Source organism: Phragmites australis, chromosome 16 (assembly GCF_958298935.1).
Source record: "Phragmites australis chromosome 16, lpPhrAust1.1, whole genome shotgun sequence".
In the NCBI taxonomy this organism is placed as follows: Eukaryota; Viridiplantae; Streptophyta; class Magnoliopsida; order Poales; family Poaceae; genus Phragmites; species Phragmites australis.
In genome coordinates, this window is record NC_084936.1 from 24,773,647 (window position 1) to 24,916,872 (window position 143,226).

Consider the following 143,226-nt stretch of genomic DNA (forward strand, 5'->3'; position numbering starts at 1 on the left):
GTTCGGTTGCTGCTTTTTACTTGATTGGCCCAGAGTATCCGGGTGAATCCGGAATGTCCGAGTTCTGGAGTATCCGGGCCATCCTCCGGTGAAGGCTCTCGGTTAGCCACTATTCTAATTTGACCTGGAACCTCCGGGTTGGTCCAGACTATCCGGGATGTGCCAAACATTCCGAGTGAGGTTCCGAACGAAACTCTTGGCTACACGGTCACATAACTACCCGGAGTCTCCGGGTTTGTCCGGATAATCCGAACTTGGGTTCTTTACGATTTTTCCCTCGGGTGATTTGACTCATTTTACAAATATGTGCTACACAAATGTGCATATGCCCTATCCAAAAGGTTCTAAACCAATCTTGCACCCTAAACCCTAACCAATTGTGAACACAATTCAATGGACAAAATTCTGCTAAACCCGGAGTATCCAGGTGAGTCCGGAGTATCCGAGCCAGCCCAGAAAAGTTGTTCTCGAGTGGATTTTTGGTTAATTCGAGTTGCGATCTTTTCCAAGCCTAAAGTAAACATGTTAGGGATAGTCTAAGGGTACTAGAACTTACTCATCAACTACCAACACGACTTTAGAGCTCATTTTTGATCAAAACCCTATTTTTGCTCCAAAAAGCTCAAGAACTTAGAACTGCTCGATTCTTCCATGAAAACAAAAATGTATTGGATAGATGAGTAGCTCATGAGCTAGAGAATGCAATGGTACCACATGCATACCTTGAATCCTCCACTTGAGCTCGAATTTTAGAAGAAAAGAGAGAGTGCTTGAGTGGGAGAGGGAGGGGGCTGCTGTTGCAGCTTGGGGGGACGTGTGGAGTGAGGAGAGGAGAGAGAGAGGGCAGGTGGGGTGCTGCCCACTTGAGAGAGGGAGTGGGTGGGATGGTAGAGCTACATATGGGGCCCACATGCTAGGGAAAATAGGTATTTTCAATGCAGTTTTTGTTCTTTTCTTCCCTAATTTTTCTTCTCTCATCCAAATAAATTTTAACGAAGTGCATTAGCGCTCTGAATTACCATTACGTATAATTAAGCATAATGCTTAAGAAGCATGATTTTGCTTAAATGCGTGATTAAGAATTTGGGACGTGACAAACGGCCGACCCTTCGCCATGCGACCTCGCTACGCCGTGTCGCCTCACCGTCGTCTACCGTGCTATGGTAGTGCCTGTCGACCGAATTCCCTTTGGTTAAGTTCGCCTTCGTGTGCTCGACGCGCTGCTACCCTCCTTTGGTTGAGCTATGGCTCAGCTCCCCATCAATCCATAGTCGTCGTGAGCTTTGAAGTCGACCAGCTGCTCTGAGCCACCCGCGATCGAGCCGAGGCCACGAAGAGCCTCCCCACGCTCTATGGATGCTAATGCCCGTAGCCATTTGGCTCGAGCTCGGCTACGGCTGGCCCTCCGCCATGCGAGAAGAACATTTGGGAGGGGATGAGGAAAGGAGAAGAGAAAAAGGAGTAGGAGGTAGAAGATAAATCTAACATGTGGGCCCAAGGGTAAGAATAATATTTAATCATGTTTTAGAGCGGATATTAATACTCGTAACGTCTTTTTAGTAAATATCCATATTTCTAATGTATATATATATAATCGTATCTCACAACAAAAGTCACACTTTAATTATATCCTGTAAATGTAGCTCGCTGTGAAGATAACGCTGTGAATTCTGAAGGTGAAGTGAACGGATCTAGTTTCAGAATGCAGAGATTTATTTAGCTCTAAGATCTTCCAAATTATCCCTCGCTTGGGCAACTCGGGGGCGACCAAACTTCTCCGCCCCACCCCGACGATCCGATTGGAACGACCCCTGCCTCCATTGCTGACCAACGGCGGCCAAAGGTGGAGCCAAGCGGCCTCCTTTCCCTCCCTCGCTCCCTTTCTTCTCCCTTCCTATTAGCTCTTCTTGGATCTGGTGGCGGTGACCGTATGGTGGCGCAACGTCGGCAATATCGGCGTGCAAGAGGTCGGCTCCCTCGCGGCGGCCAGATCGACATGCCTGGCCTCCTTTCGGGTGGCTCGTGTTGCTATCGATCTACGGTGCGGCATGGCGGCGGGCGAGCCTGAAGAAATGGAGCCCGATGCGGATCCGTTGTAGGGGACCTTGGGGAGCATGGCGTCCTCGCCGCGCGCACATAGCGCGACGGCATCTGCGGCCTGCCGGCGGTGCTAACGCGCGGCGGGATGAGCGTGCAATAGAAGTGGTCGAAGGAGTGGAGCGGGTCGCTGTGCTGGGGCAACAGCTCGAAGATGGCGTTTGTCGTGTAAGGATCCGCATGTCGGCGATATGCGGGATCTTCGTCGTGCTCCTGCTGGCCGGATCCGTACGTCTTAGGTCCGGATCTAGCGCTTCTCGGCGGCCTCCGAGGCCGGACCCAGCGGTTTCGGCGGTGACTCGCTCTTTCCCTTGGTGCGGGTCGTCGGTGAGCATGTACCAAGCTTGCATGGCGTCGTTCGTGCACCGGAGCGCGGTGACCGTGGCCGCAAACCTGCCGTCGAGGAAGACGCACATGAGCTGCGCGCTGTCGAACACCGCGTACAGTAAGAGTGAGTCGACCATGAGCCCCACCGCGCTGGTGGGCAGGTACGCTCGGTGTCACTCCCGCGCTCACCTTGCCCGCGAGTCCAGCGCCGCCGCCCACGCCACAACCCACCACGCCCCGCTCCTGCTCTTGCCTCCCCGCTAGTGGCGTGTTCTGGGTCAAGTTGCTTGTCTTTGCGTGTCGGCAATTGAGGCTCGTGGCACTCGCCGCCGTTCCGGTCACCCTGGGCTGCTCGTCTCATCCCCTTGCCAGATCGGTTTATTCCCCCCGATTTGGCTCCCGCGCTAGGAGTCAACTTTCTTCATGAAACTGTCGTCTTGGATTTGGCTTTTGGTTAGTTTGGCGGCAATGCCGCTCTAGTCCCTTTCTCGCAACGCTCGTTCTCATCCGGGCCCCTCTGGCCTTACCGGCTTTTCCCGTGCTAGATATGTCTCTTTCCCTAGATCTGGCCCACATGGAGCGTTGCGGCTTGGCGATGGCTCTATGGACCGCGTGTGCTCGAGGGGCCAGCGATTGTGTTGTTGGCGGCAAGTTTCTGGTGGCTGCGATGTGCTTGTGGTTTGGCCACGTTTGACCCCCTTCTACATGGTTGAGTGTGGGAGCAATGGCGAAGCTAGCCTTTGCCATCGGGGTCACGTGACCCCGACGAAATTCCGCAAATCATGGAAAATTACTGTTCCCGGCTGGTCATCTGTGTTGTTGACCCCGTTGTGCAAAGATGATGACCCCGGTGGGCTTCCCGGTTAGCTCCGCCGCTGTGCAGGAGCACCGAGTGAAAGCCCTGATCGGTTTCCTGTCGATACCGGCATCGACAATGCCCTTGGATATCGGCTTCCTGTCGATACCGAGGTGGTGTTGTGATATTTCTTGTCTACTTTGGGAGGTTCTCCAGGTGAAAACCCAATGCTTTCTGGATGGTCGACGCAGTCTTTGGTGTCGTACCCTTCTCAAGTGCGTTGCCTGGGAGTTCCTTCCTCGTGTTTTCGCGTGGCTGCCGACTTGGGTCTGGCATTGGTCTGTTATGCGGCGAGTTGACCATCTCAGGTCTAGTTTAACTAGATAATTTGCCCGTTGTGTTTGTGGTTTTGAGCTCAATTTTCCCTAATAGCTGAGTAATATACGGTTTTTTAGCCCATCGAGCTTTCCTCTTCCTGCATTACAAGCTTGGATGTCAAAATTACAAGCTTTCTCCATTATCTTCCTCCCTTCCTCATAACTGTGAATCACCTCCCTTTGGTACGATCCAAAACTTGCTTTATATGGGTACATTGCTCTTTGTATAGCACAAAATGAGCAGCCTTTTAGAAAGTTGGTTTTAGTATCAGTTGGGTGTTGCGGCTGTCCTGCTCAGTCCTTGCAGATGCTTCAAATTGATCTTTGAGTAGAATGACATCCTTTCCATCAAGCCAACTAGCACTCACAGTGGATAATCTCCATAGCATTTTGTTTCCGTGCTCCATCCTGATGCAGGTTTGCACTGTTAATTATGGTGAATGGAAGTGCAGAGAAAAATTATGGTATTGATGAACTCCCATCAACTTCTGAGCTTCCAGAAAATAAGTTAAGGCACAACTTTCGATTGGGAGATTTAATATGGGTTAAACACGGTGGCTCTTCATGGTGGCCAGCACAGGTATGGTACATGCACCTTGCAAGCACTTTATGTTTTATTGCACAAAGTATGGTTTTCATAACAGTGTAACAGTTAGATTGCCAGCGGCGAATGTCCTTGTTGTTTGCTGCACATCGGCACAAAATTGAACACTGGACAGATGATAACTAAAAAAAGTAAAAACTGAAGTTGGCTGGGATTATAGCTTGACATTTGTGGTCTAACAGCTATAATGATCAACAGTGATTTAATATGAACAGTTTTTAGGGTTCAGATGCCATCGTCTTAGTATGCACATGATGCGAAGTCAACACAAAGTATTTTTTTGTTGACTATTACCTGTTCTGGACCCTAGCTTCCCCATGCATATAATTACAACAATTTTTTTATTTCTAAATTCAAGGTCATCGATGAAGCATGTGTCGGTGCCAAGCCTAAGAAGAAGGCCAAACATGATTGCCTAGTCCGGCTGTATGGAACATGTCAATAGTAAGGGATCCTATTGACATATCAAACCTTTCTTTTCTTTCTGTAATGATACTCTTTGTGAGAAAAGTTAATTGTTTCCATTATTTTACTTTCAGCTTATATGTAGACCCTTGGAAGTCTAACATGGAATTCAAAATGGTATGCACAAGCTTATATCTCATAAGAATAATGATATGGACAGTTTTTCATAGTGCTGGTAATAAGATTTCTCATATGATCTCATTGTATGCAGATGCTGAAGCAAGAAAGCAAGAGCGCAATGGAAGCATTCCGTGAGGTGCTTGAGAAGGTAGAGCAGTCATCTTTACACTAGACATGTTATGAATAAAAAAATGGTACAGGTTGTTGAGAGATGTGTTTAATTCAATAATGCAGGAGTTGTCTTGTGTTAACTCGTCCAGTGATTATGACGATGAAGCTGTCAACTCAAAAGGTGAACTTTTTCTATTTTGCCTGTGCAATCTAATGCATACAGATCCTGTATACTCAACATGGTGGTCCTTGTGGTCAATCATTTGATCATTCATTGCCCTCTTTTTTAGTACGATTCTTGTGGCAAGGGATATTTTCTTTTGTTATTGACATTCTGGTGCTTTTTGGAACTGTGTCAATGTATAGGCATTTCATCTTTAAAGTTACTTCAAATGTCAGATGTTATGAACAATTGTGATATTACATTTCAGATACACAACATGCAAATTTATTCACTTGAGCTTTTGATTTTGTGAAATAATTCAATTTCGAACTTGTCATCAATAAAACAAGTTTATTTTGCTTCAGTTGCTATGCATCTAAATTCAATTTTCAGGTGGTGACACCAAAGGGACCACAGAGAAGTCCTCTTCTAGAAAAGTCAGAAAGCAAGAAGGTTTGGAGCCATATAGTTACACGGATGATCTGGGAGATGAAACTGAAGAGCAGTATAATGAAGGGCAAGACCAAGAATTTGGGAGCACTGCAACAACTGGGGTTACTGTTCGGAAAGGAAAGCGTGGGCGTACGAGACAATCAAGTTCTACCAATGATAAAGAGCAAGTCATTGACAAAGCTTCTAGTGAGATTTCATCTGGAAGTTTAAGAAATAAGAGACAGAAGCAAGTTGCTCGTGTGCTGGATAAAGAGGATTGTAAGATAGGAGCTTCGGTGGTCAGAAGGGAAGGGTTGAGACGATCAGGTCGAACTAATGCAAATGAATATTTAGATGCGTCTGAGGACAGAACAGCTGAAGATTCAATGGTACATGGAACTTCAGCCCCTCATGGAGAAATAAAAGCTATGGTTAGGGATATCTTGTTCAAGGAAATTATTGACAGGGAGCTTGATGCTGAAATGGCTTATGTCGATGAAGTGATTAATGGAATTTGTAGTGCTACTGAGGACGGCATGACTCGTGGTGCTACTGCTTCTAGGAAAGTTGGGCGAGGCAACAGGCAGAGTGGTAGTAGAGTGGAGGGTGAGTCAAGCAATGTTACACAAAGACAAAGAAAAGGGAAATCAGATCTAGCAACCGAGGACGCAATGCAAGTGACAAGTCCAGAGACCGCAAGTCACACTACTGTAAGTCGACCCTCTTGTCCACACTCCTTACTTTCCAACTCCCTTATGATCCCAAATTTTATTTGCTCATTTGACAAAATTCCACCAGAGCAGGGATGCAGAGCCATGAAGGAACCAGGGACACTTAGCCCACGTCAAATCAGGCAAATCAGGATCATGCAAAGCCTAGGTCTGATTGCTCCATCAGGATCTCCGTTTGGCAGGAATGGAGTGGTCGCAGCCACCCATCAATAAAAGTCGCTTGCAATGACATTCAGAAACAATTAGGTTCAGTCCTCAATTGCTAACATTTTGCAGTCCTCAATTCCCGGCATGTTGGCTGGTAGCTCCATGGGGCATAGTTGCTGCTAGCATCCAGCTATTGGGAAACGCCTATATATGGTGCCTCATTTACTAGATTGCTTTGGAGTCACTATTCTTCTCTGCAGGAAAGTTAACTGAATTTAATCGCAATGTAAGCACATCGTTGGTTCTGTACTTCCGCAAATGCGCAAAATTGGCCAATGTGGTGCGTATTGAATTCGTCGTATATCCCGTCACCAAGTTGAGTTGCTTTGAATTTGTTTGCTTCAGCATGAGAATGCAGTCGTTACATGGTAAAGCAAAGCCCATGATTTTAACTGTTAGAACAAAAAGGGGATGCGAACGACTCAATCACCCAATGTTGCATGAGCGACTGGTAAAGGTAAATGAACAATGCATGTGAGCAGTGAGCACTAGAGCTCTGATGGATCAAATCTCACCTGCCACATGGAAATCTTGCAGTGACGATGAGACCGTAGGAGCGACTCTTCTCTCGTCTCTTCTGGAGCAACGCTATACGCAACGAGAGAACCTGTCGGCGTGACACGACGTCGCATCTGCAGAGGATACCCTGTTGCTACATGGCAATGTTGGGAAATTTCAGAGCAAAGTGGATCCAAGGCCAGGCTCATGCTTCCTCCTGACGGGTGCCTTCTTCCACTGCACTTTTAATAGCAGAGGTGAATAGTATTGCAACGTACGTACATTCTGGTTTGGCGAGTGAAAAAAAAAGGAGTTGCTGCATTTCATTTGGCTGAAAACTCAGCTTCCTTAAGTCGATGCACGGGGACCATCGGATCTGTCCTGTCCTGATGCTTTCTAATTTTGGTATGAAAGATGCATTTTAGGCACTAGATCTATTGCCATGCTAACTTAACTCTGTTGGAACCATCTCCTCTCACCCCTACTCTAACACCGTCCATTCAATAATCCTCTGCCATTTGTGGCAAGCGGCATCTCACCTCCTCGTCGCTCCACTCCTACACCCACCGTCACCGCCGAGCTCACCTACCATCTCCTCCCCATATTTTCTGAGCTACACTAAAAGAAAATCTTGCTGGTTAACTCGTCGACTAAACTCCATCGAAAAAACAGTCGATTGTAAAATAGGAAGTGTGTGAAAAAGTCTCAAGCTTAGATCAGCTGCTACAACAATTGCTCGTGATTCGGCCGTTTATACTACTACTTCCAATGGCTGAGAAAAAGAATAACACGGTAGCATTAAATCTTATTCACAGCAGTTGTAAAGGTTGCCGATCCATTTTCGAGAGGCGAAAGACAGAACCGGTCTACGGTACGAATCATGAATCGTGACACGTCCCTGACGCTCTCTTTGCCCTGTGACCTTCCAACTTTCTTTTCCCTTCTCTCATGCACCAGTCTCCCGCCCTGCTCGCCTACTGGCTGTTGTGTCGCGAGGGGACACATGGTTAAAGATCACGTTGAACTTGTCCCTTGGTTCAGTTCAGCCATCGCGGCAGTGACGTGTGCAGGCTGCTGTGTGTTCCAGCGTTTTATTTTACTGGAGCCGGTGAAACGGGATGGAAAGCTCCGAGGATTTTGACCACTGTTTTGGGAGTACGCAATTGCAAAGGTACTGTTTCGCTACAGCAGCGTTTCGGCCGCCGACGCCGCTTTTCACCGACTAGTCGACAAATTACGTTCCAGGGGGTCCGTAGAAAAGCAGCCCAGCAGGAGTTATGGGGTTATTTGGTTTTGGTCTATATCTACCCGTCAAATGAGCATGAACCAATTATTTAGCGGAGGATTTGGCCGCCCATGATTTCACTTTAGCACGGGCGCGGAAATGAATTGCATAAGGGTGTACGGGCGTGAGCGAGCCAATTATTGGTTTTCATCTAAGCACTTTGCGAGACGAGATCAACGTTATTTTTTTTCAGAGTGAGCATCAGCTTCAATCCAAACAGACCTGAACCCATCCCAATCCCAAAAGCTACCGCAACCTAAGTTCATGGCCAACAGCTTTTTTTTCTTTGTTTCAACGGGTTTTTTTTACGATTTTTGTTACGAAAGGATTCTTAAGATTATTTTTTAATGAGATTCTCTTTTTTTTTCGTGATTTTTTTTAAAATAAAGTTGCTGTGGATAAAAGAAAATAAAAAGAATGAAAATGGAAAAAAAAATCCGAAAGGGTATATGTTTGGTCTAGGAAAGCAACGCAGCGATCAACACAGGCGCCGGTGTCCCTCCCATGTCCCCCAGACGCGACGTGCCGGCCTCCCTGCCGTTGCCGCTCCCGCTCCGCTGCCGTGAAAAATTGTCAAGACCCTCGTCCGAAAGCCCGTTTCCACGGTCCAACCGCCCCGGCAGGCCCGGCCGCGCACCAGGCGCCAAAACAGCCGTCGTCGCCGCGCCCGCGCTGACGCCAGCCAACCCGAACGAAAAGGGAGCACACCGTGTGTCGGCGCCAGCCCCGAGCACCACCACCGTCCACTGGCCTCTGTACAGTTTCTGCGCCGTGTCGTGGTCGCCCATTTGGGGTTTCCCGCCAGCCCGCACGATCTCCTTTTTAAACCCCCGACCCGCGACGCTTCACTTCCGGTGGTCTACGAGTCCGAGCATTTCTACGGTAGCCGCCTCGTCGGGCCGGTTCTTGGCTTGGGACTGGGGTTGGTTATTGACGAACGGGGAAGCGGCGGAGAGATGGTGGTGACGGACGGGAAGTGCTCGGCGCCGGCGTCGCGGAAGGGGCCGGTCCGGAGCCACAGCGAGGCCGAGCGCAAGCGGCGGCAGCGCATCAACGCCCACCTCGCCACGCTCCGCACCCTCGTCCCCTCCGCATCCCGGGTACGTACGTGCGTTACACAGGAGAGAAAACGAAGCCTGGAATGCGAGTGATCACATGATGGTGCGATGCATGCATGACTGACTTGCGTACGTGCAGATGGACAAGGCGGCGTTGCTGGGCGAGGTGGTGCGGCACGTGCGTGAGCTGCGGGGGAAGGCGAGCGACGCGATGCAGGGCGTCGGCCTCGGCGTCTTCCCAGGGGAGGTCGACGAGGTGGGCGTCGTCGAGGAGGACGACTGCTGGCCACCCGACCACTTCTACTGCGCCGAGCCCGGGGCGGACAACGAGCGTCGACGTCCGCGGCGCGTCAGGGCGTGGGTGTGCTGCGCCGACCGCCCGGGGCTCATGTCCGACCTGGGCCGCGCCGTGCGATCTGTCAGCGCGCGCCCCGTCCGCGCCGAGATCGCCACCGTCGGCGGGAGGACCCGCAGCGTCCTGGAGCTGGACGTCAGCGACGACGCGACCGCCGCCGCCGCGGGCAATGCCAGGGCGGTGGCGCTGTCCACGCTGCGCGCGGCGCTGCGCACCGTGCTGCTCAACCGGGAGGAGCACCTCGAGGCCGCGGAGGGGTACAATCGGCCGCGCTTCTCGACGCAGATCGCCAAGGTGCAGTTAACGTCCTAGCTACCTAAGGCGCGGCAAAACGAAGGGAACACCGCCTTGTTGATACACTCGATCGTACTGCTGTCTTCAACTGTTTCATGTTTGGTCTAATTGGCAAGTAGTATGGTCATGCAGACTTATCAGGGATACTGTTTGCGGTAGTGGAATTTAGAGTACGATTGTGGTGCGTGTGGGGTATTATTAAAAAACAAATTTTATAAGATCCTGTGCTACGAAAGATTTCTCATGTGATAATATGTTTCTTCTCATTTTTTTCTCTTTTAACTCAGCTATTGGATCACGAAATAGATGATATGAATAAGTTATTATAAGGATCTTTCTAAATAAGATCCTATAAAATTTGCTTTTAACATTATAGGGGTTGGAGCCTTGGAGGGCTAGACATGCCACATTGGCACATTGCCACGTGGAGTTCGATTCGGTGCACCTCTTCGATCTCCTACATGCATTATTCTCCCTCTAGTTAGTCTACCGGCTAGCGGATAAGCTCTACCCACCTCGTGGTGTGGTTTGTATGATAAAACATGGGAATATGTGAACATGAGGTACTTAATCCATAATCGGTCGGGGCAAGCATCTTCAACCAACTCAACCTAATATAAACTTGTATCCACCAGAGATTTCTAGCTCATCAACTTGCACAATACCCAAGGTACCTCCTATCTCACCTCACCAAAACAGTTTTCCCTTTCTACCCACCGCACACATAGAGTATGAACAATGGTAGTAGTAATTGTTGGAATGTCGTCCATGAGTATGAGGCCCATTCAGGAATTTCAAAGCAAAAGGTGCTAGTGTGTTAGTGCAAGATGGTGTACACATAAATAGAGAAACAAAGGGAGAGAGAGATAAAGCTTTTCCTATAGATACATGCATGCACGCACATATTCGCGTATTTTCACGTGTAAAATCGCATGACTTGTGACTTGCAACCATGATATGATTGTAAGTCAGCGTAATCTTTTTGCCACCAATGTATTATGTTTGATTTAAATGGCTAGAGACCAATTATCATTATTTTGAGTTAATTGGACAGTTATTGTCTGCCAATTAGTGGGATGTCATTATAGGAAAAATGATTCTTGGAGGGTAGTTGCTTTCCTCTATAAAAGGACCTAGAGACGTCCAAGTTATATACGAGGTAAAAACTTCACAAAATAGCTCCATCCTTCCATCTTCTATCTTTTGGTGATCTGTGTTGTGTATCGAGCTATTGGATCTCGCCAACTCTCTCCTTGGCGTGCATCGAGGTTGAGCGGTATCTATGAGCTGTTGTCGTCGTGAAGCCTGCATGAGAGATGTCAATAAGGTTTCTAGGCAGTGCAACCACTCGTACGCTGCCTAGTTGACGATATGTGCTGCTGCAACTCGTCACTGCATCAAATCCTCTTTTCACCAATCCAATTGTGAGTCCATGTCATTCTTAATATTTATTTTGGCTCATAGCCTATTGAATCCTCTTTTGGTTCATAGCATTTTGAATAAATCTTAAGTTAGACACCAACAATATTATCAAGACTACAAGGATATGGATAATCAACAATTCAAGGTAGAGATAATACAATTCATTAACATAGGTTCTACCCACCAAAACTTGACAATAGACCCACTACTCATGCAAACATACATAAATTGTAATTTATCAAGTTATACAATACGAGATCCAAAGTAGTAAGTTAAGTATGCTTAGATGCCTACCTTACTGCTTTGACGGTTGCTTGATACTTCTGGCGCAACACTTACAGAACTTTGGTAGATTGGCGTTACCTTCACTCGTTTGGACTGTCGGCATAACACTTTCTAAACGAATCAAGAATGAATTACAAAAATAATCAAACGATGAAAAAGTGTGCATATGATGCATGCTTGATAATTAATAGAGCATTGTGTTTTGAAAATATTTGTAAAAGACCACCAAATGATTAGGGTTCTGAAGTTTGAAATCTCAAACAAGCTAACCTAAGTACATATAGCCTTGCATGGCTGGAGGTCAGACCGACGTGGAGGTGGCGGTCTGATCGTCGGCCTGAAGAAGGTTTTGGTGCCTAGCGGTCAGACTGACGGTATGAAGGCGGTCAGATCGCTATCTGGCAGTCAGACCACTAGACCCTGCCAGCGCCACTTTGCGAGGTTATTAGCAAAGGCTCCAATGAAAGCTTCAACCATGAAGGGTACAAAAATGCTCTATGTGACTAGTTGAGTGCTTATAAAGTGATTTGAACAATATTTACCAAGCTAAACTCAAAATACCCCATGGATAAGCCCAAGGCTAGGGTTAAACTTGGGACTACATGGAATGGGGACCGATTAGAGCTTGAGAACGATAGGAAAATAGTATGGGACGTCTCACCTTAGCATAGGGAAGCCTTCTATTGGAGGGGATCACTCCGGGGAAGCTCCGATTTGGAGATCAGGCTCTGGGGTGGTGTAGGGCTTGAGGTGGATGAACTTGCATGGAAACTTCACCGGCGATGAGGGTGAAGGGGATGAGCTCGAGGAATCCTTCATGGAGCTCGAGGAAGTCCTCTCCGTCGGTCTCCGGTCATCGTGGACGTCGAGGTGGTCTCTCCCTCTCTCTTGGTGTGGGTGAAGGAGTGAGTGAGAGTGAGAGAGAGAGAGAGAGAGAGAGTGTGTGTGTGTGTGTGTGTGTGTGTGTGTGTGAGAGAGAGAGAGAGAGAGAGAGAGAGAGTGAGAGAGAGAGTTAGCTGATTTTCTTAAGTGGGACCTCTGCACTGTGGCGGTCAAACCGCTGGAAGCCCACATGGCAAACCTATGTGGCTGCCCCCTTGCGGTCAGACCGAGGGGAATCCCGGTCAGAGTGCGAGAGCGATCTTGTGCTAAAAACTTGATTCTATTATCCTTTTCTATTCTTCTTCATCTCCGAGGCATTTAGGGTTTTCCTAAAGGTTCTAAACTATCTTTAAGTACTTTTGAAACATGTTTAAACTCAAATTATCATACGAATACGCATAAAAATAATGCCACAATGATTATGAATGCTTAATCGCATGATTTGTGTTTTGTGATGTGACAACCCCCCTCCCCCCCAAAAAAAGAATGTCGACTCGAGATTCGGCAAACTCAGGGAAAAGGTGATGGTGATGAAGTTGATGGGAATCTCCCACAAATGAAAAAAAAACTTTGTCAAAATTCCTTTACAGAACGAAATAATAGTCATTGGGCCTTCACATGAGCTGATGATCAGACCGCAGCTAGGCTCGATTAGATCGCGGCTTGGTTCCCATGGATCCGACCGGTAGAGGCACGAGCCTGGGGCGGTTAGACCGCCCGGGAACATAGAGTTTTGGGTTCTAAATACCTCTAGCGGTCAGACCGGTAGACCAATAACGATCAAACTACTAGGAGTATGGTTCTCCCGATCGGATAGTTTCTAAGTGCAATCCTTTGGGAACAAACTTTTCATTCTGCATGGTGATGATTATAGGCATGTGAGATGTTCCAATTATGCAACATTACAATGACATTTACAAGTTCTCAAAAAGTTTGGGATATTCGGAGCGGATTTTATCCTCATGCTCCCAAATTGCTTCATCATCGGTGTGGTTGCTCCATTGGACTTTGATGAGCTTAATACAGTGTCGTAAAGTCTTGCATTCTGCTTCATACAAGATTTGAATTGGTCGCTCGTAATATGAGAGATCCAGTTGCAATTCTTGATTTTTAACCTTAATAACTTCGGTTGAAAATCGAAGTCATTTCTTTAGTTGTGAGACATAGAACACGTTGTGGATAGCGGAGGAGGACGGGGATAGGTCCAATTGATAGGCCACCTCTTCACGTCTAACAATGATTTAGAAATGCCCTACATATCGGTGTGCTAGCTTCCCTCTAACTTGAAAGCGTCGAACCCCTTTAAGAGATGATACCTTGAGATAGACAAAGTCCCCAATATCAAACACAAGTTCTCGTCAGCGGTGGTCTGCATAGTTCTTCTGTCGGGACTGAGCTGTGAGGAGATACTTGCAAATAGCCCTTTCGCCAGATCCGGACCAATTCAACGGTGTTCGGCATCTTCAGCCATAAAGAGCTTCAAACAACGACATTTCAATGTTCAATTGATAACTGTTGTTGTAGGAGAACTCGGCAAATGGAAAGCAAATTTTCCACTTCTTTCCATATGTGAGAGCACAAGCTCGCAACATGTCTTCTATAATCTAATTCACCCTCTCGATTTGACCATCGGTTTGAGGGTGGTAGGCGGTGTTATGGAATAGCTTGGTTCCCATGGATCCGACTGGTAGAGGCACGACGATGCCTGATGACCTCGAGATCCCAAGTTGCAAAAGGAAAGGAGGGAGAGAGGAGGACGAAGGGGGTGGAGGGGTCCATGATGGCTGCTGCTTGGCATCGTCACCGCTAGCGGCGACGACAGCGGTGGTCGCACTGAGCAGGCCAACGAGGTGGGGTGATGCAGGTGAAGGAGTCACCCCCCCCCCCTTGAGTCGCCTCAGAGAGACGACGCGAGGACCTCAACCACATAGTTGTTTAGTTTCATTAGGATGCTCTTACAACCTTGCAAACCAATTACTTACAGACTTCGCCCACATGATTATATTTTGATGATTACCAAAATATATGACAAGTAGGTCCCACAAAATTTTGGCTAACCCCATCCAAGTTCTATCTGTCCAACCAAAGAAGAAATTGGGTTGTCCTATCTATACTAAATATGGAAATGGGTAGAGATTACCCGCGTGCCCATGGGTAAGAAACATGACAGGTGTGGGTTTGGGTTTCAATGTTTGCTTGTGGGTACGGTTGCAGGTTTGATCATAAACCTGATGGGCAAAAGGTCATGAGCAAGAAAAAGGCATACTTGTGCTCGTGAACCCGTTAAACCGCTCCAATCACCTTATATGTTGGCCCAAGTCATCACTAGGTATATAAACTAGCAGTTTAGGTATATAAATCTGCTCCAATTACCCATAAACTTGTGCTGTAGGTGGGCATATGGATGCGCCCATGGGTACAAGATGTCCGCAGGTAGCATTTCTTACCCGTAGCAGATAACAGGTGCGAGTTTGGGCATAAGCTCGCGGGTATGGGTCTGGCTAGCCTCTACCCGCGAGCATTTTTCTCGTTGTCATCTTTAATCTATACTACTAAAACAAGAAATTGGATCGTCCCCTTCAACAAAATATAGATGGTTATATCTCATTCACCCTTGTCCTCCAACCAAATATGTCCCTAATTAATGATGTAGTTAATCACCACACTATTTCTATATTAAGTCTCACTTAATTTGGCAACACCAATCAATAAGTCAAATCACAGGATCTAAAATGGGCAAAAATCCAAAAGTATATAACATACGCCATTGTATTTAAAAAATAGAAAACATGTTGCCATATTTACAATTATAGCAAGTGTATTCGGCACCTTATTTAATGAAAACACATTTTTGGTACACCGTACATCGAAAAAGAGCCGCTTCCACTATTTTCAGCACGCGATGTGCCGAATACACCATTGTGCATTGTATTCGGCACCTCATGTGCCGAAAACACACTGTATTAGGCACATGAGGTGCCGAATACGGCCTGTATTCAGCACCTCGTGTGCCTAAAACAGCCGGCGTCAAATCACATCGCGTCAAGCTTTCAGCACGGTCACATTCGGTGTTGCTGTGTCTACGTGCTATTGTCTGCCTTTTGCTTTTGGTCCTGTTGCGTCCGCATGTTGCTGAGTTTTCAGTGCATCACGTGCCGCCCGTGCAGGTAATAAAATGAGAAGGAGCGGCAGTGCAGCGCGAGGAAAGGAGTAGTAGAAGAGGAGCAGTAAGTACTTAGATTATATATGTAATTATACTTAGATTAGTAATAGTAATTAGAGTAGTAGTTTGTTTAATCCGTTTAATTACATTTGTTAAATTATATTAAGTTGATAAATTAGGGTATTTAGACTACATATTTAATTAATACTTGGATTAGTAGTAGTAATTAGATTGTTTAATCCATTCAATTACATTTGTTTAATTATATTAAGTTGATAATTAGAGTAATTAGATTATTTGCTTAGTTTGATTACATGAATTTGATTAGTCGGTGTAATTAGATTATTTACTTGGTCTAATAACATAGATTTCATTAATCAGTGTAATTACATTATTTTTTTATATAATTGTATTGATGTCATTAGCCAATATACTTAGAGTATTTGCGTAATTTAATCATAGTTATTAGAGTTACATGATGAATCATATTAATTAGTTTAATTCAAATTTTCTTAATTATCTTAATTAGTAAGATTAAGTAGAGTAATATGATTAATCAAATTATTTAAATAAGGTACTATGAATTTATTTAACAGTTATCAAATAATTCTAGCACATAACTTTAAATAGTAATTGTGATTTTTAATAGTTGTTTATTGTTTATTAATTATTTCATTATTCCTGATGTTTAATGTTTATATAATAGTTATTCAGTAAATGTTTATTACAATTTTTAATGTTTATTAAATAGGAACTCTCTCAGTGACTACATGAGAACGAGATGGTCCCACTATCGATCTGCTATATGTGGTATAGGTGGTTGTACCCCGCGTTGGAGCGGTGCGACCTACTAGTCATAGATCCGTCTCGTGCCTCCCACAGCAGGCGCTCGTCCAGTGCCTATGGGGAACCCATTCGGACACAGGTGCGAGAGGCAACTTTGGCTGTCGAGCATCATGTGTCATGTTCCAGTGCTAAGGCAGAGGAGTGCACGCAGGTTTCTGAGCCCGAGCAGTGTACACTAGGTTCACAATCATCACAGTGGACACAACCTCCTCAGAGTACGATGACACCTCTGCCTGCAGCATCGACTCGTCAAGAGGACGTCACTGACTACACGTAGAAGATGCCTGAATGGAGCGGCACGCAAGATTTTGACTAGGCTGCTGCAATGCAGGCCGCTAGCTTCACCGAGCTCCTTAGCGGACAATACCCCCACTATCTCGATGCACCTAGGGGTTCACAATGGTACTAGCAGGGTGAGCCTTCGGCACACCGGCTTCCATCGGAGTACATACTAGACACGTTCATACTTCTGCATGGGGATCCTTCATCATGGTACATGCAGGGCCGAGTTAGCGGATTTGGATACACGTTCGATAGGGTCCCACAGGTAGGACGATGAAGATGACAAGCAAAGGCACACATGGCAGGGGCCAGCGCAAGCCGCTGTGATGAGGGCCACACACCCGCCAAATGCTTACACTCATGGGGATTGCGTGCAGCATCATCGTCGTTGAGTAGCCAGTGAAGTTGTTCGATACACTTGTACTTTCTCATGACACATATATTATTCACTTTATTATCGTAGTTATCTTTATTATATCTTATTTACTATATTGTTAATTTAATTACTATTAATTTATTTAATATTTATCAAATAATTATGTCACACAACTTTTTTTATTAGATATTTTGTAGTCAATGATTAATAAATCTATGGCTTGATCTTGTAGTACAGATTTTCTATGGACACATATAATGATCAATATAACACTTACTACCTCTTTGTAGGTTGTGCATGAAAGGAATGATGATCCCTTCAAGGAGAACAACCTAATCCAGGACGTGTCCAAATTGCATGCAAGACCCTTTTATTCTACGTTAACCACTCCACTCCAACATGTAACCACCGACGACCTTAGGGTCCTCTTGCACAAGCTATGTCAAAAGTATGTCAGGGTATGCGAATTAGCCTACCATCCTTCTGTGCTAAGTTTCTCTATGAGGCAAAAAGGATAGTGATGTTGCCCGATCAGTATGCATCTCACATTCATGTTCATTATTTTCTTTTTGTCACCCTACTTATCTTTTTTCCATTGATTCGAATGCTTCTCTTTTGCGTTAGGCATTCCTAGAAGACGTAGAGTTCATCAACAAAGACATTCCAAATTTCTTGAGGATGTATATGCTCTTTGGCGGGGTGTCATGCTCGGTTCGCATAGAAGACAACGAAGATCAGCGAATTTAAAGGGTACATGGGTGCCCTCAACTATTCAACCAGTAAATGACGATGACGATGAGGATGATGATTTCATGCCACCAATGCATAGACGTTGAAGCATCAATATGGGAGAAGGTTCGATGAACACTGCAAGGGGACGTGCTCGTACCGTGATAGCTCAAGATGATAACGACGGCGATGATTTCATACCCCCAACAACCGCTCCCTCTGAGATCTCCATCTCTAGATGACACTAATGACACTGAAGATAATGGTGAATTTGCTAGTATCCATCCTTACAACTTCCCATCACCACCTCAGAGACAACAACACCTTACCCTGATAGCATTGACTGACACGACTAGCATTCTTCCGCTAATTTGCGTTGCCAATTTTCACCCGTCATCTTGAGATGATCTAAGTATTCAACAGCTATGCACTATGCATCTTGAGATCAATGATACAGGGGGAATACTGCCACAACGGTCCATACTTTAGCAACAAGGATAAGGTCACGAGCCTCAGCAACAATAACTGATTTGTACTTATTCATCTGTCAATTTTGTTGCCTGCGAACGAAAAGTGTTAGTAAGCGTTTACCGAACGCGTCCCTCCTTGGATCATTTGGTAAATGATCTTCAAATAGTTGCATGATCCTTCTCCATTTACCACACATGATTTTTAGGAGGACTACTACACTTCGTGAGATATGTTCATACCTATATCCTGACTCAAGCTTTAGACATAAAGTGACAACACGACAGAGCTTTAATCATAAAATGACAACATCTCTATCATAAAATTACACACAACTCTTTCTCTCTCTATCAGCAAACGCAACAGGATTCTCTGAGACCCACATTGACATCGCAATAACTCTCCATCGAGCGTGCATTATCTTTGAGCAATAAAAACTCAACTAGCACATACTTTTGTCCAATGTGACATGTGTAATCAGGGCTAAAAAAGCAACTTAGTACTGATGTGAGCTGCAAGTGATACGTACATAGCCTTCGCATGCAACCAGATTGATTGCAGAGCCCTTGCAGAGGGGGCCAGCTGTATTCAGCACATTTGGTGCCGAATACGGTACTATACACCGTATTCGACACTTCATGTATCGAATATAGTGTGTTGTTGACACATGAGATACCGAATACGGTACACAGTGCTAAATACAGTGTGTTTTCGGCACATGCCGTGATTGAATATGACATTATACACCGCATTCGGCACCTCATGTGCCAAAAATAGTAGGGTCGGCTCTTTTTCGACGTACAGTATATTGAAAACGGGTTTTCGATAAATAAAGTGATAAATACATATGGTACATTTATAAATACGATATCATATTATTTTTTATAAATATGATACAATATATTATCTATTTTTACATCTAAATATTATTGCTGCTACTTCTTAAATGCCACACCAATTAATTAGTCCCGATCGATGTGGATACGGAAAGTCATGAGCATCATTCTATCCCTCACACTCACATCCTCTCCCCATTCAATCACGGCATGTACTTCTCTCCCCTCCAAAATCCGCATCTTGCGTCCACTGTGCCCTGGTCCGCCACCACCATCGACGCACGCCGAGGCAGAGGCAGAGGCGGCGCTGGTACGCCCTGGTCAGGTCTCCGAGGCAGACGCGGCGCTGGGTACTTCCTACTCAGAACGAACACTTCATCTCGGCTGCTGGTGTGACGGTCTCCCTCTCCGACCAAGAACGTCGGTGGCACACACAGGGCGACTGGTGGAGATAGTGGGCCATGGAAACAAGGAGGCGGCTCATCTCTACTTCCGCCTGCGGCCGAGTTGAGCTCCCCTGCCTCCTCAACCACGTCATTGGTGCTCTCGAGGTCAAGGGCGAGCGGATCCTCATCCATGGAAGTTTCGTCGCTGACCGATTTAAATTGGGGACAAGCATATCGCAGTTGTGCCCTCCACACATCGCTGGAATGGCTGCGTGAAGTGCATGAGGTGGAACGGTAATGCAAGTTTTGTCTGGTACCTGTGCAGCACATGATGTTCGATGCATGTTTCAGATGGCATAATTTTTCTCTCCATTGTCGGGTGTTGCTTCACTAAGGGCAGATTCTCTTCAAAATTAAAAGAAAAGGATAATAGGAATCTTACTGGAAAACTTCTCTCAATCTCTAAAGGGTTGTTCGGATTGTCAGTACCAGTGAAATGGTTTATGATCTTTTTTTTCTCTCATGATCTTAGCTATTTACTGATTTCTTCATTTTCCAGTCGTGCAATTCACCAATTCCATTGCCAAATGAAAGAAAATATTTTGACACAACTACAGATCCTTCCTTTCAGGTGTGCAATAGATAATTCAATTATCCTATTTCTCATAAAGTTGATCTCACCAATTAGTGATTTCTTCTGTTGGCAGTTAATGAGCATATTCATTGTACTTCGAAACACGGTGTTTGGATCAAGATCAACGGATACCTCTATTTGTTAAGGTTAACTTTTCCTATCCTTTCTCCATCACTCCATTAACTTTCCTGTACGCAGCAGCGGTTTTCCAGAAAATGCAAATCATTGTCTTTTTCATGAAATAGTCCAACTCTTCAACCAAAACTGTAGGTTCCACAGCTTGGTGATAATGGCCTATCGCAGTGAGGATGGCACACTAGGCTTGGCACCCAACAGGTAATTAAGATGATGCTTTTGTTGCGGGAGATTATAAGGTAAAAGTATGGATGTGTTGATCAGTTTCATCTTTCTTTCTTTATATTTTCTTTTTGGTGATATCATCTATCTCTTGATCTTGTTTTCTATGAAACTGATATGGGTGCATCTCTTAGCAATTTCATGAAGGATTTTTCATGTTCAGTGCAGCTGCCATGATCTCCAACAGATATTGTCTTGCACCATGGCTAATGTAAGGTTAGAGTACCCTAGTAATCCCAAAAAGATGCGCTCCAAATCATTTTTTTCCAATTCACATTTTCAAATTGTATGAATAAGCTGTTGTATGTATTACTGAAAATATTAGTTAATCCATTGTTCTGCTAGCATTTTGTGTTCGTGAGGGAGTTAATCAATAAACTATGCATTTGTGTCGTCATAATTTGGTCGTCATTCAAACAAGCCAAGTACTGCTTGTGTTCGGTAATATAAAGGAGCATATATCTTCTACCTTCATCAACTATCTCTACTATCTAAGTATGCATGTTTGAGGCTTCCGAAGGAAATATCAAGTGCATGTTGCTACTTTTCTGAAAACATATGAGAAATAATTTGCTGAGCAGAGTGGGAGTCGGCTCAGACAGTACATGGTGGTCCATTAGGAGGATCCTTTATCTTTGTGATCCGTAAATCTTGATCAAAATAATGATTAAGTCCATATAATTATTGTACTAGGATTTTATGGTTGCTTGGTCCTTTTTGTCTTGGGCAATGAACTGTTCGGATGATGCAGGAAAATATTATGTAATATGGTGTCGTATACATATATTTGCACTGTGTTGTTCCCCAGATGTTTTGTTCATAGACTGGTTAGGGTGTGGAATGAAGGTTTATGCAGGCATGAAGTGTTTGCAATGACCTGATAGTTGCCTATGTGGTCTATTTGCAAGTTGATGTATGATGCGCTTCGGCAGGAACTGGAAGAAGGGTATGGTCTGATTTATCAATAGCTGCTATGCAGATGAGCTCAATTGAGCCCCTACCACTGAAGTAATGGGTTGATATGCAGACTGCATCTAAGATTTTGACCTTTCCTTTATGAAGAGTTTCCCCTGCTTTTGAGATTCATCGGGAGAAGCAAGAGAATTTGGCAGATTATTGAACGGATTGTAGATTTGTTTAGCTATGCTCTGATGCTTCGTCCAATTCTTGTTTGGTGCAATATTCTAGCTTTGCTCTGAAGTTTTGTTCTGGCACTACTTCTTGGTTGGTGCAAGATCTTACATTCAATATTTGAGAAGTTCGTACCATAAGGTAGTTTTAGCAATGTTTGCCTGTGTTTACCTCAAATTATTGTTTGTCACATTTTAGCAATAAGAATTCATAAATGGCAATAAATGCCATATAATTGCAAGGTATGAACAAAGTGTTAATGGAACTAACAACTTAGTCAAAATATATGGCATATAAAGAATATAATCCCTGAGATAACAATGCACAATAGATAACTAGATGAAATCTTCTTTTTTTATAAGTGATATTTATTAACTTTTAAATTTGATTGACAAGATCTTATATTCAATGTTGGATAAGATATATCCATACATGTTTTGTTGGATTAAGTGATTTAATTTTTTATTTGGTAATATGGATCGATCTAATTTCTTGCTTGGTTAGACGGATAGAATTTAGATGTGGCTAGTCAAAATTTTATAGGACCCGTTTGTCATATATTTAGTTTCTAATTAAAATATAATTGCAAGAGATCTTATTTTGTCAATTTAATTGCAATGAATACATTGGTACAATCGAATCGCAAATTAGATAAACGGTTTATGAGATAATATCATTTAAAGCATGCTAACAAAAAACTGTATTTACTCTAACTAAAATATGTCACATCAGCATAGATAAAGCTCTTATAGCTATCATATCTAGCAATTTTTGTGGATAGACTCATCTAGCGTCTAAAAAAATATTCTCTCTCAATAGCCATCATATCTACTTTTCCTCTAACCAAATACCTCAAAAAATTAGATAACCATCTCATATCCAAAAATATCCCTCCAACTAAATGCGTCCTTAATGGGTGGAGTCAACCTCCAAATATTCTCAAGTCTAGAGTTTTCATGCACAAAAGTATTGGCTAATGCCTTTGGGGTATCCGTAGTGTATTGCCTGAGGATGTCCAACTTGGAAACAAGTAGGCATAGTTCATCATATGCCATGTATGTACATGAATGGTTGGTGTTCCTGTGCTGGCATTGTGCTACCCTAGATCTAAAACATGTCATAAATATGTATGGTCAAACTTTTAAGAACTTCAACAACACACGTATGCCAAGGTATTTAGATTTAGCATACGATAATTATATCGATATTTTCATAATTAAAAATTAATTCTATTAACTTTTGCCAACACATATATGCAGCATAAAAGATAAACATCATTTGACTAAAAGTTTTGTCTAAATCAATCGAACTTCTCACCGTCGGATTCAAAGGCAAACCTTTGCTGTTATCTGGTCCTTGGTAGAAAGAGGACCTTATGAAGAGTCCGTCACCTACGGATCACTGAAATTGCCTAGCGCCAACTAACTGGTACTGATGTGTTGAAAAAATTAGGTGGCGTCCACTACTTCAGTGTACAAGCTGGGCTTGTCAAAAATTCGGAGCAACAAATCCAACAACTCGACCGTCCGTCATTTCAACAATTGAGCAAGAACTTCCTAACTCGCTGAGCTACATCCCCAAAGAGCATTGGCTGGTAAACAACCAAGGCCAGGTGAGTTCAGAAACCAGAGCACAGGTCAACAACTAATGATACCATTGCTCTTGCTCACCTGACTACAGAATGCTATAAATAGTCCCAGCATCAGGTCTTAGCTTCACAGGAATCATCAGAGAGCAAAACAATTCTCTAGCTTCCCAAGCAAAAGATATAGGATCACCTACAATGGCTGGTTGTGGACCTGGCTGCCGTCTTCTTGTCCTCTTACTTGCCTTGACAGCCTTCAATGGCAGCTTCGCAACTCGCCATCTTTTGGACACAGCAGCTACGCCAGAGGCCGCACCGGCTCAGCCTTCCATACCAGCAGTTCCAACCACACTACCTCCGATGCCTACCATTCCAGGGGTCCCAAAGGTGACAATCCCTCCAATGCCATCCATTCCTATGCCAAAGGTCAGCCTGCCACCAGTAGCCGCTGGCACAATCCCATCTCTACCAAATCCTGCGATTCCGACCACCGTGCCAACCATTCCTGCAGTGCCGGTTACCCTGCCACCAATGCCCTCAATCCCCACTACTATGCCATCCATTCCAACCACGATCCCAACGACAATCCCTACCATTCCTGGGTTCCAGATGCCTCCCATTCCATTCATGGCGCCTCCTCCACAAACCGCCAGCCCTTGAAGCTCATGATAGCAGGAGACTTCTGTTACTGCTAGTCAGGAATTGGATTTGCCATATGTGGTCATTATCATTGTGTCATGTTTGGTCTGCTGTTTGGGTGACACTGGCTAGCATGTCGTGCGATATATTGTAAATGCAGCCAGTCGAATGTACCATCTTGTCTTCTGTTAATAAATTACTACTTGGATTTTACGCATTGCTGAACAAGATAATAGCTTTCTATAATCCTATAAGGTATTTTTCTTAGAGAAATGACAGCATGATACATAATAAGCATCCACAAGCATACGGGACACAAAGGTATGCTTCTTATCTTCTTGTGTTCAAGTCTTACATATGAATTGTTGAGCAACCTTCGAAACATCAGGGGATGCAGCTAATAAGACAAAATCTTAATTACTGTGACGACACTCCTAAAACATGACAATGAAAAAATAAAAAGAGAAGGTATTACCTATCATGGTGACACACTGAACCAAAAGAATCACCAATTTGACAACAATTAATCACAAATATCGTGAATCTATTATCATTCCAAAATTCAAAAGATAATTCGGCAATACAACAAACAAGGAGATCACTAAGTTTGTGTTTGATTGGAGGATAAGGTAAGGTAACCCCATCTATGTATTAAGGATGGAATGATTCAAAATGCTTATTTGATAGATGAAATAGAACGAACCATTTTACAATCTCGAACCCACCATCATTCTCACGTCCTAAGTAGGACTACTGCGTCTAGAAAATTTTCTAGAATCCTGTCATCCAACATCTAAAGGAATATTCTTCTATATAAGCCATCCTATCCCCTCATCCTCTAACTAAACGTCTAAGAAAATAGGATAGGATCATCCCATCCAGAGACATCCTACCAACCAAACACTACCTACCTTCAGAAATGGTAGCTTACATTAGATATGGTACACATCATGTAAATTAAGCTAATACATCTTTACCGTTGGGATGAACAATCACATCTGCAGAGCAGGACCGTACACTGGGTTGATTGAATACGGCGTAGCAGTTACCGCAAACAAGGGGCTGAATATTTCTGGTGCTTGCATGCTGGGTGAAAAATAAGCCATTGATATTCCAGAATAAAATAGTCAAGGAAAAGAATATCCAGGCAGGAGAGAATGAAGAATTAAATGCCTGCAAGTATATATGATTTGAGTGTCTCGATACTTACACTCCACTAACTGCAGCTTTACCAATTGCCAATTTCTTTGCGAGGAAAAACAAAGTTGGCACTTTTTTGCCACTCAAACTCTGAAACTCAAAAATCATCCTTGTCCCCTGCCTACCGTTTATATAAATAGTTCTATTTTCCTGCTGCAAGCTGAATTCACTGCATTCCCAAGATTCTCAATTTTTTCATGTTCCACTTTGAACATGACCATGACTGTACCATCTTTGCCAGTGTCGTAGTCCTGTTTAATATCTTCAGCTTGGAAATGTTGTAGCTGTTTCAAGATTTAACTCAGTCACACTGTTTAAATCAAATGAGAGAAGTAGCAAGGCATAACAATCTTTAAAAAAACATGGATAAACAGAGCTTCAAATGCCACAGTAACCAGTTATTAAAAAAATACTAGTTCAAAGGACCTGAAATTAGCACTTGCAAGCTAGAGTTAAGAGCACATAACCATGGGTCACTAAGCCTTGTTAGAAAATAATTTGAGAGTCAATTTTCGATAAGTTTTTAATCCGCAACCCAGCAATCGCTACCACGGTACCACCCACAATGGGGCACAGATCCATTCAATACATGATCATACCAGCAACCGTGCAGTATCAACTTTTAGAACCTTGGATACCGCGAGCATCCCAGTTCCTTGTGTTAGAAAAGTAATGTACTCTAAGCACTTCAAATAATTAGGAAAAGGACGTCAATTTGGTGTCATAACTGATAGCACCTCATTATTTCAAAAATACAAACAATTCGATGTAAATAGATGATTAGGAGTTCAATTCAGCTCGGTTGTATTGACCATGAACACAACCCTAGTAAATTGTTCAATATCATGATTCAAACACAAACAGCAAATATTAGTGAATGAAAGAATAAGACCAAAGAGACCTGAGAGTTCGCTAGTAATTCCCTTACAGTGGCTAGCACAGTGGCACTGTTGCACTGGTTCTGACGAACCGATGCTAGAATGTTTGTCATAACTCAGCCCAAAGGATGACTTTAAAATGAAAAAAAAAATGCTAGCTGGCAGGCATGGGCAATGACTAACTGATTCTGAGTTTGGAATTTAGCAACAGTGCTTCAACAATGGGTTTGAAAAAATTGAAGGGCATATTATTTATTGTGGTCCCAAAATAGTATACCAAACAATAACATCAGCATGATAGTTTTAACTTTTTAAGAAACAAGAACAAAATATAGCAGGGTATATGTCGATTGTTTAAATTTTGCTTACAAAAAAGGAACGTTTTTCATTTTTAACCAAACCTACTGGTCTTAGGAATCCTACACACGGTATGGATCAAACATACCGTGTGTAGGTTGCCGCATGATGCACAAGAAGTTGCTGAAATAAGGTCACTACTTATGCGGATACTACAAAATCTACACACGGTATGGATCAAACAGTTAGATATGAATTGTCATTTCTGTATGCTGTTGCCTGTACCTAAGAGGTGAACGTGCAAATTAGGTAAACTAATGTTAGCTTTTTAAAGATAATTTCTGCTTGGCATCAGTGACACACCATAAATGCACTGTGGCATGCTTATAACAACTGTTCAGTATAGACTATACTTTAATCAAGGATACGAAAAATGCTGATAAATTCAATTTTACTGTTTGTGTTGTATATTTTTAAAAGCAAGCCAATTAAGCATTAATAATCACCTGATGATAGACTGTGCCCAACAGATCAAACGGCACCTCCATACCCACACGAGCCTGAAATGTAAGTACACACCATGTAAAAACTATATCTTAACATTGTTGCAAGAAACAAGAAAAGGCATATGGTAAGCAATTAAGCATTGATGACCTGTGGTTTCACAAGAATAGTAGGAGCATCTTTAAGGCATTCAGAAGCAACCCCGCCATAAGCTCTCACCAGCCCACCCGTTCCCAATTTTATGCCTCCAAAATATCTGTTCCAGTCGTTTAAAACAGAAAGATAAGGTGAAGTGATAATCGCATGAGAAGTGTCTCCTGTCAAAATATGTGGTGGAATGTACACTGTATCGATGATACCCATCACTGGTCACTAAAACCAATTGGTTAGATCACTGTTAAAGAGCATATAAATGAAGTGCATTACTTGACAAAATGATTACCTAATCACAACCACCATGACCATATCAACTCCAGAGGAAATGATGGCAGAGTATATTGGCTTCCCAGCAGTGCTAGAAGGTTCACCATCATCATTGTAACGGAATTGCTCTCCCAGCTAAAAACACATGTATGTGAGTCAAGTCCATCATTAACCCACACAAAGACGAATAGCAAGCTTGAGATAGAACAACAAACCTTATACGCCCAGCAATTATGGGTGGCACGTGGATCCTTGACCTATTACACAAAACCAAGTGGATCATGTCAACATAGTACACAAATATCCTAGATTCCTAGTGATATTAGCATGGATAAGATTGCTAGAAGCGGATGAGCGGAACAGTTTGTTTCAATTTAAATTACTGAGTTCCCAGATGAAGCATTTGCTAGTGTTTGAACATGGGTTCGACATTTGATGACCAGCTAAGGTACAGAAAGGGCGCACCACGATTACAGCGATTTTGCACATTTAACAGGCAATTAGGTCCAGATTCCGCTGCAGCTAGAGACGAGGATTTCGGGCCTCACTAGAAGATAAACAGTGTGGAGGGAGGGAGGAGCACCTCGTCGAGGAAGGCCATGGCCGCGCGCTCGTTGGGGACGGGGGCGGCGATGGCGATGAACTTGCTGCGCTTGATCTCGCGTTCGCAGCTCACGCGCCCCACGAGCGTCGTGTACGGGGTGGGGGTCGAGGATGAGGGAGAGGACAGGGACGACATGGCGCGCGGGGGTGAAGGACTCGGGGCGGGGGATGCGCTGGCGCAGGAGAGACTACGGCGGGCTGCTGCGGCGGCGGCGGCGGCGTCTGGCCCGCGGAGCAGGAGGGGGAAGGAACGGAGGCGTGGGGCTGCGCGCACGGCAGCCATGTCGCGGCCGGGCCGCGTGGCTTCGTGTAAACCGTGGGTGCGCGCACCGGTTCCGTGTAGCAGCCGGAGTTGCTAGCGGAGCCTTGCGGTTTCCTTGTCAATTACACACGGTGGAAGTAGCAACTTTTTAAATAGTCTTTTTCATTTTTATGTTTTTAGAAAAAATTTCTTCTCACATCTTTTTATATTTAAAAAAATTAAATAAATTATCTATACAAATGTTTTGAAAAAGTTAACGTGAAAAATTTTGAGAAGAAAATTTAAGTAAAGGTGACCAGAAAAATTTGCTCAGAAAAGTTATTAAAAAAAATCATAAACGAAACAGAATTTCTGTCTCCATGCACTGTTGCCATTGATCGTTTCACCACGAACAGCCATGGGCAGTTACTGTTCCACCGTTTGTTGGGAGAGATGCCTCCAACAGTGTTGGTACATCAAGTCTCTACTCATTTAAACTGACACTTCCGTCGTGCGTCGTCGAGCAAAAAAAACCTAAAAGCCCGTCAGGCCCAACGCTCATGTCAAAACTTCATTCCTCGAGACCCCCGAGCCGCAGCAGCCGTCCACTAGCCCTATCACGCTCGAGCTACCGCCTACCGATCTCCTCGTGCCGCAGCCGGCCGCCGGCCATCCCACAGATGCGCCGGAATCGCCCCGCGTCCCCTTCTGGTTGCAGCTAAGACGCACGCCACCTGCGTCGTCTGCGCACCATGGCCGCCGCGTTCTCCCCCTTCTCCCCCTCGATTTGCCCGTCGCAATATCGATCCCGGCCCTCCTTCTCCCCCTCACAACGCCAGTTTTCGCTTTTGGTCCTCGACGGCGGGACGGTCCAAGCAAGGAGATGATGGTTTGGTCAATAACCACCATGCACACAGCATGTCTCAAGCTCATGTAGCAACTTCTCGTCTCCATAGCAACCGCCGAACCATATGCAGTACAAAAAGGTTTGTCCGCTCCTTCCATTCTGCAATACCTGTATGCACTCTTACACATGTTCCCACTCTGCTACTAGCCGTGGAGGGTAGGCTGCCGGGGAATAGAAAAGAGTCGCCGAGGAGAAGGAGGGGAGAAGGATAGCGAACGATTTCTTCCACTCTGTGATTGGTACGATTACTTGCTCTTACATTTCCCCCCTTCTCTAGTTAGCACTTTTTACTTTATGTGATTGGTCAATAGCTTGCTCCTTCATTTTTCCCCTTCTCCGGTTAGCAATTCATAATTTCTATGATGTAATTTCATATTTTCATTCATGAGATGGGAGTAATTGGGTACTGCTATACAGCATTGCATTTCTTTTCCAGATTCAGATTTCATTTCTTGTAGTTGATTCTGAATAAGAATGTGAGAAATTAATTCATGTCGATGTTCATTTTACATGCAAGTCCCCCTTCAAAAGTCTAGATAGCTTGAATGTCTAATAAAATCTCGAAATAATTACAAAACAAAAGCATATATTGCTGCGTCTATGAAGATCTTGAATTTTCCCCCATCTTAAGCAGTACCTAATACTTTTGTTTAACTGAACATATGAGGGACTGAATTGTAGTTATATTTTTATTCATGAGATGGGAGTAATTGGTACTGCTATACGGCATTGCATTTCTTTTCCAGATTCATATTTCATTTTTTTTAGTTGATTCTGAATAAGAATGTGAGAAATTAATTCATGTCAATGTTCATTTTACATGCAAGTCCCCCTTCAAAAGTCTGGATAGCTCGAATGTCTAATAAAATCTCAAAATAATTACAAAACAAAAGCATATATTGCTGCATCTATGAAGATCTTGTTTTTTTTTTCCATCTTAAGCAGTACCTAATACTTTTGTTTAACTGAACATATGAGGGACTGAATTGTAGTTTCATTAAAATTCTAACTAGCTCATCCAAATGCGCTGAGATTTTCTGTATCATTTATCTTGTCTCAAATAATCTCTACTCCTTTCTCTTCTAGACGATCATTAATGCCATGTTTATAGTTTGAAAGTTAACTTTGAGTCTCTAATCAGTTCTCTTCTAGACTGGTTCTATTGTAATGTTTAGATGTTTAGATGTAAAAAGCTTGCAGCATATTTTAGCTAAGATGCATGTATAAACATTGCAACCAGTTTTAGCTAAGATGCCCATGAGGATGCCGAGATTATGAGAATGCATATCTTTTTGGCAGAATTGAGGAAAGAAGAAGAAAGAATTTGTAGCAAGTAGAGTGGGACATTACATGAACCATTGAGCTCAAGAGGTAAGTCAAATTCTTTTCATTTAGCTAATTATATATATATATATATATCATTAGTAATTTCAAAGCATAATGGTGTGAATTGTTGCCTATCTTAGTTAGCTTCAAAAAGAGGATGCTATGTTGTTACATGCCATGTTCTTCATCCTTGCCATGCTTTGAATTGGTTAACATGTTCTACAATTGATTATAATTGGGTTAACATACTTACCATTCATCTTTGTAAATCTGGAAATTTCCACATGAAAGAATTGGCTTACATACTCTGCAATTCCTTTCCTTTTTTTCTGAGTATTTGAGGTTTCCTTTGAGGTGATGAAAACTTTTAACTTACAAGCTGCAATCGTCAGGATCATGCTGTATTTCCATCTCTCTCCTTAGCTATTGCACTTTTTCATGAAATTTAAATTCCTCTCTTCCTGTTAGATTTCTTCTTTATAAGTTCCAGGATAGCTGCCATTACATTTTAAAGCAATTCTTGTATGTCAGAGCTCATCTGAGATGTACAACGAAGTTCAGTTGGTTACTTGGTTGTAGTGTGCTACCAAGTTTGAACTAAGATAATTTTGGACTTGCTTATTTTTGTGTGCTAACAGACTTGCTGAAAAAAGGTTGTTGACAACTTTAGCCATTCTCTGCATCAACGCTTCGGCTCCTCTTTCATTTTATTGGTCAAGGGCTGCTGACAATTTTAGCTGTCTCAAGGTATGCATCCACCTGATTCTAACTCAACCTTGTCACAAGCACTGCCTTGATGCTTTCTCAGCTGTCTAGATCACCACTGCTATTCACGATTCAGACTGTAGGATGATGATCACCTCCTGATGATCATGTATGCTTACTAATATGGCAACGTTGTCATAATATACCTTGGTTGTTATTAAATTTTAAAGGGGTCCACTGAAAGTACCATATACCTTGTCAAAATCCTGCAAATCATGATTGAACCTTAGTAGTGTATTCATTCTGACAGTTTTGATTGAGGATATTTCATCTCAATCGTGAACAACGGTATGCTTATGACAAAATATTATCATATGTTGACAGCGGTAATAGAACTGCATTCTTTGTTGATGGTCCTGGAGGGACCGGAAAGACATTCCTATACAAAACTTTGCTAGCGAAAGTCCGTAGCGAGGGAAAGATAGCTGTTGCTACCGCGACGTCTGGTGTTGCTACCTCCATCCTGCCTGGTAGCAAGACTGCACACTCAAGATTTAAGATATCACTTAGCATACAAGAAGGAGGAGTGTGTAACTTTATGAAGTAGAGTGAGACCGTGAAACTTCTTCGAATGGCTTCACTTATATTATGGGATGAGGTCTCTATGACAAAAAGGCAAGCAATTGAGGCACTTGATAAGAGCCTGAGAGACATCATGGAAAAGCCCGATCTACCATTTGGAGGCAAGACAATAGTTTTTGGAGGCGACTTCAGGCAGGTCCTTCCAGTTGTGCGAAAGGGGACAAGAGCACAAATAATAAATGCAACATTACGCAAATCTTACCTATGGAAAAACATGCAAAAGCTAAGGCTTATTCTTAATATGAGGGCTCAATCAGATCCATGGTTTTCTAACTACCTACTACGTATTGGGAATGGCACTGAAGAAACCGTGAAAGATGACTATGTAAAGGTACCCAACGAGATATGTGTGCCTTACACTGGTGTAGAATCTGACATTGATAATCTCATTGAGAGTCTTTCCTATGTTAGCAACACATGTCCAATTCAGACTACATCATATCGCGCGCTATTTTGTCAACAAGGAATGAGAACGTCGATGACATAAACATGAGGCTTATCGAACGCTTTCCTGGTGATGAGATGGTCTATCACAGCTATGACCTTGCAGTTGATGATCCTAACAACTACTACCCTCCCGAATTCTTGAATTCTCTAACCCCAAATGGACTACCACCGCATATCCTCAAGCTAAAGGTCAATTGCCCTGTGATTTTGCTTAGAAATCTAGATCCAGCTAATGGTTTGTGTAATGGGACAAGATTGATAGTCCGAGCATTTCAAAGGAACACTGTCGATGCAAAAATTGTGCTAGGCCAACATGCTGGAAAAAGAGTATTTCTACCAAGGATACCTTTGTACCCATCTCATGACGAAATGTTCCCCTTTAAGTTTAAGAGGAATCAATTTCCTATCAGAGTGAGCTTCGCAATGACCATCAACAAAGCACAAGGACAAACGATCCCACATGTTGGAATCTATCTACCTAATCCAGTTTTCTCCTATGATCAACTCTATGTCGCCCTGTCATCAGCAACTGCTAGGAGAAATGTCAAAATACTTGCTGCATCGGAAAATGATGCTAGCGTAGATTCAGCCTGCACACTAACCAAAAATATTGTCTACAAAGAAGTCATCACCTTGTAAATACATATCATGTTCGACACAAAACAATTTATTTATTTCTATGCCTATATAATCTATGAATGATATACTATTTTAATCACATTATTCTTCTTTACTTTCATGCTATCGAAATAATAAAACACACGTTCGAAATATTTATACCGTAGCAACATACAGATACCTTACTAGTATATATGTAACATAACATCAAGCAATCGAATCATTTGTATCTAGTCCTTCCTTTCTTTATCGTTTTAGAACTGTGCACGGATATTTAAGAAATCCACGATGTCTCCCTGTACCTCTCCTAAAGCTGTACTTATTAAATGTATTTATTTCCGAAACTACCCAAGGTGACCAATGAATATATGAACTTACTCTTGGAAAATGTACTAATCACTAAATGGAGTAGAAACATACAGCTGTCTCTTCTTAGATTCATATAACGACAAAAAACACTTTTTAAGAAGTTAAAACATAAACAAAAAAGAACAGATGGAGTATTCATCTCGTCTTCCCAAAATCTCTAATTCCCGGATGCTGAAATTGAACGGATGAATAAAATAATTATTTTTTAAAAGAAATAATTATAGATCTGCCTTGAAATTACTTCATAAAATATAGATTTGCCTTGAAACATACAACAATGATGATTAATCTCAAGTTACGTATTGAAAATTGTTGATGATGTCCAAGATTACACCGGAAGCGTTAACCAGCAGTTACAAACAAGCATTATATATAGCTCTAAGAGGACGGACAATAGGTAGGGCCAGTCAATCTTACACTTGCACCGAACAACATTGCATGAGTAAACAATACGTCACACAAGGTCCATCGAGGAACAAGTCTGCAGAAATCCTCTTATTCGAGTAGGAAGGAGCTAAGAACATGACATACATAATCTTTGCAAGATAAAACCAACAATCCTCGAGAAAATGATCAGGTCAAATAAAGTGTGTTTAGTTGGAATTTCAAGAAAGCTTGACACAGTCGATTCTGTTGGCATTCCAACAAGCCCCATCCCCATGTTACGGAAACCACCAAAGTTGAGACAGTGGATTTTCCCTATACATATCGGAGCATAGAAAAATTATTGGTTCTTCGCAGACAGGGAAATGGTCGAATGGGAGTTCTGTTCTGCTCTTCAATAACCCCAGTAGTCGTTACGGATTTCATCGTCAAACTTCTGCTTGACCTCTGGGTGCTTCTCAAAGTACTCATCTGCTGTCATTGTGCTGATCTTTTTCTGCACGCACAAACAAGATATTGAAGCAAATGGACATGCTTTCTTGAAAAGAACACAAAAGCAGTCAATTCAGATAAATGGACTTAAATGAGTAGCCCTGAAGAGTGTACCCACCTTCATTTCCTTGAGTTCAGCAATCTCCTTCTCTATCCTCTCTGACTCCTTCAGAGACGCTTGCTCTGCCTCTTTCAGTTCAACAACCTACACGTAACATACATAACAGGAAGGAACAAAAAGTAAATCAATATCTAAAGGGGTCATAATGAATTATAGAAGAATGAATGCTCTATTCTAAATTTGGAATATTGGCAGTATAACTCAAGACAAACATAAACAGAACAATAGTTTCTCAACAGGCAAATAACTTAGAAAAATGAAACAGGTTGAGCAATAGCTGCTCACCAGAGCATCAAACTTTGGCTTGTACTGGGGAGTAACGGTATCGACATACTTGGGGATCTCGATGCCTGCATTTATTTCAAGCTTACTACCTCAGTAAGTGAGCAGACAGAACAAAATTATATAGAACCAAAACAATATATGTAGAACCAAGGTTTACTTTGTTGTATCAATTGCAACGATATCAATGTATTTTAATGGAACAAGGTCCACTACAGGTGAAAGAACAATATGCTACATCACATCCACTGAATATACAATGCATGACACGTCCATAATTTGTAGCCAAAAACATGCTAACATATTGCAATACAAGTATTCAATGCAAAGACTAATGGTTATGATCTGCACTGTGACTTTATCATTCCAAGTATAATTTATACCCAGTGGAATCATTGATATAATTAATCAAAGGAACTTAAATCAGTAACACATTGTGGGATTTATTTGTGAGCTTCAAAGGTCTACATGGGATATCATGAGTAAGCGTCCTTGTCCAATAACTAGAAGAAGCTTGAAAAATCAATAGACCAGAAAAATGATCAGTCCAAACCAGATAATCAACGGAGCAAGACAAATAATTCAAATATCCTCAAATGGTATGGGAAAAAATTCTTCAGATTTCAAGAAATCAAAATAAGGTTTGCAGTATAAGGTTGCTTACTTTCATAAGCCTCTTTGTACATATCCACCACTTTGGGTCCAATTCCTTTTCTGTAGTACTCCCAATCAATCTGTTGAGGTTCCTGCAACAACAAAAACAAATACAAAACTTAGAGAACACATTGATCTAGACCATAAAACTATCAGCATGTTTGGTGCATGCCTTATGCAGAGTCCGGAATAAAGATATTCCTTCATCTAAAAATGAATACATGGATTGTCTGTCTTATGCTTCCAGGCATTTTCCAGATAAAAGTAGCAAATGAACATGAAGACAAGCATACAACATGACAGAAAGGGTCATAGAATCCACCCCATACCAATCTTATTTCCAGGGAAGTTTGCTGTCTACCAAGACATATCTAATTGCAATTTGAATAATAAACCATACACCTCACAAGGATGCATCAAACTTTTTTGGCCAAGAGAATGCTTTCGATAGTATGCAACGCCGGAAAAGCCCTATATTTTGATATCTTCTATTGATGTTAACATAGATAATTTCTCCGTAACCAATTCTTCAAAGGTAATGTCTCTACCTTATCCCATCAACAACAGAATGATCTTCAGAGAACAGAAAGTTAACCAGAGCCTAAGTCGTGGAGGCCTTGAATTGTCGAAGTTGACTACATACAAGTTAAAATGTAATGCCTCGAGCATTTCCTGTGTTCATTACTAGCCGATAACAACAATGACCACGAAGTGAAAATGTAGCACAGGGGCCACTCAATCCCAAGTAACAGCCTACCTACGAGCTACCCCAATTGCCCCAGATGTAATTAGAAACATAACCTAGTTATTAAATAAAAAAGGGATCACTTGTGCTCACAAAAATATAATGGCGAACACGCATTACAAAAATCCTAACAAATTGGATTGGCTTCACTACATACCGCACGATACATCTCTACACCTACTCGAACGGATCGGATCCGATAGGATGAGAAATCGGGGCAGGAAGAAGGGGTGCCAGATCTGGAAACCCTAGGCCAGATCGGCCGCGGGAACGTGGCGGGCGGCGGAAGGGATCGGATACCTGGGAGAACTTGGTCTGGAGCTGGTGGTTGACGTCCTCGAAGGTGCGGCGGAGGGTAGCGAACTCCTTGCGCGCCTCCTCGGAGACGAGCATCTTGGCCATGCCGTCCCAGTCGATCGCCCTGCCGGCCTTCGCCGCCACCTCGGCCATCTTCTTCGCGCCATTCCCGCTCATCTTGTCCCCCCTCCGCGCGCCGAACAGCCTCCTGGCTTCTGCCTCCCCTCTCCTCTCCTCTCTCTCGCCGCCGCCGCCGCACTGCGCTCCAACCGCACACGAGAATGGGTACACGGGAGTGGCCTGGTGCTCGTCAGCTCGTGTCGTGTGGGCTGCGAGTAATTTGCTGGGTTCAGATGGGCTGCGAAGGATAGCCGCCTTGGGTTGGGCTGGTCTTTGGATAAAATTTGTTCCGCAATTGGGTTGTTCCGCCTTGGGTTGGGCTCGAAAGTTGAGCATTGTACGGTCACCATCCCAATAGGTCGGTCGACCGACTCCTTGCCTCAGCCTAGACGGCTTTAAGATTCGTGCGTGGGGCAGCTGGACAGCCACGATTCTTACTTCCTCCTCCTTCCTCGCTGCGCACGAGCTCAATTTCTGCCACCACGTCAGGGAGACTGGTCGGACCGACGGTGGTGACAGGTGGGGTAGATGTGGTCAATGGTCGAAGGGGAGGCTATGGTGTGACGGCCAGGTGTGGTGTCGGTGAGGCATCAGTGGCTGCGGGGTCGTTGGAGCATAGGATGGGGGTGGTGCTGGTGGAGTAGATGACGGTGGTAGATGGAGAAATGCGACGTGGGCCTAGTCGCTCACGTGGGCTAGTGGGCTAATTGGTCTGCTGTTAGAAGTCGGTCGATCGACCTGACTAGAGGCAAAATCAGGGGCCTGGTCGCTCGTGTGGGGTTCTTGGGTTGACCGATCTCCTGTTAGAAATTGGTCGATCGACCTGACTAGGGGTGAAATCAGAATCATGGTAGTCTGGATGTCAGATCTGTCCAAATTACACCTGGCTTAATCAACAATCAAGTCGATTAAAATGGGACTAATCCCGGCAGTCCCGATGTATGTTCAACAAAGCCTAAGATCACAGTATATACTGTTTGCAATATAGGTTCATCACAATATATAAACAAAGTGCAAAAGATTTAACTTTTATTACGAACTTTGTTTACAAGTATAGTTTCTACTTACTACCAGAGTTTTTTACGCAACAGAAAGATATTAATAAAAAAAGGCAATGGCACCATTGCCCATAAGGCACCACCGGAACTAACTCAGATATTCAATCTATACTCCTGGTCATCTCTAGCATCAGCGGGATAAAAATAACAGTAAATTAGTCTATCGCTACTTGCATCAATTTAAGAGTAGCACCCTGAGTACGAAGGTACTTGCAAGACTTACACAATATATGTATATATTATCCCGACTCTAAGAAAATAATTTAGTTTAATAGCAAGGAATAGTCATAAAGTTAAATTGACTTAACAAAAAGTACTTTAATCAATATAATGGCATGAACTGCTAGCATAAAATGACGATAAACATAATCATCAATAAAGTAAACTTACTCAACTTAATTTAGTACCAGCACATGTTTTTCTTGGAAGCCCACATACTTTTCATTTCTTTTTTTTCCAAATTGAATCAAAAACTCTATGATTGATGCGATGAAACTCAAGCATGCTCATGACCAAGAGCCTGACAATTTAAATTGATCTTACACCCTGCAGGGGTATATCTTTACCCACACAACTCGGGTACATCCTTGGCCCCCGAGATAACCTTTCTCATACCCGGAACTACCCACTTGCACATGCTCCTGTGGCACCGGGGTTACCGTGAGTATTCCAACCACCTCTGGCTCCCCTTCACCTTGCATCTCCTCGTACTTTTTATTCGTGTTATAGGGTTGCAAGTCAAGTGTCAGCACAGTATACAATAATCGGCTTATCTTATCATTAGATTGACATGTGAAAGTACGGAAAGTGTTTAAGCCAACGACACCAACGATCGGTGCATAAATGATGCAAGCGGTATATGGCGTTCAGGCTTCTCTCCCGACCTACCCAGGGAACTCCACTTCAGGGCAGAAGATACACCTCGCATCATCCACATCTCGTCTCAACTTTTCCAACTCACAAACAATCTATGGCACCCGGATTCCTCTCCCGAACTGCCTTGGCACCGCCCAACTCTCTTATTCAATCTCACCAACTCATCATCCGAACATATCATTTCTTTGTAACTGTAGTTGAAATTCCTGCAGCTCGCGAACGACGGTGACATCCATTGCTCGACTTTTACCGATGACCTATGCAAAGATAAGCAATTACCGTATCACTTTTAAGTTAGACCATGATACGTTATACCCAGGCTACAAGGATTAGGATTATTAACTTTATCAAGATAGGTACGATACAACAAATAGGATCTACCATATTCCCAACATCGACTCTTTATCACATGCATCTACGACATATAGCAAAATCTAACAGATTGACCAACTATTCACCAAAATATATAGGAGAGATATGATAGATGATTGCCTAGTGTTGCCTATTGTTCACCCACGAACTCCACTGGTTCACCTTCGTGTTCAAACTCGTGACTCTCTAAAACGTCGTTTGCAAAATAAAGAAAGGTGCATCTCAATGAGTATGGTGACATGCAGTGAAAGATGCTCCACGGTGTATAGCCACAGTGGAGATGCAATGCAATATGTTACGAGTTCATAGCATCAAATATTTTCTTAATTGTGATTATTGTTAATTGATTTATCACTTTCATGGATTAATTAAGCATAGCTCAAAGCTTATATCTAAATAGAAAATTAATTTATACTTAACATGGTGGTGATTATTTTAGTGAATTGGGAATAATTTCATAAGATTAACAAAATTGGTTTTATCAATGATCACGCAAGGCTACCAAAATTGGTTCACAATTTTTGGAGCTCTATTTAAATTCCTATGCATTTTACAAGTTTTTAGCCGAGTTAAATGTGCAATAATAATTCGATTTCATATTTTCTCTAGATTATCCAAATATTAAAAGACTTTAACACTTTTTCACCTAGGGTACTCTTAGCCACAGCGGCTGACAGCGGGCACAGGCATTTCGACTTTGGTCAAAATGGCCTTGAGGCCGGCTGCACAGTGCACTGGCAACACGGGTGGCCTCGCTAGCGGCGAACAATGGCGGGAAACGACCAACCAATGCACCCGCGGCACCAGCGCGACACGGAGATCACGAATGGGTAGGTCTAGCCAGCGAGCCTGGTCGGGAGGTAGCCGCCGACTCAACCACAGCAGAGAAGCACACAAACAATGAAGAGGGAGCTCACCAAGGGGCATGTCAACATGAAGAGGTAGCAGGGAGGCGGCTCGATGGTGAGGGGTAAAGCAACATGTCAGCATTGGGGAAGATGGCACCTGCGCACGAATCTGGCTGGGGAAGAAGGAAAATCCAGTGGTTGAGGGGTTCAGTGACCTTCCTTCGTGCTCCTGGGTGCTTGGGTTGGGCTAAACGGGGCTCAACGCGGTGGATTGGGTGGCGGAGGTGCCGTGCCGTGCTCTGTGCTGCGTTTGGTCGAGTGGGAGAGGCGAAGCAGAGAGAGCAAGTGAGCAGAGAGAGAGAGCAAGGTGAGGGAGGAGCAGAAAAGGGCAACGATTGATCTCTCTCGAGGGTGCTCTGTGGCCGATGACGTGCCTGGCCTCAACGATCAACGAAGCCGACGGCCACCTCTCTCGAAGACGCTCAGCCAGGAACATAGATAGAGAGAGGGGATGACGAGTGGGGTTGAGGAACAGTAACCAACATATCAAAAATATCCCCTCCTGTTGTGTACCAAAAACACGTTTTCCCCACCTCTAAAAATTGTAGGACAAATTTTGTGTGAAGCCATAATTCATGTGCAACTCATTTTAACCTATTTGACCAAAAAGCATAAGCCAATTTTGAATTAAAATTATTCAAAAATGCAATCTTTCCTAACTTTAATAGGGCTTCAAAATAATCCTCAAAAATTTGGAAAAATCACTAATACTCTTTATATGGCATGGATTAATTTCTAAAATTATTTCTAACCCTATATTGCATAGCAAATTTGTGAGTTTCTTCACGATGTGCCACTTATTATTAAAGTTAACAATTTATGTTTAATTTTTAATCACATTAATTACTTGCTCAAAACTTTAATTATGATGATAATGATGCTGATGAATGCTTAATGACAGAATTAAGGATTTTGGGCTGACACACTAGAGTTGGGACCTAAATTTCTATTGAATTTTACTATATAAATGATAGATTTTTAGATCTAATCTAAATTTAAATGGGACAGTTTTTGGCGCATGGGTTGTTCCGCCTGTGGACCTGAGAGCAACTCCAGCAGCATGGCTAAATAACTCACAATCGACATATTTGGCCAGAAGTCCGAAAATGAGTGCTCCAGTAGAATCGCCATATGGCTAGCCATCTCTGTAGACACGCCATCCCACCTCGATCGCTCGGCAAAAATAGCTGGTGTGTTCGACTCGCCATCCGCTCCGTGAACGTTCGATTGGGACGGAAAGCTAGCTAGCTTACTATGTGTGTATGTGTATGTTTATTTTTTTCATTTTATTTCTTAATTCTGATTGATGAACTTGTAAATCTCCTAAAATCATATTGATTTTTGTGCTCATAGAATAAATAACAGAGAACCCACTTTAGCTGGTTTCAACTAAAAATCTCTTATAAATTTTAAATGAAAATTTCCCAAATTTAATTGTTTTTGTACTTCGCTTGAATTTTAGGGTATAAATTTAATTCTCAAAAATCAGGGAAAATTCATGAATTTTCATCTAAGCTAATGTACTAATTTCTAAAATTATTGACAATCCTAAGTTACATGGGATCATATGTGTTATGGATCATAGATGAATCATTGAAATATTACATACAATGCGAAAATATAAGATACATGAGCCAGATATATTATTACAATTACAACATACTACTCTCTTCGCAATGTATGCAATATTTTAATGATTGTAGGCTCATGCACATGGCAAATCCAAAGATTGTGTGAAGCAAAAACTTCAAGAATAATTGTAGGCTCATCCACATGGCCAGTATACATACCTTTTCATGCTGAAGGATAATTTTTCTACTTCTAATCCATGCAATCTATGATATCTAGCATTTCAGGGAAATCTCTTTTCTTTTAATAGCAAGTAATCTAGATGTATCATTCTCATTTAGGTACTCACCTCTGAAGACTTCAACAATAGCTTTGACAAATCTTTTAAGACTCTTTATAGCGATACTTTCTCCAATACGAACATAATTATCCGTAGCATCTATTGGTACTCCATAAGCTAGCTGAAGTAAAGCTACAGTAATCTTCTGCAAAGGAGATAACCCAAGTTGTCCAGCTGTATTTCTTCTCTGCACAAAATAGGGGTTCTGTGCTTCTACGGCTTGAGAAATGCGCAAAAAACAGAGGTCGTGATATTCTAAAATTGTGGTGAAAAGAAAAAAAAATGAGAACATGAGGTTCAGCAAATAAGGTGAAGAAAACTACATGGACAGATTGCAAACCTGCGACGGAAGAACATTCGGTCGTAGGTTGGTATAGTCTTGCATGTCTTCCAACCCTATCGTGTTGAAGTTTCTGTCGTACAGGCACGAAACCTCCATGGCGTCTAGTGTTATCGAGCTGGTGTTGTCGATGGGCTAGCTGCCTTGCAACAAGAAGCACTTCATCGTCATCATCTGACGGCGACAAATTCAACACACATTGCATGGTTAATCCGCGATGACTCATTTCTGAACCGACGTAGGAATAACAAGAGGAGGAGGAAGAATGATGTGAAGGAGGAGCAACCGGATGACTGCATATATATAGAGCGGAGATATAACCGTTGGGAAGCCATTTGAAAAAACTTGCTATTGAAATATAGTCGTTGAGCAAAATAGCTGTTGGAATAAAGTCATTACAAGAAACAGCTATTGGAATAAAGTGTGTAGAAATATGAAGAGATATTTTTTTTTCAGTGGAAAGATAAATAGAGGTATTACCAAATTAAATTTAGTAGGTTGGTGGAGTTGCTGTGACTGTTGGAGCCCTGTATTTAAGCACTGTAGGTACAGTGGTGCACTGCTCGAAATACTGTGTCTACCACTGTTTGGCTAGCAGTAAAGCAAAAAAGAGCTCTCCGCATCTTGTTCTCTGCCGCCGAGAGTCTTTGAAGGATGGATTCGCGGAACTGGAAGTACAGGTCGTGCTCGAAAAGCAGAGAAAGCAGCAAGCACGACAGGGCATTCGTTCGAGGAAAGCAGAGAAAGCACGCGAGGCGAGACTGGAGCAGCACCGTATCGGTAGTTCGGTATCGACATCGTGATCCGATCCGTCTCGTCGACCGAAGGCCTTCCCGAAAGGTGGTGTTGCATGCAGGTTCGTCTCAGTTTCTTCGCCGCCGCGCCGCGCGTCGGAGGTGACAGGTAAGCTGCACAAGGGGAGCAGCACGCACGCAGCAGATACAGAAGAGACAGAGAGATGCATGAGCTGGGACATAGAGAGAGGTGGTGCGATGATGTATGGGAGGGAGAGCGCATGCAAACGAAGCGATGCGCGGGTGTCTTCGTGTACTTCTCCGGGACCAACTCCACGAAGAAACTACTCTCCTTCCGTTTTTAGGCTAAAAGTACGGTGTTGTCTGCATCATCTAAGTACGTACGCGCCATCTCTTATTATGCCACGGATGACGATTTTCCAGTGTGATTTTGAAACTCTAGTATGTAGTGATGTTATGTGAAAGCAGGGACAGACCTACGACCGTGTTAGGGTACTCTAGCACGGATTTGACTCAAGTCGCCAATGTATAGAACCCCTCCCTCCTCCCTCACCTCAAAGTCTTGTGCCCTAGTCTAGTGTGTTGCCCATGAACCTATGAGAGATGGCACCAGAGACCTGACTGAGACCGTACGTGCCCCCTGCTCTGTGAGTCTACAAGAAAGCTTGCGGCCCTGACCCTGCCAGTGGCGGACGCCTGAGGTAGATGGCGCCCTTCTCGGCTTTGCATCTACCGCTGCTCGCTTGTAGATCCTGACATCCCATCGCAACATCGCCTACAGGCCACATCTCGTCGCTCAGCGTCTAGCGGCCTGGCCTCCCCGATTCCCCAGCTCCTGCTCATCGCTCAGGAGGCTCAGGCGCTCGGTTGCAGGCTGCTCGTGTTGGACTTAATCCTTGTCGTGGGCCTTGGGGACTAGATTGAAGTCTAGAGTCATGGTCGTAACTTGCAATGTTCGATCGTGTGGTATGCACGGGAGTAGTTAGAGTTCGAGTCGGAGTCGGATCGTGGGATGGTACGATTCGTGTTAGGATTCGGAGTTAGCAGGTCGCTATAAATATGAGTTGTAATCTCTAATTTGTAAACAAGACACAGAGTCGTGCAAGTCACGAGTTGAATAGAATCTAAAATTTCCTCCAGAGAGTTTTTGCCTTGTTTTGTTGTTCTCGTCGAGATACATGAGTTCGTTCTCACCGAGTAGTACGCGACTCAGGCTGATCGTGACTGGTGGTCGTGAGTTGGCGTGCTTCCATACTTTGGTCACTCGGGTGATCGAGAAACCTGGTCGCTTGCATTGTCATGAATCCGGAGTGGTCACGCATGTGATCCAGTGGTCGGACCCAACATCCGGTATTAGAGCTCGTAGTGCGTAGCACTAACTTGTGAAGATGTCGATCGTACCTTAGGGAGAAGTGGCGTGGGAGGGTGGCGGTGGGTCGTTCCTGTTCTCGCAGTTGACGACGACGAATTACATGAGCTGGGTGATTCGCGTGCATGTGATGATGGAAGATCAAGGCGTCTAGGAGGCAGTCGAGCCAGCGATCGGTGCGGCCGTCGACGAGAAGAAGGACAAGAAGGCGAGGTCGCATCTCTTCTAAGCGCTCTCGAAGGATCTCTTAATGCAGGTGGCAAGGAAGAAAACTTCGAAGGAGGTCAGGGATTGTCTCAAGACAAGGTTCATCGATGGGGATCGCGTCAAGAACACGTGGTTTCTCACGTTGAAGAGCGACTTCAATGCCATGCACATGCAAGAGGGAGAGAGCCTGAACTAGTACACCGGAAGGCTCAACAGCGTGTCCGTCAGGTACGCAAACCTAGGGGAGACGCTTGACGATGCTGCATTGGTCAAAAAACTGTTCGACACCGTGCCGGATCGATTCCTGAGTGTGATCGCCGGGATCAAGCAGTTCTACGACCTCAACAAGATGTCGTTCGAGGAAGCCATGGGGTGGCTTAAGGCATTTAAAGAATGTACTCGCCTGCGTGCATCCGGTGGCAATAGCATCGGTGACAGCCAGCTTCTGTTCACTCAGGCCGAGTGGCAGGTGCGGCAGAAGAAGGATGGTGGCAACTCCTCATCAAGCAATAAGGGCAAATCCCACCTTGCTGTAGATAGCAGTAACCACGGTCGAGGTGGTGTGGACGCGGCAGAGGCCGTGGTAGAGGTGGTCGCGGCGGGATGTCACGAAAGGACGAGGAGAGTGGCTCGAGCGGCGGTCACCGCAACAAGAGCCACATCAAGTGTTTCAACTGCTACAAGATGGGGCACCACACAAACAAGTGCAAGGCACCAAAGAAGGAGGAAGAGAAAGGTGAGACTCATCTCACTCGTGCTGATGACATCGAGCCACCCCTGCTACTCGTAGTGTCAGAAGAGCCAACACAAGAACAGCAGCACCAACGGGGAGCCGTACTGCTGAATGAGGAGAAGTTGAAGCCGGAACTGCGTGACACAACGGAAGGAGGCTCCAGATCTGAGGTCTGGTACCTGGACAATAGGGCCAGTAATCACATGACCGGTGACAAAGAGAAGTTCAGAGAGCTGGACGAAGGTGTCACAAGCAAGGTGAAGTTCAGGGATGGCTCCATGAGGCAGATCATGGGCTTAGGGTCTGTCGTGTTCAGCTGCTAGAATGGTGACCAGTGGCTATTGCAGGAGGTCTACTACATTCCAAGACTGTGCAGCAATATCATTAGCTTTGGACAACTTATCGAAGTTGGACACAAGGTGACCATGGATGCTGAACATCTACGTGTGTATGATAATAGTCTTGCACGGTTGCTGATGAAAGTGAGGTGAACTCCAAATCGCCTCAACAAGATCAAGCTGCATCAAGCAACACTGGTGCATCTCTTAGCCAGTCTTCAAGACCCGACATGGCTTTGGCATGCGAGACTCGAACATGTCAACTTCATTGCTATGAAGTTGCTCGTCGACAAGAGGATGGCGACAGGAGTGCCACCAATCACACACTCGAATGAGTTATGTCACGGGTGTTTGCTGGCAAAGCAAGCGAGGCAGCCGTTCCAGGCAGCGCCAAGTTTCAGGGCGGAGAAGCCACTGGAGTTACTACATGCTGACCTATGTGGGCCGATCACACCTTCGACTCTTGTCGATAATGGTTACTTCATGTTAATTGTTGATGATTACTCACGGTGGATGTGGGTGTTCGTGATCAAGTCGAAGGACCAAGCTTGCTCCATGTTCAGAAAGTTCAAGTTGCAAGCCGAGAACACGAGCGGGCAACGCATCAAGACGTCGAGGACTGATCGCCACGGCGAATTCCTCTCTGCTGAGTTCACCTAGTTATGCGAGGAGGCCGGGATCAAACGGCACCTCACCGCGCCATACATGCCACAACAAAACGGCGTGGTGGAGCGGAGGAATAGGACCGTGATGGTGATGGCAAGGTCCCTCCTCAAGAGCATGAACGTGCCTGGAAGGTTTCGGGGGGGAGCAGTGCGGCACGCGATGTATCTGCTGAACCACTTGCCGACAAAGGCGCTGTATGAACACACCCCGTTCGAGGCTTGGAACGGAAGGAAGCCGCATTTGGCGCATCTTCATGTGTTCAGCTGCACTGCACACGCGAAGGTGACAATTCCACTTCTGAAGAAGCTCGACGATCGAAGCCAACCGATGGTGTATCTTGGCGTCGAGAACGGTTGCAAGGCGCATCATCTTTTTTATCCAAGGTGCAGGAAAATTCATGTAAGCCGTGATGTTAAATTCAATGAAAGCATGGAGTGGAGCTAGTGTACAAGAACAGGTGGCAAAGAGCCGTCTGATTTCGATGTTGAGGAGGCGATTAGCATTGAGCCACCGGTGGGCGGTACTATGCCACTCGTGGGTGGTCCAGTAGGTGTGCCAACGTCAGCGGCACATGGTGATCTAGCTCCTTCATCAACTCCGCTGGTCAACGAGGTGACGCCGGAAGGGCTAGTAACCTGGAGACCCACTGCGGCACGCACAACAGTCGCCTCTCCAACAACCCCTACCAATTTAGTGGTGCAGCCGGCACCTGTATTGCCAATGGATGATCGGGCCACACCGCTATCGAGCGGGAACAGCAGCACTGATGAGGGCCCTGTGCGCTACAGGCACATTGACGACATCATAAGAGATGCTCCAAGGGTGGATCTCGATGAAGACATCAAAGAAGAGGCATTGCTCGTGGAGACGGAGGAACCTTCTTGCTACCTTGAGGCTGCTGGATAGCAGGTCTGGGAGAACGCCATGGCCAAGGAGATCGAGTCCATAGAGAATAATAACACATGGAGTCTCACAGCGCTGTCGGCTGGTCATAAACCAATTGGGCTCAAATGGGTTTACAAACTGAAAAAGAACTCAGATGGAGATGTGATCAAGCACAAGGCAAGGCTGGTCGCGAAAGGATATGTGCAGAGGCAAGGCTGGTCACGAAGGAATCGATTTCGAAGAAGTGTTTGCACCGGTGGCTAAGCTGGACACCGTACGCGTCATCCTTGCTTTTGGAGAAAACCGAGTATGGCAAGTTCATCATCTGGATGTCAAATCGGTATTCTTAAATGGTGAGCTCGAAGAAGAAGTATATGTGACCCAGCCGGAGGGCTTTGTAGTGAAGAACAAAGAGTATCTTGTGCTCAAACTCAGCAAGGCGTTGTATGGATTTCGGCAAGCGCCACGGGCCTGGAATATCCGGCTTGATAGAAGCTTGAAGGAACTTGGATTTGTGAAGTGTGCTCAAGATCACGCCGTATACACAAGAGGAATAGGCCGATATGGAATTATTGTTGGAGTATATGTTGATGATCTCATTGTGACAGGAGAATGTCCAAAGGAGATCATCGGATTCAAGTAGCAGATGATGAGTGAGTTCGAGATGACCAATCTCGGATTACTCAATTACTATCTCAGGATTGAGGTAGCGCAAGAAGATAGGCGAATTACAATCAAGCAAACAACGTATGCGAAGAAGGTCCTTGGTCAATTCGGTATGCTGGATTGCAATCCCACAAAATTCCCCATGGAACAAAGGGCGCAGCTGCATAAGGATCCAAATGGACAACTGGTTGATGCAACCTAGTATCAACACATCATTGGTTGTCTAAGGTATTTGCTCCGTACAAGACCTGACCTTTCATTTGCTGTCGAGATGGCAAGCAGATTCATGGAGATGCCCACAGTGATGCATTACAAGGCAGTAAAGCAGATTCTTTTGTATTTGAAGGGCACCATGCATTATGGTATTGTGTATACTAGAGAAGGAGAAACAAAGGTGATCACCGGCTACACAAATAGCGATCTGGCTGGTGACATGGATGACAGAAAGAGTATTGGAGGTATGACTTTCTATATTAATGATAGCCTGGTGTCATGGAACTCGCAGAAGCAGAAAACGGTGGCTTTGTCTTCCTGTGAAGCTGAGTTTATGGCGGCGACGGCGGCAGCATGCCAAGCACTATGGCTTAGAAGTCTGTTGGGAGAGCTGACAGGAGAAGAGCACAAAGCAGTCAAATTATTTGTTGATAACAAATCAGCGATTGCTTTGATGAAGAATCCAGTGTTTTATGGTCGCAGTAAACACATTGACACCAAGTTTCATTTTATCCATGAGTGCGTTGAAGAATGCCAGATTGAGGTAGATTTCATCTGCACAGAGGAGTAGCGAGCTGATGCTCTAACGAAGGCATTGCTGGCAATGAAGCTGGCGGTCATGCGATATCTTTTGGGAGTTCGTGATCTTGACCCACGACAAGATTATGGGGGAGTATATTGAACTTAATCCTTGTCATGGGCCTCGGGGACTAGATTGAAGTCTAGAGTTCTGGTCGTAACTTGCAAGGTTCGATCGTGCGGTATGCACGGGAGTAGTTAGAGTTCGAGTCGGAGTCGGATCGTGGGATGGCAAGATTCGTGTTAGGATTCGGAGTTAGCAGGTCGCTATAAATATGAGTTGTAATCTCTAATTTGTAAGCAAGACACAGAGTCGTGCAAGTCACGAGTTGAATAGAGTCTAAAAATTCACTCCAGAGAGTTTTTGTCTTGTTTTGTTGTTCTTTTCGAGATACACGAGTTCGTTCTCATCGAGTAGTACGCGACTCAGGAGTACCTGGGCGTTGCTGGTCGATCGGCGTGATCGAGAGCAGCACGTATACGGCGGATAGCCAGACTAGTCGTGATCAAGCACGCACGACTGATCGCTCAAGCTGATCGTGACTGGTGATCGTAAGTTAACATGCTACTATAATTTAGTCGCTTGAATGATCGAGAAACCTAGTCATTTGCGTCGTCACGCATGTGATCTAGTGGTCAGACCCAACAGCTCGGCCTCGGCCAGTCGACCTGCAGGCTGCACGCCTCCACCAACCACCGCTGAGGCGCTGACCGCTCCACAGCTGCAACTGCAGGCTACTCGGCTCGGCCTCCACAGCACTTCGAAATCATGGGACCGCCACTGTGTGGAAGCGTGAAACACACACGACACATCTGGCAAAGAGATCTGCGCTGGGAAGTCAAGCCTGCCGCATCGGTACAGTAAATTAAAGCAACTGTTACTAGCAAGTATTTAGTAGAAACATGATGAATTGGCGTCCAAACAACCAGTATAAGCAAATGACACGGATAATTAGCAAGTTTCGATCTCGCCATTGGCATCAGATACATCAACTCATTACGCAAGCAGAAATGTTGAACCCTAACAACTAGCCAGCTAGAGAGCATCAATGTAGCAAATATCAAACCCTAACAAGTAGCTACTAGATCATCAAATGTTTTGAAACGAATTGCACAGAAGTAACAGATGTATAGTTAAGAAGGAACGACGGGTCGATTATCGAGCGCCATTGATCGGATAAGGAACTGACGTGAAAGCATTGTCCGGGATCGAGCTACTGATGATACGGCGGCCGTGGGCGCTGTGTGCTTGCAGCCGGCGCCCACGCCTCTTGAGGCTGGCGCGGGTATAAGGGCACCGGCTCAGTCGCCGGTGCTATGCTGTGCGGGTGAGGGTGCAGCCCGCTCGCGTCCTGCGGGTCCTTCTGGTGCCCACGGTGTTCGTCGGCGTCGCCGCTGCCGGAGACGGACGCTGACTCGTCGTCCTCCAAGGGGAGCCGGTGGAAGGTGAGGTCGGTGAACGCGGCCGCCAGGACCACGACGGTGGTGGCTGCGATGAGCGGCCCTGCCACGGCACCTCCGACGATCTGGCCGTGCGGGCCCGCGAGCGATACCGAGAGGTCCCTGACGGCGCGGGGCACCGCCGCGGCCATGGAAGGCGGAAGGAACGTCGCCGATATGGAGAGGATCTCGTACCGGCCGCGGAGGATGACCGCAGCGGCGCGGCCATCTGCGGCGACAGGGGACGGGTGGCGGAGCGACACGTCGGCGACGGCGCCCGTCCCGGCGAGCACGCAGATCCCGAGGCCGCGGCGGCGCGCGAAGCCCGCGAGCGCGGCGGCGACGTCACCACCGCCGGGGATCTCGAACACGTGCGGCCGCATCGCGGCAGCAGGCTCCACGTCCCGCGTGATAACCGGCGGCGGCTTCGGCTTGTTCTTGGACCCCGGCGGTCGCCCCCGCCTCCGCTTCCCCGTCTCGACGCTCGCCGCATCACCTCCTCCCGAGGTCGCCGGTGGAACACTGCCATCATCCCTCCTCTCCTCGCCGTCGTGGCTGCTCACCTCGTCAGAGAAGCATTCCAGCTGCTGCCCGTGGCCACCGTGATGCGGAGGCCGCGTGGAATCCTGGACGATCCTGTCCTCGCGGCCTCCGTAGAGCCTCTCCCTCTCCATGCCCCGGCGTGAAACGACCGTGAGACGTGAGAGGCTCCAGCTTAGCAGCAGCTAGCTCGAGGTGTAAGAGCAAGGCTGGTGGCTGCGCCGTGGTAATAATGGAAGGAGGGGTCCTCGGGGCCTTTCCATGGCATGCGCATGGCAGCACGGCAGCTGGAAGATCATAGATATGGGTGGCCTCTAGACTTTCTGCGAGACCTCGAGATATAGGTGAGGAATAGGAGGAACAGGATTGGCAACCGAATCAGGGCGAATGATATATGGAACAAGACTGCAGGCGCAAGTGGAGACAAAGGTATACAGATATACATCTAATTTTTATAAAGATGATATTGTTACTTTCAATTCTTTAAAGGTGTCATTGCTAATTTGTTGTTCATAGTGCTTTAAATTTGATTATAGTATTACATTGATAATTTTTATTTCTTGTATTTAATTATTATGATGATGTGGCATGTTGTCATTTATATTTCTTTGAAGGCCAATATGATCAGAAAAGATACAAAATTTACTAGAATGACGTTATTTATTTTGCAATATTTATTTTCCTACTAATAAAATGGTACAGCATATAAAGAGAAATGGTTGCACGAGCATGACCACAGTGAGCATCAGTTTTTAACTCTCTCATTGCTAATTTGTCCAGTATCTTGAATGCTTCACTATGTGAAAAAAATCATGACTGATCGATGATAACTGTCATAGGTAACGGGTAATGCATTCGTCATCCCGAATACGTTACTGATGACTAGTAATAAGTGACAAGTAAGGATGAAATAATGTCATAGGTGACGGGTCGTAATCGTGACCCATCACTTATGAGTATCTTCCATGTGCTAGAGAGGAAGACAAAAATGATGAGTAAATTTTTTACCCGTCACTTATCTGAACACATATTTACTCGTCACTTATGTTAAGACACTTATGTTACCTGTCACCTATGTTATATCTTAACATAATTGACGGATAAATAGGTTGCCCATCACTTATGTGTAGATTACTCTAAAGGATTGTCTAGTTTTCTGGCGGCATCCTAGAGCATAGTTAGGATTTAGCAGACGTCTTTTTCCCGCAAGCAACTTCAATGCATCCAAATCCATATCAATAATCACACTTATATAAAAACTCATTTCATCATGAAATCGCAAAGGTTACAAAGTTCCGATCAATTCATCATAGAGTCGTAAATGTTACAAAGTTCTAATCAATTTATATTAGTAAGACCTCACAACCTAGTGTTTCTATAGTGCAACTCGCCATGTAGGTTGGTGACTTCATAAACCATGAACTCGGTGATCCGTTGTCAAATCTCTAGGAGTGCACCGTTGTCGAAAAACCAAGCTGAAAAATCCTGCATAATTTGACACGTAATCAATGTCATGTTATCATGAAATTAAACTAATTAATAAATTAGTTACGAATAATCTTATATTGAACTTACATCAGGGGATTTCATATTTTTTGTTCGGATCGTGAGGAGCATGTTCCACGCAACATAGAATCTGCAGGCGTTGCCGAGTGGTTGTTGGTGGCACTGAGGAAAAGAAAATTTACTGTTAGATCAAAAGGAAAGAAAGCAGCAACAGAGAGTATTTGGTAACATTTACCGTGAACCCGATCTTGTGTGTCAGTTTGCGGTTATCTTTCGCGTTGTAGTTAGAATAGCTCGAAGATACTTGTCAAAAGTCAAGCATAAAGAGAGATCGATTATGGAATATTTGAATGTTAGAAAAGTTAAATATGTAAACTAAGCCAGATAGAACTTACGCGTCGAGGAGTCCTTTTACAACGCTGTAATCACGCTCTCCAGGTTTGTCTTTTCATCCTCTTGGTCTTGATGAGTCGAGATACCACAGCAAGTTCTACTTGAGGCAAATGACTAGTAAGATCCAATAGTCACCGATGTTGTGGGCGTCCAACAGGTAATCTATTTTGGAATATTGTTGGATTGCCTTGATCATATATTCCAATGTGTAATCGAGGTAAAATTGAATAATTGAGATTGTAATGGCCTTAGTGTCAAGAAATCTTATGGGCTCCTTACTCTTCTTTGTTTCTTTCATCAAGTGTACAGATTATGATATAGTTAGATTTAAGACTTAGTGGTATTAATTAATGAATGTCCGGTTTCAAGAGACTTACAATGTGAAGATATGTAATAACGATACGTCCATGGCATCAAAGTTGAAGAGGTCGTATAAGTCATTTAAACTCACAAGGAAGTAATCGTTAAGAAGTGTCATCGTTTTTACTATACGACTATAGATTGAGCATTGATGTCTCTAGAAGTCTGCATGTAGTAATTATGCAGGTCGACATATGCTTGTCCCACCCTTGTTAGGTCATCTACCGTCATCAAGGGCTTTCCATATTGGAATTTCGTGTTGGCACTAGTCCATAGTACTTCAATGTCTGTGGACTTCTCCACTGGTGGAATGGCATTCGACCTCTTCGGCATGTTCTTCTTCGAGCCTTTTTTTTCTCAGCTCCCTTTTTCTTCTTCTTTGGGCTTTTTAGGGAGACAAAATTGGAGCTAAAAATGAGGCTGTCGGATGCGGAGGAAAAGGCAGTGAAGCCAGCTTCTCTAGAGGAGGAGAAGATAGTGAAGCTACCTTCTCTAGAAGTGAAGCTCGTCCAGACTGGGATGCACTAGAGACAACAATGTCGCCCCTCTTCCACTGGATCCTTTGATGAAGTGCTTCACCCAGAGTTGTGACTTCATCATAGGGGGGAGCTCCAACACGTGATTAGTGGCGCAACTACTCTTCTGTGTAGTTCCGGGGCTAGTTTCCTCTGTGATGGAAATCTCTATTCCCTTTGCTGCAAGCTGCCTCATGATGTTTGCATAAACTTTCTAGGTGATGTCCCGTGTCAATGCATCCACTTCCATTGCACCTGATCTCTTCCTCTTCTTGTACATTCCGAGATCTTCGGGAAAACCGTATTTCCAGTCCTGGGAACTAGATTACACCTCGCACTCAACCTAGGTGCTCTAGGTTTCCCAGCATCTCTTAGAGAATATCATGTTTCCTGACCCTGGTGAAATAACATTGGTTAGCTTCGGCTGCCTTTTCTTTTACTTTTTCTACAACCGACTAGGTTTCGCTATTTTTGAATGTGATTTCCCCGTTTTCGGATAGCTCACCACTTGCACGCAAATATGGCCGCGATCATACCAGGAATTGCAACTAAGAATTCTCGTGGCCTTCTCTGGCAAATGTTTCATCCTCTGCCTGCCATTTGGCCATTTTCCCTGCATAACTGGTTACACTGGCCCTATGGTTGTCCTTGTTCCTAGCCCGAAGCTGCTTCTTCTCCTCACTCTTCTTTATGAACTACTCTAAGCTCTTCATCAGCACAAAAACATCATAATCTTCCTCTTTCAAATGCTTGTAGCTCTCGAATGACCACCCATTTAGCCAAGAACCGATTAACAAGCTTGCTCTTAAAGCTCATGTGAAGTTTCGCAATTATTTTCATTGCTGCATTGACCGCGGCGATCATTTGATGCTCGCTCATGTTTCTAGGATGCTCCAGATACTCCTTGACGACATTATTGAACAAGTCCCTGTTCGATTCATCATTGCGGTCATTGAACTTAGTCGTTATTGCAAGCTCTCTCGAGCAATAAGCCATACGACCCTCCGAAATCTATTCCAAGCTTTTTCATCAATATGTAGCCTGTCAGCATCGATTCCCATAACGGTAACCTTGTCAGTCAGTCACTATATTTGTGACCTTGGCTTTCGGGCTCATGCACCACTTCCAGTTGTCTGGCTTGGATAGTGCACTTCCTCCAACTTGAGGGAAAACAAGGGGAGTTGACATAAACAAAAAATATTTCTCTATTCAAGAAGTATAAAATGCATTGATTTATCTCAATACCTCTTTGGCGGGATCATATTCTGCGCTACTTGCCCGACGTCGGCTCGGAGGCTCGCATGGAACAAGGCTCGGGCTGTGATACTAACTTTTGCTGTTGCTGGAGGAGGACGATAGGTGCGGGCTTGAGCTTCTATCCGTCCCATCTTGTGCCGGGGCAGCCTCTAGTGCTACCATTCTCCATGCTTTTGATTTCCGAGGGGTGACAGTCTGCTTCTGCCCCATGATTTTTTAGAGAAAAGAAAATGAATCAAGGTTAAGAATAAGGTAGATTCAAAGGAGTATCTTTTGATCAAATGTAATATAATCGTGGTATATCAAAGACAAACAATGGTATATCAAAGACATGCTATATCAAAGACATAAAGGATTCCTATAATTATATTGTATTGCAAGTCTATATCAATTATTGTGTGAAACAAAGCTTCCTTTAATTGAGCTCAACTAATCAAAAATCAAGAAGGTGGATGATTAGAACCAAAATGATGATTCACCTCCCTTACACTACTTCACATCAATAGGCAAAAATTGTCTATACATGACGGGATACTTGTGGTATTTTAATTGCATATGGGACAAGCTCACTGTGCTTAAAGTTACTGCAAAAGGAATGTTTCTAACAGTGATTATTATGATAGACCCATCAGCTTTAAGTGTAAGCTCATGAAAACACAAGAAACTTTCTAGAAACACAACAAGAAAAATCACAGATCTAATATATGCTGACTTGGGATAAAAGGACAATAAGCGAAGATGAGCAGTAACCATCATCATGTGTACAATAAGTAATAGACAGTAGGAACATATATTGTGTAAAAATGCTCTCAGATATTGTATAACAATTGATCCGGGAACTATTAAAGTCTTGATCCCTAATTGTTCTAGTGAATACATTATAGACTGGGCAATGTTTCTAAGCCTCAACTAGTGAATAGAACCTGACAGAGTTCTCAAGATTTAAAGCATCATCATGTATAGTGTTGCTATGCCATAACAAAGTGCACAAGCTCTAAAGAGAAGATATGTGATATTGTCGAGATAGAGATAAAACAGAATATCAATTTGCAAAATGGCATTACAAAGAAGGTAACACACCATTTTACCAAGTATTCAATATGTTAGCCAAGCTTTAAACACATAGCAGCACACTTCCCGGGACTAAATTAACATGAATTGCACCGGATAGCTTGGTGTACAGAATCAAATATACCCCAATAAAACTCCAGGCTCACAATATCAATCATAGAACTAGAGAAATCATAGGATAGCCAAACAACACGGGTGTCTCGAAGAACAGGAACAAATCCGAAACACACCAAGCAATTTCCAAATGCTAGTAGAACTAGAGAATCCACAAACCTGTACTAGTGTACTTAGAAACATGCTCAATCTTAGCACACATTCATCATCATCGAGCAATCAGCTGCATATGAACTTGTGCTGTCCAGAACAGAAGAGGGAAACATGCCCAGTCTCAACACACATATGAACTCAAAACAGATAGCAACATTGATTGAATTCTACATTGCTGACAGATGAGAGAATGTCACTAACCTTGGGAGAAGAGAAGGAGAGGAAGGAGTTCTGGCCCCAGGTGGATACGGAAGGAAGGAGGGGTCATCGGGGAGGAGTGGCAGTAGGGTCGTCGGGGAGGTTGGGGTCAAGGAAAGATGCCAAATCGGGGAGGAGTGGTCGGGGAGGAGCGTCGGGGAGGAATCATGGGGATGTGGTGCTCCAAGAGCGGTGGAATGTAGAGGAGAGGGTGTCGATGGTGGCTTGGTGCTCGGTGGCTAGGTGCTCAAGGTCAATGGGGGATGCGCGCGGTGGAGGGCAGAGGGCGGCGGGGACCAAAGGGCAAAGGGGATGAAGTGCGGCGGTGAACCCTAGCTCGGGTGAGCGGGAATGACTTACGCAAAATGACACAGAAGAGGACGCACGGGGACTCTGACTATATATACAATAAGATCATAGGTGATGGGTGCAGAATGTCACCAGTCACCTATGATATCCACCCATCACTTATAAGAAGTTATAGGTGATCGGTGATAATATTAACCCATCACCTATGATAAGTCATAGGTGACGTGTGAATATAGTAAAAGGTGATGGGTTTTATTCTTAACCTATCACCGATTAATTATAATAAGTGACGGGTTAACAGTATCACTCGTCACCTATTAATATTACAAATTCAAATAAGTTGAAACCTAAAATTCAAATTTGACATTAATATTACAAATTATATATATATAAATTCAAATTTAACATTAATATTACAGATTTGACATTAATATTACAAATTTAATATATACAAGTTCAAATTTGACTTTAATATTACAATATATATATATATATATATATATATATATATATTCAAATTTGATATTAATATTACAAATTTGATACTCAAATTCAAATTCGTCATTTTTGTGCTTTCTTGATATGGACCCTTTATTTTGGTCAGAGCGAAGGTATGGAGTTTTCTTGGTCAGCGAAAGGTGTGGAACGATTGCAGTAGCAAAAGGGGGGATTTCATCAAATTGATTGAACTCCTACTCATCGACGACTTTTGCAACTCCGACTATGCATTTTCACGATGAGAACCACATGACGTTTCTTCTTTATTGGGTCAGTCACATAAAAGACTTGGTCAACATCTTTAGCGAGCACGAAGGGTTCAGACTTGTATGCGACATGTTTGAGATCAACGCTAGTGATTCCATACTTGTCATTAGTGACGTCCTTTGCCCCCATGTACCCAACAGCACTGAAATAGGACTGCCTTGAATCCCAAGTAGTTCAGCTCTCAGATCTCCTCTACTTGACCGTAGTATGTGCCCCTCTACATGCGTTGTCATAAGCATCTATATGGACACAACTATTTTGGTATATGTTCTTCTCATCTTGGGCGACCGTGCAACATGTGTATCCATTTATGTCGTATCCTTGATATATCATATTTGTGTATATAGGTCCCGATACTAATTTTTTTATCAGAGCACTTATAGGAGTACTCGATTGTTTGACTTGATCTCGAAACCAAGTTATGAACCTTTGCATATGTTGTCTCGCAACCCAAGCTTCGGTCTACTCCGGATTCTCTTCAAGTAGAATCTACTTGTGCTTATCAACATATGGGCACACTTCACTTATTTGTTGCAGCACGAAAAAATGAGCTTGGTCGTATGCCTTCGGATCAAGAGTTATTGCCATCTTCCCTAGGATCCTTACACCTGCAAGTCTCCCCTCATGGCGAGACTTAGGCACATCAATTGGGTTATTTGGATCAATGTAATTAATAGATCACTATAATGCCTCCTCTGTTGCGTAACCCTGCACGATGCATCCTTTAGGAAAGGCTCGATTCCTTATGTGTGACTTGAGAACGTCCATATATCTCTCATATGGAAACTTGTGATGCTGGAACATGGGGCCAAGGTAGTCTATCTCCTTCACAAAAAAATGAGCAGTGAGATGTACCATGATATCGAAAAAGAATTGTGGAAAATACACCTCAAGAATACATAGTCTCAAAGTGTCTTCTCTCCAGCGAGTCTGGCGAGCACATTTTGTTCAATTGCATTAAAGAAAAAGCACAAGCTCAGGATAGACTCACGATCCTTAATTGGAAGGATGTTCCAAATAGCTACCGGAAGCAGTGATATCATCATCAAATGGCAATCATGTGACTTCATCATGGTAAAATTTATTTTCAACACTTTCACTGAAACAAGTCTTGCAATGTTAGACGAGTAATCGGATGAAACTTTCACACTGTGCAAGAACTCATAGAATTCTTCTTTCTCCTTCTTGGAGAGAGTGATAGCTATTGTGGGTAGATATTTTTCTTTGTCCATATCAAGTGCATGGAGCTTCGGCCTTAAGCCCATTTCTTCAAGATCGTCCCGTGTGTTCTCATGATCCTTTCCTTTTCCTTTTATTTGGAGCAATGTACCGATCAAACTCTCGTATATATTCTTCTTTACATGCATGTTGTCGATAGAGTGGCAAACATCTAGTTTTTCTCAATACTCTAACTCGAATAATATTGATTGCTTGTTCCACATTCCTTTTTGTTCATCATCCTTGGAGGATCATTTTTGCTTACCAAGGACAATATTGATATTCTTAATCTGATTGTGGATATCTTCCTCGTCGAAATATCTTGGAGGTAACACTTTCTTCCTTGTGTCATCAAACTGTTTGTCCATGTTTCGGTATGGATACTTCCTGGGAAGAAAACGTTGATATCACATGTACACTATTTTCTTTGAGTTGTTCAACCTCAAACTGCATGTGTCATCTAAGCAATGGGGGCAAACTTCACCTTTTCTTTTGCTCTGATCGGACAAGTTACGATGTGCTGGTAGATCATTGATAGTGATGAACAACATGACGTACAAAGTAAAATATTCTTGCTTGTACTGATCTCCAACCTCAACACCTTCCGACCAGGGTTTCTTAAGATCATCGACTAAAGGTCTGAGGTACACATTGATATCATTAGGTTGTTTCGATTCTGATAGCAAGATCGACAACATAATGTATTTCCACTTGTTACAAAGCTAGGGTGGAAGGTTTTAGATCGACAATACAACAAGTCATGTGTTATGTGAGGTACTCATGTTACCGAATGGATTCATGTCATCTGTGCTTATAGCAAACCTAATATTTTTTAATTTTTCAGTGAACCAACCAAATGTAGAATTAATGATTCACCGCTGAGCGGAATCTGCCAAGTGTTATATCATTCCATCGTTCTTACGACCCTCCTTATGCCAATGCACCAATTGAGCCTCATTTCTTTTAGCAAACAATTGCTTCAGATGGGGAATTAAGGAAAATACTACAGCACCTTCCTATAAGGCCCTTTACTTTTCTTGCTACATCCCCATCGTCACCGTCATTTCTACGCTTATATCGATGGGTTTCACAAATGGACCATTGATCCAGCTCTGTATATTCTCCATGAAACAAGATACAATCCTACTCATATATATGTATTTTTTCTATTTCCAGTCCTAAAGGACAAATTATCTTCTTCGCGTAGTAGACGCCTACAGGCACCAAGTTCCCCTCCGGTAGCATATCCCTTAACAGATCCAGCAATGCTTCAGAACTCTTATCAGTCTAACCATAGGTTACCTTCAGCTATAGAATCTTTAGTTTCCCAAATATTCGCATGTATTTATCCTTATAGTTGGGATAAAGTGACGTCTTGGAATCCCACACAAATTCCTAAAATTTAGCAAACTCACCATTATTATACTCGTTGTGCCGCTCGACATCTCCAACCATCTGATCCGCATTCTCCACAAAATTCTCGAGATCATTATCATTGAAACCTAATATATCCTCGTCCCTAAGATCATGACCCATATCATCGGATGTAAGTCCTTGATCTACACTATCGGCATAGAGGCCCCGATCCATCTCTCCCTCGTTAAGTCTTTCTCACCATATTTGTTCTAATATGTATAATTCTATTTAAATCCACGCATGATCAAGTGTGCATGTACATTGTCTGGTTTCGAGAACTTCTTATCATTATTGCAGTCACGACATGGATAATACATTATCGTTTTAGCATGATCTTTCATATCCGCCAAAGCAACGCTCGTGAAACACTTCACCTCGTTTAGGTACTCCGGACAAATTCAAGTCTCAAGGTACATCCAACTTTTATCCACTATCTACAATGTAAAACATTCATTCCTCATTAACAATTACCTTAATTGTGTGATTAATCATGCGATTAAAAATTTCATACAACTACACTACATCTGTGGCATCTCGCGATAAATCGGACAAACCAGATATCAAATCTAACATAAATACAACTCACTTATACTAAGATTTTTGGATAAAGATGCAAAATAGCCGATTACAACTCAAATCACAACAAATCTACCAAATAGATGTTAGAGAAGGAGAAAAGGGGGAGATGCAAACCTTCAAAGATCCAGCACTAATTCAAACTTCAAATCAACAAAATATTATAAAGTCTCTAACGGAATCGGAGAAAATTGTTAGATCTAATGTGTGCGCACTGTAGCTGGCCAATCTCCAACAGCTAGACACACACATATGCTGACCAGATCTTATAACAGATCTAAATCATAAGTGGTGGGTGATAAGATTACCCATCACTTATAACTTTTCATAAATAACAAGTCGTAATATGACCTGTCACTTATTACTGATGTAAGGAGACTTGTCACCTATGTCCAGTTATAAGTGACGAGTTATAGTATGACCTGTCACTTATGATTGGTGCAGTGAAACTCGTCACCTATAACCAGATCATAAACGACAGGTATAGTTATAGCCTGTCACTAATATGATAAGTGACGGGTAGTATTATGATCCATCACGGATAACCTATTATGAGTGACGGGTAAATGTCCAGTCTCGCCTGAGATTATATAAGTGACGGATCGTATAATTACCCGTCACTAAATTATATCTTCTTTATCTATTTTTCACGTAATACTTATAAGCTTGACTTTGCTCAATGCTTGCATATTTCACTCACATCTGGTTCATCATCAATACTATACATATCATCAATACAAGCTCACATCTTGTCATTGTGAAAATTTTATGGTTATAAAATAACTTTTTTAGTTATGTACACCTCATAATTAAAATGTTGTGTCCCCCACCGGACATGGCAGCATCTTGGCCCCCTGGTCGTAATCTTGACATCTTTTGTCGTTTCACGGCTTACTTTTGCCCTAATCTTGACCGCGTCATGTTGGTATGCGGCCGCGTGTGTCAGTGTGTTTCGGTCACTCGGTGACGGTGCTAGCTTGCGTGTGAAAACTAGTTAAAAAGCGCGCGCGGAGGAGGAGCCATCGATTCGATCGGACTCATCGCCCAACCACCGGCCGCATCCATGTGCCAAGCAGCGCGGCACAGCGACCGGCGTGGACCATGGCCGCCGTTGCATGCATATATTTGCATGGCGTCGCGGAGAGGGGGTATGCATGGCCATGGCGTGTGCGTGTGTGTGGTGCGTGGCGGTTTGGCGCGCCGGCGGGAGAGGGACGCGCGGTGCGTCGCTCATCGGAAACGCGCGCGAGCGTAAGATGCCATGGTACCGCTCGATCGAGGAGCCGGCGGCGCACAAATGCAGTGCGGGGTACAGGCTTGGGCCATCGTCCCGTTCATCACGGATGCGTACGGGGCTTGAGTAATGAGTCATCGTTGGTCGGACTCTGAAGCAACTGGCAACTCGGTAATTTGTAGCAGTATCGAGGGACGAAGCTAGATCTCTCAAGATTCGGAGTGCACATTTTAATATATCTGTATCTAAATGGTACGTATGTTTTGGACTAGTTCATGAACTAGAGTTAAAAATAAATTATTAATAACAGAGATTATTTTTTTCTAGTACCTACGCACTCGGGTTGGCTACTATAGCTTTGCCCAGGTAGCTTCGTTAAGGCGGTGCGCTATGCTAGTTTGAAGCAATCCAAATTCCAAGCCTCTAAGAGGCCAGAGCGTGTTGTTGTGCCCGTGGCAGCCGCGTTCGAGCCCCGCTCAACACCGGTTATCATCAATTTCATAGTTGGATCTCCTTTATTGTATTTTCCTAAAAAAATTCCAAGCGTCTAATCAGAAGAACGTAGCTGAGCAATCCATGCTATATTCGATGATAAAGACGGGCCCTATCAGCAAGCATGTGATGCATTAGGCCAACCAGATAGGCCACAATGATCGACCGTATCGCCTTATCCGATACTGGTGGCCCTGGCCATAACTTGGCCCATGCAACCAATCCGAGTGAAGGACAAAGAATCCAAAGCCTCATGCGACGTATATCTACGAGACGTCTTATTTGAATCATGCATTGTTGGTCTGTCACTCGGTGGAATGCACACAAGTCCCTCGCAAGAAAGGAAAAAAAAAACTTGTTATCAAGTTAGGCTTTTCCTGACAATTAGAGTCGGCAGTCTTAACGGCTAAGCACTTGCGTTCAATAGTTCCATGCTCTAATGGTGGCCGAAGTTCAGAATTTCAGATTCAACCACGTGAGTCTTGGGAGTTAGTTGTCAGTTATTTGCCTAGGAGGGAAGAAAAGCTATCAATTTGAACTTTGGTTTTGCCCACCGACGCAACCTGGCCACTCAACTGGAACTAGTACCAGGCACAAAGTTTGATGATTTCAAAGAAACAAGGGCGCACGGCGAAATTTTTTCCCCACTTTTATGAACTACCACATTTCTCTTCTTTTTTTCACATTGCAACGAGATAACATTACAGGCTACAACATTATTCCTCTACAACCCAAACCCTCCATATCAATAAAATGTTTGGGTGGTCCTTTCCCTAGTCGTTCTTCTCAATAAAACACTACCCCTGGTTCCTCCAGGATCATGTCCACTGCTATCTAACTGCCTATATTGGTCTGTTAACTTACTACTGAAGTGCTGTTTACTTCTGTCCGTATACAAGATGGATGGGCCCTCATCGCTCTCAACCCAACCCCCTCTGGTGTCCTGAGTCTTGTGCTCAACAAACGTCTCGGCATCACCTGCTTGATCGACCCGACCTAACGAGCTGGTATTCAAGCTAGACCTTGAACGAGAATACACCGTATAATCGTTCTCCACAGGTGTTATCATGGGGCCTCCTGGGTGCATATGATCCGAGGCTCCAAACAGGTATTCATACTCCTCAGTACTGGTCGAATTCCTTGTGCTGTCGCTGCTGTCAGTGCTGACAGTGCTGTGCGACCCTGCATCAGAGTTGCTGAAAAGCGATGAACTCTCACTGGGACTTGGAGATTCTGCCGGTGGATATGGTGTGTCTCCATATTCGTCGAATGTATGGTTAAGTTCATCTGCCATGTGATCTGTATGCAGCCGATCACCTTGGTGTCTGTTCAAGGAACCTCGTAATGTTGTCCCCCCTGAAACTACCTTCTGCTTGGCCTTCTTCGTGCGTGCTGGGTCTTGAACCATTATCGCTTGCCTCACAGAGCTTGGTGCCCTCGGTGAACACCTGATTTAATTAACATAGGATTTAGAGTATCCTGATTAAAATCCTGACAAATGCTAGTATTTCCTATAAAAATAAGACAATCTGGATATTCACCTTGCATACAGCAGCATATATGCACACTTTGACATGACATTTTCCAGAGATACAGGTTTGACCTGCACACAACAAAGGCCAGCTATTTAGAAAAAAAGATTACTAAAACTGATTCAGTTTGATAACCCAGCACAGGTAACTTTCATCCCAGAGGAGCATCAGTGCAGTGACTGTCGATGTAATAAACTAATATGTTTACTATTCTGTTACAAACATATACAAATTATCCTCACTATTCTAGTAAGATGCATAGTCTAATCACTATTCCATATTTCCAATAAGAACTATAGTCCCATTTATAATTACTGAAAAACTAAGTATGGAAACAGAACCTTGAGATGTCCAGAAAGAGTAAGTATACCTGACTGTCATCTGCCTTGTACCACTTTCCCTGTGTGTCCTTAACATAACATACATAATGACCAGAAAAGGCAGCATTCATAACATCATGATGAACAACCACTGCATAGAGACTGTAAACAGGGGAATTGTCATCTGTTGCGCTCATATAGCGAGCCAAGTTCAGGGTCTCTGGAAATCTGATGGCTTTGCTGATCTTCCCAAACTTGCCAGACTGTGCACATAAAAAAGGATGATTAGTGGATCTCAGTAAAATTAAATTCCTACTGAACTAATTAGAACGAAAAACACATAAAACTTTGAATACAGAATATAAATATACAGTAGAGTTACAATCCACAAGACAGGGAGTTACAATCCGCAAGACAGTTATTGTTGCAACACCCTTAGTTATAATTAAAAAATAGTAGAGTTACAATCCGAAAGTTAGGAAATTACAACTAGATGTAAAAAAAAAAAAGAGTTGCAATTGCATTATGGATGAACATAACTCCTAACAAACTCCTTGCCTAATGATATACAACCTAAGGAACACGATTGTAATCGTAGTACAATCTAAAACGTAACTCGTTAGCTTCTCGTGTTGTAATTATGTACTCCTAGACGTACGGGGTTGTAATTGGTCTACATAGCGGATTGTAACTGACAGTTGATTAAGTTGTAACTGGAGGGTGATGCAACAGTGAACTACAATGCACCTAGACATAGAATAAACTGGTCGTATATTTAACATGATGCACCTTAAATAAGTATTTAATGCGTCGGCCAACCCAACCTCATCGAATCAACACCCAATTGGAAAATCTCTTTTATAAAACTGGAAATCACACCTTATAAAGTAGGAAAATTGAAAACAATAAAATCCTTAATACAAAACAGGAAATCACACAATATAAAATAGGAAAACTGACAAACGCAAGATTTCTATTACAAAACAGGAAAACACTCATTCTGAAACCGGAAAACCAATGAACAGAAAATCCCTATAGGAAAACAAGTATGTACTCACAGCTCGATCCACAGTTAATCCCGCTACAACTGAAGTTTATAATCCTTCCTGAACACCCATTAGAGGGGGAGTTTGTACACTTGGGAGTAAAAAAATGCACCTTACAAACACGTTGAATAATATTCAATACGGCAGCCAATCCAACCCCGTCAAATCATCCCGCGACTGAAAATTTCATCCTACGACCGGAAAAATCCCATTCTGATATCGGGAAAACCGATGACTGTAAAAAACCCATTCCGAAACTATCAAAACCGACAACTGTGACCATAAAAAAAATGTAGTTTGACAGTAAAAAAAACATTCTGCGACCATAAAAACCGAAATATATATTTTGTTAGATATATGGGCTTAGCCCAATATATTTAAGGAAATTCCAAATAAATCTCAAAGGCCCAACAAGTGGAGATAGATATATATCTTTTAGTCACACCTTACTAGTAGAGGTGGAGCGGGATCAATTTATAAGGAATTGTCTTCCTCACCCACTTAGCATGTGTGAATGAGAGGACTAGAAGAACACACACGCGCGCTCGCTCGCCGGGTCAGGCCGTGGCCGTGGTGGGGGCGGGGGCAAAGGGCACGGGAGCATGGCACCTGAGTGAATGGTACGTCAAAATCAGGTCCAGTTGATTGCGTTGGCGCAGGCTCCTTTTGCAGTTTTTTTTACCGCATGGACAAACAAATAATATATGAAAATTGTGTCAGTTAGGAATGTAATATAGTCCGATCGTGACATGTAATAGAGTCCGATCGTGGCATGTCTCAACCGTGCGATTCTCCCTCTATATATATATCTATTAGCCATCGCCGCAAAGAATATACACGCATTAGGGTTTTGCCTATTTTCTCTCTGATGCGCTGCCGCACGCAGTTTACTCTATTTGGCTACGCCAATGAACAGGAGAGCAGGTCTCCGGAACTCGTCGCTCTTGGGATACTAAACCGGGAGAGGACGAATAAGGTTTTTGAAAAGCGCTCGGCACGAATGCTCACGATATGATCCTCTATATCATCACGATCTGCTTCGTCTACTTTATCTTCGTCATCGTCTACTGCATCAACATCACGGGAGCCTCTGCATCTCACACTGTCATCTAGTACATACAGTGCAATCTATATTAGATACCTTGTCCGAATCCTACTCAGAAAGCTAGTCAGGACTCGTCGGAGTTTGTCGGAATCCTACTCGTAATTCTAGTCGGGGCTCGTCAGACCTAGTTGGGAACCTAGTCGGAATTGGTTATTTGCTTCGGTTCTTGTTCATGTTTTATTAGGAATTGAATTAAATTAAATCTGAAAGTGCTATATTTCCAACATATTATGCATACACTTGTCCCCTCTTTTGCTAGGATGGTGCTTATATAGCACTTCCAAGGATAAGCAAGTATTAAATAACACAGTAATCTAGATGGTACCTGATATCTTTTTAATGCAATGGTCAAGACATTCGGCGCTTCCGATATGGTCAACTTCTTTTTAGCACGCTCATAGGACTTGCATCTGAAAAGGCAGAGTGGAGCTAGGAGAGTTAGAATTAGGCAAAAGAAGAAAGTTCAAGCTGCACACAAGTGACTGAAAATGGTGCTGGCATTAAACATCACTAGGATTTAAATTAAGTTGCAAAAAATGACTTCTAATTAGCAAATTTACTAGCACAATTTGGACAACCCACCCTTCATTCTTTTCAACAGGCCCTCAGAAAAGGTATCATTTTCTCTCTTTTTAAAAGGCCGCAAAAGAGGTATTCCTTTTAACATTTAGAGATGATTGCCACGAGGTTGGTGTATGAAGACACGCGCAAAATTCTGAAGTACTAATCCTTCAATGGCATAAAAAGAATTGTAGGACCCCTACTTCCCTAGCCCTCACATTAACAACTGGGACGCGGATGCCTACCATTTAAAATTAAGTGAATGTGACATAGAGTAAGTCCTTAGTTTACTTATGTTTCAGTTACTGATAGAAGATTATGGTCCGCATATAGAAGATGAGCAATGTAACGAACACAAAAGGGCACAACAGGAGCATGTGCACAAAACAAAAGATCAAGAGGCGTAACATAACCTGCTGCATTGATATCTATTTTCTCCATCCAAGACTTCTGTGGATGTAAACCGCTCAAGTGCTTCTTCGAGTGAACTGATATCACCATCTATTTCAACAGTAAGATCCAACATACGCTCACATTGCTCAGAACTAACATGGCATCTTGCACATTTTATCTAGGAAAGAATTAAAGAAAGATGAAGAGATAATCAATAGGGACGCAAAAGGTTAGTTCAGTAGACAGAGTCTAAGGTGACAGAATATATCTCAATAACAGAAATTTAAGCTCCATTTGAAGATACCTTAGATCGCAGATAGCCCCCAAATATTAATTGCACAAGTGTTGTTTCTTCTGCTAACCGATGGGCAGCACTTTTTCTGGCTTCCTTCATGCATGCAGATTGCATAGCATCAATGGCATACCTGTAAAAAGATCAGCTATTGTTGTTCCATCAAAGAACCCTTGGAAATAAACGAGTTTGGACATGCCACTTGTTAAAAAATGTGCTTTTATGATATAAATTCAGCACTAATAGAAGTTTACCAAAATAAGCTATGATGGCAAAAGAGCTCATCCACAGGTAGTAAAAGGGCCCAACCCAATCTAGTGCACACTTTTTTTCACCGATACATAATAATGTCCATTTAAATGGCACAACATCAAGTAAATTCAAATTAATAGTTAAACTGTTAGGAAACATCTATGTTCTATGTTTTCGCACTTTGCTATCGATAGCTTCTGCATGACTATGAACTCCTGTTTTGGCCTCTTGAAGTGTCAGTTGCAAATAAGCAACAAAAAGAATTTAAATAAATAATGCTTTTACCTAAGAAATTCATGTGCATCTTCTTGTTTACCACGACCAAAGCTACTGCCAATGTCATGCAAATGAGAGAGTATTCCAGTTGGTGACAAAGCAGTCTTCCCCTGTTTGCCCTCCACAATGAGTTTTTCAAATTCACACATGAAACACCATTCCTTTTTGGAACCTAGAATACACAAGGTATTACATAATTACTCAAAGTGCATGATAAAAAAAAGGTGTCATGACAAACATAGTAGCAGGAAATTACAATTTTTTGAATGAAGCCCTTGCAAAAGATACGCCGTAAGTGGTCGAGTGAACATAAAGCACTGAAGAACAGCATTTGCATAGCAACTGAAAAAAGAAGACACGGGTTAGACAAAGAGAACAAGAACATTGTACTCAAATATAAGTCCAGCCAAGACAACTAACTTAGCCTAAGTGCCATGCAATGGAGAGGTACAAACTTAGTGCTAAACTGGTTGAGGCATGCTACAATCTAACTAAAAGCAGTGCCACCTTCTCAAGCACAAAGCAGACTTTAGTGGAAGCAAGATGCAAATATATTAGAAGCATAATTTTTTTTATATAAATGTGCAGATAAAAAATAAAGGGATAAACTTAAGAGCAACACATATATGTGTACCACTTAACCTTCCTATTGTTACTGTTCAAAAACAATTCACTGTTTACCTGTTGCCAAGGTTATGAAGACCAAAAGGCCGCAACTCAACTTTGTCGTAGAGCTTCACAAAAAGTTCATACGGAAAGAGTGTCTGACATAAAAGACAAATATTAGCAAAAAAGATATAAAATAAAATGCTAAATATAAAGAGCTCTTCAGTTTTATTTACCAAGTCCGATGGATAATGCCTCACAACTTTTGATGCTGTTTGCTGACTGACAATTTTCTTCAGAGATGTTGCAAGGTTATTTGCTGTTGAAACTGCTCTATCTGATGATTTAAAACTTCTTTCGTGATTTTCAGCCCTTTTCGATGGATTAGGTGTCACAGAACATCCCCCAAGAACGGAAGAAGCTTTATCAACCGTCAACGCAGATGGCACAGGAATGTTCTCGTTACCAATAGATTCTGTTTTGGACTTCTCAATTTCCACACGAATAGGAGTCCTAGAACTTTTGGGCTCCAGTACAGCAGATGCAGCAGCTTGAGGATTGCTAGTATCTGCAAATTTTCTGGCATGACGTGTCTGAAAGCAATCCTCAATGACACTGGCATCCTGAGCTCCATGGTGTTCCTTGGAATGATCAAAGGATCCTTCATTGGCAAAACTGCTATGGCCATTTACCTTCGGCGGATAAGGTTGAGACTTACATGTCAATGCCTCATTTAAGTCCTTGGTGGAAGAACTGTTTTCAACAATATTTGCAGGTTTGATATTTGATCCCGTCCAACTACTGTCGGCAGATAGCGGAGCATTTTGAGAAATTTTGGTATTGCTGTTGGAATGACAATGTCCAGGAACCTCTGTGCCGGCACACACCTCTTCTAAAGGGGTATGTTTACTTTTATCACTCTTCAAGTTATGGTTTGCACCAGAAGTTTCAGATCCAACATGCACTGGTTTGTTGATTTCAGCAACCGGTTTTACACCAACCACTACATTTTCTTCAGAAGCTCTTCCCTGTTCGACTTTTCCTTCATCATCTGGCCTCGTATTAACACTTGGTGGATGGCATTCATCTTTGTGACCTTGTCTCCAGTGGGCAATCTGGCATTTGAAGGAACTGCAAAAAGGAAAAGCCATTGAAGTTAAAAAAACCGATACAGTATCTGTTCTTATGGACCACATACAATATCGTGACATTGTTTAGGAATAGAGAGATGCAAGGCTGTGGATGTCCGTGGCAAACTTATCCCACAACCACCTGCAGGACCCATCAGACCCATCCATCCTTCTATCTCCACCACCCATCGTTCTTTGTCACCAAATGATGTGGTGCACGAAACACCCCACTACACAGGAAACACATGCATGCCGTTTCCACTTGGGACACGCTCCCCTCACCTTCCCATTCTTCCATCCAATCCCTTTCTATTTTCTTCTCCAAATGTCCAATACTTCCATCATTTTAACTATTCAAGGAAACAATGATTAAAAATAATATATCACCAAACAGGAAACACATGTGCACGACGTAATAAATGCCACACCACTCCATGCCACAGGAAATGCACGCGTGCAAAATGATTAAACGAAAGATTGACAAGGAAAAAACAAAACAAACTAAGATATATATCACGCAAACTTCAGGACAAGCAGATGCATGAAGTTCAGATCATTTTCTTGCACATGGGTAAATATATCTACAGATGTTGACACCCTTTAGCGCATTTGTTCCTTGAGTAGGATACATCTTGCAACATATCAATGACAGTATTGTCCATGCAACTGGTAACATCGTGACCCGGAATAATACCGTGGTCATCTAAACAATATGCGACACCACTATGAGATGGCTAATAACCTCAGATAGGTTGAGACCTGAATTGGTCAAAATCAATGAACCTACTAACTTGGCAGGAACAGAGACTCCGAGAGGCAGAGGCATAGAGTCAGGGATCTGAAACAAATTGTTAATTTTATAAGGAACAGGCCGTTAGGGATCCTCGGTAACTTCCAGATTAATCTGATAGCTGACAAACTCACTAGCGAAGCTCTATCAAATCTGAGTTTCTATTAGCAGTGCTGTATATCCACCTAAGGTTATTGAATCACAAATAAAAACAGACATAAGGACAAAGTGGAGGCTTAGCTGCGCCCTAACTCACTTGCCAAGTACTCGGACTAGAAGCACCAAAGGTTTGGTGCAAAGTCTAAATTTTGTGGAATTACTAGCCAATCACATGTTACCAACACCGAAATTTGTACCAAATAAAGGACAACCCCACTCCCAATTGTACAAATCGCAGACTATCTCCCCACAATTGCACAATCACTGGATAAAATTTAACAAACCGGAAATGGAATCAGGAGCAGGGCTTCAGCCCACTCACCAGTACTTGACGGCCTTGCACTGCTTGCACCTGAACGTGGTCGGCCTAAAGCACACCGCGCAGACCCCCTTGTTCCCAGCCGGCGGCTGCGGCTGCACCTTGTTCCCAGCCGGACCCGCCACAACCGGCGGAGCCTCCCACACTGGAGCCTCCGGCATCCCCGCGGCGTGCACTACGCCCGGGAACAGCTCCGAATAGTACGCGAGCACCGACTCCCTCTCCGCCAGCTCGGACTCCTCCGCGGCCAGCCGCGCAAGGCGCCGCACCTCCTCCCTCCGCGCCGCGGCGCGCCGCCACCGGCTCCGCACCAGCAGCGCCAGCGCCGGCACAACGGCGAGCGCCACCAGCGCCAGCACCACGACCGCCCAGGACGACTCCTCCGCCTCCTCCATTGCTCCACCCGCTCCCTCCTCAGCCCTCTCCTCCCCCTCCCCCTCCGCCTCCGCGCATAGATCTCGCCCCCGCCGCCCCTACCCACCGGATCCGCGCGCCAATCCCGACCCCGCCTGCGCAAATCCACCGAAATTTAGACCTCCAGGGGTCCCAATTTTATTCCCCTCCTCCAGCTCAGGTTTCTCTCTCTAGTCTTCGGAAGTGACGAAGAGGCAGCAGCCGCAAGCCCGCAACGAAGGAAGGAAGGAAGGAACGAGCCGGCGGTATCCGTTTCCGGTACAGAAATGCAACTCGGCAGGTCTTGCGCACGTACGGCATATCTGGACCATTCAACTCTTTCCCACGATATTTATCATCCGTTAATTTATTTATTTATTTATATAATTTTTTACTTATCATTTATTACGAATCTCAACGTGACAAGTATAATTTTTTAAGAAGAAATTTTATAAGATCTAATTTTATAAAAATACTTTTTTTTTATGTTACATGTCTTTCTTCTTTCTCTTAGTTACACATATCAGTCATTAAAGAAGAACAACACAGATAAAAAAAATTTGGTAAAAAATCTTATAAAATTTCGTTTCCAATTTTCGTGTTCGTTTCCGGTCTGCGCACGCATCCGAGGAATAATTAAGCGACTTGTGGAGGGGGCGAGGTGCAAAAGGTGCGCGACGAGGAAGGCAGGGACACCGGACACGGGGCAAGGAAAGGATAGCTTCGTGTGCTCGGTGCTCTGTGCGGACGCGCGCCTGGCCGTCCGATGCTCCGACGAGGTTGGCCACGGCCGTTGGTTCTGATCGGATGCTTGCGCAGGGGGCAGCAAGCACCTGTGTAGTAGTTGCGTTGTGAGGGAGAGGAATCGCGGGAAACTGCGACGGTGCGCGCCAATGATGTTGGGGGTCCCACGGACTGACGGGCAGGTCCCACGTGAGTTCGTGGCATGAGTTGGAACTTGGGAACTTGGATCTTCGGACTTCATGCCGTGTGAAGTCCGTCGGATCTGTTACAATATCCCATGAATAGTGAAAGGAAGATTTAGGCTGGACACGATCGGACGCTTCAACTGTCGGTAGTAATATTGAAACTGACGTCTGTAAAATTTAAAATTAATGTTTGTAATATTAAAAAATACATTAAAATAACACATATATCTGAATAAAAATTATTTAATTGAGTTAATTCCTATATTTCATATCTTTAATATTTCAGATCTTTAATATTTCAGATGTTCAAATTTAATATTTCAGATGTAATGAAAATTTATTATAGAAATTATTTTTGTTTGTTACACTTAATTCATGCATCAAAATAACACACAAATTCAGACTAAAAAATTATTCATTTCAGTTAATTTTTATATTTTCACATTTTCAATATTTCATATGTTTAAATATTATATTTCAGACGTTATAAAAATTTATTATCGTAGTTATTTTTTATACTGTATTCAACATTTGACGTTTGATTTTTTTTTTTATCCTTGACGTTTGGAGCAGAGTATTACCGATGGTGAAATTGGTAGGGTGTTATCATGTCCATAGTGTTGCTACAGTATGTGGTTGTAGGTTACAGTAACGGCTCCCGCATTTTATTATACATCCTAACTTTACTAGGCTCATGTTGTCAGTGAAAGAGAGCCAATTTAACTCGCTTAGGCTAGCAAAGAAAAAATTGAAAAAAAGTAAGCATGGAGATAGCTAACAAATAAACTAAATACAAACAACGGATCAATTCTTTGACTGACAAGAAGAGACGGGCGGCTAGAGAGGGATCCAAACGTCCCTTTAACCGTGGCAAGAGTGGAAGAACTTGGAAGGTTGCAGAATATTCAGGTAAGCAATGCTACGTTTGGAAAGTGTTACGGCTTGATAGCGATGCATTAAATACCGTTTTTCAATGGTAATTATTTACTTCTTTATTTGGACAAAGATGTGATCTTTTTCATTTACTGGTGTATCGTGCTAGTGGGGATAGCCTAAGGCTACGGGCTAGAGTGTGGTCTTTTCATGTGTTTCCTTGTGTCACGTAACCTGAGAAAAATGATGGTACGTCATCAGAAAACATCTCAATTGATATTTTATTATTAACAAAGTTCAATCACTTCAAACTATTACCATGATGTTATCGTTAATTAATATATTAGACATTATAAAAATAGCAATCTTGTCATCAGTGAGTTATCTTTCAAACCCACCCGTGAACCCTCTCATCCTCAGGTCATCTTGGTCGCTCCACCAGACAAGGTTGAACACTAGCCCTCAAACCTTAACATGGGTGCTAGGGGCGAGGGGGTTAGCGACGACAACGCACGTGGAGATGATGGTCGCGACGATGACGCTCGCGGAGACAGAGCCCGCGGTGAGGGGCCCTAGGGACAACGCCCATGGATAGGTAAACTTGACAAGTCATCGCAAAGTGTACCGCTCATGATCCTGCTTCTCTACCGCCCCAATGCTCCACTTCTTTGTCCTCTCCCTCCCCTTCTCTACCGCCATCTTGCAAATCCACCGATGACCACAGCACGGGCCGCTCTGATTCTTTCCTCCTATAGCTACCGTACTCCCTTGTCCTCTCATTTTTCTCCTCCACGCCTCGCTCTCAATCCATGTTATTGCACCCATTGAAGTCCGAGAAGCAGGACCAATGGATCTGGCTGCACGCCTATACACCAATTCCTATAAGCTATACAGGTATAGCCTTAATTCTCATCCTCTTTCTTTTTACCTGTCGTGTGATTATTCTTGGATTGACAATTTTGCTATATAGAGCTTGTGCTTCGTGTGTGACTTCTATTATGAGAATTGGTATAACATAAAATAAATGGTTGGTTGATTTGAGTGCCATTCCAATTTGATTTTAGTCATAAGATAGAAAAAATCATATTTTCCAAGCTTAATAGAAGCATGTTTTTATATGACAAGGTCTAGACCAATTAACATTTAACTCAAATAAAGATGAATTTTAGCTCCGTAGATACATTATTTGAAGAGTGGTCTGCAATTTAAAAGAAAAGTGTGTTCTCATGGTTCAATATGATTTCGTATTTATTAAGCTTATCCATACAATCACTATGTCTACATGTGTATATTTGGTTTGTTCATGTAGAATCACCATATGAATATTTGGTTTGTTCATGAAGATTAACCTGCCAGATATATTTAAGTTATGATCATGTCATATAAGAGCATTATTTTTAGGATAAATAGATGAATAATGCTAGCAGCTCTTTCATTGTTAGACATTAAGCTTGACAGCGCCAATAGTTAGGGTCTAGCGACAGCAGCTGCATTCTTGACTTCACTGTTCTTTTTGTTTAATCAGGTTAAAAATAATAGTGCATCTGACTATAAGAAAAAAATTTGCTGGTTCATTTGAGTTATTATCATACACCTGTGGCAATTACAATATTGTGAAATTTGCTCTACTGTAACTGAAATACAATGCTCTAAAAAAACAGCTTGTCTCAATTTTCTATTTTCAGAACTATTTGGAACCATTTTGTTGTTGTCATATTTGAACAGAACCATTTATGCATTCTGAATAGTCATGGGAGCAGTGATGTCATGTTTGGTAAGCTTGAACTAGCCAATGAACATGTAGTTGATTGAGTGGAATTTTAATGGTATAGAGTGAAATTATGTAAATCACCAAATAAGGGGTACAAATGTATAATAGACTTATCGTTGATAAATGGAGCTCAAACGGACACCGGATAATACCGATGATATGAATTAAAGAATCTGGTATTTTAATAGTATGAACTAAAATGAACTTTATCGATGATAAATAAGAAAACTAAGATAATTTCGATAACATACAATCAATTGGCCCATGTAACTTACGATCGAACCTATTTGGTTGAAGTCAATTGTCAACAAAATTTGGTTCTCGCCGTGTCATCCCTGATCAATACTCCATCTCACGAGGTTGGCTAATAATCGGCAAGAAAACAACATAGGAGGGTAATAAAAGTGCAATATTACCCCAAAAAAACTGGCAGCAGACAAAAGAAGCACTGGATGCCGATGAGTTCACACTTTGCGCAATTCCAATGCCCCGAACCAAACGCCGAACCTTTCCACTCACCCATCGAGTAAACCTTTCTCGGATTTTAGTTTTCAAAGAAAAAAACGTTCTCAGATTTTCTCCGTCCGAGAATCGAGTTGGATTTCGTGGATCGTCCGTTAGTGGTTGGACCAAAAACAAGAGGAGAATATCGAATAATGTTATCGATGGTTAGGAACTTGGGACATCTCTGATCTCTCACTCTAGCTCTCCAACGTAGCCCAAATCCAGAGTAGAAAACAAAAACAAGAGATATAAACTTGATGGGAAATTCCTTCTTTATTGCAAAAAACAACTAATGCTTACAATTGATGTTGTATAGACTGGAAGTAGGTCGTCAATTCGATCCTGCCAACAAAAATGCAGATGTCAGCGTAGCCGACGATAGTGAACTAGACGCAGTCAATGACGATGACAGTAGAGTGAGATGTTGATATCATATTGAATAACATTTTTGTCAATAAGATCTCTGGGACTCTTCAACCCAACCCAAACTGGAAGTTCAATAATAGAACAAGAGATAAATTTAGTTGAGACTTCTTTCTTTATTGCAATGAATAATTGTTGCTTATAAGAGATTATTATCAGAGATAGAGGAAAGTAGAGACGGGCTCCCTCTCTATAAAAATATAGGAGCAGTAGGTTGTAGTTTTGGAGCTTTTAGCTAGCTGATGAAATGTTTGTGCCTGTTAAATTTTAGTTGTTGATTTTTATAATAAATTATTAGTTTTTCAGCACACCTAGAAGCCAAAAAAGTCACACAAAATTTATTTCTCAGCTTTTTAGTTTATTTTAACTATAGTTATTTTCTAAGTTAGCCAAAAATCATCACAAACAAAAATAAAAATTTACCCATTTAAATAGCTCCTGACATTGTACTAAGAAAAACTAAAAATATCCTATCAAAACGGGAAAGTAAGGTCACCTCTAACAGAAACTTTAAAATTTCATATCTTATAATACTATTACAGCATTATCTGATACTATTACAGTATTTTATTATTATTTTATCTCCAACAGCCACCCTATTTCTGAGTACCTTCCACTACTCTACTCCTTACTTCAAACCCACATGCATACACCGTGAACAGTATTGCCACTCCGGTTTCTATCGGCAAATTTGCCGAACAAAAGACTCGTCCCGCAACCCTGTAGCAACTGTAAAAGTTTTTTTTTTCATCTTATTAGACTGGTATGCGGACGTACTTGACCGGTAAAACAACTTAAACAGGGATACGGCAGTCAAATGACGCTACCGTTGGAGTCGGCCTAACGCGCGCAGCTCGGCTCGGCTCGGCTCTTTCGCAGCGACTTCACCTCCACCTGTTGATGCGTGGGCCGGGAAGATAGGAAACAGTAGTCCCGGCGGGTGCTCGCACTCATCACCTAGCTTGTTGCGCTCGTTCTGGTCTCGATGGAAAGCGATCATCAGCACGCGTATCATGCAAGCTATGAAGCTAGCTACCTGACCACCACTTCGCCTCATAGTCGCGCCTGAGATATTTCAACCTCGGTTCTCGTCTCGGGTTAATTGCCAGCTGAAAAATGGCCGCAACCTTCAGTCAGTGTCTCGTGCCGCAGATCGGTAAAAGGTACTGAAGCGAAGGGGGAAAAACTGAGTCCACTGCACGCGCGCGACTAGTTGGCTGAGCCTCGCCTACACGTGAAAGTCTTCGAGAGAGACTTTTGGTGAACGATCGTGCCTGCACATGAACGTGCAAGATTCATAAAAGTCTCGAACAGAGAAACTCCATTATTCTTCCAAAGTAAAGGAAAACTTCACGGAGCGAAATCATGGAGGAGGTAGATCTTCTTCCTGCTCCTCTTCCATCTTATCTCTCTTTTATTCTCCTTTTCCTCTTAAAAAATAGAAGGTAACTATAGCGAAGGGCAGCTCATAGGAGAGCCTAAAGGGATTTTCGTCAAGGATCAAAATCCAATCACCAAAGAAAGTTTTTTTTCTTCAACGTTTCAATTTTTTTTTCCACAGTTTTTGTTACGAAGGAATTTCTAAAATCATTCTTTTTAGGATGAGATTTTTTTATTTTTCCTTCACAAATCTCTTCGAAACGAAACAGTTGAGAATAAGAAGAAAAAAAATAAAATGGAGAGAATATAGTCAAAGATGATCCCAACCCCCCACCCCACCCCTTAAGATCCGTTGCTGTCTACCCGTTAGCTTGTCGTGTGGTTTAGGTTCCAACTTGTCCATCTGGTACAAGTCTCCAACAGAATATTTGGTGAAAGCTCTTCCTTTTTTTTTCATGGAACCTTTCTCCTTAGTTGCACAGCGTATTGACTAAGCTCATAATTTTGCAAGCAATCCGATGCTTTTCCAAGGTTGGTAAGTAGATTAGATGCAGCCGACGAGACCAGGAGGTCCAGTAGCGGATCTAACTTAGTAGTGTTCGTACTCAATGGCCTATTATGGGTAACAAACGATGATATGTGGTTTACAAAAGCGACTCTGGTCCTTTGTTGCGAAAATGACACAACAATTTTCTCTGAAACTGAGGACGTGACTTTACGAAACGAGAGAGCTACTCGAAAGTACAGTGCCTCCAAATTGAAGTGCTGCATGGTATCAAGTAAAATACATGGTAGCTTAGGTATATTTTCGTAGAATTTAAAGTTTGAGAAAACTAGCTAATAATTTTGTTTTGGGTATAACTATGTCACAATTGTGCCAACAAGGACAATCCAGGCCACATGAGTATAACTGGAACGCCAATGTGACATAGAAAGACATACACACCTGAGTGGGCTCCTTTTCTTATAGAAAAGAAAAGAGAGAAAGAAAATAGGCCTTATACTGCGTCGAACACTCCAACAAAAAATATTTACATATTTTGGAAAAATTCTAAGACCCTATTTTTTTTCCTTGATGAGACACATAGTAAGCAAATCTAAAAAGAAAAAAACAGAGACAAGGAAGATGGAGCCTCCCACGCTGCTCCATTTCTATTTCGTTTTCGTTTATCTCATGGCGACGTTGGAGCCTGGCGAGCTGGCTGTCGATCCGCTGCTTGTGTGGCAGTTTGCAGCCCTGCATCACCGTTGTCTACCTCGAACTGAGGCTCCATCTCGATAATCCTGATCCATTCCCACACGTCCGTGTGTAGCCCGCGTGTCTGCCTCCTATTCTCCATTTCTCTCTTACCTATCACACGTATGAAGTCACTTCTACACCTATCACTAAAATAAAATTTCATATTAATAATATACATAACAAATCTGATAGATAGGAGGTACAACTAACTCCACTAGTCTAGAGATGGTAATTTTCCCTGTAAAGACGGGGATCCGCCACGAACGAGATAAGGACGGGACCATTTCTCCCCATGAGGCTCACAGGTCAGGGCCTGAGTCCATGTCGAGGAGAGGATATAAATTTCCTCGTGAGGCTCCATGGCGCCTCGAATCCACGACGCTCGGCCTCCATCTAGGCGGCCTCAGCCTCGGCCTTTGAGAGACAAGCGCGGAGCACAGCGACCTTGTTTGTACCCGCCATGGCGCGCGCGAGAAGGCGGGCGTTTAGCCTCCATCCAGGTGACGCAGTGGCCCACAGCTGACGACCTCATCCCCGGTCGCCATGGCGCACGCGAGGAGGTGATGTGGTGTCCTCACGGTAACACGAGTATAGCAAAAATGACATTATTAGATCATATTTGTGATTTTAGTGATTAATGATAACATAGTCATTAAGACTAACATATTTATCAAGAATATATATTATTAGATCTTATGGATATAATACATAAAAAAGTCACCGAAGTCGGAATAAAATTTGGACTAAATTAGACAAGTCCTAGGAAAAATGACCTCACCAGATGATCCGGTGCTCAGAACTTTGTACACATTGGAGTATTCCTCCCGGATGTGTTATACTCACCGGATGGTTTGATGATGAGAGCAGAAGCACAACAGAGTATTTAACAGAACAATTGATCTTCGAAGAAAACTGAAGTTAAGTATATCGGATGATTCGGTGTTAGAAGAGTAAGTACACATGAGCATTTAACAGAAGCTGTGCAAATGAGAGAATAAAAGATTTCAACATACTGGATGATCCGATGAGGAAGAAGCCAACATACCAGAGTGTTTTCCAGAAAGATGTTAAAGTGGATGAATATCAATACATCGGAATGTGATGATCAGATAGTTTACACATCAGACTAATTACACGAAGAAAAAGTGGCTTGACTTAGCGCAAGACAACACACCGAATAGTCCGGTAATAGAAGTGAATGATATATCGGACAATCCGGTGTTCAGAATATATTTGAGTGGGGTTCCAATGTGTAGCGAAAAATGCCCCTATTAGGCTATGATTGTGATTTTGGTGATTAATGATAATATAGTTAATGTGACTAATATGTTTGTCAAGAATATATGTTATTATGTCTCATAGATACAATATATGAAGAAACCACCGTAGCCAGAACAAAATTTGATTAAATTGGAGAAGTCCAGACTAAAGGTATGGATAGTGATGTAAGTGATGATGAATCCGATGAGGATTCTTCTTCCTATGTTGAACTCATACATTTGATCAATGAGGAACAAATGACACTTAAAAAATAATTTACAGAGCTTAAAAATTCAATGTACTTAATAACATCCATGCTATATTTGTTTCTAATTATAAACAATTATTGTGCAAATTTAATTTGCTAAACAATGAGCATGAAGAGCTTAAAACTAAATTTGAGTGCATTGAGTCTCAAACTAAGATCACTTTGAAGTAATCTATCACTCTATTTAATTTCAAGTCTAAGGTAGATGATTCTACTTCTTGTGATGATTTAATTAATTTATCTAGCTCACCCTTTTACAATAAGATTTGTGTTAAGAATATTATTGTAGAATCCTCTAACAACCTTATTGCATAAGAGAATGATGAACTTAAGTAAAAAATGGAGAAACTCAAGAAGGACTTAGCGAGTTTAAAAGGCAAAGGATATACCCAACATTCTCAAGATAACCGTGCTTTCATGATGATGAAGCTTGCGGAGGGGTGAAACGTAACATGTTTCAAATGTTATCAAGAAGACCACAAGTCCTTACGATGCAAACAAGTGAAGAAGCAAACCAAGAAGAAGAAGAAGATTGCGAACCTCCCCAACAAGACTTCCAACCTCTACACCAAGCCCAAGTAAAAGATCAAGACTAAGAGCAACCACTACAGCTCAAGAAGAAGGACAAATGCAAGGTGGTTGCGCACATAGTTGAGAGAAAGAATCGGAGGTGGAACTAACTTATTTGGGTGCCTGTCGGAGGGTGAACTCCTTAAGCAGGGATCCGGAGGGACCCCCTTTGAGATTCGGCCGAGGGGATGATTCTGAATCCGTTTTGCGGGTGAAATAAATAGGCGTAAATGAGATACAGGTGGAATGGAATGATCGGATGCAGAAAGGAGTAAATGCTCAGAGGATTTTTAGACAGGTTCGGGCCGCAATGAGCGTAACACTCTACTCCTGTGTATATGCTATAAATGCTCTGAGAGTGTTTCTCTGAGTATCTGCTGAGTTACAAGAATATTTGTCTAGTCTAGAGCTTTGTGCTCCTTGTTCTTCGGCTGATCTAAGCTTCTGTGCTTGTCGCCGGTTGCCGAGGATTCGATCTGGTCTGAACTGGTCTCTCCTTCTCCGGAGAGCTCGCCCCACCTTTATACCCGCCGGGGTGGTAGTGTGCCCAGAAAGGATGACGCGAGTTCCAAGGCGCCATAAATGGAAAGCAACCATCATGGGCTGCGGCGCGAGGTGACGGGGAGGGTTGAAAATGCGCCCCGTCCGGTCTTGTTCGTCATCATGCCGTTCTTCAACGGGCGCCGCGGGGAGGGCCCACCAGGTAGCCACCGAGCAGCCCGGCGTGCCCGCCTAGTCAGAGCAAGCCTGACACAGCAGGGCGGCAGGCGGGGCGCCTTGGGCTTCGCTATGTTATCCCGAGGCGCGTCGGATGTCGCGCGATGGGACCTGTGTATTAAATATCCCCACGCCTCCCTGCCAGGCCGTGGCAGGGACTGGCAGCAAGCGTGGGGGGAGCAGTTAGAAGTGACAGGCCACGCGCCCTCTTAAATGCGGCATCAGGCCTCTCATCAGCTGACACCTCACCGCTGGACCTCTACGGGGGCCACAGGCGAAGGACTTCTCAGGCCCTCGGGGAATGAGTGCTCGGGGGGCCACTGTTAGCCGCCCCGAGCACTCTCTCCCGGATATGCCCTTTCTTGGTCCTTGGGGAACCGAGTGCTCAGGGGTCACTATTCACGGCCCCGAGCACTCTCTCCCGGAACTGACTGTTCGGGTCCTCGGGGAACCGAGTGCTCGGGGGCCACTGTTCATGTCACCGAGCACTCTCTCCCAGAACTGACTTCCCTTGGGTCCTCGGGGGACTCGGGTGCTCGGGGGCCACTGTTCGCAGCCCCGAGCACCCTCTTCCCGGTACTTGGCCTTTCTTGTCGTCGGGGGACTTGAGTGCTCGGGGGCTATTGTTCGCAGCCTCGAGCACTCTCTTCCCGATACTTGATCTTCTCGAGTCATTGGGGAACTCGGGTACTCGGGGACCACTGTTCGTGGCCCCGGGCACCCTCTCCCGGGACTTGGTCTTCTCGTACCTCGGGGAGATAACCCCAGCAGGAGGGCACCACGTGGCACTCTGCTGTTCTGACCTCGGGACTCGGGGACACCTGGTTCCTGTGTCATCGACAGTGCTCAAGGAAGTCATCACCAATATAAAAAGTGTCTCAATCGGTTTGGATTCCAAAGTAGACTTAAAGCCTTAAATGGCTATGGGCATTTGTAGACTCGGCTCACAAGATAAAGTGAAGGTTCAAGCAAAAAAGTAAAGTGTACAAGATAGGTGTATTGATTAAGATTATGATCATCACATACCTAAATCTCCATCTAAAAGTAAAAGAGGTAAATGGTAATTAAACTTATGTTCATGTATTTTATTTTTTGCTTCTAGCTTATTTGTCTCGTCTAGGATTGTATATGCTTATTTCAATTTACTGTAATACCTAGTCTAGGTTTTTATATGGTATGTTGCTTGTGTTAATCTCTAACCCGTGAGCAACCTACATGGTTTATTAGTTGTAGATTCATTTCATGGTACTAGTTTTTATATTTAGTATCTTTTATGTGCCATGATCAAATCTATAGAATAAATCTTCATTGTTATCAATAACAAGTGCATATATCTCAAAATTATTGATCACTTGTATGCACACTTTTGGGGGGTATATCCTATAGGTTGTGATTTTGAGATTAATATATATTTCTAGTGACATATTTTGTAGTCTTATGTAGCCATTAATATATCTCTGGAGGTATGCAATGCTTAAATGCTTTAATTGGTATCTTTGTATGTATGCACACATATATGGAGGATTTAGACTGTATTATATGAGTTTAATAAATTATGATCTATATACTTTTGTAGCCTACAATTGATATTATTTATTTGTAGTGACATCCATATAATTAGTATCATTTTATTCAATCATGCTTTGTGAAGCTCTTTCCCATATGCTATAATGTTTTTCTCTTGAATTCAACATGTGTTTATAGCCCTTTTTGGGAGGTTATTGATAAAAGGAGAGAAGTTTAATGACCAAAGTAAGATGAAAGCAAGATGAACAATGCGAGGAGATTGTATCAACAACTAAGATATCTAGGAATGCCGAAGTTGACAAAGGGGAGAAGAAAAGATGGTAAGCGTCTAGATTGGTAAAAAAGGAGCTTTTGCATAGGTCGCTCAAGGAAGATAGTGACAATGGAGAAAGGGAGAGCCATAACAAAGAGGAACTAAGTGGTAAGAATATGTATTCAAACAATATGGTAAGACTTTGTGCTCGTTTATGATCTTTATATTTGGTATCATTTATTATTTGTCACTTGTTTTGATTGTGTTGTCATCAATCACCAAAAAGGGAGAGATTGTAGCGAAAATAACTCTATTATGCCATGATTGTGATTTTGGTGATTAATGACAATATAATCAATGAGATTAACATTTTTGTCAAGAATATATATTAGTAGGTCTCATGGATACAATACATGAAGAAGTCATCACAGCCGGGAAAAAGTTTGATTGAATTGGAGAAGTCCTAGGAGAAATTTACTCATCGGATGGTCTGGTGCTCTGGGTGTTGAACTCATCGTAGCATATTTGGCAAATGGGAGAGATGCTTGAAGACCTCACTGGAGGTCTGGTAATCAGAGAAGATACACGCCGGGGCATTTTATCCAAAGAAGGTTGCAGCCATTGAAGTTAAAGATCAAAACACCGGATGGTCTGGTGATCAATGTGTTGCACACACTGGACAACGAACAGTGCAAAGAGGTAGAACAAAGATCAACACATCGGATGGTCCGGTGATGAAGACAGTGCACACTGCAGCATTATTTCCAGAGAGGGTTGCATTGGCTCGGTTGGCTGAAGTCAACTCATAGGATAGTCCGGTAATAAAGTGATGTGCACCAGATGCCTTCACTGAAGTAATTTACACAGATAAGAAGGAAAGGCTTGGATAGCTCAGGATAACTCACTTGATAGTTTGATGATGGAGATGAAATATACACCGGAGTGTTCGGTGTTCACAGAGGTTTGAGTGGAGTTCCAATGGCTAGTTTTTGAGAGTATTCACCGGATGATCCGGTGTTAGTACTATTATTCTCACCAGATCATCCGGTGTTAACAACTTTTATAAGCCATAGGGTTAACGGCTAGTGCATGTGTTTGAGGCTATAAATACCCTTCCACTCGATCATTTGAAGGTGTGGCATGCTGCGTGAGTTTAGAGGAAGCTCATACACACTTGAGAAGATATCTAAGCCATCAAAGTGCTTAAAGTGATTATCTAATGCGATTAAACACAATATTATAGAGTGTTTAGTGCTTATAGGCCTAGAGAGAGTGTTGTTAAGTGATTGTAGCCTAGAGAGTGGATCAAGGAGTAACCTAACCTTGTATCAAGTGGTACGCCGACACCTTGGAATCTTCGTAACTCGTCGGCAAGTTTGTTGACCCTCTGACTTGGTGTGGAGTGACGACAAATCAATTGTGTGGGGACGTGGAGACCCTTGCCTTGGTGGCTCAAGCTTTGAAATGATAACGGCGGCAAGGAACCAGAAGTGAGACTAGTGGTGAGACCTTACCTTGGTAGCTTGTGGCTCATCCGGGTGGAGAGCTTGTCTTTGTGACTTGGTAGCTCAAGAGCCGTGATCGAGTGCTGAATAGAAGCATATCCTTTGTAGAGCTTCAACGTGGACTAGGGGTGACATTAATGCCATCGATACCACGGAAAAAATTCTTGTACCGAGTTCGCTCTTTCTACCTTATTTACGTTTCTGTATTTACATTCTTGCAATTTACCTTCCTGCATAGATTGCTAGCGCTTTGACCGGTAGAGTAGACACACTAGATAAAACTAGAGCACATCTAGATAGAAATTAATATAGGTTTATCTTGTGTTATTTTTAGAGCCGAAATAATTCTAAGTGTCCTAATTTACCTCCCTTTTAGGACGTCACCGATCCCTTCACAACGTCTAGTATCCACTGATGTACACATCAGATGGTCTAGTGTTTGTACTACTGTTGTCACCAGATCATTTGGTGTTCACAGTAAGCCCAAGCCGTTGGAGCAATGGCTAGTTGGCGGGTTTAAGATTATATATACCCACACACTCGATCATTTGAAGATGTTAGAGTCCAAAGAAACTTATACACATTTGAGAAGACATACAAACTATCAAAGTGCTTAAAGTGTTCATTTAAGGCGATTAAGCACACCATTAGAGAGTGGTTAATGCTTATAAGTCTAGAGAGAAGTGTTGTAAGGTGCTACAACCTAGAGAGTGGATCAATGAGTGATCCAACCGTATACCGAGAAGTACGTTGGCGCCTTGGAGTCTTAGTGACTCGCTAATAATTTGTTGACCCTCCGACTTAGTGTAGGGCGGCGACAAGAAGATTGTGCGGGGACACAAATGCCCTTGTCTTTGTGACTAAAGCTCTGAAGTGAAGACGACACACAAGTGACCAGAAGAGAGGTTAGTGGTGAGACCTTGTCTTGGTGGCCTATCGTGCTTGATGTCTTGTTTTGGTGGCTTGCTATCTCAAGAGCCGTGACCGGAAGAGACTTGGCGACCAGGAGCATATTCTTTGTGGAGCTCCAACATGGACTAGGAGTAGCTTGTATGCCAATGATACCACAAGGTAAAAATCCCTTATGCAAAGTTATCTCTCTACCATATTTACGTTTTCGCATTTACATACTTGCAATTTACCTTGCTAGAGTAGGTTGCAATCCTCTTGGGTGGTAGAATAGATATACTAGATAAACCTAAACATATTTAGATATAAATTGAGACATGTTTATCTTGTGAAGTTTATAGAGCCATTAGTTTCTAAGTTGCCATCCCTATACTAGCCATCCAAGCCAAGCTTGGTTCTCCTGTTCTCGACTTCTATGCGTTATCCTTTAAGTCAAGCAAACTAAGCAAAATACCGCTTCTCATTAGGCTTGTTCATGGGCAACCGAAGCAGAGGAACCCAATTTGACCCAACTGAAAGGACAATGATGTCGCCTAGGGGGGTGAATAGGCGATTTTACAAAAAATCGTCCTCTTTTACCGTTGGTCTAAACTTGCAGCGGAATATAAATTAACGGATATTTCACAAATGAAAAAACTAAATATGCTAGGCTCAACTAGTGCACAATCACCCTAAATAAGTGTGAAAATTACAATCCTAAGATGACAAAAATTATTCAATTCTAGCAAGAGATATGCCATAAAACTTAAACTGAAAAAGGCTGAAAACACTGCTCACACACCTGAAATCACTGTTCATTCGGAGTATCCGGGGTTGTACAGGTCCGGAGTCTCCGGGAAAATCCGAAATCTCCGGATTCTGTAAAGAACAGAGCTCGAAACTGAAATAAAAGTATGTCTAAAGAGTTCTACCTTAAACTAAGTGATGTTGTGTGTTCCAAGAGATGATTCCAAATAGATTAACGGAGAACTTACACTCAAATACACATAAATAAATAGATCAAGCAATATGCACAAATATTGAGCAAGAACCCAAAAGTAGAGGAACAAAAGAGGAGACACAAAATTTGTTTCCCGAAGCTCAGATTCACCACCATGAATCTTACGTCTCCGTTGAGGAAGCTCCAACAGGTCAGGTCTCTTTCAACCGCTTTCCTCGATCCACTAGCTTTATCTCTTCCCTTTCGGAGGCGAGATTGACCTTCATAAACTTTCTCGTGGCTCACCACACGCATGGGAGCTCGCCAGGCAACACCTAGCCGGCTAGGAGCTCAAAGCTCCAAGAGTAACAAACACAATCGAACTTCTTGCTGATGAACTTGAGTGCTCAAGATTGGATTTAGCTCACTTGCACTCAATTTTCCAATCTCACAACCCAATTCATTTTTTTCTCAAATCTCTCACTAAAACGGAGTGAGAAGGAGTTATTTTGACTTTAAGAAGTGTTCTTTTTCGTGCTCTAGACGTCCCCAAAGGAGGGGGTTGAGGGGGTATAAATATCCACCTCCAAAAAACTACCCGTTGAAGACTTTTCAGGCCTGACCCGGAGTATCCGGGGTACTCTGGAGTATCTGGCTCAACTAAAACAGCTCAAACCGAGACTATCTGGCGAAGTCTCACCCGGAGACTCCGGACAGTCCGGAGTATCCGACATACCCCGGAGTATCCGAGTTTAGCACAACTGACCTCTAAAAAATGGCGATAACTTTTGATCTCAAAGTCCGATTTCGATGATTTTGGACTCTATTGAAAGCTTATTCAGAGGGCTACACATCACAACTGAATTCATGACCTAAAACATATAGGATCAAATTTGAAACACTCCAAAATCCAATTTGGACACTTCCATACTTTCCGCTCCGGATTTCTAAAAAGAACTCTCACTATGGGTTTGGTTAGAAACTCTTGAGCACTGAGATATGACAATTAGCCTACGTTGCATCCCTCTTAATAGTGCAGCATACCTATACTCAAATTCAAAGATAAAACTCGTTTGAACCACTTTGAGCATTTGAAAACTTTTAAGTATCGCTTCTTTCTTTCAAACCTTGAGGGTTGCCAACTTCCATATATTTTTCACTCTATCTCTTCTTGATTCTTCGTATGATTGATGTGAATCATCCATAGCTTCCCATGACCTCGCACGGTCCATCGGTGCAAAGCATTCACTTACTCTTCACCACCGCCTTAGTTCTTCAGCGCCAAGCCAATTGCTTGCCTTTCACCACGGATGATCCATCGCAGCCGAGTCTTGCTTGCCCTTCACCGTCTTACCATAGAGAACCACTTTGTATTCGACATCTTCAAGGAATTAACTTTATCAAATATGGAGTCCACTCTTGTTCTTCACTCTTGGCATATATGATTTCAATTCAACTTATGCCTTCATATAGATCCTAACCCCACCTCACTCTTAAGCACATAGCACACGGGTTAGTCCATAAAACCTAAATAACAACTTTTATACTTTAAGTTACTTGATCTCCACAAGTAACTTATTAGCCTTCATGCATATTATCAATCTTCATATAGAACCTAACCTCACTCATTCTTAAATACATAGCACACGAGTTAGTCCATAAAACTCTATTAACAAGTCATACATTTAGTTATTTGATCTTCACAAGTAACTTAGCCTTCAAGCTTATTGCTAATTTTATTGAGCTTCTTCTTCTTCTTATGAGCATCACTAAAATCTCAATGACTTTTGATGTAATTTTTTGAACTCATGGTATTTCTCAAATAATCCATACTTCATCATTTATGCATCTCCTATGAAATAATCTAATAGCAATTCTTAATATGATTGTTAGTCCATAGACATTGTCATCACTTACACGAGCATCACTTAAAGCTCATTCATCTCGATGCATTTTTAATCTCCCCTTTCACCTAGAGCTCATACATATCTCTCATCTATGCATCACCTATGAAACAAACTACTAACAAACTTAACATCATTATTAGTCCATATGTATTGTCATTAATTATCAAAATCACGTATAAATGCTAGATGTACTTTCACCAATCCGACTAGTGCATGGACCAGGCTCGGGCTTCAAAACATACCCCCTCAGTTCTAATCAAGCAAAGCTCGGACTTCAAAACAGACCTGAAACCCAAAAAAACCTGACCCAATCTAAAAAAATCTAATATCAGACTGACTCGAGCTTAGCATCACAGCTTGACGTAAGGCTCGAGCCTACAAATTTCCTATCAGGCTTTTAAAGCCTAAACCAAAACGATTGGATTCGTGAACTCCCCCCTAAAAAACATGTTTAGTCATTTTGAAAAAATCTAAAAAAACTCACATGTGTAGGGAGGTGGTGATATAGAAGCAAATAATCAAGCTCAACTTCGCTTTCTGCGATATGAAATTGACAAAAGACACAAAAGAGTTAAAAAGGACAAAAACAATTATTGTACAGAAATTTTGTTTTTTTCTCCACTCTTTGTTAATTTCATATCTCACAAAGTAGGTTGATTTGGGACTCAACTTCGTATACGTGTGGGTTCTTTTAGATTTTTTTTAAACTTCTAAACAGTTCTTAAAGGGGTTTTCACGATTTCATGGGATTTACACTACTTTTTTTTGACATGACTGAATACTAACGGTGTATGCTATAAACGGATAGTATGCACACAATTAATTAGAAAAAAAATACTTAATTGATTATTTTTCTAATCATGGCAAATTGGCATCCACATGCAGAGCGCGCATGCGCAACACCTAGGAAAAAGTGAATTTGTCTGTCCACAGGTAAAAATCATATGCATTGAAAAAAACATTTTATATACTATGAAAAAATATTTCATATGATGTGAAAAGGCATTTTATTTGACCATCTTTTCTATTTTTAGCAATCCTAATAAAGACTAGCAGGACAATGTAGCAAAGAAGAGAGACACACCCAAGCAGTCCAGAAAATTCAGAAAGCAAATTGTTTCAATTTGCAAAACTCAAATCCGTGTAAACTCATAAAAAACATATTAGTTCCAAATTACAAGTAATTCATATGAACCCAGAAAAGCATATTATGTGAATTTGAAAAGCAAAATTAGCATAATTGGGTACAGATTTGAGAAAAATATTTTGATGAATAAGCAAGTTTTTTGAAGTCATGAGCAATTTTTTGAAAAATCGTAAGTAAGTTATAATGCACACAGAAGCATCTTTTTTATATGAAGTTGATGTTAAAAAAATATCATTGAAATATACTCAACCGAGGTCTAATTTTAAAACTCTTATTGCACGAAACATAATGGTGCAATCGAATTTTAAAATGGAGTTGCATGTGAATGATATCAGCAATTTTGTCATATTTACCTTTCTATGCATGCAACAACTGGAGCCGGTACTGAGATTTCAGTGGTCTAGGGCGAAACTAAAAGCGAGGCCCTATTGAACATAAATATTAAAATATTTATATATTAATTACAAAGATAATATTCTGGATAGAGTCGATGAATATTTATGATAAGCTTGAACAACTTGAAATGCATCCATTACGGTAAGCTAGAACAAAATTATCATAAATGCTGAACAAAATTGTGAGAGATCAAAGTACATACATGTATGCTTATGTTAATGCATACTAGCTAGGTAGAGATACTCATATGCTTTTGTTTTCACATGTATCCTTTCGTTTTCACATGTATGCTTACGTTAATGTATGTACAACTTATTGCGTACAGCTCTAGTTACTCATCGGTATATGCAGCAGTTAACTTGCAACCATAGTAGCTTTGGAGCTATCTGCTCGCTGGTGCCAGCACCACAGTACAAACATTGGACCCATTAATCATCCGAGCAAGCGGAGACCTTTCCATATTTCAAACGTGCGATCTCAACAAGGATCGGATCCATTTAAGGTGAAGTAAAAACTATAGAGCAGAAAAAACAGCGATGAAAAATCATATGGTAATGGCTGATACATGTCCTCGATCGAAGCTGCAGGTATGCGGGACGTCTCGAAGTCGTGGTCCCACGGAACGCAAAAAAGTAGACTGTTTGTACGGAAGAAAATATGAAACAGGCAAACAGCCAAATAGGCTAGGCAGATAGGTCATTTGATTTTTTATGAACCGGAGGAACCAGCCCACTTGCATTCTACTGTATAGACTACTAAATCTAGCTACTATTTTAGAACTAGTTCTATCTGTTATTATACGAACTATTAGGTATATATATTATACACAGATATAAAAAAGAATTCCTCGATTTTAAGAATCAAGACGGTCGCTCCGCTCGACGCCGTCAGGGCCGGCCCTCAACAAAACTGGATCTTCGATGCTAAAGCTCCACCGATCCGAGCGTGAGTGCCGCGTGATAAAAAAATGGAAGCTCGGAATTTAGTGTTTAGCCAAATATTTAAGTTTTAATACCCACGGCTAATTTACTGCTTCAAAACTTAGCAGGCGCGGGGTTTTAATAACCCACGGCCAGTGCACCACACCGCCACCACTGTCCGCCCCTGTCCCCACCGCCATTTCTGCCGGCGGCCGCCGCCGCCGCCGCAAACAAGCAGATTCTGCTGTACCGATCCGTCCGGCACACTCCCGCACTTCGCCATTGCAATGTAAGATTCTCAGATCCTTTCGTTTTCACATGGATCGATCTAGGCGATTGCTCTTACACTCGTCCACATTCTCGTCATCCTTTGCAAGTCAAACATCTGTGTATTGGCTTAATCAACTCCGATCAGCCATCTCAACCACCAGTTTGTTCAATCCCCCGATCCACCAGCTTGCTAAATATAGGCGCATCCCCTTTTCGTGCGCGCGCGGGCAGCGCGAGGACCACCGAGGCATCAAACGCTCTTAAAACTCCTAGTCCCGGAGCAACGCAACAAGTGGAAGATGACAAGGGAAGTTGTTCGGAGGTGTGAGTTACTCGACCACGCGCACTCCGCATGTGCTGGCGCCTTTGGTAGGGCAGATGGGTAGGCGGTGTTCGGAGCGCGTCCTAGCTGTTCGATGTAATGCGTCAGTAGGTCAAGTTAGATGTTTGCGTCCTGAAGGTCCCGTGTCAGCGTCAGGAAGGGGATAGATAGATAATTGACAGAATCGTGGACTGTAAATTGGTGCGTGTGGTGTAGGTGTTGTTTAGGTAGGATGTGCCTTTCAGAGATTCGGTGTCTTGGTAGAAAAGATTCATGGTTGTGGCTTAGCTCAGGTTCGGTGTCGTAATTATTCTCTTCAGGATTATCAGGAGGGTTGCCACCTGTTAGTCTGTTACATGAACGAAAACGTAAATAGGATTGAAGGCACACTGGAGTTTTTAACTAGATTAAAGGTTACTTTGATTCAGAGTGCCCTTGATGGAAATAGAACGGTCGGTGATTAAAAGTCTATTTCAATCTTTTGTAACACTTGCAGCAATTAGGTTTTTGATTATTATGTCCTGAGAAAGGTTGCTGAGAATGGATAGAGTAGTTGTTCCTTTCTAGTGGTCCTTTTGTGCAATGTAGATCTGCCATTCTAAAGTTACACTAGATTAAGAATTCATTTTTGACCTAAATGATAAGAAGCCTTTCTGTAAATGACAAGGGCTTTTGCTACTTGGACGTTAGATCAGATGGAGTTACAAAAGCTCATAGGTCATTTAAGAAGTATCCCTGCCTTTTTGATTTAGCATTCAGATTGGTTTTGATATGAGAAGGTCTGTCCACTTGTTTTCATCATGTTCCTATGTATGTGCACATGCTTGTTCTTTGATGACACTCTATTTGAACATGAATGGAAGGATTTGCTGCAGTTTTGTGGTACATTTAGGATTGGCTCTGTTAGGACCTTGTTCTGTAAAAATGTTTTAAGTCTGTATCAGGTTAGAAACTTGGTCTGGTCTAAGATTAAAGCTGTTGTTCTTGACATGTATCAGCTGCTTGCCAGTGGTGTAGTAGTACTAGCAAGATAAAGTTGCTGCGCGGTAATGCACACGCGGTTCTCTTCTTCAAAGTTAGAATAGTTAATCAGTAAGCACTAGGCTGGTGTACCTACCAAGCACAAATTTTAGCCTATACAAAAATCTATTGCAATTTGCTAGTTCCTCAAAAGTTAGAATAGTTAATCAGTAAGTACTAGGCTGGTGTACCATGGGACAACCTGATCTGTTGGCTGCTGGACCATCTCCATGCAACCTATCCTTGTGGCAAGTTGAAAAATAGTTAAGTGGGCCAAATCCAATAGGCCAACTGATTGTATCGGTCAATTCAACCCACCAGATCATCCTACAAGTGTCTGCCAACTAAAGATTTCTTGTTCACTTCAAGCCTGAGGAAAACTTATGTGCTCTCATGATCCATTAGCTTTATTTTGATCTTCTTCACTTTTTGCTTATGTTCCTGTTGAAGGTATACAATTAAAGTATGTCACTTCTTTTCTGAAAAGCAAACACTGGTGGCTTCTTTCTCTTCGTGGTAAACATTAGATATCTGTGGTGTTCTACTTGTTAAATCCTGTGTCTGTACATGTTGCAGGTAAAGCCTGTCAGTCCAAGCAATAATGCCATTGTGGAACATAACTTTAACCATTGATAAAAAATATTAAAGATCTAATCTTGATGATAAAATTTCCATTTGAACTGTATCACTATTGGTTGCATCCATGCAACTAAGCAAGCAAGCTGGGTGCATTGGGCAATGGAAACTTTATCAGGTGATTTGTGTTACCATGCCTACTTGGTTTGACAAATGTTGTGCCTTTTGCTTTCTGCAGTAGACATATTTATTGGCTATGATGAGGGATGCACTGATTTCTCCTTTTTATTGTGACACCTAGACAATCTGGTGATTCCGGAAAACATACCAGCTGTGGAACTTACTGTCCTGAATTAACCTTTTTATCAGTCTAAGCACCACGTTATTCTTATTGTCGGATGGAAAGCTGGAGCTAGTCGATAATAATGATTGGCTCACAACAATTTTGTTGTTGGTAGGGAAACCATCTAGTAATCGATCAGGTATGGACCCCCTGGCTCCTATCCTTTATCGAAATGACAGGATGAACATATGCTGCAAACTCTAAAGTTTTCGCTATGTGGATTTAGAGAAATTTTACACTGTATGGCCAACCTTCTTCGTAGTGGTTATATTGATTGAACCATATTGGTGACATTTTTATTAAGTAAGGCCTCTTATTTGGCTACATCCTGTTCACACCAAATTGGCAAGTGGACCATATTCCTTTCCTAGGATGGTGTTAGATGTTTGCAAGGTCCGATCATGTGTGGTCTTCAGCCCTCCTTTTCAGATATCTACTTGAACCCAACTTCTTAACATGAACTTAAACGTAGCACTAGTTATATTCTTGCAGATCTTCTAGATACATATACTTAAACCGTAATTGATTCATATCAATTTCATATAGCTCCAATAGGAGGTTCCTGGCCATCATCTACAGATTAGTGAATCATCATTTTATCGATTCTGCTTGATTCACAGTATTATTTTTTGCGAATGATTCATAGTATTATTTTATCTTATTCTTCTATACCCTAGAGAGCTCATGCCCTTAATATAAGTGCCTCTCTCTAATAAGCATCTGCTAAACTTTTCATTGACTGCCTTCCAACTTGCTGATTAGAACTTGATAAATGGATATTTCCAGCACAACCTAGTCATCACACATAACATGCCTTCAAGTAGTGTGATCTGCTGAACAATATACCCGCTTGGTTTCTAAAGTAATATGGTTATCAAGTTGACACTGATATTCTGTTTTATATTCCTGCCAATGTTGATAGACATGCTTGGGGGCCTTGGGTGTTGTAGTTGAAGGCCTATTGTGATTTGGCAATCTGGACGTGTATGTTGAATAATATGTTTATTGGTTCATGCCAGGATTACTAGTGTGAGAATCTCACGAGGGTATGAGACCAAGATATAAATTTTGAATTCGTTTTCATTTATAAACAAGGAAGGAAATATTCAGATCTTACAGAGGCAATAGCCTGAACTTAACATAGATCTTGAAACATTGTGTACAGAAAATTGCTCTGCTCTATTTGGTGTCAGTTGATTTGCCTGCGTTTGTTTGTTTCTTTCCTACAATTGATCAATACAAACTCGGACCAAAATTCTGCTTCTTGTTACATGTCCTAAAAACTGAGGGCCAATTCAACCTGAATTTTCGTTGCACCTAAATCCACGACATATGATTTGCTCAGTTCAGCATTCTCCTTAACCTGTCACCTCGCAGTATGTGGGAGAAGAGAACCAGAAGAACAGACTGTATAACTCTGTAAGCACGAAACCATGGCGCGCTTCAAGGGCAGCCCTGATTTGTGGACTGAATCAGTCGGTTTCTGCTCAAAGTCAGTACCGACGGTGAATCACTAACCGCCATTTACATTATTTTCTTGCAAATTATATCAACACTTACGTTTAAAAAGTTTTGCTTTTGAAGTAAATTATGCTGAAATTGATTGGACCCATTACTTCATAACTGGCCAGAAAGCTCTATTTGATGTCTCTGGAGTCTAGACTGTCCTGCTCCTAGAAAATTAAGATAACATCGCCGACCAGTCATCGCCGGTTACTGCTAATCTGGCGCCGGTTGTAACCGCCCGAGACCTTGTGCGGTGCCCTTCCAAGTTTTTGCGCGTGTTCCTGCTGCTGTGGCAGCGAAAGTGCACCCAATTTTCAGAAGGGGCATCGGTCAATTGGCACCAAATTTTCAGGAGCAGCATTGGTTAGTTGCGCTCTAGGGCTGGGTAATTGACGGCGAGACACCAATGTCAGAGCCCGTTGGTAGTCCTAGATGCCGATCAGGATGGCCGCAAAAGGCTCCAGCGGAGTAGCTATCGTCTGCTGCAGTGATGTGGATGCCGATCGGATCGAGGAGCGGAACGGTAAATAAGGTAGCAATTCATGAGATGAACAAAATAAGAAATTTATAATAGTGTTAGGACGTTGTAACAGTGGTAGGAGTATCTGATTTCGTGGTGGCACCCCCATTTGCGTCGGCACCACGCGCTAGAGAACATTTTTTTTTATTTTATTTTATTTTTTGCGTGGGCACCTGCACGCTTTCTACGCAGATTCTTATTTTATTCATCCAGTGGAGAAAGAGAGGTTCTAGCGGTACTATACCTTGGCCTAGGAACATGCACGTCCCTGTCGTGCTTGTACCAGATCTACTCGGGTAGCGGAATTCAGATACATGGGATCCATGGGATCCTATGATGTCCCCAGCTAGCAGCAATCGAAGAGGCTGGAACTCGGGAGGGTTCATGAAATTCATGGACATCAAATCCACAAAAATTCTGTTCTTCAATTGGGTTTCAGAACACTCTTGATTGGGAACCCCCTACCCGACTTATTGGGGGTAATGGTATGTTCAGTTCTTCAAGTTCCAACATCCGTGGAGGTCACTGGTGAAAGCGTGAGACATGAGACATCGCAGTAGCGATTTAATAAAATGTTTCAAATTTCCGTAGAACATTTGGTCAAATCCATCCAAATACACTGGGATGCAGGACGAGATGGAACAAGGCTGACACGGGATGCAAAGGTGTACGAATCTCCGCCTCTAGGGTTGCAGCGATTATTCGTAGCAGCGAGGGGCATGGTGCTAACACGGTGGTGGTTGTTGTCGTCATCGTCGTCGCCGGTCGCCATGATTGGCCTTAGAACTCGACGCCCTTGAAAACCTTGCGCACCTGCTCGAGGGTGACGAAGAGCACCACGGTGAAGGGGCCCTGCCGCATCACCGTGGGGATGAACCCCTTGTACAGCGCCATGGGGCCCTCCGACCGCACCGTCCTGAGCGCGCAGTCCACCGGACCGGCGTACGGCGGCGGCGCGCCGGGAGCCACCTTCATGTTCATCATCCTCGTCTTCACCACGTCCACGGGGTTGGACGCCGCCGCGGCCACGATACCCGCGGTGAAGCTGGCCGCCACGTGCGTGGCCAGCCCGTCGGCGCTGGGTCCGCGGCGCGCCAGGATAGCCTCCTTGGCCTGGTCGTACGTGGCCAGCTGCGACGCCGTCACGATCATGGCGCGGTTCACGGTCAGCGACGACCCGCGCCACAGGCTGCGCACGCCCTCGTTGCGCGCCATCCGGCCGATGGCGTCCCCGACGCTGCGGTAGTTCCGGCGCTCGGCGAGCGGGAGCCTCCCGTCCGCTTGCATCCGCACCATGGCCACGTCCGCCGGGTTGCCCACGGCAGCGCCTACGCCGCCAGCGATGAGCCCGGCCGCGATCTTGCGGTGCAGCGCTAGCACGCCGTCGTTCTCCTTGGTCCACTTCGTCTTGAGGATGTCGTACAGCCCCATCCGCGTGGTGGAGTAGAGCGTCTGGCGCAGCATGGTGGCCGACACCCCGGAGAAGAGCCCCCTGGCGCCCTCGGAGCGCAGGATCTGCGCGCCGACGGCGAGCGGCCCGGGCTTCCTCGGCGCCGGGATGTCGTGGTGCGGGAGCGCCACGGTGTGCGTTCCCGCGTGGAACGCCAGCGCCGGGCGCAGCGCCGGCTGCGGCGCCGCCGCCTCCCCCTGCAGCTGCATGCGGACCTTGATTAGGTCGAGCGGGTGGGTCGAGCACCCGGCCACGATGGACGCGATGCCGCCCTCGGCGAATCCCTTCAGTCCCATTGCTTCGTCTCGGTTCCTTCCTCCTCTTATCAGAGTCGGATTTGAGACCAAAGATCCAGAAAGCCGAAAAAAGGAAGCTTTTTTTTCCGGAAGAGAAAAGGAAGCTCAAGAAAGCTCGAGCAAACCGAAACCGAAAGAAAGAGGAAAGAAAGAGGGAAAATGTAAGATTAGCTAGCGAAGGGGGGGCTATTGCCAATAGGAGCTGGGGCACATCTCACTGGAGACCAGGAGATGGGAATGGAGCGCGAAGGCTATGCAGGAGGAGTGTGGGACGCTGGCCCTCTGTGACATATGCTGGCCGTGCTTCCTTTTTTCCTCGGCGTGGGATGTGTGAGGAAGGAGACGGAGAGGAGACACTATTTATAGCTGGGCCGGACGCGAGGCGAAGGGGCGAGGAAGAAGGAGACGACGGGAGGTGGCTTCGCGGCTTGGGGCTCCCCCGGTTCGCGGTCGGACTGGGGAAGGCAGATTCGGAGGCGGAGGTGGGTGGGAGAGCCGGAGAGGCGATTGGCCCGCCCGCGAGAGCTTTCTGAGGTCGCTTGGCCTTCACGCGGATCGCGGAGGGGCAGACGGCTGGCTGTGGCCGCTCGCTGCCTGCCTGCCTACGGCATCCGCACGCTGTGTCGCGTCCACGCCCGCGGCGCCCGGGGGGGGGGGGGGGGGTCCTCCCTCCCGAGCCGCATCTGGGCCGTCCGTTCTGTGTCTTGATGGGCCCTGATGTCTGATTTTAGGGTTTCCGGATGGCTGGGCGGAAGAGACCGACGGCGGGGGGAGCGCCGATCTCCGGCTTTTTTTTCGGAGAGAAGAGAAGGGGCTGGGCAGGTGTTGGGATTGGGAAAGTGTGTTGTTTTTGCGGCGTTGGGAGTCCGGTGAGCATGCGCTAGGGCTAAAGAATAGGAACAGGATGCTTTGCTTGCTGGTGACGTGTCTACTTGGAGGTTAAGCTGCAAGCAGTGAACGTGAGTTTACGGACTAGCCCCGTTTCGACTTTCTCTGATTGCGGCCTGGGTGAGTTGGGACGTTTTGGATGTGTTTGGTTACTAGTATTTTTTTTTAAGCTGTAGCGTATAATTTAGATGTTTGGTTAACTGTATAGGTGGATGTAGTGATCTTGTATGTGAGATTAATGAGTAGTTTGTTGCAACGCTGTAGCAGATTTAATGTATTCATCAGGTCAAGCTCTATAGAAAAGCTTGATTTGAGAGTATCTATTGGACTATAATTTAACCATATAATTATATCCACGAATATATGAAGTAACAATGTATGCATATATGACATTCTCTGCGGGAATATACATACGGGCAGAGCTAGAATGCCCTTGATGCGAGCAATCAAACACGCCTTTTGTGTCTTTGAGTTAGGATACGACGTAATTATTTTGGACATTGGCCAAACCTATTTTATAAAACACCAGTATAACTCATAAACGCATATCAACACCCACATTAGTACATGCATGTGCTCACGTAGAGTCTATTTGAAGATTGACGAAATCATCATAAATATCTTACTGTCGATAAATATATTATTTATCACTGAAAGAAAATTTCACTTTGGTGAGGTAAGCAAACGGGTTGATCTCTGATTAGGGGTGGCAATTTCTCCCGTCGGGTCAGGTTCCTGCGGGTTTCAAACCCGACAGGGGCGGGTTCGGGTGCAAAAAAAACCCCGCGAAGCTATCGGGTCAGGTCGGGTTCGGGTTTGGGTATGTTTTTTCACCCGTGGGTGCCACCCGAAACCCGAAACCCCCCCCCCCCCGCCCGCCCGCCCGCCCCACCCGCCCGCCCGCCCCGCTCCGCCCTACCCTGAACCGCCCGCCCGACCCGCCCCGTTCCGCCCCGCCCCGCCGCACCCGCTCCGCTCGCCCGCCCCAACCCGCCCCGTCGCCGTTACACTGTCGGGTTTCGGGTTGCCCGTCGGGTTTCAGGTCCCCGTCGGATTCGGGGGCGGAGGTGGTTTTGCACCCGATATGGATTTCGGGTTCGGGTCGGGTTTGACGAGTCGGGTTTCGGGTTCGGATCCGTTCCAGCAAAACCCGACGGAGGCAGACCCGTTGCCACCCTTATGTCTTATAGGTAGAAGATATAATCATTCTCACTAACCATCCAAACAAGATGTGATTCTCGACCAAATTTTTTGGAACAGAAAGTTAGACGCTAGGCTCGTGTGTGGAACACCAAATACATTATTTTCCCAACTTCTTGTGGAGACGAAATTCGTCGGTGTTAAATTCCTTTATTCTGAACATGTCTTCGGTTACTTGGGCAGGCATCAAGTTGCTAATGGTCTAAAAGAACATCTGGACAGATAAAAAGACATTTGAATGCTAAACCTTTTCGTCAGCGTGCCGTGCAAAGTGCACCAGAAAATAATCATACCGACGTTACCACGTTAATCAGCAACCCGTTTACGGCGTTTCTACTGTCGTGCAAGCAGGGTTTTCGTTACCGACCGAATTTTAAAAAAAATTAGACAAAATTTATTTGAATAAATTTGAAATTTGGACCGGTTACTGAGCGATTTTTACGATTTATTGAGCAGTTTTTTCGAATTTTTTGTATTGTAGGTAACCGCTCGGTTTTGTTGGTAACCGCTCGGTTTTCTCGATTTTCAGTGAAGTTCAACAAAAAAATCTAAAAATTATCTCAATTTTATAAAATCAATAACTGATTCATCTGAGCTTCAAATCAAGTGGAACAAATTTTGTTAGTTTTCTTGTAACATGATCTACATGATAAAAGTATTTATACTCATAAAAAAGTTCAAAATGTTCTGTGAGAAAATGTATTTGTTAAACCAAGTTAAATGCATAGTTTACTCTTTGCTAATCCAAAAATCATGAAACTAATTTTGTTAGTCTTCTTACATGATCCTATGTCTTTTAAAAATACATGAACTTATGAATTAGTTATTGTAATATGCATGATTGTGTAATTGTGTTGCGACTAGATTAATTCATAACTTACTCATCATACCTCAAAAATTAGTAAAATCTAGTTTATTTATACTATGATTTACGTAGGAAAAATAATAGTAGACATGAAAAAGTTAATTTCTTAATACATTCACTTTTATGCTTGTGAACTTTGTAAAAATCATAGAGAAATTAATAAAACTCTAAATAAAGTGAAATTAATTTTAAAGATTCTCTTAAGATACGTTTTGCACATGAAAAATATGTGTGTGCATGTTAAACTTTTTCTTTAACATGAGTTAATAACTGAGCCGCACGTTTCAATTTTTTTTTATTTTTTTCAAACTTCCTCCCTATAGAATATGATGCAAACGATATTATTTTTGAATTTTTTTTCACAGAAGTTTTTAGAATTGTTTCTAGTTTTTTTAAGATTTGTTTTTGATTTTTTGATTTTTTGATTTTTTTCGAATCTTTTAATTCAAATTCGGTTACCGTTCGGTTTCTGAAACTGAGCCGAACCAAGAGGACCGATTATCGTGATTTTTACTCAATCACCGTCGAATTTTCGAACCCTGCATGCAAGCAGCAGACCCGAATTGCTGTAGTGGCTTTACCTACCGGAATCTTTCTCTTGCTTGATCTCCCGTCGTAGTACAACCAGAGCCATGTCGCGCTAATCGTGCCGGCTCAACTTGGATTACTTCTCTGGAACTAGTAGTATGCAATACTTGGATGCAATTTTCTACAGAGCGCACTTGTGGCGGCCTTTTGGGACACCTAGGATTTATTGCTGCGTGACCGTGTCCTGGTCTAATTCATGAGCCAATTGCGATGGCCATTTGACGCCTGAAATAATCTCCGTGAAGCAGCCAATAATTCGTCAGGCTAGAAGATGCCCGTTTTACACTGACACTGTTACACATTAAGACATGACGGCATTTTTATATCGGCATTAACCACGTCCTGACTCTGTAGCTATGGATGGCAACGTGTGTGGGTTTACGAAATTCGCCCATCACGAAGCCCAAAACTCAAAACTCAATCTGCATCCGAATTCTTAATGGAGTTAAAATACGCCCCCTGCATTTAAACCTGAAGGGGATCCGAAATCCGGCAAGAACCATCACGACTTATCAATAGAGGAGCGGTGGACCATGTGAGCAAGTTGAGCAGGGTGTAGAGGGACGTCATCGGCATGGAAGGGCGGAAGGGCCGATGTGGAGGGGGCCGAAGGGGCAGCGTGGTCACGTGGAGGTGACACCGAAAAGGTTGACCTAAGACGAGTGCCTGAGTGGTTAGGCTGCACAAGGCGCTGGGTTAACCTAGGATGACATGATATTCGAGTTATTCAGGTAACCTATAGGCACCTACGGACGTAGATTCAAACCCGTGTCCAATCCGTTACAATTTGGATACCCGATCTGTTTGACCGGGGAACGGGGTTTAGCACTTGACCTGATTCCCGTCGGTACATAACCCGTGGGGATCCAAATCCACATATGATTGTCATCCATATCTGTAGCTCGCCATTTTGTTGCACAATTCTTGTTCTACAATTCATGCAGTGAGTAACGTCACCGATGAAATCTCGCGCCGCACAATCCTGAATAGACACGCAACACCGCAAAGATTTTCTACGTGGTCTTAAATTCCCAGACCATACACAATCTCAGCTTTGTTAGAGTTAATCTTGTTTCTTAAATTATTCTTGTTATGCACGAGAATCCGTGTAAAAGTCAAAGTGGTGTTTTAGTAGAAATTTAATTAGAAAAAAAATGCAAACCCTGAAAAGTCACTCTGATTTTGAGATTCTCCAAAAAAATTATTTTGTTGTAAAAAAATCTCCCAAAAGTTAGTCTAGTTTTCAGATTCCCTAGATTTGAATTTGATTAAAATTCAACTGAAATATATTTAAATTTGATTTGAAATATTCCTTGATATATATTTGAATTTGGGAGGGGGTGTATAGAGTTGGAAAAGAAGTAAAAATTTGAGTAGAAATATGATTGTATCAGGTAAGATTCAGAGTCTAATATTCGTCCCTGTATAATAGAGGGCGTGGATATCCCATGGTGTAGTATTAAGGAAAGAGTTGTTTTTGTAAGTTTGTAATGTGTGTATGCTGAGAAATAAAAGAGCAACGTGTTGAGAAAAAATTGTATTGTGTTGTTCGTGATGGTTTAATCTTGACGAAAAGTCCACAAGTTTGGTGACAGTTGTTATACCGTGCACCACCCAAGTTGCTCCTTGCCAGGCCCGAGCGGCCTCCAGTCGTGGCCAGCCGCTCCATTCATTTCCCTCCTCCCGACGGAGCCACCGCGCCGACCCGACACCACCCGTTCGTTCCTTCACCGATGGCGACGCCAGTGGCGCGCTCTGCCCCTCGCGTCTTACGTCGCCGCGTCCGCCCGTCCCCACTCCAGCCGGCTGTTTGCAACGCCCGGCTGCGCACCACCAAACTCCAAGAGCCCTGGCGCGAGCTCGCTTTCAGACTCCAAGAGCCCTGCTCTGTCTCGTCGCGTTGGACTCCGTCAGTCGTGTGGACTCTCCCTGGAGCTGGAAGGGCTGGCACGGTGGTGGACTGGTACATACCGAGAAAGGTAGAAGCGCGTGGTGACACCGGTGTGCGCCGGCCGTGTTGGTCCAGCGGGCAGTCGCAGCTGGTGCCGGCTGCAACGTACAGCAATTCTCCACTCTAAGCATGAGAATATTTACCTTTCTATCACTCTACTAAAGTAGCAATTTCCCACAGAAACTAATAAATAGCACCTCTGATCCTATAAACTATGGATAGAGTGGCAATACGAAATAGCATAGTGATAAATCAAGTGCACCTGAAACATGCCATCGTCTCTAAATAGTGTGCATTAAAGACGTGCTTTATCTACATCAAAAGAAATATGTGTTTTTTTTGTCACTACCTTGGACCAAGTTGGGTATGCCTTTAGTTGTTTTGCTGCTTGCTTTTGGACTTTGTAGTGTGCTAGTACTAACGCTGCTTTAAGCTGAGCTGTAGACTTGTCCTTTACTATTGGAGTATTAAGAACGAAAAAGCGGATTGAGCCGTTGCCTTTCGGGACTAGGGGCCGTTTGCCACGGACCCGATTTTAAATTTTTTTAGAGTTAGTCATTTTTAGTTTTAAGACAGTCAGGATAGGTGGATTAAGTATTTAATTGAGTCATTTAGTTTTTATTTTGAATAAAAAATAAATATTTAAATTAATTTATTTTAGTATACAAAGGATTTTAGATCTAGAATTATGTCAAATAAGACCCTAATCACCAAGGCTAGTGAAGAGTGGAGAAGAATTCAATCTGCATGTGCCGCTCTAGAGATCAACGTTTTGAGATCCATGTTTGTAACATGTGTCGTCATCCAATCGGTATTGTTGAAGGAGATATCTAAAGCACTACTGTATAGATTTTTTTTTTTTTTTTTATAGATGGTTGTTTTGTTTTGCCTTTACTTTTTTTCTAAAGAAAACCCAGTATAACACAGTGAATATCGCACCATTTCAAGTCTGAAAGTTAAAGAAAACAGTGCTTTTGTAAAGTGATTTAATCCAGAAAAGTTAATCCTAGCTATTCGCAAATGTCTTAAGGTTGGTGTCGGGTTGGTGCCTGGTTGCATATATAGGGAGCCAAGATAAGGATGTGGCTCTGTGTGGGTTTTGATGTTACGGGACATAATACGACCACCAAAATATGATTACTTGACAAACACATGTTATAGAGTAGATACGTGTGTCAAATATAAAATAATCAAATGGACAATACCACGTTGATCAGCAACCAATTTGCAGTCCTTATCATTCCGTGCAAAGCAGCTGATCCGTAGTGGCTATACCTACCGAAATCTCTCCTCTTGCGTGAGGACACTGGATGGAACAAACACCACGAGGGTTGCATGATTCATATCACTGCTCGATCTTGCCGGCTCAACTTGGATCACTTGTCCGGGACTAGTAGCAAGCGAAACTTGGATGGAATATTGTACAGGGCGCACATGTGGCGCCTTCTGCCGCGGTCTGCTACGTGGCCGTCGTGTGAAGTGTTTGCATCTGGATTTTCATATGTACCACTTTGACTCTGTAGCTCGTTACATCACGGCATTTACCACCTTGACTCTGTAGCTCGTTGCAGTTCACACTTCACACAGCCATTAGCATTTTCTCGTCATTTCGCTGCAGAGTTCTTTTCTAACATTCATGCAGAAATTAACGTCGCCGATAGCACATGGCAACTCGCCACGACCTAGGGTGGTTATTGATTCCCATCCGTTGGGAGGAATGTCTGTACACATTCATTCGAGTTTATTCTCTACTGTCTCAATTATTACTCTAACACGTCATCGGCACGATAACGCACCCGCGGCCAATGGCGACGTCATTGCGTGTGTCCTACTCACTCCTCGCGTCGCCGCGTCCGTCTGCCCCCACTCCAGACGTCCGCCACCAAAAGAGCCAGCCTTCGCCGAGCTCGCACATGTGTCGTGTGGGTTGGGTCTGTCGCGCGTTGGACTCCGTCTGCCGTGTGGACTCCCTTGCCTGGTCCCTGGACACTGGATGGGTGGTGCTAGTGCTACTAGTTGAAGGTTGGAAGCGAGTGGTGCACAGCGGCTCGCCCGGTCCATCTGTTCCAGAAACGTTCTGTGAAACACGCCAACAATTTTGAAAGCGCGTGGTGCACGGTGTGCATTAAAGGTTTTTTTTTTTGGCAGAGCTTCCGCTCTAACAATTATCAGAGCTAGTTATTCTTACTTCTATTTTTTTTAAAAGCTAGAGTGATGAACAGATGTTTGGCTCTTGATTCATTTGTGCAGGTGTAGCGAGAGCTCGAATCGGAAGGGGCCATGCTTGGCCTTTGATCCGCATGGGCATGTCCGGGCCTTTCGGTGAGCGAGAGGGGCGTATAAATCGTTCTCTCAGCAGTTCAGCTAGTTCCCCGAACCTGACCAGGATTTAAATCTTTAGCCGTGGTTCATCGAACCGGTTCGTCGGCTCGACGGCCGTCAGCGACAGAAACGCGCTCTCATCATTGCGCAGTCGGTAGCCGGCACGTTGCATTGCTTGTGTGCCTGGATCATGGGATCTTTTAGGTTATGTTTGCTAAACATTCCACTAAATATTGTGAATCCATGCACATGTGCTTAAAAGCATGTGCCATGCGCGGTCTCTGTTCCCTTCGTTGCCACGACGCAGCATGTGGAGCGCTATGCGAGTAACGATCAATTTCCATGGAAGCATAAAAAACGCTAAAACAGTTCTGTAACTCTTCATATCCATGCTGAATGCAGAGGAGGAAATGGTGGCGCTGTAGTCGGAGGCAGCACGATCCGTACCAGGTGGAAGGCGGCGGCGCGGGAGAAGGAAGCCATCGCCGGAGATGGACTGCTGGCGCCGACGAGACTGTCTTTGGAGTGCACGAGTAGTGGACTAGCCGGTAGGACTTGCGGATGGTGACAGGTTAGCGCCGTGGTCTTAGTGGCACGGTGGGACCGAGTGTTTAGCGGGGGGGGGGGGGCATGGAGCTGACGACTGGCGAGGCTGAAGGCGGACGGCCCACTGGCAGCCCATAGGCTTTTTCCCAGCGAGCTGCCTAACTCAACCACGGGCCACAGCATGCCATTTGACCGGCCCATAAGCCTAGTCAGTTATCGCTAAGATTCCACATAAGAGGTAGGGCTGGTAACAGGGCGGAGTAGGTCGCGTGCCTGCGGGTTTTAGATCTGGTGAGAGTAGGGATAGGTGCAAAATTTGATCTGTGGGGTTGCGGGTCGAGGACCCGATAAGGGTTTGAGTCGAGTGCGGGGTAGTTTTTCGCCCATGGGCATCCGAAAATGGATGCACAACACCGGTCCAGCCGGCTAACCATAGCATGCTTTCGCGGTCCAGCTTACAGGACACCTCTCCTGTCTGTGCTGTCGGTCCCGCCTATCGCCATCACCCCTCCGGCGCGCTGCTGCTCCTGCCCACCGCACGCCTACCTCGCGCTCCCGCCCTCCCCTGTCGCCGTGTGCTCCCGCCTGCGCGCGCCGCCCATAGGAACCCTATGGGTTTTGGGGGCGGGTCGGGTTTTAGGTCGGGTGCATTCTTGGTGCATCCAGTCTCGATCCGTCTCATTGCCAGATCTAATCATAGGCCTGATTTCTGGAAAAGGAAACATAAATGGGCCCGACTCCTAAGGCCTAAGTCGTTCATCCAGAGATTAAAATTTCGTTAAAACTTTGGTGAAATTTCACAAATTTTGAGAATTTCAGAGGGGAATGAAATATCTTATTCTGAAATTTTCTTTCACTGATATGCGAGACACATAAAGCAGAGGACGAAAAATGACCAAATTTTTGGCAAGATTTTGCGAATTTCAATCTTTTTGCCAGTGAAAAAAAATTGTAATTTTTTTTTGAAATCTGTGGTTCACCCTCCAGCCCTTTCATATGTGCTACAAGAAGTGGCGTGTAGCATGGAGCACGGTCCTCTCATTAACCCATCGACCACAAGCTCAAATCTCGAAAGTTCCTGTGAGACAAGTAGTCAATACGATAAATTCATGATAGATGTAGTCAGCGGCCAACGCCTATTGTTCAAGTCTGGCTAACTGAGCAATATGGAAAAAAATGGATTTTTTCTTAGGCTTCAATGTTGGCAGTTGGAGTTTAGATACAAGATATTAGAGGGAATTGGATTATACTAGTTTGATTGGTGCATCTACACCGTATTCGTTTTTATTTTGTTGTGTAGATTTTGATAAAAAAAGACTAAAAAATTAAGTTCACAAATTTTGTACCTTTCAGTATTTATTTATAAATTTGTCAATATTTAACATATTCAATTAATTATAGAGAAAATAGTAGTACTTTTATGCATGCACATTGTTTTAATATGCAGATGAAAGTAATACTAACCTAAAAAAAATTGTTCATTTTTTTATTTTAGATATTCTTCTTTGTATTGTAGATTATTCAGTCATTTTATCAATATAACTAATATTTATTTTGACATTTTCTTGAAATTTTTCAAAAATAAAATTACGCTGTATATGTATCTAAGTACCAAGTCGCTACAGTAACCTATGGTAGCAGAGGGCCCGATAGGCCGCCGAATCTTGATTAGTCACTACTATTAACAGATATTTTCATTATTAAAAAAAAGGTAACATATGTTCTGTTGACCATGCACATTTTAGCGTTTTAACTCTTGCTTCACATACGCCACCATAAGGTGCTACACTAGGCACATCAATATGAAGGAAAAAAAATATTTCTTAATTGGAAAAAAGAAAAACGAAGATTTATAATGCTCGGATGCGTTCTATGTGAAGATCCACTGGACATCAATGCATCTGCAGAGCTAGTTACTATAACCAGAAGCTACTTCTAGTGCCTCGAGATCATCATAACCAGAAGCTACTTCTAGTGCCTCGAGATCATCATTTGGTACTCGTGGTACTGCAGGAACCTCTTGGATAATACTGTTCCTGTCGTAGGCTGCGGTATACATCAATTATTGAGCACTGCGCAATCAGGAACTTACGGCTGTATCTATCGTATGAGGAACACCGCCACATCTTCTCATCAGCTTGATCGATCATGTATATGTTGCGATAGACAAGATGCTAGGGCGCAGTAGGCAGCAATGGGTTCCCTTCCTTCTCCCTCGCTGGTTAGATCATGCGCAACGAATTCTTTTTGTAACCTAGAATTTTTTTGGAAAGAATTTTTTTTCCTTCAACGCCGAAACAGTTTCCTTTCTATAGTTCTTTTTACGAAATCTTTTTTAGTGTTATTTCCTTTAAAACAGTATTTTCTCTCATTTCTCTTTATAAATCTTTTCGAAAGAAAGCTGTTGAAGAAGAGAGAAAATAAAAAAAATAAGTAACCAGCAAAGGAATTAGAAAGAGAATAAAATGAAGAAAAAATAGTTTGAGGATGGTGAGTTACCTCCTCACTCGCTGGTTAGCTGCAGGCGCCGTAACAGAGAGATCAATGGATCTTTCCCTCGGAGCACTGCTGGATTTCTCTCCCGATCCTGTTGATCCAGCACCAAATCCACTACTGCTGAGGAGGGGACAAGGAACCACAGGTCATGCTAAACTAGGAGATAGCTTTAGTGGGAAGTGCCCAAACGCATCAGCCGCGAGTAAAAATTCAGGTCCTTAATCTCTAGGTTTAGATGGTGTTCCGTACTAATACAACAACCTTTGTTCAAAATCCGAGCCCATGAACCTCATCTTCACGTTCTCACTCAAAAAGAGCACGTACGGAGGATTCCATTCGCGGCAACCAGCATGCATTAACCTCGGTTCTTGCGTGCTTTGATGTTAGAGCCACTGATAAGCAAGGCTATTAAGGGTCACATATGAAACAAACTAGCGTACTTACTGCGCCTAAGTACACGTCCGGGCCCGTGTCATTGCGCTTGTTTTACCTGGTTGAAGTGACCTTCTCTTATGACTCGAGAGCTGCACCAGATCTGAGACCTATTGCATGTCTAGAACACCTTTTCAGGAATATCTTATTTTAGAACACATCATTTCAGGAACCGAGATGCGCTAGAACATGCCCAGTTGGTTTTGATTATCTCTGCGTACGTCGTCAGAAATGGAGTTATATTAGGTCAAAACACAAAGCAGCCAATTAGCAGCCGTGCGTCATGTTCTTCCTCCTACGATTCTAGCTAGCGAAAGATCGACTGGACAACGGGACAAGAACCTTAATGACCAGATCGCGATTAAGTTGCAAGAAGTTAAGCAAATTTGCAGGAACGCCTTAAATGCCTGTCGTTGCTAATATTAGTATAAGCAAATGATCGAACTTCGAAGATGCGGTACTGGTTGACGGACTGGTATTATGTAATAGTAGAACAAACAGTGGAACAAAGAATACTCGATCCGTTCCTGTAAATCTATAATCTAGTTCCTAATTTTTGAAGGGTGTTGGGGGATCGAATCCCCATCGCGAAGTTTCGCAAAAATGAAAATTTGCAGTTTAACCTTTTTCTCCAATGACTTTATTAATTTAAAAAACTATTTAAGTGGAGTGCAAGAGTGCATAATACAACACTCTCATGTGTTTGTTGAAAGATGAACAGGTCTAAGCGACACTACTAGAAAGGGCTATTCATATTCAATTTTCACAGCTGGTTCAGTAATAATTAATAACAAAAAGTGATAATTGTTGGTGTAATAAGTATGGAATATCCCATCGTACGAGCCCCACGATACGAAATGTCAATATCCTCGAGATCATAATTTCACCCATGACTGGGACAGGGCTCAGTCGACTAGCCCCTGATTAAAGGAGAAGACCCTATGACCCTCTACTGGTCATATGACAGGTATCCACTCAATTTTTTTTACTTCTCCAGACACCCCCTTTCGGCGAGCATAGTCATGGATAGACGTAGAGTTGGAGTGACATGTCCCATAGCATTTAATACTACGGGACGGTCTCGCAGGCGAACATAACATCAATCGACGGACGTGACAGGGCCTACAGGGCGACCAGAGCAGGATGGCCGTGCATACCACCGTAATGATAACCTATGAGTAGTTGGCTCCATCAAGAGTAGCGAGTGTGTATTTAGCTGTTGTCTAGACTTGATAGGGATCAAGTGAAGAAATTAGCTTGTTATTTTTGATGGTTGGCAATACCTAATCTTGGTGATTTGAGGTGATTTCGGTTAGCTCTTGGAGTTCTTGTGGAAGTCCTCAGAAGAGCTTGTACTTGGTTTGATACCCTGCAATCTGGAGATGGAAAAGTAGCAATTGTTAGTGAGCACTTGAGTCTTAGTGACTCAAAGGAGAGCGATATCTTTATGTGGATGCTCCAATGAGAATTAGAGGAGAGTGCTAACTCTTCGATACGTCAAAAAAAATTAGTATCCCCCTTCCCTACTCACTTACTTTCCCAAAATTTACTTCAATCATTTACTTTTATGCAAGTTTCAATTCCATATTTACTTTTGAGTGCTTGGCTTGCATGTTTGTTTGATTTGTTCTAGCTTGCTTGCTCAAGTAGTTATTTTTCCTTCATCTAGGTTAAGATTGTTATTTGTTCTAAAAATTGATAGAAATTAAGATTTTATTAGATCGCTATTTACCCCCTCTAGGGCCATTAGATCTTTCAGTGACGAAGTTGTACTGGACGAAGGCGGTAGAGGGAGGTGGAACCAGCGACCTGGAGCGGCAACGCCTGTGTCCAAGAGAGCATGGCGACAGTGTTTGAAGAAGTCGACGAAGAACACCCGAACAACGTGACGAAGATCAAGGGTGCCAATGACTGACACAATGATGCACCGAAGAGGAGGCGTCGGTCGGTCGAAGTGTCGTGGTGCGCATGACAAGGATGAAGGGCAACGACGAGATCCTCTGTTCGGTCGGACCATGCTTGGGAGGGCGCGACAGCTATATGGAGGCATGGCCATGGGCGGCAGCACTGCGGCCCGAGGGTGACAAAGTGGCATCCCCGGTTCTCGTGTGGAGACACGCGTACTCGAGGAGGACGGGAGCCAGTGTTGATCGGTTGATCAGACCGAGGGTGCACGAGGCGGTCGAGGTGTAGGCTTCCTGAGTGGTGACAAAGAAGATGAACCAGCATGGATTGCTGTGCAGACGGAGTGGTCGGGCAGCGACGCATGAGGGTGTCCCCTGGAGCGCCGTGCGGCCAATTGTGCCACACTAGCAGAGACTGGCGCCCCACGCACACACACACACACGGTGATTGCACACACACACGAAAACGGGTCCAACAAGGATATGGTGACGAGGCAGGCGCGTGATCGAGTGCATCGGCGTGATGGAGATGCGTCGACGTGATTGATGCAGATGGTAGTCCAGACGCATGGACGGAGATTGCTACGTGGAGACTGTCGGTGCGTGGAGCCAGGCGCGGGATGACATGTCATGGAGATGACGGGAGCGGTCGGTGGAATCGAGACGCGTGGAGTCATGTGAAGCATCGACGCGGGCAACGTGTTGACGGAGTGGCATGACGACATGTCCCATGGAGTCGTGGCACGCAGAGGACCACGATGACCAATGTGAGCACGCCGTTGGGGATCAATATGTGAGCATGCCCAGGTTCCTGAGCCACGCAAGTGCGTGGAGACGGGCATCGGTGTGGACAGAGATGGGTGACACGATTGTGTGTGATGGGGTACACCAAGGGGATCCATGCGCGTGGATGGACATCGGCGGATGGATCCAGGCACGGAGACTGGCGTGGAGTTGACGATGAGCAGTCGACCTTATTGTACACAGGTGGAGGAGTTGGTGTTGAAGCTGAGGTCAGAGTAAAGGCGTGAGGACGGCGGGTGACGAGCGACGCAAACCGATCTAGGATCAGAAAAATCGAAGAGAAACACCGTTCAACGACCGGCGACAGAGAAAAAACTGATCAACAGATTGGAAAAAGACTCTCTAGGGCGACCAATCAACACGATCGGCGGCGCGAGCCCTAGGTACGGCTGGCGCTGCCCCCAACGGAGATCGTAGAGATCAATCTACCCAGAGACGTGCGGAGCGGTAGCTAGTGGCGGCTAGAGTTTGTGGCCTAGGATTAGAATCTAAACTTGTGATACTATGAGAGAGTTTGAAGATAACTTAATGTGGTCGATTGTATTATATTGAGCCACGAGAGTATATAGAGTACATATGATTTGTATATTAAACAACTCTTAGAGATAAGATATAATCTAATCTTATCCTACCATAACAATTGTATCCTTATATATCATATACCATCTTTATATTTACTAATTGGAGGCTCCTTTGGAAGCTTCACGGTGATCCTAGATGAGACACGCTAAGAAAAAAGATAAATTCTAACAAAAAAAACAAAACATCCGACTGTTGATTTGGTAGACTAAGAACAATGACCATTGGATCTAACTTGCATCTAAATTACCCACCTATACCATTATAAAATAATAACCCAAAATATCCCCTAAATCCGCTTCTAAATTACCAACCTATGCCATTAGAAAAAAATAACCCAAAATACCCCTATATATGTTTGTAAATTACACATCTTCACCATTATAAAAAATCAAACTCTAAGTATAATATATCATGCGAGCCACCATCATACATGCATGCCACCATGATACCACTGTGATTGCACCAGGCTACCAATGAGATTAGGAGGGAGAGATGAGCCTATCGATTTCTAGGTTTAGTAATCAAGAAAGATGTTTCTTTAATATTAAATAAGAATTATGTAAGTTTCTACTATGAATTAATTTATTATATTTTGACCAAAATATTATATATATATAGAGGTAGTTTTATTATAGACGACATCCGGCATCAGGAGCACTGTGGTGCTGGCCAAAGTGCCTGTTTATGCCATTGCAATAACTAAGGATGCAATCTATGAGCTGGAATCCTAATTTCTTAATAAAATTCAAAGAGAGTGGTGCAATAAGAACTAGAGTTTCAAATTAACATAAAGAGGCAAAAAGTTCTTTTTACAACTGCAACCATTAAGAATAAAATTGAGAAACCAAAATGTGGATTCATAAAATTATGATAGATAGACTACAACTGAGAGATGATATAGCCCAAGCTAATGTTTCAATGAGACACACATCAAACTCACAGGGAAGTGCAATACGGAAGGAAAAAACTATAAATGAGAACTATTAGCCCGTGCAAAAGCACCAGTTGATGGACTAGTATAATCTAACGGTCATGACAACCCATCACTTGGTAACTGATGAAACAAGTTATGACCGTGTCCGGACTCTGATACGATTGCCTGTTCAGGCTCGATCACTACGTATCGGGTGGTTCTGGCGCGACCAAACTAGAGAGCGCATACTACTATACACTCCGGGCTGCAGAGATAACAAGACGCACGTACGTTGCCCTCGCAGGGAAAGACTGTTGCACTGTGACAATTCACGTACATGGTACGTAGAGTAGACGACAACACATGAACGCATGAACAGCCCTCTCGTACGGCTGAGAAGTAAGGTATGCCTGCGGCCTGCCTGCTCCGGCAAAGAACAGCTCGGGCCCTACCCGGCCGGTACGTGCGTACGCGAGGTCCGGTGAAAAGCGAGGTAAAAACACGGCGGGGGACGAGCGAAACAGACCAGAAACGGAGAGAAATAAGCGGTGGAGCGGACGGCCGCGGGAAGTACGGCGCTGCAATGCAATGCGCTGCGCACACGGCCTCGGGTTCGTTACGGGGGCGTGCGAAGCGGGCGTGCGATGCGAGCAGGGAGCACGGCCGAAGTGCCGAGCGCACGCTCAAGCGCCGCTGGCAAAAGCCGCCGTGCATTGTGGTTGCAGTCTTGCAGACCTGTAGGCCGGCGAGATCGAGATAGGTGGCAGACGGCGGCGTGCAAGGGGGTAGAATAGCGCCGTGGTTGGGTCGGTAAAAGAGCTCTAATCCACCAGCAAAGGAGCTACCGATGACGATGCATCGATGCTTTTGACGCAAATCGGAACGAGCGACCCAAAACTATTAACAGGCCAGATCCCGTTTTACGCCGCATTATTTCTGGCTGTTAATTTGACACGATCACAATTTGCAGAGGGTAATCTCTAGAACTAATAGAGCGTTTGATTTGAGAAGATGAAATAATCCATCGTAAGATCATTCTAACGGGCTCTTAGTCCAGTGGTAAAGGTACGGGAGCCTTCACGAGCTGTCGTGGGTTTGATCCTGACGTTCGCACCCTCGTTAAAAAAATAAAAATAAAAATAAAATAAATAAATAAATTTTGGTGGGATGATTACATTCCCATGTTTACATTAAACATGTACTTAGGAGGGATTGGTGGTGTTGGATTAACACATCTCATTCTTAAAAGCAAACAAGAAAATAAGAAGTGAGATGATCCATCGTCGCCCCAATCCTCAGCCCAAACACACCGTAACTTGCTCGTCTACCGACTCCCGTCAGGACGCACTCGATCAGGATGCAATTCTTTGATGGCCCAAACACAATTACGCACCCTTGCTTATCCGCGACAGAGCAATCAATCGAATATAATACTGGGCTTGTACGCAATACTCCTACTAGATCGGGCACCAAGCAAGTTAATGCATGCTCGATCATGTGTCTGGTACCTGGACCCAAGCCAAGCGGCAAGCGCCTTGAGAGTTAAACACAACAGACCGTGCAGATCGTATCGCCGTCCTGGTGTGCAAAATCTGTGCTTGCTCGGTACAATCATTCTGTTCCCGTTCATTGACGATAATTGCCCGCACAAATTGTACGGGAGGTTTGGTAGCCTTCCCTCTTATTAGCTCCGTAGAATGAAGATACGTACATTAGCCACAATACAGGAACAACCTCCCTCATTTATTTTCTCTTCTAACGATCATACACCCATTGTTTGGGAAACATAATGTGCGGCGGAACGTCCGTTATCTCTCGAGCAATCCGAGTATCCAACGATGCGGAATAAGTAGGGGACCTGCTGTCTGAGGTAGAAGCAGAATCGACGTGGTCTCTAATATATCATTTTAATTAATAGTATATATAAAAATATATTATTTTAAATAGAAAGAGTTATATATTATAAAAATATTTTTTATATTGAATCTAGTAACATCAATCTTATGTTACCAATTTATATGATTTTTTAGTTATTGATAGTTAAAACTAAATATATTTGACTCAGAATAACCTAAATTGACTCGTATTTGGAATCAGAGACAATAGTTGTGAGCGGGATAAAGTTCATGCACACTCACCGGATAGAGGTTAGAGTCGAGCCCAAAATCCAGACGGTCACCGTCAGTTAGAGGTTAGACTCGAACCCAGACAATATAGTTGCACAAAGTTTGCCTCTAGCAGCATGCTCCGGGAGTGATTTTCTGATAGGTGGAGTAAACTCATCACCAAAGAGAGGTCCAATATTAAATGAAGGCTTAGTCCAGAATGTCGTAATTGTACGTAAAAATCGTAATTGTACCATATGTTTACGATAAACTAAATCTTTAACATTCCTTTCAAATCTCTATAGTCTTGATCAATGCTCTCCTTACCGGTGATAATTTTTTTTTTGCCGTTGGTAGGACTAGTAAGAAGGTTACTAGTGGTTACGGCCATTTTCGGCTCAAAACATTCAAATTAAAATTGATTTTCTTGATTGAATTTGACAAAAAAATTGGTGAAAGCTCCAAATCTGTTCGATTCTTTTTTTTTGGTTCCAAAATTGACCAAAACTTATCAAAGCCACCAAGCGTTGACATGTAGGGTTTAAAACGGGTAATAGACATCTCCTAATAGTAACAACTGCCACGAGAAAGAGAACAAAAGAGATGAGTGTGTGACAATAAGTAGAAGATTTAGTTGTGACACGAGTCACAGTTAGAAAACATATGTATATGAACTGAAACTAAAATATAGATATATAAACTGCTAGATTTCATCTAACATCGCACCGTGGCCAATTTTAATACGCATTATTAGGTTCTGTGTGTACAAATAGCTTTTCAATATGCTTATGGTCTTGTTCATAAACATTTTAGATTAAAAACGGCAGCCGCAATGTTTCAAACAGCTAGTGCCACTAAAATCGGGTCAAACGTGCAGTTCACACGGTGAATTCACATGTCTGATTTAGGTAGTAAAGCCATGCGAAAGGGTCGCAAGGGTTGTCATTCCTCTGGCTGCGACAACCGCCGTTTCCAATCACATCCGCCGATGCCCGATCGGACGGCTACGGCATCCAGCCCCCGTGCTCCCGCCGCTTCCCAAACGTCGGATCCAGCCGCGCGTACGGTAACACTCGGTCCTTTTTTGCATCCATGGCGACCGTCCGGCTCCTCCATTCCCGCTTCGGCTGTCCCAATTTTGGCTCACCACCGCGTGCGCTTTCCCGGAACACTCCCTCCCCTCTCCAATACAAAGCGCGAAGGCGGCACAAGCGGTACTGCACCGCAGTCCCCACAGCGCAAAGCGCCTCTGCCTCCTCCTCCTTGTCCCTGTCGCTCTCACTACCGCACTCTGCTCTTCGCTACCCAACACGCGCACCAGCCAGCCACCAGCCAGCCGAACCAAGAAACGCAGAGGGCATAGCAGGAGAGGGAGAGGCGGCCGAGAAACGGAGAAAGCCGCAGGCTTTGGCTGCTTGGGCTGGGTGGGAGTGGGAGTGGGATACAGAGCCATGGCTCCGAGCTGCTACGACGTGGCCGCGTCCATGCTCCTCTGCACCGAGGACAACAGCACCATCTTGTGCTTGGAGGAGGAAGAGGAAGTTGTGGAGTTGGAGGGGAGAAAGAGAGGCCGGTCGCCGGACGGGGACGATTTCGGCGTGGATTTATTCCCGCCGCAGTCGGAGGAATGCGTGGCCGGTCTGGTGGAGAGGGAGCGGGAGCACATGCCGAGGGCGGACTACGGCGAGAGGCTGCGCGGAGGCGGCGTCGACCTCTGCGTCCGTCGGGAGGCCATCGATTGGATTTGGAAGGTGGGTTCCTGATTGATCTGTGGGCCTGAGGTATGGCTGCGCCGGGGGAAAGGAAAAAAGGGAAACATTTTTGCGTCATTTGTTTTGGCGATTGTAGGAACGCATTCCGTTCCCATGATTATTAGCTCTGTTCATTCAGAAAGCTGCGTCTTTTCTTCGTTTCCGGGTTCAAACACATGCCGCAATATTTCTACTCCTGGAGAAAGAGCGTAGATTATCCTCTCATTACTTATTTCTTCTTTCCATCTTTTAAATACTGAACAATTCTTTAATCATTTGCATTTCTCTTTCATGGCCGTATAATGTGAGTGTTTACGCGTGTAGCGAAGTCAATTTATGCCAATGTTTTAAGTTATGTGCTTAATTAGAGCAAAAACAATTTGTTTCGGCGTGCGTTGTAGATATGGCACCATTTTTGGGGTAAAATTTGGGACCATCTTGGCCAAAGTTGGCCTTTCGTCTGCTTTCTGAATCACGAGAAACTGAGATGCACTGTCTGGTTCAACATAGTACTATTTTTATTTTTCGACAAAAAACTTGGTACTATTTTTGGGGCATTCTGACAAAATTTAAAAGTTAATTCACATGAGGTTTTTCCAATAGTAAAGCTTTGCTTCCTTTCCATGTGATTATTAATTTGTTTCGTTTTGATCTCTCCGCAGGTTTACACGTACTACAGCTTTGGTCCTCTTACTCTCTATTTGGCTGTGAACTATCTTGATCGTTTCCTTTCACAGTACGAGCTGCCGGTAAGAATCCCAAGATCATATTTTTAGTTACCTCAAGAAGTTGCCAATGCTATCAGTATTTTTTTTATTCACCAACGTTTAGTGCCGATGTCATTCTCAGGAAGGCAAGGATTGGATGACACAACTGCTCTCGGTGGCGTGTCTTTCTGTTGCCGCCAAGATGGAGGAAACTGCTGCCCCACAATCTCTGGACCTTCAGGTAAGCAAGCTGACGATCATAGGCGCTGCAATGCACAAGCACATTGTTCCTATTCATCTGATCTTGTTCTTGTTCTAAGCATGATTGGATTGTGCAAATCAGGTCGGAGAAGCACGGTACGTGTTTGAGTCGAAGACGATCCAGCGAATGGAGCTTCTTCTTCTAAGCACCCTCAATTGGAGGATGCAGGCTGTGACCCCTTTCTCCTACCTGGACTACTTCCTACACAAGCTCAACGCCGGCAATGCCGCGCCAAGAAGCTGGTTCTTCCAATCGGCGGAGCTCATCTTGTGTGTAGCCAGAGGTGCGCAAGCATGATTTTATCAGTGCGATTAGTGTGGATCAAACCATTTCGTACTCTTGGACCAATCTGATTGCTACCTGTTGTTGCGCGGCAGGAACTGGCTGCATAGGGTTTAGACCCTCTGAGATCGCCGCTGCAGTGGCAGCCGCCGTGGTCGGACAAGTGTACGCCGCAGGCATTGAAAATGCCTGCAATCATGTCGATAAGGTAGTACAATGAAGCTAGTCTCATGCAAATTCATTTCATCTCCCTAGTTTAGTTTTCTAGGCAAAAAATGCAACGGCACAGTTCGGATCCACACATTCATAGCTCATATCTCGCGACCGTACTCCCGTAAACGCAGCTCTGGTACAAATGCGTGAAACGCATTCATAGCCGTGTGTGAGAAGCTCGCCGAGTTATTAATGTGCTGTTGCCTTCCGCTGCTGTGGCTGCAGGAGAGGGTGTTGCGATGCCAGGAAGCGATCCAGTCCATGGCGTCCTCCATTAACACTGTACCGCCTAAACCTGCAAGCGGCGGCAGAGCCTCGCCTGTGCCGCAGAGCCCTGTAACGGTGCTGGACGCTGGCTGCCTGAGCTACAGGAGCGACGACACAATAACTGCTGCTTCACTTGGAAGCTGGGGCTCCTCCTCGCTTACCAGCAAGAGGAGGAAAATTAGCAGATGATGGACTGATCATGGCCGGTCAAAGTGCCCAATGATAATAGTGACTAGACCAACCTCCTTTTTTACCGATCATCTCATCTTCAAGGAAAAGTCAAATGGCTTCGATTGCAACGACGGTGCTGCTGTATGAAAGAGCATCGGCAAAAGAAGGGGATCCGAAAAGGAGGGAATTTTGACGTGACAAGAGAGCAAGAAGTTGATGAGTAAAGATGTGAGGTGGACAACACCTAAATTGCTGAGCTTTTTTGCATGAAGGGTAGACAGCCAGCACAACCTTGGTGCGCCACAAAGAGCAACACCAAAGCTTTGGAGCAACACAAAGCTGGTCCAAGAACTAGGCCCTGACCTGCCTTTGTAGCTGTAGGAGTCTCTGCTGAATCTGTACTGGTTTCTATTCTTTTTTTTTAAAAAATTTCATTTGTGAAGAGAAATGTAGGAGACCAGAGTAGCAATGCATTTTGTGACAAAAATGTGATCTAAATAAAATAAAAGAGCGAATTGCACAAAACTATAATTATTATGTCATTTGTAACATAAAACTACAAGTATTATGTATAGTGACACAAAATTACAAGTATTACATACTAATTTCATATAAAACTTGATTTTAATTAGATTCATCAAAAAATAGTCTTATGTTTCTAAAAAAATCCTATAACTTTTTATAGGTGTTCTATAATCCATATGCAACCTATTTTAATTGGATTCACCTAAAAAAATCTGTGTAGAATTAAAATAAAATTATCTAAAAAGGCTACTTTTATAACGTCTAATAATTGTTAGGGTCTCAAATAAAATCCAAAAAATATAGAAAACATTACTAATATTCTTCTTATATGATGGACTGATTTCTAAAATTATTTCCAACCATAGATTATATGGTGAAAAAGTGAGTTCCTTTATAATGTTCTATTTATATGCTTATAAAGGTACTCATTTTTTCACCATATAACATAGGACTAAAAATAATTTTAGAAATTATTTCATCATATAAGAAGAATATTATTGAATTTTACTATTTTTTTTGGATTTTATTTGAGAACCTAACAATTGTTAGGAGTTATAAAGATAGTCTTTTTAGAGAATTTTAGTTTAAATTCTACATAGGATTTTTGGTTAAATCAAATTAAAATGGGTTTTATTAGGATTATGAAACACATACAATAAATTTTAGGATTTTTAGAAACATAAGACCATTTTTGGGTGAATCTAATAAAAATCGGGTTTTGTGAAAATTAGCGTATAATGTTACTAGTCTAATATTTATAATTTTTTTTATTACAAATGACACAATACTTACAGTTTTATGGTTTCACTCTAAATAAAATGACATGATGACAAGAGAAAGGGAAGTGAACAAAACCCATGAATAGAGGAACCGGGTTTCCTTCAATAATATTGGTACTAATCAAAATATTCTTCATCATTCATTTTCCTTTTCCCCCCTTTGAATATTGGCCTGCTTGTCTATATTGTTTGACTGCTTGTCTGCATTGAGACCATGAGCATTGTTTTCCCTATGAATTAAAAGAAGGGGACATTGTCAGGGGGAACCTTGGGAACACAAACTTACAATACCATCCAGATCATTGTTCAGCAGCTGTCTCTTCAGAGCTATCAAGAATTTGAATAGTCCGATGCTGATTTGGATCTTGTTCAGGCTACCTAAGGTTCACTACCGTGCGGCCTCAATTTTGGGAGTCATAGGAGCCACTTTACAATAATAAGAAAAAAACTCAAATTTAGAAGTTCAGATTTTCTTTTTGACAATGCTAGCATCGAATTCATATTAGGACATATTTAACTTCAAGAACAGACCCGATAACGGAACAAAGAAGAAAGAGGGGTAGTAGCATTACAAATGCTGCGCAATGCTACATGCATGATCGTACTCCGTTCTCAGATCATAGGCACATTTGAGCACAAGAGGACTGTAGGCTTGTTTCTTCAACACTTTTTTGGCGGGAATTGTTTATTCACTCTTGGCAGTGATCTACGCTCCAGGCAAATGGACGCTATCTGTAGCTCAAATTAGGGGTTAGGACCGCACGGTTTAGCTGCCTACGAGATTTATATATCAATCTAACCTACTCAGAAAGTCACCTGGATCCACTCCATGCAATACTGCTCCATACACACATCTATTTGGCTTTCAACTTGGCGTTACATATGTCTTGATCGATGTCGAACCCACACATTACCTAACCTTTGTTCTAGCACACATCCGCCGGTTTTGCATAGTTACTTTTCTCTTTTGCGAATCCAGCTCTCGCCTCTTGGCACGTTCGTATACAAATTTACGGCCCACGGAAAAAGGACGAAACGACACGTCCTCCTGGCTCCTCCTGGCAAACGCACACGGAGCTCACGACCCTATTACACTCGTCTCGACGAATCAGCAGCCTTACAAGGCAAGTACGTACAAAGGCGGAGGTGTAAAGCTAGACCCCCCGTTGCCGGTTCACAACTTTTTCTCCGGCGGCCAGGGGAATCATGGAGCGCGTGCGCGCCCCTTTCGTTCTTGTTTTCCACCGACGCCGTGCGCAGGCGCAGCGCGGTGCGGTGCGTGCTGCCGCCGCCAACCGTAACTAATTCTTTCCTCCCTGCGTCTGCAGCGGCAGCGGAATAGTTAACCATATCTGGCAGGGCCGGATCGGTCGATCGCGCGGTGATTCACGGGGGAAGGGGGGGGGGGGTGGAATCGCTCGTCGAGACAACGGCAAGGTGGGGGTCGGGGCTCGGGCGCATGCGTCCCAGGCACGGTGCTGACCGGTGACCATCGCGGTGCGGAGGGAGGCTCCCATGCGGACGCCTCGCCTGACAACTTCAGTGAGTGTGGGGTTGCGTGCGAGTGACGGAGCGAGTGCAGAAGTGTTCATCCAAAAAACCTAGTGTGTCGTCTGGAACAACCTGTATTTTAGTCACTTAAATTTCACTAAAAAAATAAAACTCCAAATATACATCAAATTCAAATTTAGAATTTGGAAATGTGCTCAAACCAAACCATAATACATTTAGGAGTTTTCTGAATTTTGGTTGATTTTCTCATTTTGAGTTAAAATTTGAATTCAGGTTGAATTTGAACTTGATTTTACCCAAATATGTTTAAACTTTTCCAAATGCCTAAAACCCCACCAGGCCGAAACCTCATCCTATTCTCAATTCCTTAACCAAATCGTTCCAACCCAAAACTCTTTTTCTCTTTTCATTTTTCTTCTTTCATTGCTCGGGTCAGATCCACTTCTCCCCCTCCTTTTGGCCTAGCTTGGCCCATCCACTGACGCTGTTCTGTCTACACCGCCTCAGCCCACTTCAGCCCATTCGATGTTGCGCCATGGTAGCTCGTTGATGTGAGGGGCCTGCCTTGCCTTCTCCTTCCTAAGGCTTTCCCGCCATCGCACCCCCTCTTTGTTTCCTATCTCTTTCTCTCCCCCCTTGAAACCTCTCTATTCTGCCACATCACAATAGATCGCCAATGCCATCTCATCATCTCCTCAAATCTATAACCATTCCATTGTTGATGTCACGGTGATTGCTGAGCCTAGCTTCCCGCCATCTCGTCTTGTCACCGACCAAGGGAACTGCTTTACTGCGTCAATATAAAGGTCGTCGAGTCCCTTCTTCGCCACACTACACCAGCCACAACACCTTCTTCTCTCTCCTTTGCTTTAAGTCCCCTCCGGAGCCTCCCTTGTTCTTCCCCAAATCTCTGACTACCACGCAAATTCATCGTTGCCAGTAAGCCATTGCTCCCCCTCTTTGTCCTATTCGACACCTTGTGCTCCTCTCTCATCTTCCAAAACCTTCTTGCAGCTCAGAGAACACTTGGGACCACCGGAGCCAGAGCCCGAGATGACCACCACCGCTATCTATATTTCTGCTTTGTCGTCGGTGCTGCTCCAACCATTTCTTTTCCCTAGTGCTCTGGTAAGCAACGTAGTCACCCTCCCGCCCTTTCTCAAGCCTCTCATCCCTCTCCTCGAGCCCACACAAGCACCACACCATAGCACTCCCATTCGCCACCCTTCTCTCTCACCGTTGGCTGCCGATGAAGCCAATTTGGCCAAGGCAAGCTCACATGAAGTTCTAGTACCACACATAGGTGCTCCCCAATGCGCAAAACCCATCCAAATTCCCTTCTATGTGTGGTTCCGAGTTCATAGATCGCCGATGCCACCTTTGGCACGCCGCCAACACTGCTTCGCTCGGAGTTTGACAACAAGGACCCCACCACTAGCTTCAACTAGTTGCGTAGACCATCAGCTAGTAGCACGTCAAAGTAACCACCATAGTTTAGCCCTTTCCGATGAGCTTTTCGACGAGGCCCCACCATGGAACCTCTCTGTCGCCACTATATTGATGACCATTTGCCTCATAGCCGCCATGTGTTTATCATGTTGGACACGCTTTTAATGTGTGCACCTTTTCCTTGGCCCCACCTAAGTCAGCAACGAAGTCCATGAAGTCGACTCATTGTAGACTTGCCTTTGTAAATCCTCTTGGTCCACAAGCCCATAAACCTAGCTCACAAAATAGTGCCCGGCCTAGCCACCCGTTGATCAAGTCCCAAGTCAACATTGACTATTGACCATGGATCCACATGTCATTGTCTTATTAATTTCTGAATTTCCAAAAATCCTTTTCCAAAGAATATTCTAGGGAATTGTCTTCCCTTTTTCTTTTTCTGAAATTAATCTTCCAGCAATCTTCTGCGCCTCATTTCTCCTCAATTTGAACTCTGATATCGATGATTGCTTTGCCTAAATTCATCTAAATTCAACATCTATCCAATCGCTTCAGCTTCATAATTTTTGAACTCATTTAAATTTTCTTTTGATTTTATTTGAATATGATTGATTTTTACCATAGTTTACTTTCTCGTCATTAATTTGTGTATTTTTAGAGGAAGAAGCATTTGAGGAGGAACTCCATGACTTGTATTACCAGGAAGGAGAAGAAGAATACTTTGGTGAAGACAAGTCCTACAACCCGTGATCATATGCCGCCTAGGTTTTATAAACACAACCTAGTAGAGCTAACTTTGAATTACTATATTCTTGCTTGCTTATTTTAATTAAATATTGGAATAGTTACACTACTAAAAAAAATATTTTTTCCTCGGGATGGATTTCAGTCGGATTTTTGGAACCGACCATAATAAAGCTATTGCAATCGGATACATAGCTTAGACCGACTGGAACTAGCCATCAAGCCAAGAATTGACTGTAATAATCTGCGCATCTTCTTTGACTCCATCCAGAACAAATTGTATGGGGGCTCATCTCCTACTAGCCATCGTGGAATCATCTTATTCCTAGCCTTAGGGGCGCCCAACAGTCTTTGACTCCATGGAGCATGGCCAACATTTGAAGAGGGAAGGGGGGCTCCCATGGGCGCCGGCTAGGTAGGGGGCTTGTGCCCCCTCCACCACGGCAAGCGACATGACACACACGGAACAATGACCTATGTGTTCGTGCATGCGCGATGCGATGTATGTCATCTAAAAAGAAGTGAGGCAAAGCTCGGAGATGAAGACTAAAGCGGTGATGAGGAGAGCGATAGAGAAGGTGGGCCGTGGGGATCAGTAGATGATGGATCATCAATGGATTGTATGTAAGATGGCACATGTGCGTCTGAGCTGTGTCCCTATTGCTAGGGCGGAACTGATGGTGCCGCCTCCGTGGCCAACTAGAGTAATGAAACGACACCTCTATCCAGCTTCTGCACGATGGTTTTCACACTAACACTAAAGAAGAAGGTGCATACCACGATCAACGTGATCTTGAGCTTGCCTGTGATGCACGAGGGGCAATGACACCCTGGGCACGTGGAGCATGCAGTGAGGCTTGTAGGAACTGGTGGCGGGAAGGATAGGGCATGGTGCTTCAGGGTTCTCTCACTTTCTTGTACCGGCGGCAAGTGGCATGGGTGCTTATGTAGCTAGAGTTCCACCGGCAACAGGGTGGCAGCCATTAAGGCCATATCACAGAATCGAGAAGTTAGTTTCTCAGTGCCCTACATATCTCTGAAGTCGATGTCAAACAACCTGGCCTCTTTGATCCTCTGCCCATACTAGACATGGCTTGGCTTGTTCACAGATTCTTAAAGGATATTCCTAAATCAAGAGGCATATATTAGTTGTCATTGGCAAGATAAAAGCACACCCACTTTACAGCTCTTACATCACCCCAGTTTGGAACGTGTAGCTGTATGTATTCATCATTCAGACATGAAGTAGGCATCAGGAAAGTTGAATGGAATTTTCTTTAAATATCCAGAAAATAAGGATGGAAACACTCTCTTCCAAAGCATAAACTGGGCAACACTTAGCTTCAAGAAATGATTTACAATCAAGAATATGTTTATTGATAAGCAACTGCATAGTTTGAAAGTATATTATTGTTTTCTTTACTTTTATTCCCATAGCATTTTTGTGAGTTAGTACATACTTCTCTTACATGTTATTCAGTTGAAATGATTGTTTAATACATGTGTGTGGTCATTGAGCGCCTTATATTTTTTAGTTGAAACACATACACCTAGCTTAAATTGTTGTTTTGTCTAGCTTTGAGTGATGATTAATGTTAATTCTTGTATTGTTTAACCAAATGGGTATCTAAGATTATGTTACACAAGGAAGAGTTGGGTAGCCTGAGTGATAGATTCGTGCACTAGTTGGATCCATGGTCAAAAGGGTCTATTTCTTGGATGCATTCCTAGTTGCACACATGCCCCGATTTCCTTAAGCCATTATATTACACACAATGGCGGACGTAGGGGGCTGCTCTTCTCTTCTACCTCCTCCTTCACATCATCTCCCTCCTTTTCTCCTTCTCTTGCATTAAAATGAGGGGGGGGGGGGGGGGGGAGAGCTTCCAAGTGCGTCATGGAGGCAGTGTAGATCTGCCTCTGCCTATTACAATTGGTTTATACTAAGAATCAATTGTAATACATTACGGTTGGTCTATGTCACAAACTGACCATAATAATTAGATTAATACAGTTGGTTCCAAACAAGAACATACTGAAATATGTCAGTTTGCATGTTTTTAGTGAGATACTCATAAATTTAAAAAATATTCATATTAAGCCAGATGAAAAAATATTTATACAAAAAATGTAGCTCTTGACGAGATCCACAACTTTGTGATTGCCAACTTTCTCATTAAAAACATTTTATACCCAAATAATCGTCAAAATTTTCAGCCAACTAGAGTGAAAAGGAAACAATATCCTATGCTCTATCAATGATAGTTGAGATGCTAAGGTGAAATTCCTTGATGTCGAGACAATGTCTGGAGACTCCGGCTCAATCTGGATACTCCGTGTTCCGGAGTATCCGAGTTCACCCGGATTATCCGGACTATACAGAAATTCGAAATGAAAGTAAATTTAAGTAAGTCTAATATTGTCTACGAGTTACCACTGTCTTTATAAGATGTATAAGCTCATTTCAACAATAACCTGCACTCAAATACTCGCAAGCAACAATATTGAGGCAAATTCCCAAATAACAATTTGAACGAGTAAAGTGCAAGAAATTAAATGAAGACAAGATTTGTTCCTGAAGTTCAGGCACCTCACAAAGAAGTGCTTACGTCTCCGTTGAGGAGCTCACAAAGAGCCGGGTCTTTTTCGACCCTATCCTCACCCAAGCGACCACAAAGATCGAGCTAGGGTTCTTACTCAATTCGCGGGTAATACAAACTTCCCGTGGCACTCCATAATGATTGGATGCTCTACGGGTGACCTATTGCCGTCTAGAAGCACAAAGCATCAAGAGAAAAGAACGTAAATCGCAGCTTGACAAGAACTCAAAATGCTCAAAGATTTTCTTGTTGCTCTCTTGCTCTAAATCTCACTCATCAATCCCTAACTCTCAAATCTTTGCAAAGATCAAGCACTAGAGGGGTTTGGGAGGGCTATTGAATGCTCTAGAGGGAGTTAGTTCACAGGTAGATCAGCAGCAATAAATGGAGGGGGTGAAGAGGTATTTATACCCTTCCCCCAAAAACTAGCCTTTATTGTGCTTATCAGACAGACTCGGAGTATCCAGGTTCACTCGGAGTCTCCAGGTAGCATAGAAACTCACGCACCTAACCTGTCAGAATTAGCCGTTACATTGACTCGGAGTATCCAGGTTCACCCGGAGTCTCTTAGTAGCACTTGAAAAAAATCGGCTAAAACACTAGTTCAGAGGATGCCCGAAAGGTCCAGAAGCATCAGGACTCGGAGATTCCGGACCAACTCGGAGACTCCGGCTATAGCACCCTTGGTAAACCGAGGCTCTTTCTCGGAGTCTCACTCGGAGACTCCGGGACACTAACTGCATCCGGAGTATTCGAGCTAACCTGGAGACTCCGGGCTTAGGCTTTAAAGCGAGACAAAGACTCTCTCGGAGTCTCACTCGGAGACTCCGGAACACTTACACAGTCCGGAGTATCCAGGCTAACCCGGAGACTCCGGGCTCATACTTAAAGTCAGACAGAGACCTTTTCTCGGAGTCTCACTTAGAGACTCCAGAGCACCTAATAGAGTGTGGAGTTTCCGGACTAACCCGGAGACTCCGGGCTCAGACAACTCTGCCTTTTTTCCTAGTGTTCGTGAGTGATGGTGTCTCTTAAAATTTGGTTTTAACAAGATACTTTGAGCACTGAGACACTAGCAAGACTACAAAAATGCATCCCTCTTTATAGTACGATATTCCTAATCTCAAATTCAAAATTAAAATGAATTGAACCCTATGAGTTTCTTCATGCCGCGTCTCTTTTCTTTTCGAGGGGCGTCGATTTCTTTTAGCCTTTTTCAAAGGGACTAAACCTGTTCATAAACTCGATACACTCATTAGTCCCTTAATTGTTCGTCATCAATTAGCCAAAACCCACAAGGGGCCTAGATGCACTTTCATAAGGAGGCTTGACGCTTGGTGAGAGGTTGCGGGTTTAAATCCGATGAATCGCACACACTCATATTTCCTATGAATCATAATTTCCAGATCTTGCAACGTGGCTGGTTCTTAGGTCCGATTCATTTTTCGAATACAGATTTGAGTGAACAAGTAGAGTCATGTGTGAAGGTGCAGGAGAGACATACGAGGGAGGTTCATGAGCCAGGACCGAGGCAAACCGATCAGTGCGGTCGGGAAATAGTTCGCCATGAGCTTCTCGTTGCCACCCGCAGCTTGCACCATGGTGGTGTAGATCTATAAGAACTCCTCTAGATTGGTCGAGCTATCATACTTTTCATCTAAGATCGATTGAAACTTGTCCGACCAGCGCACCTCCCGCAGCCAAGAAGAGAAAGTGCTACACCCTGTCCCGTAACGGGGAGCCACCGAGGAGAGAGCCGACGTTCTCGCATCCCTAGCGATGGAATGGAGTCTGATGTCTCCCTGTGAGGGGAAGGTGAATGACATGGCCGCTTGCCTTTTCCTACTCTCATTGGGCATAGTCCTCCTGTTGTCAAGTGGTCCGTGGTGTGGCGTGATGGCCTTGAAGATGATGTCGCCAAGGGCTCCACTTCAAGCATGAGCTCCTCCAGATGGCATTTTAGTTGCAGGGGCAGTATAAGACCACCTCCATGTCTGGCGTCGGGTCGGTTTCCCTCTTGATCAATGGCCTGAGGCTCACCTCCGGCTCTCGAGACACGAGCGTTTCTGTTGCCCTCGTTGGATGGCCCGCCATGCAGAATTCACGTTCGGTCTTCGAATCATCGGACTCTATCACGGTGTCCCATGCTTTGAGCACACCGGGCTCGTCTAGGTTGTACCCCATGATGAAAATCTCGCGACGGCTGGGGTCCTCAAAACAGGACTCATCGGCCATCACAGATCCGAGCATGGGTAGGCCAACCATAGCATCGACAAAAAAAAAGCACCCCTACTTGGCACGCCAACTATCAGGGGATGATCCCTGACAATGAATCTAGGGTGTACTGGATGACGGGCGTGTAGATCGATGTTTCTTTGTGGTGGGATCAGACGAACATAAGAATACATGGATTTATCCAGGTTCACGTATCTCGTGGGATAATATCACTACGTCATGTGTATTTTCTTATGAATTGGATGAACTTTTACAGAATGTTTCGACAGTTGGCGTACCACATAGGGGCACCCCCTTACGTATTACCCTGACAATTGCTTTGATTACTAGTATGGTTAGGGCTTATCATGTGTTAGTAAAGAATCATATTAAATATTCATAATAATAATAGTTTTGCGAAAAATGTGAAATGATGCATGTATTCGGTGGTGTGAGTGGGTTAAGAATGATGGTGTTAATGAAATCCTAAATCTTGATGGGGGTGAGTTAGGTTCTATATGGGGGTGGGACTACCTTGGCAGTAATGTTCACCTTTATGGTGTTCTTGCTAGAAGACATTTGCCTCTGTCGTATAAGGGCTGATTTGTTGTGATAATTATACAAGAACATATCTTGTATGTAGTAGGACTTGAACCAACCCTCCAGCTTAGCTGGGTACCTACTCGTAGGCTGGTAGTGGCAACGAGAGTCAGGAGAAGACTCAAGCAATCTAAGTGAAGTCTCATGATCCGATTGGAGGATTTAAGTGAGCCATGTTTACGTGAGCTCTTAGTTGAGTGTCCCGTGGGTGGATATTATAGCGATGTTGGGAGGGTAGGGTGTTTCATTATGCTAGCTTCGATAGTTGTTAAGGTTAAAATCTGTGCATATCTTTCTGAGTAAAGTATGCAACATCTGCAAAATGTAAATCCATCCGAATAATCGTGTCCACGGTCAATGACACGCTATGGTTCAATCATAATAATTAGCCTCATGGTGTGGGTACCTTCTTCATGTGTGATTGGGCTATGTGCTTGAGTTTTGGAAGTTTAGGCTTTGTGTCATGAGCTAGATAGGACTCGATATCTACCAATTATAAAACTTAGGAACTAGCGGGATAAATGCATCTCCCTCAGGCCAACAATCCCTAATACTAACTTGACCTTGCTCTCCCTATATGCTATAAACCTTGATTGCAAACTAGCTCATGCATAAAACTGGTTTTCCTCCGCTAAAATTAAGCATCTATCTATCATTGTAAATCTATCTATCACTGTAAATCTATCTATCACTCGTTATTCTTGGCTTACCCCTTTAAGCATCTATCTATCACTTGTTGAATTCATATGAAGAACTAGAGAACAACTAGACCGATGATGGTGATGAAGTAGAGGAATGAGATGCACCTAAGTTGCATATAGGTATTAGACATACATGTTATTTTTCGCTGACATTGTAACATATAACTCTTTTATTTAGGCATGTCAGCCTCTTATGTAATGAACACTGTACAATATGTCATACGTGAGATTTTGATTCTAATATTGTAATAAAATTGATGTATGATTGTGACACTATTCTATTGCAAATCTACTATCAACTATTGATCCAAGAATTGAAAAAAATTGGGGTCCGACACAGTCACAGCTGGAATGCATTTGTTTTTAGTGTTCTACCCAAGACGACTGGAGCAAAGCTGCAACAGAGCTCATCGAGTGTTCTGCTCTGGTAATCTGCTTCGCTTGAGCCAATCACAGGAATTGTTTGAACCATCATGAGTAATGACACGAGGCCTGCAAAAGAGAGGTAAAAGAACAAGCAATTTGGCTCGGGGATCGGCCGGCTCTAGCCTACAGGGCCTCGAAAAAGGCAATCTTTTATCACGGGGGCAACGGGCCGCCGGTGGAGCCGTGGATCGATCGGCTCCTTTCGCCGGGACACGTACTGTGTCGTCTGTCCAAGACGATCGATGTGTTCATGAGAGCGCTCATCAAAGTCGAGCCGTGTAATGATCGTGTCGCCACGGACGGAATCATTACCGACATCATTCTCCGGTGGAGCAGATCCTAGCTTGCCAGCCAGAAAGAACGGCCATGGAGCTAGTGCCCGAGAGATTCGAGCACGCTCGTGGACTCGTGACAAGTTCGTCTTGTCAAGGCACGCACCGTGCACACCGGAAGCTCGGTTCGTTCAGGGGACCAAACGAACTTGTATGATGACACAGTTAACACTAGACCGAAATGCACGACGCTAATAGGGGTAGGACTAGTCAGGCAAAACGGAATTTTTCACTGGAAAGTGCAGGTCGTGCCAAGGCAAACCGTACGTTTTGCTGTGAGCTTTTTTCAGAAGAATATTACTCTACAAGTCTAGCACGCGTCGCTCGTCTTTCGGAGCTTTCACTGTGGAAGAAGATGACAAGGTTTTAACAAGCATTGTGGCCGTGCTCTGCAGAGGCGCACGCTGAGTGTTTTTCTGCTCTGCAGAGGTGGACCTACAAGTTGCGAGATAGTTCGTGCTGCACTGAGGAATGAAAAGCATAAACTGATGGGACTAAGATTGTATTGGTTAGAGCTCTAACTTTAAAATTTATATAAGAGTTAAAGTTTATAGATACAATAAAATGATTTAAATATTCATTTTTAATTTAAAATAAGAATAAGATGTCTAAACTAAAGACCATCAATGTACTCATAACTCCAACTTCAAAAATTTCTGAAGCTAGAGAAAACCAACTCCAAAAATTTATGAAGATAAAGCTCTACCAAACAGACTCTAAATATTGATCATTAAAGGTGGGTTTGCACCACCTGAGGCCTAGGTCCAACGCGTGCTCCGAAAAAACCTGCACGTCAATAAAAGATAGTCCCCCATCATTGCACGCAGATTGCACAATGATGCTTACCTCCGCAGAGCGAGACCTTCCTGGGCCCAACATCGTCTCGCCATCTAGGTTGCATTGGAAAACTCAGAGATCTTTTGTTTTTAGAGCAGTAGAACATCTTTTCTCCTCTGGGCACTGCCACCTCATGCGTTGATGGTCTACGCCATATCAAAGCACCACCGGCAGAGCCCATCCACCACCTCTCCTCCTCTCTTTTCTTGCCGCCCGACCTCCCCCCCCCCCAAAAAAAATTGAAGCTTGTTTACATGGAGCTTGGCGCGGTGTGGAAGGCTGCGAGATTGCCGGTGGCAATGGCAGAGGTGGAGGAGGAAGTAGTGGATCTATTGACCGGAGCTTTGGTGAACAGAGGCAACAACCAAGGTCATGTATCATGGATCTTGACGCTGTTGTCGAATGCCGTCATGCTACCTTTGCAGCTATGATGAGCTCTACTTCGACACGCCGAGGCAAGATGGCCTAGCTCTACTTCATGTTCACGACCGAGGAGAGAGCGGTGTGATGCAGAGGCCGTGGCGGTGGCAGACGAGAAAAACAAGGGTGCATAGTGGAGGCGCGAGCACGGTGGCATGATCTACCACTTAACAAGCTTCACGACAGAACAAGCTACATCCTGGTCCATCGGGCTAATTGTGCCTCAATCCGGCTTAGCCATGCCTAGGCCTAGATTTTGGCATGTGAGCTGACATGGCACGACCTGATAGACTGATTGTGCATACATGGCCTGTGTTGGCATCATGCTGGGCAGGGCCATGCCATGTCGCCCATTTGGCCACCACCACTAGGCTGTGGGGATATGGCATGAGACGGAATTCTTTTGTTTTTATGTTTCGAAAATAAATAGTTGCAAAACTAGATACCCGTTTGAAAAAAAAACTATTATCATCCGTTAGAAGGATGACATATGCATATCGTTCTTTCAACGGGCGATAGGTTTTAAAAAATAAACATGCCACCCTTTCAACATTCGACATATTAAAAAATTAAAAAAATACTACGTTTCATTGCTCTCAAAATTCAAAACAATATCTAAATAGTCTCAAATTCAAAACAACATGCCATGGGAAACAATAGGCTATTTTTACATTTTTTTCAACCTAAAGACTAAGTTTCGAGCGTGCATGTCCTCGTCTTGTGGCATGCATACTCAGATCGGCCGTTCGTTTAACACCAGATGTCATCGGTGGTGTGCTGTTGCATGCATGGAGAAGGGAAAGATGACAAAATTACTGACGTCATTCACATGTAACTCCATTTCAAAACTTTAAAAGACCATAGTTTCCAAACCGAGTATCTAAATTAAAATCTAATTGCGTCATTGTATTTTGTACACTAAAAGCTTCAAAACTAGACCCTGGTTGAATATATTTCGATGACATTTTTTTCAATATCAACTTTATATAAAAAAATACTTCTGAGTGTATTATAATTTGCTTATGATTTTTCAAAATCTTGCTCATGACTTTAAAAAACTTGCTTATGTGACTGATGGTTGATAAAGCGAATTTTTTTCCAACATCAACTTCATATAAAAAAGTGCTTCTGAGTGCATTATAATTTGCTTATGATTTTTCAAAAACTTGTTCATTACTTTTAAAAAACTTACTTATCAGACTGATGGTTGATAAACTGAAGTACTGATATGGATGTTGTGAAGAGAGTATGAACGGACATGCATTGAAATGGGTGAATTACTAAGTTGCATAAGTAAATATTTTTTTTAATGTTCTAATATAGGCAATTTTAGAAAACCACTTAAGTATTTTAATTAGATTAGTCCAGCAGTTTTTCAATTCTGATATAGACAATTTATGTCTATCTAAAAAATTACATCAAAATATAACCAAGATGGATCTCATTTTGTTGATAAAAATGTAAGGACTACAACCGTGCAAACGAATAAGATATTAGATACACAGTTTAGAAAATATAAGCATTTGTATTTGATGAAATTCTAGTTCACACTTGTCCCTTTTTTATAGAATATATGTGTATGATTTACCTTCACACGGTTTTATTTTTCTTTTTGGATCATATGATTTTGCTTATATATTTTGATAAACTTGCTTATATAGTAGAGGTGTAAAAGGAAGAATAGATGGATTTTCATCAAGATTGCGCTTGGTTTTTGTCACACAATGGTCGTGAGATAAAAAAAATTAACTCTAAACATAGGATGTTAATTATTCAAAAACGAAAAATGGATGTATATGTTCAGATCAACTTTTGTTAAATATGGATATGCATGTTAAACTACTATAGCATGCACGCTCGAAATTTAGCCCTGCTTTTTTCAAACGGATTTCTAGTTTTGTAATTTTTTTTTGAAATAAAAAAATAAAAAGAGCGGCGCGAGCGCTGGATGCAGGAGGGGAAGAAGGGGAACGGAACTAAAGAAGCCGAAAAGAAGCGAGCAAAATAAGAAAACGGGCAGATTCAGCCCACGTGGAGAGGGAAACGGCATATTTGGCCCACGCGGGAGGCACATTAGGCTTAATCTCGCCCTAGGGGAGATATATGGGGCTATGGGAGGACTATGGGAGAGTAGTAGTGGATCAACGCAAAATAAAACAAGACCATCTTGTATTCTGCCAGGCTGCCTGGCCCGCTGAAAATAAGACCCCACCTAACCTACAAGGCTGGGCCTAGACAGCACTCTTCATCCCAAAACACCGGCTTTTCCTCGGCCCAAGGCCGGTCCTACCTAGCAGAAATGCCCAGGTCTACCACTATTTCAATCTACTTAACAGTGGTTACAGTCTTAAGTCTTACAGAGGCACACAGAAAGACAACACTTGGGCCATGAGACGACCACGTACGTGACTGTGCCTCCACTACAAAAACAGCTATCGTTCTACAAACAAACGCCATGTACAGTAAAACAACTGCAAAAAGCAGACGACAACGTTTGCCTTGCCTTGCCTTTGGCATTGGCGCCTACAGGAGAATAAGAGATGCATGCATGCATCAGTGCAGACGCGCACCTATGGTCATATATCCGCACTGTTCTGTCCCTGGCTACGTTTTCGTTCAGGATACACACGAATCTCATCCGGACTGCGATACCCATCGTCCAGGTCCTGCCCGCCTGCCTGGCCTGACACGGGCGCGGAACATCATGTCGCGGGGCAAGGCCAGAGTGGCCGGCGTCGGGCGGCGCGCCGCGTGGGTGGCGCCGAGCCTTCTTCCGCCGCGAGGTCAGAGGGAGGGAGAAAGAGGGCGGCTGCTGGGCTGCTAGAGGCGCATCGTTTTGTCCCTTTCACGCGCACCCTTTCCCCTGCCCGATACGTCCAAGCTGTGGCCTGGTCCAAACACGCGAGCAGTCCTTCCTTGACGGGGTCTTGCTTTATCGATGCATGGCACTCGATCGCACAATCCTTTGCTGCTGATGTTTGACCACAAGTACCGTCTCCATCAGGTGGACCTACCACAGGGGTGGCTAGCTAAGTTACATATAGGATGGGTCCCACCAAGTGAAGGGACGCCACCTTGCAGCTGCACAGTACGTACCATGGTCACCGGCACGGCGTGCCGCCTCTCTCTCTCTCTCTCTGGCGTTGAGCGGCGAGGCAAAGGACTAAAGGTGTTGTGGAAGCAAAGACGGCCCTTTTGGAACCTTACTGCAGCTGCGGCGATCATCGGCCCATGGAAATGGCGTCGTGACGCCGCTTTAGGCTTTAGGCACCATCGCCTTTCGGGCTCTCGTCCCCTTTGCTCGCTCGCTGGTTCGCTTTCCAGATGTTGGGACTCGAGGCATCTGCTACCTCTGACTGTGTGCGACGCAAGCCAGGCGCGAGAACATGGGCGCTGCACGACTGCTCGCCGAAGGGGGCGAGAAAGGGGAGCAAGCCTCTGCATGCGCTGTGGCCGATCGGTTCTGCTTCCAGCTCGAGGCCTCGAGCTTTCCTCCGGCCCAAAACCGACGCGGGGCCCGCTCTCTTTTGCCACTGGCGAGAGGAAACCTTTGCAGTGCTGCTGCGTAGCAAAAACGGTTCCTCACTCAACTAAAAAAAAAAAAAAGAAGGAAAGAAAGAAAAACGAGAGGAGCATATTTCAATTGACTGGAAGTGGTGGATCATTTCCACTGGAACAGGAATATATGATTGAAAATGAACTGCGTGAGTAACTGTCAACTGGAGCATTTCGATGGACCTTAATCTCACTCACTTCTTGAGCGAATCTGGCGAGCAAACGATCTCAGCTTTGCTCAATCGGCGCTTGTGAAAGCTATAGTTGCTTGCATGTTATATAACAGAAGAAGATAACACGCAACCACTGAGATGGGGTTGCTTGTTGGGGATCGCGGTAAACGTCAGGCTCTTATCGATTTTTTTTAGCCCACGCGCTGCTGTCGTCGTGGTTTTTAGCTCTCGCACTGCCGTGTTTTGCTATAAGATGAGAACAATGTGGTATGGAGGTGTAACGCGAGAAGAGAGGAGATGAGCAGCACTACGAGCAAAGGAGAAGCAGTGCGAGGTGAGGAGGAGTAGCTGCGTGAGGTGAGGAGTAGCAACAGCGTGAGGAGAGGAGAATCAGCCCGAGAGGAGGAGGAGCACGACACGAATTACAGTAAGTACTTAAATTATGTATTTAATTAATACTTGCAGCAATAATAATAATTAGAGTAAGTATATTATTTAATCCGTTCAATTACATTCGTTTATTATTTGCTTAGTTGGATTATATGAATTTGATTATTTGTTTAGTCAGTGTAAAAGTAATTAATGTGAATTTATATAATAGTAATTAGTGTGAATTTGTATAATACTCCCTCTGGTTGCAAATGTAGATCGTTTTAGCCTCTTCAACTATTCTCTAAATATAAGTTAATCTCGAACTTTTATACATTTTTTCTCTTTTGTTCCCGTCTTGCCCTTGTTTAATAAATGCTACCACTCTCACAAATGAATGAGTTATCTTTTCCAATACAGAATAAATGAAGGCAATAAGGTCATTTGATCTATTTTCTTAATCTTTGTGCACAAGTCTAAAACGACATACATTTGCAATCGGATGAAGTAGTAGTTATTTGTTTAGTCAGATTAAGTAGATTGTATAATAATAATTAGCATGAATTTGATTAGTCAGTGTAATTAGATTATTTAATTAGTTTAATAACATGATGACCCAGTGGTGGCACTTCGTGCTAGTGGTGGTGTAGGGTGATGGCCATGCATGCTCTCCATAGATGTAAGTAGGTATTGGTGCAATGAGATAAAATAGAGAAAAAGAAAGGAAAAAGAAAGGAAAAGGAAAAAAATAATTTTAAAAAGATTAAAAAATTTAGGTTAGACAGAAAGATTTGATTAAAATCATAATGCGTCGAAAAATTATCAAATAGTATTTTTTTAATTAATAGTGGTGTGCGCTTATTTAATTAGTATTTTAATTTAATCTATTAAAATAGTGTGCACACTGAACATCTGTATGGCTAGAAAGGTGGTCAGGGATGAGATGTGATGTGAATGATGGATGGATAGTGGTGTAAGCCTATTTAATTAATATTTTAATTTAATATTAATATTAATTATTTTATTTTATTTAGTATTAATTATTTAATTAAAATTGTTAGTTACTTAAATATTTAGCATTATTAAGTACTGTACTATTTAATTTGCATTGTTAATTTATTTTTTATTTGTCGAGGGGCATAATTAGTTATGTATTGTACATATATTTAAGTAGTTATTTTATTATATATACCTTTGTTTAGCAGATATGATATGACTTTCTATATTTGTTATGGAGAACGTCTCGTAGTTTTGCATGGGAAACTCATAACACTTCAGAACTATCAGCACATAGAGAGTTTAGTTGAGGTATCTAATGATCTGGATGGCCTGAAATCATATATTATGAGCCTTTTACCTGTGAACCAGCAATCCCATATTATTGTATTGGAGGGTGTGCGACCACGTTATTCAAGATGAAAAGGAACAATGTATGGGCTTTGTACTCACGTAAAGTATTGGAGGAGAACTTTGATATGGGGGTGTACGTAACATAGTGCTACGACTTGTGCAAGGTGATGTAGTGACTACTGTAGAAGGATCCGGTCAGCAGGTGATGCATGAAGAGGATGGAAGGCATGTCGAGGAGGGCAGTTCCAGTAGAGAGGGAACTAGAGTGGACCTTTCTGAGGTAGATGTAGGATCTATGGATAATAAATCCGGTGGTAGCAGGGATGAAGAAGCTATAGACATCGATGACTCGATGCCAGCGGTCCAGTACTTTTGTGGTGCTGGACTGCTGGATTATGTTGTCGTTGAGTATAACATATTTTCTAACTAAGGATACCAGAATATCGATATCCAGGTCAGGCAATAGTTTCATAATAGGGGAAGTTGTTCACTTTATTTGCAACTATGATGTAATGACAAGAAGGGACCACAAGTGTGTCCAGTGTAAACCTACGGAGTATAAGGTTAGGTGTATCAAGCACCCGAATTATCCTTACTTAGTACTAGCACACAAGCCAAAATACGAAAACTATTTTGTGATCAGTAGACACACCCCACATACATGCAGCGAAGAGGCAATTAGGAATGTGAGCCACGCCGTTGATGCGAAGTTCATAGCCCAACTCTTCATCACCCTTGTTGGCACGAACATTTGTGTATCACCAAAATCCATTATGGAGGATGTGCAAAGTAATACGGGTATGCTGATCAATTATCACACCGCATAGCGAGCGAAGCAGAAGGCATTGAAGATGCTATTTAGAAGCTTTGAGGAGTGTTACAACTATGCTCTGAGGCTATTGTAGAAGATTGCCATGACGAATCCAGAGACTCAGTGGACCATGACGGATAAGCTAATCAAGCTAGATGATGGGACATATAACACCATTGACCGATACCTCATTAGGTTATTCTGTTCCTTTAGACATTGTATCGAAGCTTCCAGACATTGCATGCCAGTTGTATGCGTGGATGTCATATTTCTGAGCGACAAGTATCATGGTACCCTTATGACAGCGATAGCGGCAGATGCAAATAATTAGATCATTCCTCTCACCTTTGCAATGGTTGAGAGTGAGAACAATGATAGCTGGCTATAGTTCCTCACCTTGGTGAGGACACGTGTCATGGGCAACAGGGAACGCGTTTGCATCATCTGAGACTGCAACAAGGGACTTCTGTATGCGTTGGATGTGCTGCATGATAGCACAAACTACTCCATTGCATGTCCTGATGTTGAGAGTAAATGGTGCATGCGGCACTTGGGAGCCAACATATACACAAGATACCGCAGCAAGTCTCTTGTAAAGAGGTTCAAAGGGTTGTGTTTGCAGAACCAGTAGGCGAAGTTCAACGAGATATGGAGAAAGTTGCAGAGCAACAAGCATAGGAGGACTATCTGCAAACGCAAATGGTTGGGGGACAAACTATCGTTAGCCGTTCACGTGCTAAGTTTAGCCAGTGGATATCAACGAAGCCGATGGAGCGTTGGTGTAGCGAAAATAGCACTATTAGGCTATGATTGTGATTTTAGTGATTAATGACAATATAGTCAATAGGAGCCGTAGTCGGGACAAAGTTTGGTTGAATTGGAGAAGTGCTAAGAAAAATATACTCACCAGAAGTCCCAAGGCAAACCTTTGCAGGATGTCTTGATAAACGATCTCCCTGATTGACTGGCTCAATGCTTCCACATCTATTGAGACCGATATCTTCCTCTTCTTATACATTCCGACGTGTTCGGAGAAGCCTAACTTCCAGCCATGGGAACTGGACACGCCTTGAACACGACTTGGGTGCTCAGGGTTTCCCAGTGCAGTAGAGAACACACCATGTTCCCTAACCCAGTGAATGAACCTTCGGAGGAATGAGTTGCTATTTCTTTCACCTTTTGAGCGACTGTCTCAGTTTCGCTAGATTTAAAGGTGATTTCTCCACTATCTGACAGTGTACCTCTCACGCGTAAATACGATTGTGATCATCCCGGGTATTGCAACCAAGGATTCTCACAGCCTTTGTTGGCTAACTTTGCATCCTCCGCCTAGAGGAGGAGGAGAGGGAGGAGGCAAACCTTTAAAGGCTAGGGACAGACAGAACTTCAAATCACCGAGATTGGATTTGGCCTCAACAGAATCGGCAAAAAATTCACCCATTTGCCGAGCAGCCGCGGCAGACAGACACTGTCTAGTCGTGCTGCTCAGTGAATAAAATAACAGTAAACATCACTTATTAGTGACGGGTTATAAGGATACCCATCACTAATGAGTGAGCTATTAGTGATTGGTCTCATAACAACCCTTCACTAATGAGTGGCCCCGGCAGAGAGCCGCCAAGGCTACATTTAGTGATGGGTTATAAGGACACCCGTCACTAATGACTTAACATTAGTGATGAGTTGTAAGGACACCCATCACTAATTATTTAACATTAATGACGGGTGATAAGGATACCCGTTACTAATGACACATTAGTGACAGGTGAAAACTAATACCCGTCACTAATGACTTCTACAAGAAGAGATCGACTTTCAGAATAGAAGCATGCATGCAAACAGAGAGTACTTCAACATCACGTTCAACAGAACAGAACAGAACTTCGATGGATGACATCCTAAAGCAATGTCAGGATTTGGCATCCGTCTTCACATTTAAGAACACAGATATACATCCAGAAACTTGAATTTAACCAAGTCAGTCATACAATTTAGTGATGCATACATCATGTACTTATGCAAATATCCATACATCATTACACTTAAGCATTTGCCAGAGCACACAACCTCTGATATTTAACATAGTTGAAATCTACAATATTGTATCCTAGTACTTATACATTAGCGCATAAATTAGTACACTCTCTTTTGCATGACATGGACGATCCGATGCTTTACTATAGATAGTAAACAATGTCTTATTAGCTGATTCATTTCCACTTAAATGAAACCTTATATCAGTCTAAAAGTTGCCTTCAGCAGTAAAGTCCACTCTGAGGCCATAAAAGCCTAACCCAAGATACTCCATGGCTTGATCTAAGATAGCATAAAAGCTAATTGCCGCAAATGTATCATAAAAAATATCCTACAAGCAAAGAAAATAAAATTATGAAAATAATACACGCTAAAAGTAATGTATATCAAAATAACCGGATTACATATTACTGTACCATATCATATTCATCGAACTGAGCAAGCCTCTCACTAATCGAAGCTAAATCCTCTTTGCCGTCCTCAAGCGCTTTTATTCAAAAATAGTTGTAGTCAGGCAAAAAGAACTCATGCTTCTCAAGCACTTTCAAGCACCTTCCAACAGTGGTTTTTTCGGAATGCAACGAAATTGGTGATGCCTTGCCACATGTCCTAATAGTGATATCCCCACTACTTTCCCCACTTGAACGTATGTCAAAAGAGATAGATAGCCTCACTCCTTCCATCTAGAGTGGATTGCGCCAAAGGTATAGTACCACCTATTACAGGGATTACCTCTTTAAGCCACAGGATCGGTTTCAACACCTACATGATAGTATGATATGAATTGAGCCTAATGTACTATAAACTCAATTGAATTGTTGTGTCCTAATGAGTGTTACTATGAGCTTAACAATGAGGGAGAAAAAGAAAAGAGGTTACTATGATCGGTGTCGATCATGGCCGGTGGGGGAACGTTTGGAGGGTAGTGTACTCCTGGTGCATGAGCCGATGGAGGAGTTGTCGGGATCCATCCAACAACGGCCCCCGCCACTACCTTGATCGATCGCCTTAACCCTAGCGGGTTGAGGGGGCGGCGGCGTATGTCGGGCTGTGGTGGAGGGGGGAGGATGGCGGTAGCGTCGGCGGTGAGGTGCATACAGCGGCGACGATGGGAGGAGGAGGCGAGAGGAGATGAGAGTGGTCGAGAGAGAAAAATGGGTGGATAAGAGTGGTCGAGCATATAGGAGTGGAAGAAATTAGTGACGGGTGATAAGGACACCCGTCACTAATGAGTCAGTTACTAGTGACAGTAACAAATATGACTTGTCACTAATTACTTTAATATTAGTGACGGGTCTCATAACGATCCGTCACTAATGAGTAGGCTATATTTAGTGACGTGTGTCCCATATACCCATCACTAATGGCTGAATTATTAGTGACAGATATTAATGTGACATATCACTAATATCTTTAGTGACGGGCCGTTCGCTCGCCGTCACTAATGAACCCTTATTAGTGACGGGTCGTAACCGGGTCTCGGCCCGTGCCACACGTTAGTGACGGGTCAGCACTGGACCTGTCACTAATAGTGCATTAATGATGAGTACTGAGAAGCCGTCACTAATGATATGTCTTATTTGATGGTTTCTTACGTAGTGAATTGTACTTTACAACTATTATTATTCGACAAATTAGAATTTGTATCATCCTAACGTTACTTCACTAAAAAGTTACCCATACAAATACATTAAATGAATAATAAAATATCAATAAAATTATGTTGAAACAAATTTACACACACTCACTCATACGGTTCCTTTCTTCATTTATTCGCTCGTGCCCTAATAAAACAAGTTGTACTACTGCACTCTATTCTAACTCCACTATCACCAGTAGGTACTACACTCTATGCAGAGAGATGACATAAAATAACACACACTCACTCATCAAATTCATTTATTTATTTATTTATTCGCTCGTGCCCTAATGAAACAAAGTTACACTACTATACTTTATTCAACCCCACTTCACTAATATTTAATACACTCTATGCAGAGAGATGATACGAAATGACACTTGACAAGACGCGATGTGAGCGACAAAAATAGCACGCGGCAGGGCTGGCCTATTTTTGGAATTTGAGGTACCGAATATGGCACTGTGCACCGTATTCGACACCTCAGGTTCTAAAAACAGGCCGGCCCACCCATTTTTAGGGCCTCGTGTTCTGAAATCGGATTTTCGGTGTTTGAGGTGCCGAATACAGGTGCTAGATTTACAAATAGTGCTATGTTGTCTATTTTGATAAATATGGTGGCATATGTTAGTTATTTTTTTTTATTTTTGCCAGCTACACTCCAATCACTATTTGTAGGATATTTTTCCAGTGGATTAAATCCCTATATTTATAGTCCGAAACTCGTTCTAAAGAACCAAAATCTGAATAGTTGACTGCAACATGGCCACAGTAGTATTATTTTGGGACAAAGGAAGGAACGTAGCAGTCATCATGTGATATCCAAGGTTCAAACATGTATCTTTTGACTGCATGTACAACAACATCGAAACAAACTCTTCTTAATGAAATGCACGCATTTTTTTTTTGCGTGTTCTCGAAAAGGCTAAAAAAACAAACCGACTCTTTGATATTCTGGCAAAATGAAAATAGCATTACAGATTGCAATGCAAGCTGGGTTTTTACTATGCAAAAATTACAGATGCGCAATATGTCTAACAAAATTGCTGTAGTAGTCATCTAGAACGCGAAGGGGGAAACGCCCCAGTAGGGATTGCCTACCAGATAACTACTGCCTTTGCTCACGTTAATACAAGGACACATTAAGTTCACTTTGCTAACTAGCTAGTGCACAATGCCAATTACTACATGCATGCCGTTGTCTCTTTGGCGATATGCAGATCGGAATGAGGCAGCGACCCACCCTGAAGTATGAGATCGAGACAAACTTTTACGTGTAATTGTGAGTCACGTCTAGCTAGGTAACCAGAACGTAACTTGGATTGCCTAGTTTGGCCAAGGATGACAAACATCCAAACACTGGTCACTTGCTAGTGTTTACCACTACTCACTACGCATTACATCCATGCATGGTGCACGCCATATGCACCTCCAGAATGTAGTAGTTCATCAATATGAAACACTTATGTCAGGGGTCAGGACTCTTGGATCTCAATCATTCAAAACGAGCACCCAGATCCATGATCTGCAAAACATCTTAATCGCACAGCGGCAACACGAACAAGGAGCCAGCCAAAATAGGAGCTCCAACAAAGAACTCCTTCCACTTCAGTACAGCCTCGGCATTTCAGCAAGGCGCCATGAAACACAGACGCACGTCGGATCCCAGCAGCACTACGCAACGCAGGCTCAGCATATCCCGCCCGTGCCGGCCCCCACGTCAGGCGTACGTACCCGGCGTCCTCTCTGGAGGCATGGCCACTTCGGCCTAGCCAGCCACCAGTCAGCCCCCACTCCGTGACTCGCGGGCCGCGCCGCGGGACCCCCTGCGCGCGCGAGGAACGGACGCCGTGGTCCACGCCGGTCTAGAGATCGAGCTCACTAGCCCGGGCTGCCTGCTGCGCGCTCCACCCTCCCTCTTCTCTCTCAGCGGCTCTCGCTCTGCAGTAGAGAACAATATTTTGCACCCTTCAGATTATGCATCCGCGCCCACAGCGCAGCACAGGGGGCGCCACTGTTGGATCAGGTCCTTGGATCACTCACGCTCTTGGCTGGACGCAACACAATGCGAATATGAGGAGGAAGACAACAACACAAAAGACACACTAACTTGTTGAGGCACGTACAGATAGCCTGTTTTCTTCTCTCTATTATTGCTCCATATCTGACTCAACTAACTACTGATTACATGCAGGTAAATAACACATGTGTATGGTGGCTAACAGCTGATTCAATAACACATGTGTATGGTGGCTAACAGCTTAAATAACACACGTGTATGGTGGCTAACAGCTGATTCGCTTCTAACGTCATACGAAGCATTTTCATAGGCAATTTTTATGTGAATTATCTGTAAAAATAAACTTTATTATCATAGGTGGTTCATAT

The 143,226-nt window shown here is 43.4% G+C and overlaps 10 protein-coding genes and 2 long non-coding RNA genes across 17 annotated transcripts; 7 read left to right on the top strand and 5 right to left on the bottom strand.

The window, feature by feature from the left end:
• The first annotated feature begins 1,682 nt into the window (after positions 1-1,682).
• LOC133894939 (uncharacterized) lies at positions 1,683-6,745 on the top strand. Of its 3 annotated transcripts, none has more exons than XM_062335137.1 (8): positions 1,683-1,843; positions 4,015-4,177; positions 4,560-4,645; positions 4,741-4,783; positions 4,878-4,934; positions 5,021-5,078; positions 5,454-6,202; positions 6,291-6,745. In XM_062335137.1, the coding sequence occupies exons 2-8, from the start codon at positions 4,031-4,033 to the stop codon at positions 6,309-6,311; spliced, it is 1,161 nt and encodes a 386-aa protein (XP_062191121.1). In that variant the 5' UTR covers positions 1,683-1,843; positions 4,015-4,030; the 3' UTR covers positions 6,312-6,745. The 3 variants fall into 3 exon arrangements, with proteins under 3 accessions (XP_062191121.1, XP_062191119.1, XP_062191120.1); XM_062335135.1 differs by having other exon boundaries at positions 6,296-6,745; XM_062335136.1 differs by having other exon boundaries at positions 1,713-1,967; positions 6,296-6,745.
• Positions 6,746-9,016: 2,271 nt separating this feature from the next.
• LOC133896345 (transcription factor AIG1-like) lies at positions 9,017-10,108 on the top strand. The gene is made up of 2 exons (XM_062336930.1): positions 9,017-9,313; positions 9,411-10,108. The coding sequence occupies exons 1-2, from the start codon at positions 9,170-9,172 to the stop codon at positions 9,936-9,938; spliced, it is 672 nt and encodes a 223-aa protein (XP_062192914.1). The 5' UTR covers positions 9,017-9,169; the 3' UTR covers positions 9,939-10,108.
• A 9,935-nt stretch (positions 10,109-20,043) lies between these two features.
• LOC133896281 (uncharacterized) lies at positions 20,044-20,729 on the top strand. The gene is made up of 3 exons (XR_009905735.1): positions 20,044-20,226; positions 20,303-20,375; positions 20,500-20,729. It is a non-coding gene; the product is annotated as an uncharacterized LOC133896281 (long non-coding RNA).
• Positions 20,730-23,429: 2,700 nt separating this feature from the next.
• Positions 23,430-24,154, top strand: LOC133895535 (vegetative cell wall protein gp1-like). Its single transcript, XM_062335935.1, has one exon. The coding sequence runs from the start codon at positions 23,501-23,503 to the stop codon at positions 23,960-23,962; it is 462 nt and encodes a 153-aa protein (XP_062191919.1). The 5' UTR covers positions 23,430-23,500; the 3' UTR covers positions 23,963-24,154.
• Positions 24,155-24,604: 450 nt separating this feature from the next.
• On the bottom strand, positions 24,605-28,223 carry LOC133895534 (uncharacterized). 3 transcript variants are annotated; one of them, XR_009905622.1, is made up of 7 exons: positions 27,827-28,223; positions 27,459-27,500; positions 27,263-27,378; positions 26,971-27,076; positions 26,823-26,876; positions 25,152-25,425; positions 24,605-25,027 (listed from the first exon to the last, which is right to left on the bottom strand). XR_009905622.1 is itself a non-coding variant. In XM_062335933.1 (7 exons), the coding sequence occupies exons 1-6, from the start codon at positions 28,127-28,129 to the stop codon at positions 25,270-25,272; spliced, it is 777 nt and encodes a 258-aa protein (XP_062191917.1). In that variant the 5' UTR covers positions 28,130-28,223; the 3' UTR covers positions 25,029-25,161; positions 25,255-25,269. The 3 variants fall into 3 exon arrangements, 2 of the variants coding, with proteins under 2 accessions (XP_062191917.1, XP_062191916.1); XM_062335933.1 differs by lacking the exon at positions 24,605-25,027 and having other exon boundaries at positions 25,029-25,161; positions 25,255-25,425; XM_062335932.1 differs by lacking the exon at positions 24,605-25,027 and having other exon boundaries at positions 25,029-25,425.
• A 5,346-nt stretch (positions 28,224-33,569) lies between these two features.
• Positions 33,570-36,396, bottom strand: LOC133895846 (ATP synthase subunit d, mitochondrial-like). The gene is made up of 5 exons (XM_062336368.1): positions 36,080-36,396; positions 35,045-35,126; positions 34,384-34,448; positions 34,096-34,182; positions 33,570-33,981 (listed from the first exon to the last, which is right to left on the bottom strand). Exons 1-5 carry the CDS (start codon positions 36,251-36,253, stop codon positions 33,880-33,882), a joined length of 510 nt encoding a protein of 169 aa, XP_062192352.1. The 5' UTR covers positions 36,254-36,396; the 3' UTR covers positions 33,570-33,879.
• An 11,153-nt stretch (positions 36,397-47,549) lies between these two features.
• LOC133895157 (secreted RxLR effector protein 161-like) lies at positions 47,550-48,062 on the top strand. The gene has a single exon (XM_062335334.1). The coding sequence runs from the start codon at positions 47,550-47,552 to the stop codon at positions 48,060-48,062; it is 513 nt and encodes a 170-aa protein (XP_062191318.1).
• An 899-nt stretch (positions 48,063-48,961) lies between these two features.
• Positions 48,962-50,442, bottom strand: LOC133894825 (AT-hook motif nuclear-localized protein 28-like). The gene has a single exon (XM_062334996.1). It carries the CDS (start codon positions 50,182-50,184, stop codon positions 49,285-49,287), a length of 900 nt encoding a protein of 299 aa, XP_062190980.1. The 5' UTR covers positions 50,185-50,442; the 3' UTR covers positions 48,962-49,284.
• An 11,802-nt stretch (positions 50,443-62,244) lies between these two features.
• LOC133895254 (ubiquitin carboxyl-terminal hydrolase 19-like) lies at positions 62,245-71,104 on the bottom strand. 2 transcript variants are annotated; one of them, XM_062335414.1, is made up of 12 exons: positions 70,412-70,551; positions 69,423-69,490; positions 68,247-69,141; positions 68,086-68,168; positions 67,661-67,746; positions 67,414-67,576; positions 66,889-67,009; positions 66,605-66,762; positions 65,956-66,040; positions 63,530-63,742; positions 63,169-63,230; positions 62,245-63,075 (listed from the first exon to the last, which is right to left on the bottom strand). In XM_062335414.1, exons 2-12 carry the CDS (start codon positions 69,428-69,430, stop codon positions 62,373-62,375), a joined length of 2,577 nt encoding a protein of 858 aa, XP_062191398.1. In that variant the 5' UTR covers positions 69,431-69,490; positions 70,412-70,551; the 3' UTR covers positions 62,245-62,372. The 2 variants fall into 2 exon arrangements, with proteins under 2 accessions (XP_062191398.1, XP_062191397.1); XM_062335413.1 differs by lacking the exon at positions 69,423-69,490 and having other exon boundaries at positions 70,412-71,104.
• A 19,250-nt stretch (positions 71,105-90,354) lies between these two features.
• Positions 90,355-93,930, top strand: LOC133894739 (uncharacterized). Its single transcript, XR_009905507.1, has 3 exons — positions 90,355-90,508; positions 92,408-92,585; positions 92,709-93,930. It is a non-coding gene; the product is annotated as an uncharacterized LOC133894739 (long non-coding RNA).
• Positions 93,931-95,333: 1,403 nt separating this feature from the next.
• On the bottom strand, positions 95,334-97,042 carry LOC133894738 (mitochondrial uncoupling protein 5-like). The gene has a single exon (XM_062334901.1). The coding sequence runs from the start codon at positions 96,520-96,522 to the stop codon at positions 95,557-95,559; it is 966 nt and encodes a 321-aa protein (XP_062190885.1). The 5' UTR covers positions 96,523-97,042; the 3' UTR covers positions 95,334-95,556.
• An 18,208-nt stretch (positions 97,043-115,250) lies between these two features.
• LOC133894848 (cyclin-D4-2-like) lies at positions 115,251-118,269 on the top strand. Its single transcript, XM_062335024.1, has 6 exons — positions 115,251-115,869; positions 116,532-116,618; positions 116,719-116,817; positions 116,920-117,121; positions 117,216-117,328; positions 117,559-118,269. Exons 1-6 carry the CDS (start codon positions 115,570-115,572, stop codon positions 117,787-117,789), a joined length of 1,032 nt encoding a protein of 343 aa, XP_062191008.1. The 5' UTR covers positions 115,251-115,569; the 3' UTR covers positions 117,790-118,269.
• The last annotated feature ends 24,957 nt before the right edge of the window (positions 118,270-143,226 follow it).

Bases quoted from the DNA above. Each gene is read 5' to 3' on its own strand.
- LOC133894939 (XM_062335135.1), top strand. From the start codon at position 4,031: ATGGTGAATGGAAGTGCAGAGAAAAATTATGGTATTGATGAACTCCCA. The intron at 4,178-4,559 runs GTATGGTACATG...TCTAAATTCAAG, and splicing joins CTTCATGGTGGCCAGCACAG to GTCATCGATGAAGCATGTGT. The intron at 4,935-5,020 runs GTAGAGCAGTCA...TCAATAATGCAG, and splicing joins TCCGTGAGGTGCTTGAGAAG to GAGTTGTCTTGTGTTAACTC.
- LOC133896345 (XM_062336930.1), top strand. From the start codon at position 9,170: ATGGTGGTGACGGACGGGAAGTGCTCGGCGCCGGCGTCGCGGAAGGGG. The intron at 9,314-9,410 runs GTACGTACGTGC...GCGTACGTGCAG, and splicing joins TCGTCCCCTCCGCATCCCGG to ATGGACAAGGCGGCGTTGCT.
- LOC133895535 (XM_062335935.1), top strand. From the start codon at position 23,501: ATGGCTGGTTGTGGACCTGGCTGCCGTCTTCTTGTCCTCTTACTTGCC.
- LOC133895534 (XM_062335933.1), bottom strand. From the start codon at position 28,129: ATGGCTGCCGTGCGCGCAGCCCCACGCCTCCGTTCCTTCCCCCTCCTG. The intron at 27,501-27,826 runs GTGCTCCTCCCT...TTTGTGTAATAG, and splicing joins CCATGGCCTTCCTCGACGAG to GTCAAGGATCCACGTGCCAC. The intron at 27,077-27,262 runs GTAATCATTTTG...CGACTGGAACAG, and splicing joins GTCATGGTGGTTGTGATTAG to ATATTTTGGAGGCATAAAAT.
- LOC133895846 (XM_062336368.1), bottom strand. From the start codon at position 36,253: ATGAGCGGGAATGGCGCGAAGAAGATGGCCGAGGTGGCGGCGAAGGCC. The intron at 35,127-36,079 runs GTATCCGATCCC...TTGTTGTTGCAG, and splicing joins TCCAGACCAAGTTCTCCCAG to GAACCTCAACAGATTGATTG. The intron at 34,449-35,044 runs GTAAGCAACCTT...AAATAAATGCAG, and splicing joins GTACAAAGAGGCTTATGAAA to GCATCGAGATCCCCAAGTAT.
- LOC133895157 (XM_062335334.1), top strand. From the start codon at position 47,550: ATGGCAAGCAGATTCATGGAGATGCCCACAGTGATGCATTACAAGGCA.
- LOC133894825 (XM_062334996.1), bottom strand. From the start codon at position 50,184: ATGGAGAGGGAGAGGCTCTACGGAGGCCGCGAGGACAGGATCGTCCAG.
- LOC133895254 (XM_062335413.1), bottom strand. From the start codon at position 70,803: ATGGAGGAGGCGGAGGAGTCGTCCTGGGCGGTCGTGGTGCTGGCGCTG. The intron at 67,010-67,413 runs GTAAAAGCATTA...ATCTTTTTACAG, and splicing joins GATGCACATGAATTTCTTAG to GTATGCCATTGATGCTATGC. The intron at 63,076-63,168 runs GTGAATATCCAG...TAATTAAATCAG, and splicing joins TATATGCTGCTGTATGCAAG to GTGTTCACCGAGGGCACCAA.
- LOC133894738 (XM_062334901.1), bottom strand. From the start codon at position 96,522: ATGGGACTGAAGGGATTCGCCGAGGGCGGCATCGCGTCCATCGTGGCC.
- LOC133894848 (XM_062335024.1), top strand. From the start codon at position 115,570: ATGGCTCCGAGCTGCTACGACGTGGCCGCGTCCATGCTCCTCTGCACC. The intron at 116,619-116,718 runs GTAAGAATCCCA...TGTCATTCTCAG, and splicing joins TTTCACAGTACGAGCTGCCG to GAAGGCAAGGATTGGATGAC. The intron at 116,818-116,919 runs GTAAGCAAGCTG...TGTGCAAATCAG, and splicing joins CACAATCTCTGGACCTTCAG to GTCGGAGAAGCACGGTACGT.